The following is a 144,179-nucleotide window of genomic DNA, read 5'->3' on the forward strand; positions in this document are numbered from 1 at the left end:
ACGCCTCTACCGGTAGAGAGATGTCATCCTCTATCAAAGAGGCTGACCCACAAACACCGAGCTCACTGAAGACGGATACTGCCAAACCGATGAAAGGGACAGCAGTCGCACCTTCCGAACAGTGGCCCTCTCTTCCACGACGTCAACCTACTTCGGAGCTGCATCAAATCCCGCCGCCCTCGACGACCCCTCAAACCAGTGATGCGATGAATGAAGATCAAGTGATAAGCTTGCTGCAATTGCTGCTGAGTACCATGCGTGTCTTACTGAGTAATATGAAGACTTCGGCTGCGCAGTCCGCACTGCATGTGCTGGACACCCTGAGTCCGGTGCTTGCAGCTCTAAGGTAAAACCATGGCCAGCGAGGCACCGTCGTTTCGAGCGGAAGTCAAGAATGCATCTGTCTTTCAGTGGAACGCCAGAGGACTGAAGTCGCGCATGTCTGACTTAAGACAGTTTGTATTTGTGAACCGCTTCCCCATTATCGTGATTTGTGAACCCAACCTGTGTGCTTCAATCAAGCTTTCAAGATATGAGTGCTTTATGTCCTCCACTCACAGAGACTGCAGCAAAGTTATTGTATTCATGCGCCATGACCTCACTTACGTTCACCACAGAGTCTCGCCTGATGAAGGGAATCAGTATGTGTGCCTTACTGTGAAGAAAGATAAGGTTGCTTTCACGATTATCGGAGCTTACTTATCTCCATCAAGCCGCCTTGACTGCGAGCGCTTACGCGGTATGCTGACATCGACTCCAAGGCCATGGGTGATCACTGGCGACTTCAATGCCCACCATTTCCTATGGGGAAGCTCCAACGACAACTCTAGAGGAAGAAAATTGGTGTCCTTAGCCTCGGAGTGCAAACTCTGCGTTTGTAACGATGGAAGCCCTACATATTTACGCGGATCAGCCTATAGCAGCTGCCTGGACCTTACATTGGTTTCTCGCTCACTTACCAGGAAAGTGCACTGGTTTTCGGATCTGGAAACGCGGGGCAGCGACCATATACCAACTTACCTGTGTATAGAAGGTTTCACCAGCTCCAAGTCCTCAAGAGGCCTCAAGTACACCGATGGGCCGAAATTCAAAATGTTAATGGAAGACTGTTGTACCGACGGCTCATCATATAACCTAGAGGACTCGATAAAGAATGTCCTGCAGAATACCACGCATACACATTTGACTAGTCACAAGCGCACCGATTTCGACATTGAGCTTGAGAAACTTCGCGCAATACGCCGTCGTGCAGAACGAAGGTACCGATGGACAAAGTGCATGGATGATTTGAGGCTGGCTAGACGCATTCAAAAGAAAATGCAGCGGCACATGGATAAACTGGCTAGGTGACGTTGGACATCCTTTTGCGAGTCGTTGGATCCACGAAAGCCCCTATCACTGATATGGCGAACTGTCCGGGGTCTTAGCACAACCTTGGGTCCGCGACACCCGTTTACATCTCTGGCACTTCACCTTCGATGCAGAGAGATTGACGTCGCAGAATCTTTCTGTAGAAGAATTGCCGGTGATTCCAACTTCACAGTATCAAGAACGGGAACATTTGACAACCCACCGCCCTCACGTGATCCCCGTATGGAATTCCAGTTTTCTATGGATGAGCTAGAGGCGGCACTGGCTCTGTGCAGACGTTCTTCAGCACCCGGTCCTGACGGCATAACCTATCGTACCCTTTGTAATCTTGGAGACGAAGCTCGGAAGGCACTCTTACGCCTATACAATGACTCCTGGCAGACTGGTACGGTTCCCCAGGCATGGAAGTCAAGTCGCCTCATTCCACTTCTAAAGGCTGGTAAATCTCCTTTGTATATCACCTCATACCGTCCTATCGCACTTGCCAGTTGTGTGGGAAAAACGATGGAACGAATGATTCTAACACGAATGGAGTAGTATTTAGAGCACTACGAAATCTATCCAGTATCCATGACCGGATTCAAGCGTGGCCATTCGTCAATCGACAACGTTGTTGATCTGGTGACATGTGTTCAACACCAGAAAGCCTGTAAGAGACTGTGCGCTGCCCTGTTTCTAGACGTTAAGGGGGCTTACGACAATGTCACCCATGAAGCCATCCTTGGTGCTTTGGAAGCAGTAGGTCTTGGTGGCAAGATATATATGTGGGTGTACAGCTACTTACAGCTGAGATCATTTTACGTGATGACAGCGAATGGCCCAACACCTGATTATTACAGCAGCCGAGGAGTTCCTCAGGGAGGAGTGCTAAGCCCTACCCTTTTCAACCTAACTCTCATTGGTCTAGTCGAGCAGCTACCTAGCACTGTAGAACTTTCTGTCTATGCTGATGACATCTGCATTTGTACATCAGGTGTGACAAGGCCTCAGCTTCGCGCCCGCCTTCAGAAGGCTGCTACAACGACGTCATGCTGTCTTCGTAAACAAGGCCTCGAGATGTCCTGCGGAAAATGTGCAGTGGTAGCGTTCACACGGAAACCAATGTCTGCTTACAGTATATCGATTAATGAAGAATACATATCGCTCAGCAGAAGCCACAGGTTCTTGGGGGTCATAATAGATAGAAACCTGTCGTGGACTCCACACGTGAACTATGTGAAGAAGCGGCTGATCGCAACATGCCACATGTTCAAATTCCTTGCAGGAAAGAATTGGGGAGTGCCCATACCATCCATGCTACAACTGTACAGAGTGCTGTTTATCGGATTCTTACGGTACAGCTTACCTGCAATATCTAACACCGGCAAGACCAACCTGCGCGCAATTCAGAGCATTCAAGCCCAAGCACTTAAGATATGCCTTGGAGTACCCCGCAGTGCTTCAACGGCTGAAACCATTGCCATCGCCCAAGATCACTCGATAAATACGCATATTATTACCGAGACAATGTGCATGCACCTCAGGCATTATGCCAGGACCCCTTCTCACCACCTGGCGAGCCTAGCTGCTGAAAGACCCCGCACGACATACGGCACTGTTGTCTCCAAGCATCGTTCATCGTTTGCTGAGACATACGCATCTGCATCAAAGCCACTGCTTCCTCCTTGGAGCTTGAGCCGGCCGCGAGTTCACTTAATGATTCCAGGAATGAGGAGAAAATCGGACTTACCGACACATGCCTTGAAACAACTGAGTCTATTCCTACTGGAAGAAAACTACAGTAACCACGTGCACATTTACACGGATGGCTCTACTACGCCGTCTAGTTCAGGTGGAGCAGTGGTTATACCATCACATGGGGTAACTCGGAGTTTTAAGACTTCACATGTGACAACTTCAACGACGGCAGAACTCGAGGCTCTGCGCAATGCACTGGAGCACATCAATTCAGAAGAAAGACCAGGTAAATGGGCTGTGTTTTCTGACTCAAAACCAGCGTTACAGTGCCTGATATCAGTTCTTCGACGCGGATTCCACGACTAGTTGACCTACCAAACCATGAAACTTCACCACCTGTTAATACAAAAAGGCCATGACATCGTCTTTCAGTGGTTACCTGGGCATAGTGGTATAGGCGGCAATGATTCTGCAGATCATGCTGCTCGCACGTCACATAAAGAAGCGAACAGTGTTCCGATACCACTTTCAAGAGCGGATGCGGCGAGGCAAATTCGTCAACTGGCCCGCAGTCTCACACTGACTGAGTGGAACACACCAAGCATACGACGTACAAGACTGCACGAGCTCAACCCTTCACTACAACTCCGGCCTCCACCCGGCCTACATCGACGTGAAGCTTCGCTTTTCTATCGCCTTTGGCTGGGAGTTGCTTTCACGAAAGCTTATACCACGTTAATCAGAATTACTGACAGTGCGGCGTGCGATGTTTGCGGCATCGACGAAAATATCGAACACCTGCTGTGTCATTGTCCTCGATTTGCCTCAGATAGACAAGTACTTGCCAACGCAATGCGGCAACTGGATGATCGGCCTCTTTCTGTGCAGGTGCTATTACAGCAACGTACACATGCCTCGACAGCCCACAAGGCAGTGAAAGCCCTGCTGTGTTTCCTGAGAAAGACAGGCTTGTGTGAACGCCTCTGACATGCGGTAGAGTTCTACACGCTGCAGTGAAATTACTGCCAGTCTCTCCCCCACCCCTTTTTTTCCCTCTCTTCCCTCTTTCTCGTCTTTCTTGTCCCCTTCCTTAATTTCCCAGTGTAGGGTAGCCAACCGGATGTCTTTCTGGTTAACCTCCCTGCCTTCTCCCTTTTTGTTGCTTCCTCCTCCTCCTACCAGTCAATTTTCTGGTTCGCTTCCTCCATTTTGTACCGACATTCTTCATGTACAAGTAGCTGAATGCCTTCCTAACCCAACGCTGCTCCCCCATTTCTCTCAATCGCTTCTCAAATTTTGTCTTGCTGCTAGCTTCCCTGCCCTCAAATGATGTCCATCTCATATCACCTTGCACTCCATGATTTGGTGTATTCCCGTGAGCTCCTAAAGCAAGCCTACCTATTCCACGTTGCTCAATTTCTAATCCTGCTTGAACTTCTCATCTCATGCACAAGACTGCATTGCCGAACGTCAGACCAGGAACCATGACCCCTTTCCATATTCCTCTCACATCATACCTGTTGTAATTCCACAGTGCCCTGTTTTTCATCACCGCTGAATTCCTGTTACCTTTAGTCGTCACGTATATTTCGTGTTCGCTTAGGTACTCGGTCCCATTGCTTATCTATACGCCCAGATATTTGTGTTGATCTGTTATCTCTAGCGTCATCTCCTGTATTATAAGCTCACTACCTTCATTATCATTAAAATACATGTCTGATTTTTTCTTACTGAATCTGAAATCTAACCTATCTCCCTCATTACCGCAGATGTCCATCAATCTCTGCAAATCTTTTTTTTTTTGTTTTTGGCCATTAGCACTATATCATCTGCGTACGTCAATGCTGGTAGTGCCCGTGGTGGTGCCTCTTGGGAGCATTCCACACCTCTCTCGTCGCGTGCAACAACAGACACGACAGGTGCGCCAGGTGAAGTCGCCACTCCGCATTTCTCCGCCCATCCTCCGACCTCTACCCACATCCCGGCGGCACCATCATATACAGACCGCGGTGGAATCGCGGCGGCACCATCATATACACACCGGTGGAGGAACCAGCCAAATTCCTCGCCATGTCTTGTGACTCAATCGTGGCGTTTCTTTCCGGTTTCGCCCTCACCCGGCGCGTCCGCGTCAACTTCCGACGCAACCTCGTTGCCGTCGACATTCCACCGGCTGCATATCCTGCGGAGTTCCTCAATGTTCGGGGAATCTGCTCCCTAAACGTCAAGTCCAAGTTCCTCACCGAAAACACCTGTGTTGGACTTATCCACGACATTGACGAGGACCTGGACCACGCTGACATCGCGGCCAACATCGACTCGGCCGTTCCGGTCATCTCCTGTACACGCCGTGGCAGGCGCGTCACAATCACGTTTGAGGGGACCACCATACCACCGGTGGTGTTCCTTTTCAAGCTGCGCCGGCCGATTCGTCCGCACCTGCCGCCAACGTTTCTAGACTAGGTAAGCTGCAGAACTCCCCGCGTCAGACTACTGGTCACACGGCGCTGAGACAGCTTCCGGTTTGGTGGCGCTGGCGGCGCAACAAGCTTCCGCTAGCAGACGAAAACGCGTAGTCGTCGTGGCAAGACGCCGTGGTGGCCGTTCTGCAAGAGCTTTGCCAACAGTATATTATCAAGATTTGTTGTGCTGCCGCATAAACTTAATACTGCGTAATATTAAGCGGTGTTAGGCAAATACAGTGTAAATATGATTTTCTGAACTGCCCACAATAAACAATGCTTGATATATATAGCATGGCATACGAGTTGTCGGTTAGTTTCTAGTTAGTGTACGTTCGCAATAGATCTTTAGACGAGAAAAACCCAATTACAATGCCTGGCATACGTTTTGTGGCTGTGTTTTTTGGGCTTGAAAATAAATTACAACTATGTGGCACAATATCATGGCTTTTGTCTGGTTATGTAGTCAGCTTTTTTTTTTTCATGTCAGTCACATTCTTTAGCAACTTAGACCGTCGAAAAGCTACGCGTGCGGTATCTCTTCCCTCTGCTTCTTATGGAGTTCCTCTAATGAAACCTTTTAACACAGCTGCAGCCAAAGCTTCGAGCAGAGACCACACTTTGGGGTATCGGTGAGCAATTCGTAGTCATTACTCACGAGTCTGCCTGTTGACGCATTGGGACAACATGAACACACTTGCAGCTTTTCTATGTGTTCCAGAAGTTCGTCCCATAGGGGGATGGTATCTGCATTACCAGGCGACTTGGCTAAGCGATTGTGACGGCTGCTAATAGTGACTGTCATGTCTTCTGCTACGAAACGCATTTCTCCACAAATAGCGCTCTTTTTTTTCTTTGAGCCCTAGAAACACCACAAGACATCTTGTTTCGCCATCCTCCACAACTCTGCATGCAAACAAACGTTTTCTATGTCTTTAAGCGAAATGACGCCACTAGTTGATGGCATGTCGGAACTTATTTCACTGTCTTCGAGCTCAGTGCTCGGAGATAGTCTATTCTTTTTCGGCGATGATATTCTGGAAAACACCCCACTCCTATCGGGCAGCTTTCGCTTCTTCGTCGCGGGCCCCGCAACAAAAGTAAGCGGGCAAATTCGGGAATATTCGTGGAACGCATCCTTCGACGAGGTCCCACTTTCCTCTTGCGATTTGTACCTTCTTACCATATGACGTGAGTGAAAGTCTTCAGGATGTCCTTCTCATGAAAGAGCATATCACACACACGTGAGGTGCTGGGCAGTTTCTTATCCGCACGAGGAATAGCGTGGTCCCATACCTCTCGTGCTCAGGTACACGTGGGTACAAAAGAAATGTTGTGGTGTCTCTCATTTCCTGTAGCTACTCTACAGCCGAGAACGCAACATCTGGGCATGATGAAAACACGCAACACATACAAAGCAGAACAGGGCGCGCTGAAGCATAAAACTGTTCACGTAGAAAGAAGCCTCCACGGATAAAGACGCACTTCAACATGCAGAGCCGACGGAGGTTACGGGAGTGACATGAGCGAGCATGCGTGAGTGAATCCGGATGCGACAGCAGCGCCACATTTGTCGCTGGCAGCGGTGGTGCCGCGCAACATCGCTCAGTTTTGCAACTTACCTAGTTCTAGAAATGTTGCCTGCCGCGGCCACTGGCGTCCTCCTCGCACTCTTTCTTTTCCCTCTTTCGTGCGATGCGGGGCCAGCAATTCCAAATACGCGTCCGGGGGCCAGTGAAGTTGTCTGCCGAGTACACATGGAGGAAGGAAAGGTACACATGGAGGAAGAAACCTTTCCTTTCTCCGTGCGAGTACATGTCAGCCATTCGCCAATCGTCGGCAGTCAGCCGAGGTTGCTTGGGCAGCCACGTACCACAAAATATCGTTTCACGTACCCTGCAGGCACATTATCTGCATTGACACTGGCATGTTTCTGTACTATTAATACACAACCATGCACTAATGGTGTCTTCACATGAAAATAAAAGATAAAATAGATCAATTCAGCATACAACCAATCCTGGTGGGTAGCGTAGTCGGGGGTCGGGGCGCAAAATGTCCCAGAAATGTCCCACTGTGAAGCACAGTTGCTGCGCAAAATGTTCTGTTGAAGCATTTGTGAAATGTGCTGAAGCCAAATAATAGGGCTTTTCTTGAACTAGTTGAGCATGTTCTCGGTACGTTCAAACGTCCTCACGAGAATGTTTTAAAAACGCACTGAAGATGGTTTCTGTTATATAAGCTACGGTTAATTTTCGCGTTTGTTGAGGCATTTAGATGCTTTTGCCATAATAAGAGCTCACCAGACAAGCTTCACGGATTTCTGTAACAATTCTTAAAAAGAATGAGATTGAAATAAATCCGTTCGTCTGTAAGCGCCCCTTCAGCTTACTGTTTGCCCCTCCCACCATGGCCGCTGGCCGGTTTCTCCGGCTTCACCTTCATTCGCTACCACCACTCGAACAGTTTCATTACCTCCTTGCCCATGTGGCGGCGTAGCGGCCATAGACTTTCCCTATTGTATGAAACTCCATAGAATTTCATACAATTATTATTCTACGAAACTTTATGCTTGCGGCGCGTGATAGTGATATTCGGCTGAACTCTTTTGCGCTGCCACTTGTTCATCGAGCGGCCGTCGTTATTCACAGTAGCATCGGCTTTTTGTTGTAATGTGCAACGTGGTCAGATATGTTTATGAATGCATGAAAATGAAAAAGAAAAAAAATTGAAATTTGATGGTTTGGTACAAGAGTTCCTTCAACAGATTAAAAGCTCACTTGCGTCTTCATGGTTTGGTTTGTTGGTGACATCTTGGTGGCTCGTCATCCGCATGTAAGTGGGTAGTCGTAACGAAAAAAAAAAAAAGACTCTATCGCAGTTTTCTTGTTCAGAGCAATCTGTTTTTTCTATCATTGCCTTACCTCAAAACATCTTCATTAATTGTTAAGTTCAATAATTGTTAAATTTAATATAGTTTCTCCTCAATGTTTGTCATTTCAGGGCTCCATTGTGGCTACCGTTGCTACTTCTCAGTTTCAAAAGTTATCTTTCTGAACCAGTGAAAAAATGTGAACTTGTAAAACTGAAGTTTCATTCTACAGTGTACATGAAAATACTTCAAAATTTTCTAATATATATATATATAGATATATATTGTATCAGAAACACTCGCTTCTGGCGCATGCAGTTCAGAAATCGATCGATGTATTTTGCTGTGGCATGTGGGCATAGAATTTCATACATGAAACTCTATGTATGTGGGCAATTTACTCGAGTGGGTGGTTCTGTCACGTATAATATTGGAAAATTTTGACGGAGACTTCTTGTGATTTGCAAACCAAAGACTTAATATATTTCAACACAAGTTTTCTTTAGGAGATAGTGAATTGTAAAACGATGGGTTGTTCTGAACAGAAGTGTATTCCAGAGATGCCACAATGATGTTTGATGCATAGTCTCAGAGGCTATGCCTTGTGCAGCGTACTACTAGATCTATGAGCTGCAACTTAGAAGTGTGGCAGCTTGGGTTAGTTGGTAAGACATGACAATAGTAATAAGGGCGAGAACAGAGGAACAACACAGAGACAAGACACAGTGTCCTTCGTGTCCTTTTTGTCTCAGTGTTGTCTTTCTGTTCTCGCACTATAACTATCGTCTACTAACTGTAAAGCTCGTGGAGCTACTGCACCGAAGGAGTGAAGCTTGAAATTGCTCCTAAAGCGCCGTTTCATCGCCATCAAGCGAAAGTTGACGGTACGGGTGGCAGCCACCTCGCGGCTGTCGGCGAAAGCTCGTTTTTGCGCCTGGTCGTCGCACTTGACGCTATCCTGCGCCACAGTCAGACAGCGCAGGAGTGAACTTTCGAAGATGGCGTCCCGTTTGTGTACTGTGTTGTTCCCGTCAATGGGTATTATAGCGATTTCCAGCCTTTGCGTCCTGCTCATCGTTGAAACCTCGGGTAAGAAAATTTGTGAATTCAGTGGGCGGCAAGTTACGATATTTCGCTACGCTGGGATTGGTCGAACAACTTTTATAGTCCAACAAAAACTGATCGTGTGGACTGAGGAGCTTCCTTTCAAAACAGTCGATCCGATTTCCATGCACGCAACGATTCTGTAAAAGTTTTCTATGCTTGAGCATTAACTTCACATATTTCAGTGTCTCGAGACTCGCGCCATGCTTTTGCTGCATCAGTGTACGTGTTACGGTTGTCGCGCTAACCAGATCGAGACCGGAAAGGCCGTTTCCTGTAGCAGTGTCATTTCCGTATTGGTGTCACAAGATTCGTATGAAACGCGCTCGAGTATCGTGTGCTTGGTCTCTTTTATTTTTCTTCCCGCGCTTTCGTATATTCCTCTGTGCGCACAGCCCCATGCCGCTGCTACAAGGCCGTTTCCTGGCGGATTGATCTTGCGACCGCGATTTCGTCTACTGCGATCACTCGGCCGCTCGGCGTTTAGCTGCGCGTCACCGCGGATGCTAATTTCCCGTCGGCCGCTCGCGTTTTCGACCTCGAAATCGGCACTGGAGGCGCCGCCGAGTAGCGATACGGCCTTCGGGGACGCGGTGAACGACTGCGTTGTGCTTCCTTTTTGTCAACAGCTGTTTGTCTACACAAAACGGCGTGCGTCGCTCGAGGCGGAGCGCGCCGAGCGTGCTCTGACGAAATGAAAACCGAACAGCAGCTCGCTGTCGATTTCGGCGGCGGCGATGAGGCGTTTGGCACGAGTGGCCTTGCTTGTCCGTTCACAAAAAGACGTTGCCGTGAGGGCGTACTTGTTTTGGCAGCGCAGTAGCAATGTACGCGAGCGCCTTGGAGCAGTTGTTTTTTTTTTTTTTTTACTCATTCTTTATCTTTTTTTTTCCACTTCTCGGTCGTGCTGTCGGCGAAGCTGCGCGGTCTCGAAGCGGTGCGCCTTTTCCTCGACGCGCGTGCTCAAGTCGCCCTCTTTTCCTTTGTTGCGAGTTCTTGCCTCATTTGGTTGGCTTCGCCACGGTTGGAAGGACAAAAAATAAAAAAAAAGAAAAGAAAGCGTGAGCCGTGCTATCTGCCACCGAAACCCAATACCGCGTCGAGCGGCCGCTTTTTGAACTGCGAAAAAAAAGTTTCGCTGTCGCGTGCTTACGTTTTCTTGGGCGCCCCTATCGTGCCCGTTTAATTGAGGCTTGTTGGCGCGACTCGTGCGCCTGGGCGACGCGAAGTGTCGCATCCTTCCTGCTTCTCCTGTCTTACAACGGCGGGCTACTGACCCGCAGCGGAGCGCTTGTCTGACTTCTCCCTTCAAAAGAGTCGACGAGGGAGGGGATACGATTCGCGACGGAGATTTGCGCGATGCACTGCCGCAGCTCATGACGTCATCGTCGGCTGTGCTGCTCCACTGCTTGCCTTTTTCATTGCCGCAAAAATCTGCAATATACGTCTTCCTCGCCAACAGGTGTCGGGCACTTCACCAAAGTGCCTCTGCTATAACTACTTCTCAAGTTTTGTAACGTCAGTACACTGTTTCTTCGTTGGCATTGTGATTTCATTCTATCAATGGATTCATCAATCTAAATCTGCCTAAAGCACTATCAACAATGTATTTGATAGCATGGCACCTTGTACACCTTGTATTGATTTATCACTTTTCACATAGACTTTGTCTCATTTTTAAGCATTGCCGACTTCGGATAGTGTCTTTCATAACATCAAGAGGTCCTTGGAATGAAGGTGGCATAATCAGTTAGCAGTGAAAAGGAGGGGGCTCTTAAATTTATTGGCTATGACACACCTGCTCTCTGAAGCAGCAATAAAAGGCTAACTCTTGGCACGTTTGAGAGATGATTCAAATGCCAAGCTTTCATTTGTGATCATTGCTCAGCCCGAATTGAGACCTATTCATCGAATGTAGTACAGCAGGTGGCTGTAACCCATTTGGTATGCACTCATTTTAATGCAGATGGTTTAGCTTAGCCTTGTTTTGCTTCTGTTTTAAGCTGGGGCATTGACAACTCGTTTGATCTTCAATTTATTTAGTTTTTCCTCCATACACAGCGAGTAACGATGACGTGATAGTTAACCTGTACAACTTGACAATCTTGCGGCTTTTTAAACACATTTCGACAGTGGCAACATGTACAAACACAAATGCCCGTCAAAATGTAAAATTGAGGCTTTAAAAGGGCCATGGCACCCAACTCTCACTTGAAGGCCTTTGTGCCTCCATAATTTGTGTTATGTGGGTTAATCCTTTGGCATTCACAAACAAGCTGGCAAAATTGAAGTGCATTTGGTTGAGAACTCAATTTTTAATGAGCATTTTTATAAACAAGCGAATAGTCCGGGGGCCTAACAACAGTGGCGCACTCGTGAGCTGTGATGTAACAAGCAGCTTTTTTTGCAAGTGTCTGTTTGTTCCACCAGTTCTTAGGATGCCTGGCAACTGCTACGAGCTTGTGTGCTCCGTGAAACTGAAGCTGGCGCTTATCTTTCGGCGCCTGCCTTCACACATGGACTTAAATCCTTTTTGTCAATCAACTCGTCTCTATTACACTGAAAAGAATAGAAACAGCAAAAATGTGAAAGACCAGTGACCTAAGAATTCTTAGCATGACTTCAAACAAAAAGATTTCTGAAGCTTACATCATAACGTCCATTCTATTCCTCAAAGCATGTTTCATTGGGCATTGAAGATGTTGTTCCCCCAAGGTCTCCGCTTCTTGCATCGTTCGTGTATTCTGAGAGCTATTATGTATTGCCGCCTGGCATCGAACATAGCTTGAGTCCTACCAGACCTGATCTCCATTGGCACTTAGAAGTGTGGCAGCTTGGGCTAGTTGGTATGGCATGACAATAGTTATAGCGCGAGAACAAAACGACGACGTGTCCTTCTTCTCTCTGTGACGTCGTTTTGTTCTCGCGCTATAACTATCGTCATTCAATTGGCACATTGTGTTTCGACACGTCTTTCGCCACCCTTTTTCTTTCATGTACTCAGCACTGCTTCAAGTCACAATACTGTGAAGTGTTTCTTCTTCTGTTCGTTTGTTTTCTGGAAAGTTTTACAATCTCTTCTGATCTTTCATTTGCACTCATTGCTGAACACAGTCGTGGCAGTGCAGCCTGCCTACTTTATGAGATAAGGTTAACCTCTGAAAAACTGTTATATACAAGTGCAGTGTTATATACAACTGCAGTTAAAAATTTTAGCTGAAACGACCGATGTTGGAAGCTGCGAAATTGTGTCATGTTGTGCAGTGCTTACCTAATATGCCAAGAACTAGACATCATGCATGTTTTAAAAGCTAGAGTCGTCAGCAGATAGCCCATTCTACATCATGTTTAGAATGCTAGCGATGATTTTATTGGTTTGGTCACAGGTCACATGCGCTCAACTTCCGGTGGGTCTTAACCATTACAATGCATGGTAGAAGAGCTCCTGTGTATGTCTTTGGGCGTTTTATTCAACTGTCCTTTTTTATCTCCTGCACAGAGGGGGTTTTTTCTTTTTCTTTTCTGGTAGTTGCCTGTTGTAAGAGTTATGTCCTCTGCTTAGTACGGGAGATTCATGTTCTCTGTGAAACCATATCTACAAATAGACAGGACGAAAAATAGAGCATACATCTTGCCATAGTGTGTACACATGTGGCACGGCACGTGTGCAGTGAGGCACAAGCTGGCACCTGCGAGTCTTCATGTCACTCTCTCGAAGCAGCTGGCATAGCCCACTCTTGTATAACAAAAGAGTATGTAACAGCACATACTCAGTATTCAGTTTGCAGGGGTTCCCCTGCAATTCACCCCGCTTTTTCGCTATTTGCAGATTTAAATGCGCATGTGTGACAAAGCTATTTCGAATAGAGTGAACGCTTGATAGCTAGCACACCTATAGACAAATGCTGTGTGAAGCTAATGAGCAGAATTCATGCCGACTTTTATGTGAATCTTACCGCCGTCTCGCGACGACAGCTAAAGAACATTTTATAGTGCTCATAACCAACGCATTAACTTGATTGTGCCTCAGTTTGAAGATGGAAAATTTTCAGGCCATTAATCTACAAATTAGGCTGGCCACGTCCTCACCACCAAGTGACCTGTCTTTACTCGATGCTAAGAGCGAGCACAAGTCTACACCAGCATCACGTCAGGGCTTGCTTCTATTCACTTCAGTTTCGAAGCTTGTTCTTGTGTTACTCCTCAGAGTGCTCCACTCGCTCCCTTCCAACAGTGTTTTGTTATGTTCCAGGTAGTTTCTGTGCATACATTTTTTCTGGGCTCTGTACGATTTCGGTGGACGTGCTGAGTTTGAGCATCAACCTTAGCAGCTTGGTGTCGCGCTGCCTCATAATACTGGACTTGCTTATTTAATTACTGTTGTTGCATTTGTGAAATAAAAGCCTAGCAGGGGTCAGGGCATGTCTCGCCTGTTATGAATTTCGTGGCTAGTAGAAGTTTTAGGATGTCCTCTGTGGAACCACTGAAAAAATACACTCGAGTTCCACTTGTCTTTGTGTCTCACTTCACGATGGAAGCTTTGGGGAAGCTCTTTCAATGATTATTTCTTTCTTGTATGAATATCACTTCCATAACTTACATCCATATAAGAATATACTATCGTGAGCAATATAAGCTCAACCATTCAAGCGTGTTGCTAATTGCCTCAAAACGAAGATAGCGTGATACGTGGATGGCGTAGCTGGAGCTGACATTTTTGCTTAAGCTGTAACTAGGTATATAGTATTTGCACAGAGTAAGAAAACTTTATATATTGGAAACTGCAGGCTGCATTGCATTTTTCATTGCGCCTTATTCTTTTTCGTGCTATTAATTTTTGTATTCCGAGTGGCTACACATTTTTGAAACCACATTGTGCACTCTGCATTCCAGCTGTGCATTATGACGTGGCCGGCGCTGCTGCTGCAGAGCTGTCACGCGAAGACATTGTGTCACTCCATCGTGTCCGACGTGGCTCCGGCACCAGTGAGCCAACCAAAAAGCCAACGATGGACACTAAAAAGGTGCCGACCAAGACACCCGTCATAAAAATGCCGGAGCTATCCAAGCACAAGGAGATTCCCGTAGAGGAAAGTGCGGGGCCACCCGCAGTTCCCACGCCAGTCGTAGTGGCACCGCCAGCTGCGCCTGTTCCGCCACCGGCACCACAGCAGCATCTGGTGGCCAATTTTACCTCCGAAGCTCCGGCAGTGCCCCCCAACATTGCTGTTACCGCCGCACCTGCCAACACCGAGACGAGCAATGTGTCGATGCCAACTCAGGTGCCACCGTTAGCGACATCTTTCCTCAGCGAAGAAGAGCTGGAGAGCCTTGTTGAGTCGGGCAATGTGACACTGCCCCCAGGGTACCAGAACCAGACGGTGAGGGCCTAACAAATCCCTGACGCTGTTTCTTAGACAACTCACTTTGAGCAAACCTAATTTATGCAAAAAAAAAAAAACTCCAGCATGTTGATGCCACAAGTGAGAGTGCCAATTGGATTACAGTCATGTGAAAGCTATATGAAGCATCAAGCATTAGTTCCCAAAAGAGCACAGAGGACTTTAAAATATGTTTAATCGCAATGTAGATATAAGCTAAAGAGATGTTGAAGTGGACAAAGTTAACTTGCCATAGGTAGGAATCAAACCCAGAACTTCTGGATAATGCAGTGCTTTGCAAATTTGGCAAGTTGCCTCATCACCGCTTTGGTATTTGTATGTGTGCACACAAAAATAAGACTGGGGACTGTCGGGCAATGTCATGCATGGCAAGTGGTATGTTCTTGTATCTGCAGTTGTTGCATATCTTGTGAGCTTATGAACTGCTAAATAGTTGTCACCTCATCGCATCAAGACTACCTCATTGAGCACACTGCGTTTCATTGTGGTGCTCACTCAATACAGGGTCAGTCAGTCAGTGGGGCTATACTCCACGGCAGAGAACAGGCATGATGAGAAGAGGACAAGCCTTGTCCTTGTCTTCTCATCATTTGTGTTCTCTACCGGGCAGCATACATTGATCATGAATCACTGACTGGCCCAATTGTCCTCTTAGACCAATACAAAGTATTTAGCCCCCCAATCTCTATTTTTAGGGTTTCCTTTTTTATATTTTTTCTGGACTCTCTGTGCAGTGTAAAGAATTTCGGCTTTAATTTTGAGAAAAATTGATTCGCTAGCAACAATGGAAAGTATGCATGCAGGAATAAAAGCCATATATATATATATATATATATATATATACTTGTGGCTGCAATCAAATGGTATTCACAGTACCACTTTGTGCGGTACTGTGATGCTAGACTGTGAAAGATGATGAACAGTATCCTTAATGTTTCGCTTGAATCTGCTGTGCCACTGGATCTAGCACGTACACATTATTCACGAGTTCTAAACAGAAATGAACCTGGGTGTAATGTGGGCAAATTTTTTTGTTTAATTAACTAGGGCACGCTTTTTGGGTTTGCAATTAAATAATAGAAGAAGACGAGCACATTTAGCTTTTATAAAATGGGAAATTTAGTTTTGTAGAAGATTGATAAGTCAGTGTGCGAAATTGAAAACTTTGCAGTTAGTGCACCAGTTTAGCCTTATGAAACTCTCTTATAGCTATTATACCTTTGTGTAGTGCACTGTTATCAATGAGTGATGTTGCACTCGGCAAAAGGTGTGATTGATTTATTGTGCCGCAAGTGTGATTAAATGTCAAGACTTGTTGTTTGTGCTAATTATTACTTGTAACACCAAAGAAAATTTGACGATGCTGTCTTTGCTCTGCTTGTAGGATCACCACGACTACTACAACACCACATTCTATGCGGACCCAGCTACAGTGCGGAGCCTTTGGACAGACATGGACTCACTGCCCAGTGAGCACGTCATCACCCATGACATGCTCTCTGTGTCGCACCGACGGGCCGCTGTAAGTCATTCTAACAAATGCCGCATTTATTCGAGTGTAGGTCAGCCTTTCTTCCTCCGGAAATGTTACAAGCTATCAACCTATATTCGTGCCTAAGGAAGCTTATATTGCAAAAATATTGAAGTTAGAGTTCCACTGTCACGCTAATTGTTTGTAAAGCAGTGCGAGTTACCCTGGCACATTTAATCAAATATGTTTATTTTTAGTAGATGTGCACCAGGCAGACAAAAATACAAAGAATAACATCAAGGAATCTTAAAAGGCCACTCACCAGGTTTGACAATTTTCAGCGGACAAGCGAAATGGGTAGACAAAGCGTTCATGATCACGTCTGCCCAAATTTACAACGCTATGCGTCGCAGAAATGGGTCAGATTTCAAGATGAACGCTGCTCTTCCTCCCTTCTGCCGGCGCGCGCCCAGAGAATGAGGGCATGATGTGCGTGTATGAATGGCCCTACGTACACGGCAATGCAGTGACGTTGGTCCTCTAAGTAGACGACTGCTCTGACGTTGCAAACAGGGGCATGTGACATGGTGAAAATTATTTAACTACATGCTGCGTTGCAATTTGTAGTTGATCAACCTACATGCAAGTGAACTATTTTCTGCGACTCGAAGGCGGCACTGCAGTCTCTACTATTAGCCTTACGCCCTAGACAACACGAGCAGCTGGTACTAGAGATAGCAGAGGTTATACACCACCTGACTGAGAAAGGGCACCAAATTACATTTCAGTGGTTACCCAGTCACTGCGGAATCATCGGCAATGAACGGGCCGATCAAGCTGCCCGCTCAGCCCACTCAGAAGATCACGAACTACGACTACCACTTTCTAGAACAGGTGCTACACGAAAGCTCCGCAGGCTTGCTCGCCAGCAAACCACATCACAATGGAATCAGCCACACTTCAAGCATGCCCGACTGTACTCGCTTGACCGTACGCTAAGTCTTCAAGTCCCGTCGAGGCTTTGCCGAGCAGACCAGACCCTGTTATACAGGCTGTGGTTGGGCGTTGCATTTATCAACGCCTACGCTTTCCGCATTGGGATGGCCGACACCGCAGCCTGTGGCCACTGTGGCAAATAAGAAACGATCCAACATATTCTTTGTGACTGCCTAGAGTATAGTAAACAATGACTATGCCTTCGCAAGGAACTCAGCAAATTAGATAATCAACCTCTGTCGGAGCAAGAAATTTTACAATATCGACAAGATGCAACTTCACAGAAGAAGGCCCTGAAAGCGCTACTACACTTTATGCGATCGATCGACCTTACTGAACGGTTGTAGCTAGGATGCCCTTCCTGTGTGTGTTTTCCTTCTTGTGTGCATGAGTGCCCGTGCATTTTTTTGCACGGGCACTCATGTCCTTTCTTGCCCCTATTTCCCCGCTCCCAGCGCTGGGTAGCAAACCAGATGCCAATGTCCGGTTAACCTCCCGGCGTTTCCTTTCTCTCTCTCTCTCTATTTAACATGGCATGTGTAGTATATGTAAGTTATTGCTTGAAGAGATCAATAAAACTCTAGATACATAATGAGACGCAATAAGGGAATGTGAGTGTCTTTTTTTCATTTTTCTCCGGCGAATTGCAACGAAATGCAAGGCTAATGTGTCTGCATTTCTCATGCATTCGTGCCTTCACGGTCAGCGCACGGAGCAGACGACTGCTGTGGAACGCTCCTACGCATTCGCGCACTCATTGTGCTCATCTATTCCACCGTGTCCAAGCCATTCTGCAGAAATAGGCAGAATATCAAGAATATCGCAAAATAATGCTGGTCAACAAAGCAACGTTGCTCGCGTGCTCGGGGGCTGGACTTTTTTGGGCGCGTCATGCGCACCTCACCTCATGGTCGGATGCTGGAGAGGGTGGGGAAGATATTTGGCTAGCGAAGACTAAGTGGAGGAGCGGCAACTGTTTTGAGCTTGCATTCTCTCATTCTTGTTTCGCGCTGCTTCAAAAAACCTGTTTTCTCTGCTCGTGGTGAACCGATTCAAAAAATTTATGTGGCAAAATGTTCCTCATCGGACACCCAACAGCTTCCACTGTCTAACTAAAATCTCGTATGGGGCCGGGTGAGTGGCCCTTTAATAAAAACGTAAACCAGCTTGAACAGTAGTTGTGGTGTGTTGAAGTTCCGCAAGAGAGTGATATTCAGTGCAAAGTAGTACAAGGATAAGAATATATCACATGCGCTGACACAACACATGCAGACACCATACATGTTCTAAGTTTCAACAAAATGGTTCATTGCAACCGAAGCACTATCATATGCGGTTAATGCTGTAAGTTGGTAAGTCGAGCTTCGTTCGGCGCTAAAATAAACGTTCAGTAAAATGCTTGTAGGGGCCCTGCAACATTTTCCGTGCATGGTCAGAAAATGCTGCTGATCGAAAGTCGGGGTCCCAAAAACACGTGTGCCAAATTTGATAGTGCACCATGGAGCCTGGAATTCACAATAAATTCTCAGGATCAGCTGAAAATCGCTTTCTCTTCTCTCCACAAATGACGCTACGGGCTCAAAAATCACTACACCCCTGGCCAAGTAGCTAATTTGAGCATGGCTCACTCAGTCGTTACTGGGGCTGCCGTGGGAGGCCAGGACTTGGCTATGTGTGCATGTGCAACTGCATTGAACAGTTGTGCATTTGAGTTTAAAAAAACAATTTTCTCAAGGTCTCGAGGTGCACGTGACATTTTCTTCCCCCATGCCGTAATTAGCTTCCAGTGTTTGTTGAGACCAAAAAATGGAATGACAGCATGCGACAAATCTTTGTAACTCCGCTTGTACTGGATGGATTCGGAAAATTTTTGTGGCAGTGAATACATAAGGCAATTCAATTCATAGCTTGATTATTTAGAAAAGTGTTGCAGGGTCTCTTTAACAATACTAAGCCTGAAAACTTGCAAAAAAGATGACTACAAGAATATATGAGCACTGTTTGTTGCTCTATCTTGTCTAAAAGCTTTTGCACTTAACACTATCGTTCATAGAGTAGCGACTAGCTCGAAACCTCAAATTGTTTGAGTTTAAGCTTGTCGCCACGCATTAGAGATTGTTTGTCGAGTGTTCTCATTTGGTTGCGTGCTCTTCTGTGCTTCTAGACGGTCAACTTAAGCTTCGACTTTCCCTTCTATGGCCACCCAGTGCGGAACATCACCATTGCCACAGGAGGTGAGCTTATAGCATATTTCTCAGGGTATAGAATATGATGCTCTTGGGCTACTTCAAATGTCCTGCTCACTTAGTGTTGATGTACACGGACGGCACTGTTAAACATGCTGAAGTCACCTGGTGTTTTTCTAGCTTCCATTGCACCATTCAGTTTTCATAAGTTTCTTAAATTTTGACTGGGCAAACTCATATGTCTGTGCAAAGTTGATGTGAGCCAACTAGTCCTAGTCATCGCTTCGCTGCGTCGTGTGTTCATCAAACGCAACGGTTCGATGCTTTAACGCTGCATCACAAGAGCCCAGGATGAGGTGTGGAATCATTCTCACTTTCACCACCCATAAGGATTCTCTTTACCGCTGTTCTGTCATGAAAGTACAACCGTTCTCATATTATAAGTGACAAACTATGCACCGAGCTGACGTTGCAGCCCCTTATAGGCAAACTCCGGTAATTCTTTACCACGTTAGGAGTAATGATGCTTTCATGTTCCTGAGACACTCTTGTCACGTGTCCGATAGCTTGAATGCTTAGTCAATTCAAAAATAATTTTTAATAAGTAAGAAGGCATAATACTGAAACCCAATTGAGTGTACTGTCTATGTATCATGTACTACTTTGTAAAAACGAGAAACCCTGTAAGATATGCCGGTCCTGCCAGCGCACAGTCCGGTGCACATACCGGTCCTGCCAGCTCAGTGGATAGGGGACTATGCCCCACCATGTATGTGACTGATCACTACTCGTGCACAAGCTTACACATAGAGCTTTTGGACAATGACAGCTACGATTCGGATGCATTTGGAGGTCAACGATCATCACCGTTTCTGTTTGATATAGCAAAACAAATTTTCATATCTGCTTGCCTAGTTGCACATAAAAGTGATGTAGCAGCGACATATGGCACCGCTTGTCCAGGTCGTCTGTTTGTGGTTTGTGCAGCAATAGGCTAAAATGCTGACGCTAAGAAGTTTGTCGTCAAACTGAAAACTTTTTAATATTGTCGTAGACAGAGAGCACAAGTGTAACTTTGATAAGATTGTTTATTAATATCAGCCATATAAGTACGTTTCTCATGATGCACCGCTTACGTTCTCAGTTTATGTGACGTTCATTCCAGAAAGGGTTTCAGTGCACGTGCATTTTAACAAGCACGATATTAACTATACTTTTCGTGCGGTAGGCTGGCAGTGTTAGCTATAAAACCCTACCTTCGAGACATAGTGTAGTCATCAGCTACGAGTGCAGGGGTGGAACAGCTGCGTCATTTTGCTATTCTGCGCCAAAGTTGTTTACCTGCGCCATTCTGCGCCGAACCAACCCATCTGAGTCAAACTCCTTTGTCAGCATCGTAGTGCTTCGCAGCACCCGAATTTAGTCACAAGTGCGACGGCTCTCAAACCCCTTGCCCGTGAACATGGCAGAAACATTGTGTTTTCTGTTTTATCGAAACGGTTATAGTTTCGGTTTTGTAAAGGCTATGGTTGCCCCCACAGCAGTCGTGAATTTTCATTCTAAAGGTGTGGTGGCAATCGCTATGCACGCCTGCTGTCATGGCAGGCATCAGTGCGAATGGCTCGTGAACCCTGCGTGCTGCGTTATCAACACGAACAGACTGCAAGAAAGGTATATCTTCTTGGCGCGGCCTTATTCTCTTACACCAGTGTTTCATAGAGTTGCGACATATCGGATCTGAAAGAATTTGTTGCCAGCTCTACAATTTGTTGCCATCACATTAATTACTTCACCCTTGCGGTGAAACCTTTTTTATATAACTTGATGGCAGCGTTCAGAAAAGGAAAAAAAAGAATGGCAGTAACAGTGCTCAGAAGAAGCGGTGTAGGTTGTTGCGATGCGCGCCTCCGACGACGTTACGAAGGGCGCCTCGAATCTCACCGCTGTAACTACTGTTTCGAAATACGGTGACGCCAACACGGTCCCGAAGGCGCCACTTCTTCGAACTCCGCCGGGAAGGTCACCAGCCGTTTGGTAGCGTAGGTTTCTCAGCTCGCGACTGCTTCTGCGCAGAGCTGATAGACGAGCGGACGAGACGACCGTGAGTTAAACAAGGTTTATGTACAGCATATATACAGAGGCGTTACAAATTCAGCACTGGGGCCGACAGCTTAGAGACCCGAAGAGCCGAGCTCTCCTCTCTAACACATAGGTCTGCTCTTAAATGGGTCTGCTCTAAAATGGGTCTGCTAACACATAGTTCAACTCTCTATCACATAGCTCTCTTCTCTGACACACAGCTCAACTTTCCATCACATAGCTCTCTTCTCTGACACACAGCTCAACTGCGACACACATGTCTGCTCTCACATAGGACTGCTGACACATAGCTCAACTCTCTATCACATAGCTCTCTTCTCTGACACACAGCTCAACTCTCTATCACATAGCTCTCTTCTCTGACACACATGTCTGCTCTCACATAGGACTGCTGCGACACACATGTCTGCTCTTCAACAGGTCTGCTGCTCGCGACGCGCCACAGGGCTTCTTTTATATGCACCGGGTGGATTCTTTGAATAACAAAATGTCCAACCAGAAGCGCCGCTGGTCATGAGGTCAGACTCCTCCAATGGGGTCACCGCTGGGCCGCGTCCTTCTTTCTCATCGAATTCAGAGAGGCTGCGCTGCAGGTGGCTGCACCCAAGGACGAGTGACGTCGCCAGGCATTGCGTCACCCGCCAGACAGGAAGGCGCCGATTGCTTGCTCGACGGGCTCGCTTGCTGAGGTGACTCACTGCACGTGCGGGACAGAAAGGCGCCGTCGCGTGTTGACGCTGTTGAGTTGTTCATTGCATCAGGCGGGCTCGCGTGCTGGCCTTGACACAGATTTCATTTTTTCTGAGGCATGGACGTTCGCTGCAGACTAGCAGGCATAGCACCCCTGCTGCCAGACAATGCGCCGGAAAGACGAGCTGCTTCCACGTGGCTCGGATGTCAGGCGCGCTCGTTCGCCAGGTCCCTCCAGGTTTGCCTCCAGGGCCATGGGGAGACACAACTTTTCGACCAGCTTCGCTCGTCTCTTCTGACGATCCTTGGTTTCAGCACTTGTCGATGGTTCTGCAACTTGTCAAGAACGGATCGACCGCAGACAACACACGACACAAGCAAGTGCCCTCGGTCACCCGACAGAACACCAGACAAAGTATATTACAACATATACCTCGCTACGTGTCTATCGGAATTTCGTTCCCTCTACATCAAGAGGCACATGTGGGACACAAGACTCTTAAAATGAGAACTCAATTTTTTTACACGTACAACAACGAAACGAAATAGAGTGGAAGATAAAGTTGGCTCCTTGAGCTCACTCTGGACGAGAGCGCTCAGCCCAGGTCGTGATGAGGTCAAAATTTTGCCCGAATCGCCAGCGAGAAACCGAAAGGTGGAGAAGGTACTAACTAAACGCACGGCTCGATGCGTCTGCATTAGCATTTAGCTTTCCTTTTTTGTAGCGGACGTCGAAGTTGTGCTGTTAGAGCATCATGCTCCATCTCAGTAACCGGGCACTTTGAGGCGACGATACCTATGCGGTACCAACAGCTGCTCATACTTGCGACGTTGCTCAGGGGAACAACGATACGGCTTGCTACGGATTGGCTCCTCACCAGTTAGCTCGATATCGTGTTCAATCACCCTCGTGTTTCCGGGGCGGTCCGAAAACACGTATCCAAACTCGGAAACAATCCTTTTCAGGTCCTCCTTCTGGACTTCACTTAACCTAGGCTCTAGGTTCAACTGCTCCAAGGCTACCTGCGATTTCCTATCGATTACCTCACTAGAACTAAAAATTTCTGCTCCCTCTTCTTCTGAAGCATTCAACAGCAGATTTACGACCGCTTGACGTTGAACGTATGGTTTCATCAAGTCACCGTGGTGCATTTTGTTCAGCCGCCTTCCTAATTTCACTTCATAATTGGTATCACAAAGCTTCATGGGTGCCTTCCACTTGTCCGCGAATTTCCTCGCTCTCTGACAAGTGTCGCATGAGCGTACAAAGTCTTCGATATCCTTCCAGCATTTCAGCCATTAAAACTCACGGGAAACTCTAGCCTTGACCTTCTTTATGTTGAGATGCCCTGCCCACGCGTTTTCATGCGCCAGTTCCAATAGTTGGCGACGATACTTTTGTGGCACCAAGAGCTGCTCATATTTGCGACCTTGCGCATTTGTGTAGCGCCGATACAGGAGCCCTGCTTTCTCAAAAAAGAAACATTCCTTTTCTTTTTTCCTAAGTTTATGCTTTCCATTAGTGCTTTTATCGAGAGGTCCTCACGTTGCTCCCGAATGAGCGTTTCTCGATCAACACTCGACAGCTCGCTCCAACTTTCCGCTACAGGCGAGAGCGTTGCACCCCTCTCGCGCTGACTCAATAGCGCCATGTCGTCTCCCCTTGCTACGCATACCGCGCCGGTCGCTTCGGCGACGGGCCGCTCGAGTGGCCGCTCAAACGACGCACACAGAGAATTTCGTGTTTGAGGTTCTGTCGACTCGCCACCAAGGTCACACAGATCTGCTGCTTTTGAACTTGTTTTACCACACAGAACAAGATCAAGCTCCCGCGAAAGCTTCCGCGCTTGCGATCGCGTGAGGGCCATGTACGCTAAGTTGGAGAAGAACGATTTACCCTGCTCTTTGAGAAGCTGCTCCGAGTTGTTAGAGAAAAGATAAGGAAAACTAACGGAAAGCGTGGTGTGCTTTGATATCCTCCCAGGCCTCATCGACTTCCTCAGCCGAAACTCCTTCATTCCTCATGATCTCAAGGATCACTTGCCTTCGTTTCGCACGGCCCAAAGTAATGCCGACTTCTCACAAATTTTGATGAGTTCCTTCACTTTAAGGTTCTCCATTGTTCACACTAGCCTCTTGCTGTTTGCCCCTGTTAAGAATTTACTTTCCGTACCCACTATAAGTCAACTAGCAAGACGCGCAAGCAATTTTTCACACTCCCGTGTTTACCCCCTCCGCATTACCTTTGGTTTCAAAGCACTTTGACTTTGCTTGAAACGATCAAAGCTCACTCTAATGCTTCACACAGCCCTTCTCTAAACTACTATAACCTGTGCTAGAGTAGTCTGGTGAACTGAGGGGAAAACATCAGGCACTCACCGCATCAATGTCGCTGACGCCGACCGATCCCGCAGCTGCCAACCACTGTTGCGACGTGCGCCTCCGACGACGTTATGAAAGGCGCCTCGAATCTCACCGCTGCAACTACTGTTTCGAAAGACGGCGACGCCAACACGGTCCCAAAGGCGCCACTTCTTCGAACTCCGCCAGGAAGGTCACCAGCCGTTTGGTCGCGTAGGTTTCTCAGCTCGCGACTGCTCCTGCGCAGAGCTGATAGACGAGCGGACGAGACGACGGTGAGTTAAACAAGGTTTGTGTACAGCATATATACAGAGACTTTACAAATTCAGCACTGGGGCCGACAGCTCAGAGACCCGAAGAGCCGAGCTTTCCTCTCTAACACATAGGTCTGCTCTCAAATGGGTCTGCTAACACATAGCTCAACTCTCTATCACATAGCTCTCTTCTCTGACACACAGCTCAACTCTCTATCACATAGCTCTCTTCTCTGACACACAGCTCAACTGTGACACACATGTCTGCTCTCACATAGGACTGCTAACACATAGCTCAACTCTCTATCACATAGCTCTCTTCTCTGACACACAGCTCAACTCTCTATCACATAGCTCTCTTCTCTGACACACATGTCTGCTCTCCAACAGGTCTGCTGCTCGCGACACGCCGCAGGGCTTCTTTTATATGCACCGGGTGGATTCTTTGAATAACAAAATGTCCAACCAGAAGCGCCGCTGGTCATGAGGTCAGACTCCTCCAATAGGGTCGCCGCTGGGCCGCGTCCTTCTTTCTCATCGAATTCAGAGAGGCTGGGCTGCAGGTGGCTGCACCCAAGGACGAGTGACGTCGCCAGGCATTGCGTCACCCGCCAGACAGGAAGGCGCCGATTGCTTGCTCGACGGGCTCGCTTGCTGAGGTGACTCACTGCACGTGCGGGACAGAAAGGTGCCGTCGCGTGTTGACGCCGTTGAGTTGTTCATCGCGTCAGGCGGGCTCGCGTGCTGGCCTTGACACAGATTTCCTTTTTTCCGAGGCATGGACGTTCGCTGCGGACTCGCAGGCATAACAAGGTGTACGGTTCTCAGCACAGTTCAGCAAAAACAAGGGCGCAAGATTGCTCACCGAGCACACGCACGTATTCTCACTCATTTGGCCACTGTATCATGTTATAAGCACTTATCGACTTGGCGGTTGACTGTTGCTTGTGCAGGTTAAAAAAATATAGGCAGCTGTGCGTAGCTAAAAAAGTCACATTTGCATCACAAGTTTGAAGCAGTTGATACAATAGGAACAAATTCTAACATTGTACGAAGTGACGCCAGCAGCATTCTCTTTTGGATTCGATCTCGCGTAACTCTGCAAAACACTGTTGTAGGAGAATAAGGTCACTTCAGGGAGAGCAACACTTTTCCAGTCTTTTGGGGTTGATAGTGCAGCACCTATAAGTGCATGCAAGCTGCCCACTGCTGGCTGCCGAGATGGCGTGCGTGCCAGCGATTGCGACTACGACCAAAGTTTACAGTTTCTGCTTGAGCAGCACCCCCTCCCTCATTTTTTTATGCTCTTTCAAGGCGGCCGGAGTGCATTTTTTGTGCTTCCACGGTAGGCGTCCGGAGGGATGGAGATGGGTTGGATCGTTTGACCTCAGCAACAGCCACGTTCGTCACCCCTGTTCATGCGCATTCACCCGCTGTTAGAACGTACAACGCACCAAGATATGTTATCAATTCGAATATATACGGGACATGACTGCAACGACGCAAACTTGTCGAGAGTGTCTATATAACTTCTATCACAACACTGTGATGTGCCGCTCACCTAGAGGACGAAGAAGTGAAGGACTAGGTGGTGCCTGCTTGCGCCATCTTGGTTGTTTTTGCTCGCGTTGCTGTAGACTGTAAATGTTGTAATTATGCTCGTTTTCTGTAATCTTACCGTAACATCTTTGGTAGAAGTGCTGGGTACATCCAGAGCACATCACGGAACTTCGCAGCAGGCGTCTTTTTGGCCAGTCCATCATTTCGACAGACAATTCCGTCGATCCAACCTCCAGTATGCCGAATGCACCGAGCCACGTTGTTGTAACCCATCTCCGAGGTCCTGGCCCCTTCTGCGGGACTGATAACGTGCACGTGGAGCAGTGGCTGGTCGACTACGAGTGCGCCAGCAAGACCGATTGCTGGGATACAACTTGGATGCTTGCAAGTGTCAGCTACTATCTCAGGGGCACGGCCAGTATGTGGTTCGACACGCACGAGGAGGAGCTGACCAGCTGGGACGTATATAAACAAACAATGAAAAACCTTTTTCAAAAGCCTTTTGCATGCCAACGAGCCGGCCAGAAAGAACTCTCGTGCCGGGCCCAAACCTCAACGGAGCCGTACAGTAAAAGCTCGTTAATTCGGATTGCACGGGACCGGAAAAACTGTCCGAATTAACCGAATGCCGAATTAACGAATGAACAGGGAAAACAACATTTAAAATCAAGCTGCAGAAGCATACCTTTATTTGTTGAAGTATTTTGTAATTGTCGTCTGCGTTTTCACGCAGATTCCGGCTGACATCACAATTTTTCTTAACTGTTCCAAATGGCCAACAGCGCGCAAGCTGTCGGGAGTGTTCAGGCAAGCGTCCTCCAATATTAACAGCGCCACCGAGACTTCCCGTGAGGTGCGATGAGGTCGCGGCTGTATTTCCTCGCATGATTCTTCGTCGAAATCGTGGTCTTCATGGGTGCCCGTGACATCATTAATAATCTCTTGATCGGTCAGGAGACCACTCGTGGCGACACCATGATCAATCGCGATGTAGTCCTGAAAGGTCACATCTGTGGGAAGGACAGCATAGAAAGTCGGGCAGTCATCGTCGGTGGACTCGGCTGACACCTCCTCGATGCCATCGTCAGCTACTGCTGCATGCTCGGGCCTCACAAAATCGCTGTGCCGAAAACAGTTGGCGATGATTTGCGGCAGAGTGTTTTTCCACACGTGGGCGATGATGTGCACTGCGCCGAGTAAGTCCACTTGATATAACTTTCCAGCTTCTGAGCATGAGATCATTCGCTCTAGCAGGTGCTTGCGGTACTTCGACTTCACGTAGTGAATGATACCCTGGTCCATCGGCTGAAGAGCAGACGTAGTGTTGGGCGGCAAAAAAACTACTTTGATGCTCTTCAGTTCGACTGTACAGTTATGGGCACTGCAGTTGTCAACAACCATAATTATCTTGCGGTCCTTCGACGTGAAGTGCCAGTCCAACTGCTGCAGCCAGCCGCGAAAAATGTCCGATGTCATTCATGCCTTCCTGTTCGCTGTGTACTCGACAGGAAGGCTTTTGACATTCTTAAAACAACGTGGCTTAAGCGCCTTCCCGGCGTCAAGTAGTGGCAAGCGCTCCGTGCCAGTCATATTGGCGGCAAGAAGCACAGTTATCCTTTGCTTGCACTTCTTGCCACTAATGCACGCGTCCCCTTTGAAAGTCACTGTCTTGTCGGGCAGAGCTCTGAAAAATAGAGCAGCTTCATCTGCGTTGAACACGTCACGTGGTTCATATGCGGCGATGCGCTCCAGCAGCTTCACATTTCTCCACTCGGTGGTCACGCTTTCGTCAACACTGGCCTTTTCGTCGCACACACTCCTGAAGACAAGTTCGTGTCTCTCTCGAAACCTCGCAAACCATCCTTCTGACGCTTTGAACGATTCAATGTTCATTATTGCAGTGTACTTCTCATCTTGCGCCATGATGAGAGGTCCGCTCAAAGGCAGATCCGCGTTTGAACAGTCAGTAATTCACCGGAGCAAAGCTTCTTCGAGCTGGGGATGAGCTGCGATTCGCAACCGCTTTCTAGAGGCATGAAACTTCTTGCTTTCGAAGGCTTGTTGAATCTGTTGTTCATTTTTCACGTATGTTCCCAACGTGCTCCGCTTCACGTTGTACTTGGTCATAACCTGCTGTCGCGATTCGCCGTTCTTCAGTGCTTCCAAAATTCCCACTTTAGTCGCCAAGTTCTTCGCGTCGTAGTTCTGCCGCTTTTTCGGCGTTGCCATCACTGTAGCACACGATGGTGGTGGCATGTAAATACGGTCAGAATGGAAGAAAAAGAGAACTCCGCAAGAAGAGGTGGTTCCGACACGACAACACAAGGGAAAATGGCGTCGGAGGCGCTGAGTGGAGAAGAAAGAAGACGCCGACGTTCGGTGACGCTGCGATCGCCCCCACTAGTTGATGATGATGGCGATGCCACTCAGGTTTCGGTTTCACTCCAGTGGGGCCAGCGCTGCTTTATCACACTTTTGTGTTGTAGCAGCCGTCAGCATTTGTCCGAATCAAGCGGTGCGGAGTCGAATTTCGACGAAATAATGAAGGTTTGGTCCCATAGATTAACATGCACTTTGGCCGGGACCAATAGAGCTGTTCAAATTATCCGAATTTCCGAATTAATGGGTGTCGAATACATGAGCTTTTACTGTATATGGTCTACATCCAAGGTGTCTTAGCCTTGTGCTGGCAAGTTGACAGCTCAATGCCCGAAGGTGACAAAGTCAGCCACATTCTCGAAGGCATCGCTGATGACGGCTTTCACTTGCTTGTGTATAAATACTGCTTCACCATAGACGACATTATCAAGAAGTTCCGCAGTTCAAAAAAGCGAAAAGCCGACGAGTCACGCAGCAATTTGTTTGGCTCCCTAACACTGCCGCCACGTCGTCGTGTGAAGACGTCCAGATTCAGCCGTCGTCCAGTACCAAAGACTTCCTACCTCTTGTGCAGTGAGAGATCAAGGCAAAAACTCCCATCTGCTCCCCAGGCTTGTTCTCGCAAGGAAGCCCGCCCGACAGTGTAACTAATACAGGCCGTCATGCACGAAGAACTTAAAAATGCAGGCATCCAGCCAGTATGTGCCCTAAGTCGTCCCACGGTCAGCCCTGCTTCATACTACCGGCCACAGCAGACGTATTCCAGGTACCGTGATCCAAACCAGTGGCGCACGCGTGATGACAGGCCGATATGTTTTAACTGCAACGGCGTTGGCCACATTTTTCGTTATAGCCGCTATCATCGACCATCGTCCCCTCGTTCATCGTAACGTCCAGACGACACTCGATTCTCCCCTTGCACAGCCATGAGGACCCACCGAACCCTAATGCCCCAACATCGACATCATGTTACGACCGCTCGCCGTCCTCCCAAAACCAGCAACAATCTTGGTCTCCTATGTCCTGTCGCTCCCCTTCGCCTTTCCCATGCCGTCTATCCTCGGAAAACTGACCAGTGTAGCTCCTGGAGGTGATGCTGCATTGACCTATCGACCCGGAATCTCTGTTAATTCTGGCAACTCTGCAAAACCTTTTGGACGTAAAAGTAGATGGCGTTCCTGTTTCAGCGCTCATCGACACAGGTGCCCAATTATCAGTCATGAGTGCTCGCACTTCTTGTAGTCTTGGTAAAGTCGTTACATCCACCTCATCACCTGTCGTTCGCATAGTCGATGGCCGTTCACCTACCGTCCTTGCAATTGGTTCTGCGCATGTGGGCTTCGATTACCACAAGACCTCAGTTCTCTTTGCTGTTCTGGATGAGTGCCCTCATGATCTAATCTTCGGCCATGGCTTTCTGAGCATGCATTCTGCTCTGATCGACTGTTTTTCTGGTTTGTTACAGTTAAAGCTTCCTGCTATACCAGACCTCACTATCACGTCTCCTTCGTGTTTATGTGTCGTTCACTTTGTTCGCTTGCGTCTAGGTACCGCGACTTATGTCTCATTTAACGAGAACCTACTCATCGTGGTTAACAGCGCGAAACACCCGGACAGGAGCGATAGAAGGACACGGTACAGCGCTGTACCGTGTCCTTCTATCGCTCCTGTCCGGGTGTTTCGCGCTGTTAACCACGATGAATGCTCACCAACTAGCCCAGTTTTCCATCTTGCTGAGAACCTACTAGTACGTGATGGTGACTACTTGATTACCTCCTCCTTCGTCGTTATTCTGGCGCGATAAGTAGCTCTCCCTCACTCTCTTGTGACTGTTTCTGCGAACAATGCTTGCATACGTGTCCTGAACTTTGGACGCTGGGCACGACTGCTTCCTGAAGGTAACACGCTGGGCACTATATCACCTTTAGATGCAAACGACCCTTTTGACCTGGCCATGCCCCACAGAGGCCTCCAGGCAGCCCTGCTGCTAGCCTGACACCTGATCACGCGTTCGAATACATGATTGCCCCGGACCTGATCACGCGTTCGAATACATGATTGCCCCTTGACAATTCTCAAAGCCTAGGCTTAGGTCTTTTGTTGGCGTCATACCGCGACGTTTTTTATTTCGCTTCACTAAAACTTGGACAAACATCTCTGGTGACCCATCGAATTGACACCACTGACGGAAGACCTATTTATAGGCGCCCTTCATCGGCGACTGAGTGCAGCGTCATTCCAACGGAAGTTGACAAGATGCTCGCTAAGGACGTCATCGAGCCATCTTCGAGCCATTGGGCGTCGCCCATGGTACTTGTAAACAAGAAGGACAACACCTGGCGGTTCTGCGTTGACTACCGGCCCCTCAACAAAATCACCAAGAAAGACGTCTACTCTTTGCCGCGAATAGATGACGCCCTTGATTCTCTTCATGGCACACGGTACTTTTCTTCTATCGACTTTCGTTCCGGCTATTGGAAAATAGCTGTCGATGAAAATGATAGATAGAAGACCGCCTTTATTACACCCGATGGTCTATACCAGTTTAAAGTCATGCCGTTTGGGGTGTGCAACGCACCAGCGACATTTGAGCACATGATGGACTCGCTACTGAAGGGTTTCAAGTGGTCCACATGCCTCTGCTACCTAGAAGATGTCGTTTTTTTCCCCTGACGTTCACCAGGCACCTGCAACGTTTGTTGGCTATTTTGCAAGTCTTTCGCTACGGAGGTCTTCAACTCAACTCTTCAAAATGCCGCTTTGGCCGCCGAGAGATCACAGTGCTCGGCCATCTTGTTGACGCTGCGGGTATACGACCTGATCCAGCAAAAATACGCGCTGTAACGAACTTCCTTATTCCACGTTCTTCCAAAGACGTTCGCTTGTTTTCTGGCCTGTGGTCGTATTTTCACCACTTTGTTAAAGATTTCGCAGTGATAGCACAGTCCCTCACATGCCTTTAGAAAAAGGACGTCCCTTTTCCTTGGGGCTGTGACCAAGCGTCGGCTGTTTCTCATCTCGTCGACCGGCTCGCACCACCCCCTGTGTTTGCCCATTTCGAAGTCATGTGGTGCTTGCTCTCGCCATCTTGATTGTTTTTGTCGGCATTTCTATGGACTGTAAATATTGTAAATACGCTCGTTTTGTGTAATTTTACGGTAACAATACTAATAAAATAAGTATGGCTGAGTGCTTTAAAAAAAATGCCCCGTTTGGGCGAATGTTGCTTTGCAACTTCTGTGTAAAAGGGCTGCATCTTTCTCGTATGCTCTGACTGCTGTAAACTTCCTCAAAAAGGCCCTTCTGGCTGCTGCAAGCCGGCTACAAAAGGCACTTTTGCCTGCTCTCAGGACTGCTTCCGAACCCATGTACCCTGTTCCACCCCTGCAAGTGTTTAGGGGCTGTTATCATGTGCAGCCTACAACGCAATACCGCATGCCACCCATAACACACCCACACACCATGGAAAAGGAAATCGCACGCTCAAACAAGGATGCACTGGCCAAACACACACGATTCACAGGAAGCAAGCAGATGCCGCAATGGCACCTAAGTTCCGTCGCCTTGCAGAGCTTGACGTCACACACACAATGTTGCCAGTAATTCTGGCAAGCCAGGTGAGCATTTAGAGGCAACCTCTAAAATTAATTTGGAAACAATTTGTTAAATTATCAAGCCTGTAATTTTGGGTAACTGGCAGAAACGTGCAAATGAACGCACCGACTGTATTTCATTGAGATCCATTGACCTTGAAAAATCTGTGGTGTTGGCCTTTAAAGGGGTACTGACAAAAACTTTGGCCTCGCATTTTTCTGCTGCAATGCGTTGCTGGGGGCTTGTTAGTCATGACACGACACATCGTTTGCTGCAGCACATGACAGATAATTAATTACAGGCCCCTCATTGTCAATCAGTTTCAGTTTCGGTTTAGACAGTTCCAAAAATTGGGTGCAACTTTCACCACCTAGCGTGTGCAGCTCTTGACCACGTCAGTACACAGAACTGTGACGCACTTCCGCACAGTCTGCATCAAGAATTACCTTCGAATAGGAAACGGGACTGGTATGTCACCAAACACAAAACTTTCTATGCGTGTGCCACGGTCACGCACTCACAAATAGCCACGGAAAAATATAGACTTCGAGAACTAACGTGGCCAAAGAAAAATGGCGGCTATGACGTCATCATAACTTGTTTTGTTGACCACAGCGTGGTGGCGTGAGAGAAGTAGGGGGTCACCTCGTAGTCACCTCCTAGGGTGTCTATAGAGCTATGGAGTCGATCGCTCACACAAACTTCAAAATTAAGTAAAAAAAACCTTTCAAGCTATATTCGCTGTTGATATCTTGCAGATGATACACGAATGTTCATGAGAATTGACCCCACAGGCTATCTAGGCCCCGAAATTTTGTGTCATTACGCCTTTAAAAAAGGCCATGTTGACTTTTCATGCTGTTTGGCATGGCTTGTCTGTAAAATCGTTCGTTATGAGTTGAGCAAGTGTCACCCATTACATGCTTTCGGTTCTTGGGAATAAAAGTATAGCCTTCGAGATATGCATTTGCAGACATGGTGTCTATGACGCATTAGCCCTGGTCCGGGTTTTGCCGTGGTCTAGTTTTTGGCACTAGCCAAAATGTCGCTTTTGAGATCGCCATTTGCAATTTCAGGTCGAGAAGCTGCACATACTCCTGGAATATTGCCGCCCTCATCCAGGCCTTCTTGTTATGTCAGTACATGACGATATCCCTTGTGGGAAGGTGCACGTTCTTAAAGCACCTAGCCTTACCTGCCCAGCCGATGATGTGCAATGGAAGCTTGTCATTTCCTGACATGTTTGCCCCGAACAAAATATAAGTTCTTTCTGTAGGCCGCTTTCTTGCCTTTCTGAGAAAGTAGTGTTTTTTGCAGCAAAAGTTTTTGAAGGAAGCACCTTTTAAAATAAGGCTGCTACAACCAAGTTGTAGACATCATCCTCTGGAAATTCCTGAAGCAGCGGTGTTAAAGTATGCTTCTGCCAGTAGTCAGTGACGTTAGTCTGTTCTGCCGCTTTCCCCTTGCACTGTCAAGTATGTAACGCTATTTCGCTCTTTAAATTGAGAGAACCAGCTGTTGCTGCACTTGAAGCCTTTGTAGCCAAGGAGCACTGGCAGCTCGTCAGCCCTCTTTTTAAGAATGGTGCTGCTCACAGGAAGGTGAGCGGCGTTTGCATGCTGGATCCACGTAATGAAACTGACCTCAACATCAGGGTATGTTATAAAATGCATTCTGAATCGTTTGGATGATTGCGTCTTGTACGCCTCAAACGCCTTCTTCTTATTTTTCAAGATGATCAAAAGCACCAACAAAGACATCTTGTACTAATTTGCAAACTGCATCTTTGAGCACATCGACTTATCTTTCTCCTCGATTAAGGACACCTCCTGCAGCGTCTCTTATTTTGACATAGTGTGTTGCGCAAGAAGCTGTGATTTCACATGTGGTGAATTCTGGCAAAACTCGAACACGCCCATGTCGCTCAACCAACACCATGACCTCAAAGGTGTGCCTTGCCGGGATGCTGTTTCCGTATGTTGTTTCCGTATGTTGCTGCTGGCAGGAAATTTCTGATTGTGCAGATGGAACCCTGCGGGATGTTCAAATAATGTGGTGAAATTTGCACCGGAAGTCACCACTCAGATTCTTCTAATTGACTGGAATTTATATTTAACCGAAATGGAATTGTCTAGCTTTTACTGTATCAGCGAAATGCTACTGTGGTCATTGATTCAAACAAGGCTTTGTCATACTTGGGCATGGCATGCTTTTAAACCTTACCATTCCCTCCAGCTGTCACGTTCACAGTTACCTACTGTATTCTACGGGATGAATGTGTATGTAAATGCAAAGGCTTCAGGAAGTGAGAAAGAGCAGCCAGCTTTTCAGCTATTATCATCAGCTCCCATCTGCACATACGGGATATGTATTTGGCTGAAATGTTTACAGCAAGGTATAAGTGCTGTGGGGCTCTTTTTAAGACTTGCTCCTTTTTCTTCCAGGTTTCCTATTCACAGGCTACATGCTGCACGTGTGGTTGGCTGCAACGCAGTTCATTGCACCCCTCATGGCCAATTTTGAGACTATCTCCAGCAATGACTCGTCAGTCAAGTATGTCGACAATGGTAGGTGCAGTCTTCTCTGTCTTTTTTTGTTTTCTTTATTTTCTGGGCAGCAATGTCATAGTGCAGTTGTGGATCTAGCTTCATCTTGGGAAGTTGCAGCATATTTTTTTTACACTATATATCGAGAGTATTCTTAGACTCTTTTTAAAGAGTTGCCAGTCGTGAATCATTTATGATCCTGGAAGGAATTGTTTGTACAGCAGCAAAAGTTGTTGGCAAAATTAGTTATTGCGGTTTTTCATGGAATTTCTTGTGAAAAGTTTTCTTTTCTCGACAGTTTTTTTTTCCTCGGCAGTTTTCTTATTTTCGTAAAACTATGACATGTGCACTATGGCAGTAGTTTACTTCTTGTAAAAGCACCACGAATGCCTTTTAGCAGTTTTTAATCACTGTGTTATGTAAACAGATAGTGTGCAGATTGCGGTGTCAAAAAAAATTTACTTTTTTTTGAACAAACAAGGTCACTCCGTAGCTAGTCATATCAATTCACAGCTATATTTACATAATTGAGTGCCAAACGAATTTTCGAATCATTCGAAGCATGTCATTCCCAAGGTTTCTATAAATAACCCTTGCGGGAATAAAGGCCGATGTGCTCTTAAACACATTGGAGGCGTCCTTTAACTGTGGTCATGTTGAGGTCATTCACTGAGGTCATTAGGCGATTTTAATATGATAGCTTTAAAGAGCTTGTTTTGAAGTCAAATGTCAACACCAGTATCATTGGTTGTTAGTAGAAAATCATTATTGCTGAAGATAGGTGCAAATGAAAAAAACACTAATCGTTAAAAAATCCAGTTATAATAAAAAATCTTGATTCAACCGGGAGTTGAACCCAGGAATTCTAGGTGACAAGCAAGTGTTTTACTACAGAGCTGGGGCTGTGCTTGAAACTGTTTTGAAAATCGATCGATGATTGATAGATGGAAAAACTTGATTGAGGTCCCAAAAGATTCCAGCCCCATTTTATAGGGAGAGGATTGCGGGCCGCTCTCATGTAGGGACAGGGAGGACGTAGTCCTAGTCAGTCAGAATGGGGCAAAGTACTAACAGACTTGGGGATAAGCCGAGTTATGCATGGCCACTTCGCAAAAGGAATGATAAAACTTCTTGAGCCGAAGCCTTTCTGTGTGGCTTCTAAGCCGTATGCATTGCCATATGCAGCACAGATTACTTTTCACCCAACCACCTATAGTCAGCTGTACGCAGTGTGCATACAAGATGTTGTGCATTTTTTAATTGCAGGCACATCTTTTGTGGTGGAGTGGCACCAGGTTGTATTGCAGGACAAGCCCAATGGTGAGATGGATTTTCTTTTGCTTTCATTTCAGTTACTGCCAGCTCCAAAGAAATGTTTGCTGTGTAATTTAGAACACGAACTTAAAGTTAATCCAGTGATTTCATCACCAAGAATAATTTTTTATTATCACATGCTTAGCTTTGGTAAAATGTTCTGAGGCAAGCACTCAGGAGGCGGTAAATTACTTCCATGAAAAGTGTTCAATATCGGTTTTGAAGAAAACAGTGATTATAAACCAGCATCATAATTACTGTATTTACTTGCATAATTTTCACTCTGACCCCCCCCTCCAATGTCCAACAAAAATACTATTTTTTTTTTCCCACGAGTAAATATGGCACCCCCGAAAATGGCAGCAGTAATGTCATCGACTTCTTTCAACCACTGGTAATGATAGTGCATGACAGCCTAGTGCTATCTCTTAAAGGGCTAGTCACCAGGTTTGACAATTTTGAGCTGACGAGCGCAATTAGTAGACGAGGCGTTCATGATCACGTCTGCTAAAATTTGCAACGCTACGCGCCGCGGCAATGTGTCAAATTTCAAGATGAACGCAGCTTCCCCTCCCCTCTGCCGGCGCGCGCCTAGAGAATGAGGGCATGACGTGGGCATATGAATGGCCCCATGTACACGGCAATGCAGTGACGTTGGTCCTCTACGTTGACGACTCTGCTCTGACGTTGCAGACAGTGATATGGCGAAAATTATTTTTAACACAGCATGCGTAGTTTATGTATTTTGTTGCTTGAAAAGGTCAATAAATCTCTAGATAAATAATGAGACGCAATACAGGAATGTGAGCGTCTTTTTTTTTCTATTTTCCTCCCGCGAATTGCAACGAGATGCGGGGCTAATGTGTCGGCGTTTCGCATGCGTTCGTGTCCCCGCTGTCAGCGCACGAAGCAGACGACCGCTGTGGAACACTCCTACGCGTTCGCGCACTCAGTGTGCTCATCTATTTCACCGTGTCGAAGCCAGCGCTTCCAAGCCAGCCCGCAGATATAGGCAGAAGACCACAAAATAACACTGGTCAACAAAGCAACGCCGCTCGCGTGCTCGTGGGTTAGACTTGTTTGGGCACGTCATGCACAAGTCACTTCTTGGTCGGATGCCGGAGAGGGTGGGGAAGAGATTTGGCTTGTGAAGGTTACGCGGAGGAGCGGCAAGGGTTTCGAGCTCGCCTCCTCTTATCCTCCTTTTGTGCCGCTTCAAAAACCCTGTTTTCTCCACTCGTGGTGAACCTATTCAAAAAAGTTTTGTGGCATTATGTTCTTTATCGGACACCCAACAACTTCCACTGCCTAACTCAAATTTGGCATGGGGCCTGGTGAGTGGCCCTTTAAGCGTCATACATATTATCACTCTAATCCAAGCCAAGTCACAAGTGGCAAGTATGTGTTTCGGCACATTAGTGCTAGTCCGTGAAGTGCACCTTGTTCTGTTTGTTCTGTGGTTACACTATGGGTTGATATGGAAGCTACATGGCGGCTTTGAAATTGAAAGAGACTGATGATGCACTAAAAAACTGCAACAGCACCGCTGGCAAGCACTTCCTAGAGAAATGTTTCACTCTGGCCAGGTCAAATTGTCTGGGGTGAAGTTTTCCCCTGCTAGTGAACACCTTAAGGAGTAAATTACGGAGAAACAAAAGCAGTGTGCACATTATTTCTTTTCTTTTTCTGCTTTTCACTCCCCTTTCTCCTGATGGCACTCCATGGTTTTGCATTCGCCTACTGCTCGTGTCATGTCGGTGCATCAGCATAAGGTGGCCAGCTCCCGCTATTTCATTTTTGCTAGTAGGTGTTTTTCGAAAGTTTGTCCGAGTCTAAATAAAGGGTTGGCACTGTATTGAGGTTCATCTTCACTAGTGATGTGTAGGAAGGGTTATGAAATGAAAAATTTATGTCCACCCGATTGTTGCACAAATGTCAACGAAATTCATATGAATTTTTCGGAAAGAAAATCTCCACGGAGGTTTTTTTTTTCCGTCTACTAAGAAGCTTTTCTTTTTGGGGAATACATGTAAACTGTCCCTTAGCTTTGTGCTACAGTCAAGTCAGTAGCAAATATTCCTTTCTGGTTCGTGATGAATTTGCAAAGAGGCAATCAATCTTTAAAAAGCTGTAAGGTATGGTCCGATAAGTATAAATTTGGTGGCACTCGTTTTAAGCGTGCTCATAAGTAAGCTTTGTAAAGACATTAGCCCAAAATTTTTAATAGGACTGCTAGAGGTGACAAAGTAAAGCCCGAGGAGAGTGATTTGGCACTGGCATGGACACCGTCAGAGATTCTTTGGCGGAATGATTATGCCTGTAATTGTTTATTAAGAAGGTTTGGCCATGACTTTGAAATCATGCTGGTTCTTCGATTGTGTATGCCCTCTAGGAGTTGTCTAGATATTGTGACGAGAGCAATCTTTTTCTTTCTATTGAAAGAGTTTTGAATATTTAACTTTCTTATTCGTGTTTATGAGGTAATGGGATGTCCAGGTGTCTCTTTTTGTTTTGTCTTATTTTTAACCACCAGTAAATACATGCACAGTAGTCTCATTAAATGGGAGCTGAAGGTACCGGAAAAATGGGCTTAATTAACTGAGACAGGAACCGGACTGCGAAATAAGTATAAAATAAGTATAAAAGTGACCCTATTTGGAGCAGTTCTCTTCTAGGAGCAATTTTATTGAGAGCCTTTCATTTACTCAGAGACTAATGCGCAATAAATACCAATACCGTATATACTCGCATAATGATCGCACTTTGTTTTTGTTTTTGTTTTTTTCAAAAAAGTTGACTCTAACTTTGGGATGCGATCAGCTTGCGGGGTAAATTTTCCGTGAAAAAATATTCCGAGCACTGAAAACGCAAAAAAGTCGCTAATCAGAATTCTTACGCTAACTATCATGAGCATAACCAAAAATAAAAGTAAATTAAGGCTTACTGTTGTAATAAAACGCACGCATTACGCAGGAGCTACATGCATGGCACAGTGCCCTTTTATTTTTCACATCTCTGACCCCTTAACGTTCACTCAGACTCCGAAGTCACTGGCGTCAGTGTCGTCGCCGCACAATTCCCTGTCGGAACCGGCAGTGTCTTCACTGTCCCACAGACGGTCATCATCCGTTCTGTCGAGCGCGTTGGAAATGCCAGTCTTTATGAAGCTCTTGACGACCACCTCGTCGGAAATGGTACTCCAAGCTTCGAGAATCCATGGACGGTCTCCTGATTTTGCCACTTGGCGTGAAATCTTTGTCGCTCGCCGCCATCCACTCCACGTACAGCCTTCGGACGTTGTCCTTGAACGGTTTGTTCAGTGACACGTCCAAAAACTGTAGCAGCGAAGTTAGACCCCCTGGGATCACTGCGATTTCCGTGCGCCGCTCCTTCAGCTCGGTACGGACAGTGTCAACGAGATGACCTCGAAAGCCGTACTGCACAAAAAGTGAAGGAAGCACAAGTGCTCCTGCTCTTCGCCCCCAAACCGTCTTGATCCAATCGACCATGAGTTCTGCCGTCATCCACCCTTTCACTTGAGTGCGGATGTGGATGCCACAGGGAAAGTTTCCCTTCGGAATTGTTTTCCATTTCAGAATAACATACGGCGGCAGCTTCCGGCCGTCTGCCGTCGCAGCGAGCATCACGGTGCATCACTGCTTCTCCGCACCACATGTTTTCACGAGGACGCTTCGAGCACCTTTCTCGTTTACAGTAGTGCTTCGAGGCATGTCGAACGTCAACGGCGTTTGGTCGGCGTTGCCTATCTGTGACAGCAGGAAGCTGTTCTTCTGGTGTATCCTCATGACGAAACTGTAGAAATCGATCACCTTGTCATCACATGCGAATGGAAGTCGCTGGCACAAGGACGTCGGCCGCCTCAACGACAGTTCATTCCGCCGCATGAAGTGTGTCGTCCAGCCGGAACTGGGGCGGAAGTTCTTTGTGGCTGTTCCCAGCCACCGAGAAACTGTGCGGGCCTGCGTCCGTATCATCTCTAACGACACTGCACAACCGTGCTTGCATATGTCCTTCACGTATTCGAGGACTGCCTTTTCCATCTCGGGGAACTTGCCAGATTTGGGTCCGCGGAAAGCCCGTCGCGTGCTGTTAGTAGCCATGAGCTTGTCGTGCTGTTTTTTCCAATATCTGATCAGGATTTCGTCGACGCCAAAATGTCTGCTGACAGCGTGGTTGCCATGCTTTAGCGCGTAGTCAAGCGCCTTCAGCTTGAACGCGGCAGTATAGCTCGCATACTGCCCCATGGTGAAACAGCGCTTTAACAGACGATCACAAAGCACACACACACACACACACAAAAAAACGTGTCAGGAAAAAAACATGGCTGCGGGATGAACTCAGCTCGACCAACAGGCGGCCGCCGTGGTAACAGTGCGGGATGTCAAAACAAACATGGCGGCTGACGGAGCGAAGCGATCACATTTTTTTCTTCTTTTCGTCAGCTATGGAAGTTGTGAGTACGTCACGTGCGTCAAAACAGTTTCTTCCATCTAAATAAGGAATGCATTTATTTAAATCAGTAAATTTACGGCATTAGTATAGTGATGCCTGCTTTCAGATCACAGAAACAATGATAGGCGTGTTCAGCTGCCACAGGTTTAAATACACATGGAGGGCATTCAGTTAAAACTGCGACATTTGCCCTTACTGCAATCCTAAATGGCACGTTTCAGCCAACGGTGGGCAAAAATTAAGAATATGTTTGGTGCATGCAGTTGGCGAGTTTCATCCGACAGATAATAAAGGCGATGATCTTCGGCTAGACTTGGCGCACGACATATTGATTTGGCAAGTTCGGGGTGCGATCATTACGCGGGGGAAAAAAATCCCATTTAGACAACAAAATTTAGGGATGCGATCATTATGCGAGTGTGATCATTACGCAAGTAAATACGGTATAACTGGGTCTTTCATTCTGATCAAAGTGAACCTTTTTGAGTTTCCCGTGTAGAGATTCAAATAAAATGTACCTCATCACAGAGGAGTTGACAGGGTTACAGCAACCCTTAAAAAATTCTTAATGGTTGAAATGTCTTTGCAGGAGGCAACTACACGTTCCAGGCCGTGCTGCACAAAAATGGAGACATTGTCTTTGTCTACAAAGATGTGAGTGTCTTGCCTACATTTTGTAGTATTCACAAAAAGGTTATACACTGAAACCTTAATAATGCAAAACGCAAACTTGCTGCAAAAAACCTCAAAATTACAGTGAAACCTCGTTAATACACACCTGTTTTAAAGCGTACTAAGGATTAAAACATAGTTGTGACGAATCCTCGACTGAGTCTTGTAGAGACTAATGCATTCGCGGATTGCTGAAGAGGGGGACATGGGACTTGATAGTGAAATATATTAGTATTAGGCCTAGAGACATGATTTTTTTTCAGGGAATATTCAGCTTTGTACACTGATTGAAGATATATAATTAAATTTTCTTTACATAAATAAAAAATGTTACAACTGTTATATTTTATGAACTTGGGATGTGACTTGCATAAAAAGTAATGCATTAAAAGAGCTATAATTGAACCTGTATATTGCTGAATATTCAAATAGTGCAAATATGCAATTTCATGCTAGTATCTAAATTTTACCCAAAGTTATGAAGTTATGTTACAGTCTCTTGGCTCTGAATTTTCACTGGTGATTCCTGCGAAATTTCAAAATTTTACAATGACCTTGAACATTTCATCATGGTTTTCTTGCACACTTCAATACCCTAGCATTCAAAAAAAAAAAAAAAAGATCAAGAAAATCGAATCAGTATTAGCAACACAGTGCTCATCCCGAAGTCCAAAACATGCGAAAATCTGTATTTGAGAAAAACGCAAAAAACTGAAAAGGTTGTGAAAATAAAAATTTCATGCATGAAAGCGACAGCACTTGTATTCACAATCACTCAGAAAGCCCCTGCGGAGTAGTCTGAAGCAGGCTTTTGCTTGTGCTTCTTCTTTGCGGCTGCCTCGAACGCTGCTGAGGATGCAGGTTTCCTCTCTGAGCCGACAGCTCGGGGATAGTCTTTCTCAACCGCCCGCTGGTCACCTGTGCATGTTTGATCTAGCTGCAAGTCACGCGAAATAAGCGAACTAGATTCCTTGTTCCCTAAGTTGAAATGCATAACAGCATCTGCCATGGCAGTCTCAATAGCAAACAATGACGCGTTCTTGGCCTCTGGTGAGAGGCTCCAAATGACCGAATGCGAGGCCTCATTCACATTCTGCGTCTTCCTTCTGGTGCATGTCTGCAGGACCTTCTTGTCGGACTAGCATTCATTAACAGGATGCAGTGCATTACTCACAGCCTCTGGCAAATTGTACTTGCTTTTTGGGATGGGCTCATTCTTTGCCATGACTGCATTATGCTTGCACCAAAACTCTGGCCCGTGTGGACAGAAGCTGTGGTTTCATTTCTCGTCAGTGGATGTCACACGATGATACGTAGCCCACACAGCCTTGTGCATCTCATCCACATTCCCAAAATGGGATTTCAAAGCCCAGCCGTAATAATGCGTCAATTTCGTAATGAGGTCACCCGTGAGGCAGCCCTTGCCACATATGCGCTCGCTGCTGACCCCTTTGTGCTTCTGCACGATGTTCCGAAGCGCAGTCCCCATGCGCTTCAGCCCATGGTTCGAGCAGTCTTCTTTTTCAACATTTATGAAGCCGTACACCTTAGCTTCTTTGACAGCACTGTACAACCGGCTGTCACCATCACAAAGCGTGGTGGTGTACCTGAGGCCATGAAGTGAAAGGCAGCGCTGAAATAAAATCATTGCTGCCTCTACTTCCATTTGGGCAGCCTTGCATGAGGTGTTTTTCTGGCATGAGTGTTTGGCTTTCCATTCAGAGTGTGCTGGGCTCTCGGGTTTTTTACCACATTAAGAGCCGAGGCAAAAATTAAAAAGCACAACATAGTCTAGTACATAACCTGAAAAAACTTCTATCACAGTGGCTATTCCAATCTGAGAGGTGTGTCCTCTTGTGTGCCAGCTTCCATCAAAAGAGACGGCAATATTTCCGGGGTTGCCGAAATTGAGGTCCTAGTTGAGGCACTTTTCCACTGTGGCACACTTAGTCAAATGTTCGGCACAAGCTCTTTTTGCTGCTGGCTGAAGCTTCATTTTCAAGTACTCTTGGTACACATTCGTGTGAAGGCCCTGATGGGAAACACCGATAGTGGCAAAGATGTCATTCAGAGCTGTCTGACTGTGCCAGTGCTCTGAACTGCATGCACCGTGCGAACGTTGATTGCGAACTGGTTGCAGTTACTGCTGCCACGAACCCGTCGCGAGCTCCATTTCGAGCCAACTTCTCCGCAGTTGCTGCAGTGAAGCTTCAGCTTAAGGGGGGAGGCTACCATCGGATACCAACTTTTTTGTTCATTGAGATATCTTAATGAAATTTTCAGGATAGACTTATAGCATAAGCATTAGAAGAACTACAAAATTTGATCAAGTTATGTTCACTGGTTTTCAAGTTACAGTAGAATATCAGGGTAGTGCACATGGTTCTCTTATTCCAGGCCTGGAGAACTTTCAAAAGGTGCTGGAACTGTGAAATTAACTATGATGATTCCCAGATTGATACTCCAGGGGGTAACAGAGCCCTTTTTTTGAATTTCCTTGCTGAAATGTTTTAGCAGACCATTAAACTTTGTGTTCGTGATTAGGATATTATCAATCAAATTTTGATTAAATATAATAAATAACACACACAATATATTGAAAAAATGGGCTTGTCAACCCCTCAGAAAATTTATTCATGTACATAATAAAAAAAGACTTATGGAAATCCAATGAGTGGTTCCAGAGATATGGCTGGAATAAGCAGCCTCACTAGCCAAAAAAGTCATTTTGAGAAAATGACGTTTGAAAGTTTTGAGCACATAGGCAGTTCTAAAATGAACCTGCAGCGTAACTGGAGGTGTCCTTTGGCACTCTCTTTCTTTGCCGCCTTTCCATCTTCTCTAGGGATCGCTTCTTAGCCTTTTTCAAGCGCAGAGAATCTTTCTCGGCTGCCTGTTGAATGGCCAGGTGGCCAGGTGTTAGCCCCCACTGAAGAAGCTAGCTCTTGGGTGGCCCTGTAGCAGCCAGCATTGTATCTTAGCACTGCATCATGCAGTGCTGTCTCCACAGCAATCAGTGACACATGCTGCTCTTTGGGCATGAGGGACCACAGCACAGAGTGAAAGGACTCTGATGCATTCTGCGTCTTTGCTCCCAGGCAGCGTTGCAGAAGAGAAGCCTGTGAGAGCCTCTCATAAATGGGTAGAAGTGCATCTGCAACATAGCGTGGCAGCTTGTACGAATGCTTTGGAGGTGGAACACCGGTAATGTTGCTGGCATTGTGACGACACTAGGAGTCTGCACCCTCTGGGCACAAGTCGTGGTGCGGCTCCTCATCCGTCGACGTCACATGGTGGTACGATGCCATCACTGCCCGCCGCATTGCAGCCACATCATTGGAATTGTTCCGTAGGGCCCAGCCATAATAATCTGTCAACTTGTCGATGAGGGCCTTTGTCAGCCTGCCCTTCCCTCCCAAAGCCTTGTCACTTTTCTGCACAAGGTTGCGAAGTGCAGTCCCCATCCTCTTCTGAACGTGGTTCAGGCATTCCTCTTTTGAAATGGGGACCAGTCCATAAACATTTTCTTGTACAAGGGCAGAGAAGGTGGCACTATCTCCATCAGACACGAGCGTTGTGTAACGGAGGTTGTGCTTCGACAGTGAGCGTGAAAAGAGGATGATAGCTGCCTCAACCTCCATTCTCCCTGATTTAGAGTCGGTGTTTTTCTGGCACACATGATTCTCCAGCCAGCATGCATAGTCTGCGTCTCCAGGCTTTGGCCCTACTTGGCAACCAAGGCACTGATTAGACAGAACAACGGCGTCCAAGATAAGGCCCGTACGGTATTCGATAATTGCCCCGACTCCAATATGGGATGTGTGCCCACGCTTGTGCCATGTTCCATCATAACAAACTGTTATATCCCTGGTGAAATATTGATCCATTTCTTTGTAAGTGGCTTTTACAGCAGAAGCAGATTCTGCATAGAAATTTTCTATGCATTGTGTCTGCGGTTCCCTGAATTTCTTCAGGTGCTTCTGAAAGGTCTTGTGATGGAGGCCACGATGGGACACGTTCATCGCTGCCCAAAAGTTGTTGAGAGCTGTTTGTCTCTTGCCTATTTGTTTTGTTGCCATAATGGCTCTTACATTCACATCAAAGGCCTTTGTGTCATCCTGACGAGATGAACTCCATAAGCTTGAAACTACTCCACAATGCAAGCATACTAGCTCAAGCTTTGCAGCAAGTCCAAGTTGGGTGCCTCCTCGTACCTTCATCCCAATCGCGGTGCACCGGTGGCCTGGGGTCCGAGATAGCAGGTCGTCTAGGGCATCCATTTGCACAAGGAAAAATTTTTCGCCTTCACTTGTAGCGGTGGCAGCTTCATGATCGCGCTCCATTGCCTGAAGTTTCCGCTCCGTCGCTGGCACAGCGCCAAGTTCTCTTTGCACAGCAGCGCGTTGTTGATCCGCCGCCTTTTTCTCCTCGCACGTCAGGAAACTTGTTCGCAAATGCACAGTTGACGACGCGATCGCACTCGAGGCCGATGAAATAGAAGATGCGGAAGCCACTGTCGATGAGCACGAGACACCAGGCGCACTTGTAACGACAAATTCTTGCACCGGCGGAGCAGGAGTCCCGTTGGTAGGCGCGTCGATGCGACCACTCACTTGCGTAGATGAAGCAGAAGCTGCCCCACAGGTACCGTCGGCGCGATCACCGTCGGCGCACGTGCGAGCGGAGAGCCTCGCCGCGCGGACAAGCTTCATAGCTTGCTTCCTTGCACCGAACGATTGTAGCGTCTTCTTTTTCGTTGGGCGCATCGTGAGCGAACACAACATTGGTCTCGTATAGACGGTTGAAAATCGTCTCGTAAAGACGGTTGAAAATTGTTTCGAAGACAGTTGAAACGTGGAGAGTATGCGAACGGCTGCAACGATACACGGAAGCGAGCGGAACACAAAGACGCCGGACGGAGGAGCAGCAGACGAGCGGCCGCATCGGCGGCATTATGCGCAAGAGCGCTACGTCATCGCGCGCAGCAGCCAATGGCAGTCGCGGGCTCCCCCGCGTCCTTGGGGAGCGCGCGCTTCGCCCAATCCCAGCTGCGCGCGTCAGCCGCGGGAAACTTGAAAGCTCTCGCGAGCCCTCCAATCATGAGCGGCTTGCTCCTCTCCTGCGCTGCCGCCGGCGACGCAGGTGGCGAGGAAAGAAAGAGCAAGAATTCACAAACAAAACAACACCAAAATGGCGGCGCTCCGTCGAGCGGTCGAGAAACTGCGATCACGCCAAGTTGGGGTATTTTGAGCGCTCGCGCGCCGCTCGAGGGCCGCCGTGGCATGTTCTAAACTTTATTTCAAATGGTTTCACGACGAATTAGACGTTGATATTTACAGAAAAGGTAGTTTATGACACATACTGCCCGAATATGTGGTTTGCCAAAAATCGACTTTTTCGCGATTTTTCGGTTTTCAAAGGCCGCGTCCCCCCTTAATTGAACAGCTACGCTGTACTCAGGCGCGTCGCGTTCGATGGTCAACTGACCACGACACGCTCGGCAAGCAGAATGTTTGTTCAGTAAACTTTTCACCATGTCGAGGTCAACCATGGTATACCTTGGGGCCGACTAACTTTTGGTGCTGCGCTGACTTGCGAGAACATTCATTTTGAGATCGGTTGCCAAGACCGAGGAAAGTTCCGCTGCCTTTTGCTGGCCGCGACGTTCGATGAGTTCTAAGTCAGCTGATGTCAAAAATGTCGCGTCTATCCTCGCAGCTCAATCACGCATACTTGAAGTACTGCAGGCAGCGGTCGCAGTCACCGCCACGCTTTCTGCGGCTGCGAAATCTGCTGCAGCAGCATTCTCTGCTGTTTTTGATCACAAGCGGCGGCGTTCTTTCCTGGCACCTTGTTGAAGTATCACAGCAATCAGCTGATTACGACGGCATCGCTTGTGTTGCAATGCCGGTTCGTTGCGGAATTCGTTGCGCTCTTTCACTGAGATCTGCAGATATCTTCGTCTGCAGTTGCGATCATTTATGGCACTCTGAGCGTGTGTCGCCACTGGTAGAAGTAGTGATCGAAGGCTGCCTTTTTGAGCGTGTGTCGCCACTGGTAGAAGTTGTAGTGATCGAAGGCTGCCTTTGTGTCGGGCTACTGCATCGCGGCGATTGCTGGTCTCCCGCTCGGCTCTGCCGACGTAGCCTGCGCTGGCTGCGATGACTCCTTGGGCTGCAAAGCACATTTTTCCGTCGCTTTCAGAATTTGTGAAGTGTGCGGAACTTTCGAGCACGGTTTGGCATCTCAATTTCGATCGCAAAACTACAAAACGTCCGAAATGGCGGTGACAACGCGCGTGTTTGCGGCCGCGCGTGCGTGATCACCAGTGTTGTTAGTCCCCGTGCTCCAATCACAAGCCACTGTTCACTTATGGGACTGCTATGGACCATTGATACCACACGGTTTTCTTGCTTTTTTTACCTGATAGCGCAGACTGGCTGCATCATTTAAGGTTCTTTCCTGGCGGGAAAGCGAGCTCAACAGAAGCTCTTTCAAACGAGACTAAGGTGGCCGCGATCCGATGAGTGGTTAGAGCGATCTAAGCAACGCAAAAGGGGGCTGTTTTCGGCAATTTCGTAAGCGAAATTAAGTACTGGGATGAATAAACTCGACATTTTATGGCTCAACGACGCATCATTTAGAGTTCATTTTTTGCTGGCCGGTGCGGGATGATATGAAGGTAACGAAAATCACCAAACTGAAAAATCTATATATTTGCGTTTTTTCGTCGCCAATACCTGTGTCTCCCCTTAAGTCGTAGTGTTCGGCCTATGTCTATCAGTTAGTGCGTACGAAGTGCGTACAGTGATAACATTTTGGGGGACAAAGGCCCGTATTCACAAACGCTCCTTCACTCAAGGGCTCCCCTCGACTTGACGAAGTCAAGGTGGAGCGTGCTCCTCCACTCAAGGGGCCGCTGCGTTTCATGAACGCTCCTCCACACTTCCTTCGCCAAGGGAGGCCTTGAAAATGCTCCCTTCACTTGAGTGATCTGCATGCGCCGAGAAAAGCACCTGATAACGAGAGTATTCGCAATTGTGGTTAAGAATTGCCTATCTATGTACATTAAGAGAACGCCTTTTCTAGTTATTCTTTTTTCTAAATTGAAATTACAGCAAAATACGTGCATTTAGAGTGGTAGTGTTGTTTCCCTAAGCCTTGTGCTGATAGAGTTAGCGAAACCCTCCTTCACGTCTGGCAACAGTTGAACCCAGGCAGCTGAACGAACAGCTGATGGCATTTCGTCTGCTGCTGAACATGTCTACCTGCTTAGTTTATTTTGTCTTGTATGCGTTTATTAATCGCAGTTTATATTTACGGTAGTGTTTGCGTGTGTGTCGTTTGAGAGCCTACTTTCGCCGGGGTGACTAATGAACTACGTGAGTGATGACAGGAAGCGCAATAGATGGTTTGTTGCTTTGTTTACTTTCGCTTTACTGAGAGCCTTCTGATCACTAATGTAGCCACCGAATGTATAACGCGGTGGAATGAGTATTTTTTACTATATATCACAGTATGTTGGCGTGCTTTTAGCATTCACCACCGCATTATGTATAAGGATTACTCGTACGTAAATTCGTTCTCGCTACGGGAGTATGTGCACAGTTCCTAATTTCAGGGGCCTATGCAATGTTTATTTTTCTCATTTACTGCGAATTTCACCGTGGCGCTTTCGTAGTTGTTCCTCTGCGTATAATAGGAAATTTGAAAGACATTGTTCGCAACTGATATTCAAGGTTATACCAGGGTAGCGTTAAAAACTAGGCATGTTATACTCGTAGCTGAGCGTTCGAATTAAACTGCTACGCAAGTTAAGAAAAACGATCGTGTGCCTTCCTTTCACTATTGGCGAAAAATACATTTTAAAGTTGTTTTCTTCATTTAGTAACATAAATAGTTGGTTAACAGGGACTGGTGTGTGTGTGTGTGGGTGTGTGTGTGTGTCAACTTTAACATTTTAAACTTCCAAGGAGTAAGTTATTGTTTTTGCATTGTTTTTTTATTTGCCCTGCATTTGTGGATGCGTCTAATTTGACAGATTCGCATAGAAGTAACCTTTAAATTTGTGTAGCTTCCGTCTCCAAGTTCACACAGCGGCAACGTCTTAAATTTTTTCCCGTCTCCTTCATCTGCATGCTCAGAAGCACAATCGTTAGTGCATGAATGACCTTCGCACTAATGTTTTCGATTTTATTTGCAATATAACTACTGGAAATACCTGTTGAAAAGGATCGTGGTGTCTGTGCTGCATTCCAAAGCCCCGGCACAACATAAATTATAGGGGATGTTTTATTTTTTTTTGAAAATCATAAAATTGAAGCCGCGTCTGACTTTTGGCGCTGTTCTGTTTTAAAAACTATCCTGTGGGTTCTCTCAACCTTCGAGAAAGTGTTGTCAAGATCAGCGTATATTATTCTGCTGATTTATTGAAGACCAGTGCAACAAAGCGGTGAAAAATGCTCAAGAGTATTGCAGTCATCGCGGATACATCTGGTCAGAACCCTGTAAATAAAATATCCGCTATTGCTGCATCATTAGCATGTCTACCTGTTAGAACCACGCCATCTCAGTTCCGTGGAAGAGGAGTGGTGCTGCTTTATATAAAACAAGTTTAATTTTCCTAGAACTGCTTTCCTGTAGAATCGGAGAAGTGGTTTTCGCAGTCCTGTCTCATCATGAAAAGACAAACATGACGATAATTATGTATTAATAAATGAACAAAACAGAAGTTGTGAATGGCAAATGGACCTTTATTACATGTGGCTGATGAGGAGCAACGTGGCAAACATAACAATACAAATGAAAAGTGTTCATCAATCAAACATATGCAACCTACACACTGTAAAGATAAAGTACGAGCTCGGAGGACATCATAAATAAGATTAAGGAAGTTGACACCATAGGGCGCCTAATGCGGTGTAGCTGCACGCATTCACTGCTGTTTTTATGCTTTTGTATACAGTCGTGCAAACTCCGCAATGCATTGATAACACGTCAGATTCTTGGAGGCCTTTTCTCTGTGTTCTTCTGTCGGGAGCTGGTCCCCTGCTCAAAAGAGGCAAGAAATAATATTAGAAAAACGTAATGCATTGGATACAAAAGCCGCATTTTTTTTTAATTCTAGCTGTGCAAACATTCATTAGTATGTCTCGCGTTCAAGAACAGACATGGTTGAAGTATTGAGCTTTGACTATTTTGACACATGTTTGGCTCAGGCACTTGGGCAGCTGACCAGGCATATGGGTATATAATTTCATTATCTAATTGCACAAATCGGTGCCATAGCCAACAATTCTTCTTCGAGGGCTAGGAATGGGGTTAAATTAAAAAAAAACAATCTCATTATGTATCTGCTGTATTTATATTTCAAATGTTTGCGTTTTCATACCACACTCGACGCACTTTTGCGTACATGTAGGTTTCACAGAGCATGATCATCTGCTTGATCCCCTAAATGTGTACTTGGTTGTTCATTGGTATTGTGAGCTGCATAGACAATGTATAAAGAAGCTATGTTTCACGCGTAGTAGCTACAGCAGCATACTAATTGCACCCAATGTATTGTGTTGTGCTTTTCTTAAACTGTCTTTATTAGTAATCTGACAGAAGCAGGAAAAAAAACACAAAACTTACCTTCTCATTGGTACAGATGGTCGTCTAACGGAGGTGTGCTTCGTCGTAAATTTCGGCTAGGGCAGCAAAGGTTCACCGGAGAGGAAGCCACTCTAAAGTACGGTGAACCCAGCGCATCAAAAGTTTGCTATGCCGCTTGCTTGTCAAGCTTTCGCACCACGCTTGAACTGATGCGGTGTGTGAGCTTCATCAAAACACTTCAAAGCACTGGAATCCGCAGTAAGTCATGGAGCACTCGCACGAAGAGTATACGCACACCCGAAGGCAGGTAATCCACTGGCTCATGCACGGAACGCAATACAGCACGGCACTGGTGAGTGCTCCTTTTGACACCACGCCCGCTTGTCCCGGCGCCACAGTAGCCGTTGCTGAACCGTTCAAAGACAGCTCCGTAGTAAACGCGCACCGTCATTGTCGAAAGAACGCAGCAGTGGCAGCCTACTTAATCGAGAAACGCCGTCAAAGTGAGACGGGCGCCGCCATGGACGCGATGCTGGCGCAAATATTTCACTCGAGGGACGATTCAAGGTAGCTCGATTGCTTCCTTGACAATCTCGAGGAAACGCTCAAGATTTTTTCAAGTGAAGGAAGCGTTTCAAGTGAAGGGCGGTTTGTGAATGGGAAAACGCCACTTAAGGAGCGTTTCGAGTGAAGGGTCGAGTGGAGGAGCGTTTGTGAATATGGGCCAAAGTTTTACTGCTCCGCTGAACTTTGCAAACCCCACAATGTACCGTGAATGGTTTTTGTCATGTTATTAAGTGCAGAGATCAGCTGATAAGTTATCTCGACTTTCGCGCGATGGCGGCGATGAAATTGCGGGTAACCATTGGGGGAAAAACGCAGGGGAGGTGGCCACTACAGACAAAAGCACCGGTATGACTTATTGCCCGCAAAAAGCCTTGCCAACTAAACATCTCTGGTTATCTGCTCAGGCATGGGTGTGGCGTATCCTCACTTTAGGCCTGCTGCACGCTTTAATAAGTGACTACACGAACACTCTGGGCCGTCGATCTCTGCCGCTTCATTTTGCGGGACCATGTTCAAGCGCGCACCGCTTTACAGAAACGCAAGCAGCTCGCTGTCACGGAGTTTCGTGTTGCGGATCCCGGGCACCGAGAAACTTTGCTGTATTATGCGAACACGTGCACCGTACATTGAGCGAGCGTAGGGCTGTTGTTACCATGCTGGACGCTTTTATTTAGCGACAGCCCAAACGCTCCTCCGTTCATTGCCAGGACTGCTGGAGCATCACGGAGAGCGCATTGCTTGTGGAAAACTCTTAGTTGCCAGGTTAACCCAGCAGGCTCCTCACCGAATCTGTGCATAGCCTGAAGCGGAGAGGGTGTACTCTACAGCAAGCGGATCGGCATTCACGGTGTGCACAAAGTGAGCGAAGCACTGCATGCAACTAGCCATTTAAAAAAGCAACCCGTTTTAAAAAAGGAAACTGCATCAGTTTTCGCTAAAAAGCATTCCGCGGAACAACTGTATCACGGACAGCCGATTGTGTTCGTTTTGTCGGTGTACCACGATGCATATCCGGGATCCCGCGGCAGTTTCCAAAGGCTAATCGGCATCGCCACCGTGTGCTAATGGACGGTTGTACGAGAGTCAGAAACTTTTCTGTACTTTGGCAAAAGGAAAGAAATGGCTTTGCAGTGGGCATTTCAGGCAATATTTCCAGTGGCACTGAGTTTCTTCCTTTGTTGGCGGTGATGGCGCATGTCAGGAGATGCAAATTTGTGGCTGGGGGTTAATGCGTAGTATGTTTAGGGCGTAGTTGCGCCGTCGTCCCTGGCAGATACGTATTAACGTGGTTTCACTATATGTGTATTTTCTATATTTCGGCAACAAAGATGTGTCCGTGGGGGTTTCTTAATGAAGCCGCACAAAAGTGTTTGAATAGTTATCAGAAAATGCTGCTGAGAAGTAGTCGAGGGCTCTGTGAACATGTGAGCCAAACGTTATAGTACAGCATGTGATATGTAGTTGGAAATTTAATTTCGAAATGAGCTAGAAATCATTCATTCTTCTTGAGATGCTGTATACCGAAAATCATTTGTGTGAGATACCCAAAACAGAATAGTACAGCATGTGGTATGTAGTCGGAAATTCAATTTCAAAATGAGCTAGAAATCATTCATTCTTTTTGAGATGCTGTATACCGAAAATCATTTGTGTGAGATACCCAAAACAGAATGGAGACAGCCATTGCACAATTTGAGCATCATGAGCTGTGTAGTTAGTGTAGGCTATGGCCATGTGCCACAACTTGCCTGCACTGTACTATGTTATGTCAGAACTACACTAAAAACCCGTCGTGATCACTATTACACCCATGATCGCACGGAAAGCGAATTGTGCGTTCAAAGAAAGATTTCAAGGTCGTGACGCATGCTGTCGTGTGTACATTGGTTCTTGTCCTTTTGTCATCCCTCTGTGCAGCTTTCAGCTTGCTCGCTGGGAGAAAAGGATGCAGGTAGCTCTTTGAGCGTGCAACGAAAATCTAAGAAAGGGAAAGAAGACAACCACCAGTTTGTACCACAAAGCCGCAAGGAAATTTCTTTCTGGAAAATCCGTACGGATTTCCTTGTGGCTTCGTGCTACAAACGAGTGGTTGTCATTTTTCCCTATCTTTTCTTCTGCCACCTTGCATATTTTCGCAGAACTCATTTGCAACAAAAATCTGCTATTCCTCTTGCACATGGCTGATTGTAAAATATTTGCAGCAGTTGGTTTGAGGGGCAACAAGTTTCTATAGTGTAGTGATTGGATGATAGCTTAGAAAGGTGTTGCGGGGCCGCTCTAAGGGTTTCTAAAATAAGCTCATTGGGGTTCTAAAGTAGTTCCAATGCTCTTCTTTCTTTTTGCTTACAGTTTCATGCACAAAAAACTAATAAGTTCAAATAAAATATTCTAAAAAATTGTTATCGATGTTTTTCTTGAATTATGCATAGTTTTTCATGGTATACTGAGAGAAGTAGCTACAGGGCTCGAATTCAGTTTTTTATATCTGTGTGTTTTTTTTTTCTGTAGTTCAAATGTGCACTTGAACCCGATTTCAAGGAAATTCTTGCTTCAACGAACTTTAGAGCTTATTTCCCATCAGCTTGCCATTGAATTTGTTACATCAAAGTTCTCTGCACAATGAACAATTTTGCGAGCTTTGCTCCAGCAAAACTTTCACTCAGTGTGGAGCTTCATTTGTAAACTTATTTTATGAGGAAGTAAGCAGATCGTCAAACATTCTAACTTTTTGTATGTTCATAATGCTTTGTTTCCCCAAAAACGTGCACCTATTGGACCATTTGTCAAGAAACTCACAGGAGAGTGCCATTGTGTGGTGGCGATGACAGTGTGGCTGGCTACCTTGTGACTAGGCACAGGCCCTCTTTGCTAAGCTGAAACCACTGCATCAGGCTTGGTAGAGCGACAGAGTGATCCTGAAGCATTCTAGATCACATGATCGCACTGTCCACCAAAGCAACCGAAGCGCTTGTAGAAGTGCCGGAGTTACACGCTGAAGCCAGTCATTTGTGCTTATGCGCTCGTGTACGTGTCACTCTGTGTCATCGTGGCAGCAAAGCCTTCGTTTCTACGACATAGCCATCCCTTCAGAACACCAAAAATGTGCCAGCGGATGTGAGCACCAACAAATACATTGCCGTTGATGCGGACGGTGTAGCTCATGATGTGGCAAGCAGGGGAGTAAGCTTATGTAGAGCAAACTGACGAGGCAATAACTGAAGAGGATCGCCCTGACGCCACATCGTGGGAAAAGGAGAGTGACGTGCAAAACGCATCGGTGGTACCTTCTGCACTAAATGTGATGAAGGCTTTTGGTGTCATTCGCACTTTCATTGGTGCCGATGATAATAACGTTGAACAATGTCAATAATGCTCAAAGACAGACGCAAACGAATTTAACAGAGATTTTCAAAAATACAGTAAAAGCTCGTTAATTCGGATTTCATGGGACCGGAAAAACTGTCCGAATTAACCGAATGTCGAATTAACGAATGAACAGGGAAAACAACATTTAAAATCAAGCTGCAGAAGCATACCTTTATTTGTTGAAGTATTTTGTAATTGCCGTCTGTGTTTTCGCGCAGATTCCGGCTGACATCACAATTTTTCTTAACTGTTCCAAATGGCCAACAGCACGCAAGCTGTCGGGAGTGTTCAGGCAAGCGTCCTATAATATTAACAGCGCCTCCGACACTTCCTGTGAGGTGCGATGAGGTCGCGGCTGTATCTCCTCGCATGATTCTTCGTCGGAATCGTGGTCTTCATGGGCGCCCGTGACATCATTAATAATCTCTTGATCGGTCAGGAGACCACTCGTGGCGACACCATGATCAATCGCGATGTAGTCCTGAAAGGTCACATCTGTGGGAAGGACAGCATAGAAAGTCGGGCAGTCATCGTCGGTGGACTCGGCTGACACCTCCTCGATGCCATCGTCAGCTACTGCTGCATGCTCGGGCCTCACAAAATCGCTGTGCCGAAAACAGTTGGCGATGATTTGCGGCAGAGTGTTTTTCCACACGTGGGCGATGATGTGCACTGCGCCGAGTAAGTCCACTTGATATAACTTTCCAGCTTCTGAGCATAAGATCATTCGCTCTAGCAGGTGCTTGCGGTACTTCGACTTCACGTAGTGAATGATACCCTGGTCCATCGGCTGAAGAGCAGACGTAGTGTTGGGCGGCAAAAAAACTACTTTGATGCTCTTCAGTTCGACTGTACAGTTATGGGCACTGCAGTTGTCAACAACCATAATTATCTTGCGGTCCTTCGACGTGAAGTGCCAGTCCAACTGCTGCAGCCAGCCGCAAAAAATGTCCGATGTCATTCATGCCTTCCTGTTCACTGTGTACTGGACAAGAAGGCTTTTGACATTCTTAAAACAACGTGGCTTAAGCGCCTTCCCGACGACAAGTAGTGGCAAGCGCTCCGTGCCAGTCATATTGGTGGCAAGAAGCGCAGTTATCCTTTGCTTGCACTTCTTGCCACCAATGCACGCGTCCCCTTTGAAAGTAACCATCTTGTCGGGCAGAGCTCTGAAAAATAGAGCAGTTTCATCTGCACTGAACACGTCATGTGGTTCATATGCGGCGATGTGCTCCAGCAGCTTCACTTTTCTCCACTCGGTGGTCACGCTTTCGTCAACACTGGCCTTTTCGCCGCACACACTCCTGAAGACAAGTTCGTGTCTCTCTCGAAACCTCGCAAACCACCCTTCTGACGCTTTGAACGATTCAATGTTCATCATTGCAGTGTACTTCTCACCTTGCGCCATGATGAGAAGTCCGCTCAAAGGCAGATGTGCGTTGCGACAGTCAGTAATCCACCGGAGCAAAGCTTCTTCAAGCTGGGGATGAGCTGCGGTTCGCAACCGCTTTCTAGAGGCATGAAACTTCTCACTTTCGAAGGCTTGTTGAATCTGTTGTTCATTTTTCACGTACGTTCCCAACGTGCTCCGCTTCACGTTGTACTTGATCATAACCTGCTGTCGCGATTTGCCGTTCTTCAGTGCTTCCAAAGTTTCCACTTTAGTCCCCAAGTTCTTCGCGTCGTAGTTCTACCGCTTTTTCGGCGTTGCCATCACTGTAGCGCACGATGGTGGTGGCATGCGAATACGGTCACAATGGAAGAAAAAGAGAACTCCGCAAGAAGAGATGGTTCCGAGACGACAACACAAGGGAAAATGGCGTCGGAGGCGCTGAGTGGAGAAGAAAGAAGACGCCGACGTTCGGTGACGCTGCGATTGCCCCCACTAGTTGATGACGATGGCGATGCCACTCAGGTTTAGGTTTCACTCCAGTGGTGCCAGCGCCGCTTTATCACACTTTTGTGTAGCAGCAGCTGTCAGCATTTGTCCGAAATAAGCAGTGCGGAGCCGAGTTCCGACGAAATAAGGAAGGTTTGGTCCTATAGATTAACATGCACCTTGGCCGGGACCAATAGAGCCGTCCGAATTATCCGAATTTCCGAATTAACGGGTGTCAAATTAACAAGCTTTTACTGTAAATATGTTTGTGAATTCTGCAGTCAAACGGGGCAGTGATCTGGGGTAAATTAAATTTTTCTTTTGCGCCATCACTCTGGCTGTGCTTTGATTCGACCATAAAATGAACTGTCCACAAAGGCGTGTGGACACAAGAATCACAAATTAGTTCGTTTCATATGGTGATGCTGCTTATGTATTTTTTTTTTTCAGCTGCCAATGGCTGTGACCGAAATTCCTGACCGGAGCCACCCTGTCAAAGTTGGAATCTCAGATGCCTACATGTTTGACCGCATGGTTTTCTGTGAGTGATGATTGATTCACTTGTAGATGAAACAAACTTGTCCTGCAGAAGTAAAATTGTCAGTGCAAGGTCTCTGCAATGTAAACATTCGACAGATGTCTTTCTGGTTGGGTCTGTAAACTGGGAAACAATTTTAAATCTAACTAAAAAGCATGTACCTTTTTTTTTTAGTTAAAATCGTTTTCCAGGTCTCTGCTAAGTTCTTTCCAGGGGTTTTGCAGTTCCTTTTGTTGCATCTGCTACGCTTGACCTATTAGACCTTTTTGTAAGAAGGAGCACAAGGAAGCTAAGAACTAGGCAATGAGCAATACTTTCAAATTGTGTAAGCTTTTTGCGTACTACAATAAAGGAAAAATCAATGCAGAAAGGAAGAAATGAGACAACACTGGCTCTTTTAATGAGGAATACAATTAAACATGCCTATAACAAATCTCCATACAACTAATTCCTTGATATGAAGGGTTTCTATTCTCTGCCATTATTCCATAGAAGCACATGTACTTACAACCTTTGTGCAATGAAGTGGCCGCGGGAGACACTCTTGATATAACAAATTTTCCCATTGCCAACATAGGAATTTCGCTCAGGATTTTGTCATTTTGGCACGAACATCCTTTTCTGTGGTTGTTCCGCCTCTGTTGAAGCACGAAGCGCCGGCTACCCCGGCGATTGGGAGGCAGGAGCGAGCACTCGTTAATGCACACGGGTGTCCGCTAGGCGGGCAGGCGGGCCTGCGCCCTTCGAGCCGGCGTTGCCGCCTATCTTTCTACCGTGGGCACATGCACTGTACTTCACGACATGCGTGGATGTGCCCTCCCACTTCCTACGAACCAAAAATAAGAAAAATAAGGCGAGATTCGCATTGGCAGCGGCACTCTTTTATTGCTTCAGAAGTTTGGATTTCACTTCTTTAAAAGTGATGCCAGTAAAAAAAAAATCTTGCTCCGTGTTGTTATGATTCAAGTTTGATTCGCACATGCAGGGCTGCACTGCATATAAAGAGCACTTTTCCAAATGGAAAAGTGTGGAAGGGTATATGAGCCATGCTCTGATGCTTGCAAAGCGAGCACAGGCGCCAGTGATAGCCAATGCACTCTCCAAATCAAAGTTTACTGATGCTACTCAAGTGACCACTGCCCTTCCTTGCCCACCCCCTCCCTGCCGCATCTTTTCGTACTCATTTAAAGGGAGACGTGGATCCTGAGATGGCAACAACAGCAAAAAAAGAAGATTTTTGGAAAATTGCATTTTCGCAAAATTTAATCATTCAAAAATCCCTCCGTGAAATCTTCACCACATGCGGACGCGGTGGCAGCTGCCATCTTGGGCTCTTTTTGGAGCTGTTTTCTTTGTGCGCATTTTGCTCTCTTTCAAAATGGCATCGGGTTGCAGGAACTTACTTTATCACGTCATTTCTGAAGCATTGATTCGTGCCTGTGATTAGCCGAAGTGCGCACACCCTTGCTGGCTTCGCTCCTATTGGTCTAGCAGCGCCCCACTGCGGTGGTCTAGTGGCTAAGGTACTTGGCTGCTGACCCGCAGGTCGCGGGATCGAATCCTGGCTGCGGCGTTGCATTTCCGATGGGGGCGAAAGTGTTGTAGGCCCGTGTGCTCAGATTTGGGTGCTTGTTAAAGAATCCCAGGTGGTCAAAATTTCCGAAGCCCTCCACTACGGTGTCTCTCATAATCATATGGTGGTGTTGGGACGTTAAACCCCACATATCAATCAATATTGGTCTAGCAGCGAACGCGCCGGGAACATTGGATCTTCTGCACTCTGCCTCGGAGCTCTCGCATTTCACTGCCGGTGTTTATCGTTTATCTCTGATTTTATCGCATCGCTTGCTCAACCGTTGGACAGCGTTTCCCTGCCTGAATGGCTAAAGAAGATCGTCGTCTCAAGGCACGGTCGGACTAGAGGGGCGAGGGGCGCACTCCCTTACGGCCTGCTCTTCGGGTCTAGTTCCCACCTTTCACCACCGCTAGTTGTGGCGCTGCGGCCGAAGCCTCGCCAGTTGAGCTACAACACAGCCGAGGTAGAGGAAAGGCGCGCGCCCACTTGCCGCTCTTCTAACCCTGCCCTGGCTACAGGTGATACTTCTCCATGCTAATTTACATTGGCGTCTTCAAACATAGGAGATTCCTTCCCCCCTTCTGAATTTCCTGCCTAATAGGGTCCAGCAGCGTAACATCATATTCGTGAAGCACCGAATCATAAACGTTTGAAGAAAAAAAAAAAACATTTTAACACGAGGCACACGAAGAAAAAATATGCGAATTTATTGTTTCAAATAACTTTTATTGAATAATATATGCTGCACTTCAAAAATTCACATTAACAAATTTCAGTACGAAGGTAAAAAAATCAAAACACAATAGGCATTACTATGTAAACAAGCAACTCGCAGAAGGACATTTTTTCTTTTTTGCTTTCTCGTCAAGAAAGGAAAGTTCATTTGGTCACAATTTGAATAATTTTCTGGACGGTTTGTGTGCATAATTGGAGGGCTTCTCTTGTGAGTCGGTGATTTTCTTCGTGTGGTTGATGAGAAGTATTCTCATGAATTTTGCGGCAATTAGAGCTGCGGACCGTTTTGCGGAGCTGTCTTCAACACATTCTGGACAGTTTAGTACTGGCGCTCATTTGAGCCGACGCTCGACGAGTAGCTGAGCTTCCAGCGTATTCGTTCTTGGCAGATGCGTTGCCATGGGGTCAAACAAATTAAATACATTGTTCAAAAGAGCAAAAAACTCTGGCCTACTCTGGTCTTGGCCTTGCTACAGTACGTACAAAAGATTGTCTTTGTTGCATGTTGTGACTAGGATTTCACAGGATCCGCAACCAAAATTTGTTATTAACTTGGCAATGTAGCCGCCAACATATGACAGACGCGAGTAAGTCAGCAACCTTGGTGTAGGGGCATGACATTGCATTAGGTCTTCCAGCTCATCGTGAAACTTTTCAGACAGTGTGGCTGCCACTTGCTCAGCATCAGCATTGGACGCTTCGGCTTCTTTTGGGCATAATGACTTAGCCTTCACAATCCGATCAAGGGCAGCCGTAACGGCTTTGGCATCCAATTGTTCATTGCCGCCACACATTTGTCGAATTCGCTCAAAAAGTGCCTCAATCGGATCGCTATTTAGTTTCTCAGTTTCTTAGTCAGCACGCAACTGACGCCTTCTTGAACCAAGAAGCGTGTAGTTCCCACAGTGGATTTCGTGGTGAATAGCAACGCTTGAAAGGTCTCTTGTGTGAGAGTGCCGTTGCCTGAGGCAAGTGAACACGACTGTACATTCTTTATGTACACAGTGAACTTGTTTTCAAGCTGCAGCAAACGATGATCGTGTGGACTGCAAATCGGCGCCTTGTAACCACTTCCAGCACAGGAAATATCATAAATATCAAACCATTTCATTATGGCTTTCATGAAGCGAATGGTAGCATCCGCGTCTTTGAAATTATGCAGATTTCTGTCGCCACGGTAATTCTCCTGCAGATGTACCGCCGCACACACCTCTGGCGAAAACACTTGGACAGCACACAGCACATTTTGCTTTTCAAGATTCATCGGATACACGTTTCCATGTTAGGTTGGGAGCAAATTTCACAATCATCAACTTCTGATACTCGTACAATTTCTCTACGTATGTACCGCTTATAACGTCGCAGCCATCCGTGAGCTGCCTTTCGAGGAAGTGGCTTCGGATATTTTTGATCACATGGCACGGGTCAAAGCTAAGGAAGTTTACCCGGTCAGGGTCATGCGGTTGCGTGATAACCGTGTGCAAGGAGCCATTGCCCATGTGTTTAAACATCGTGGTGTTTGCCGAGTAGTTGTCAGTTACAATACGAACGATGTTAAAAACACACAACTCGTCTGCGGCGATCACTTCTTTTGTCCATTTGAAAAGGTCTTTTCCACTCAGCTGCTTGGTGAAATAATATGAGCAAGGTATCTTATATTGACTGTTTGTGCCACACAGCCCCGCCGCGGTGGTCTAGTGGCTAAGGTACTCGGCTGCTGACCTGCAGGTCGCGGGATCGAATCCCGGCTGCGGCGGCTGCATTTCCGATGAAGGCGGAAATGTTTTAGGCCCGTGTGCTATGATTTGGGTGCACATTAAAGAACCCCAGGTGGTCGAAATTTCCGGAGCCCTCCACTATGGCGTCTCTCATAATCATATGGTGGTTTTGGGACTTTAAACACTACAAATGAATGAATGTTTGTGCCACACAGAACAAAGCACAAAACCCTGTTGCCAAAATACCCTGCGTGTTCGACGCGCTGCTGTCGGGTCTGTCCTTAAAACCAAATACGGCATCTCCTTTTCTGTCATAGATGCATTTTGGCTTAATGCTTGCTTCATCAACAATTAATGATGCCATATGCTGTTTGCTGCTCAGAAGTGACGCTTCGTGAACCAGTCTTGTTCGCATTGCAGCACTCATTCCAAATGAGGTTGGGCCGGGGCCCATGTATTTTTGGAGGGGGCATTTTGCTGGTAAGTTTAGGCAAGAGAAATCTCCATAGCACACATTCTCGAATTACTTCTTCAGGGTACGTCAAATGCTGCTTCCCGTATCGTTCAATTTGGTGAATCAGGAACACTGCCTTTTTGTGTCCATGCTGCGAGTCCGCCTCGATTTTTCTCACCGAAGCAAGATGTTTGCTTTCGAGATAGAATGCACTGCGCTGCTCTTCCTTGATGAGTTTTTCTAGTAACTTCTGACTCTTGGAATGGTGGTATGACACTTGAGAGCGAAGCCTCGAGATAGTGGAGAGGTACCGGCTTGTACATTGGTGATCGATGTTCGTGGTTTGCGTGCTCATGCTTTTGGTGTCTTCATGGCATTCGACAGACACATTGTCTTCCACAGGCAGCGATTCAAGTGGCTGGGCTTTCCGCTTGATTTGCTTTGGAGGAGGTACAACAGCCCGAAGAGCAGGTTCGTTGCGAGGCCTTTTTGCAGGAGGCATTATGTACGCCGGATAGCCTTGGAAAACTGTGGGCACAGCGCCAGGCAAAAGTTTCTTTATGCGGCACCCGGAAGTGTAGTCAGTCGGAAAAAAGAGCTGGCTACACACGACCGTTGACGGCGACTTATTGTTGATAGTTGAATTCTTCCAAGCAATATTCCTGTGCCATTTGGCTCACAAATCTCTGTCACTCGGAAATTGGCGAAATGAAGCACCTGGGCTTTTCCCAGGGCGCGAGCGGCAAAAGGGCACGCAGCAGTACGCCATTTTGATGCCGGCCACTTCACATGTACCAGTTTAACCCGATGTACCCTGAAAATATTATAACGACGCAATCAGAAACCGATTGAGAAAATTATGCAACCGAAGGGCACAACAAGTCTGCTTACTTGGTGAAATATATCAGCGAATGTATTCATTGGTATCAGTGATATTCCACGGCAGATCCAAAACACGTGTGGCAAGCGTGGTCAGTTAACTCGGCCAAAGGCGAGGCATCGACTGAGAAAGAGAAGGGGTTGGGAGAGTAGAGGGTTTGTTCGAAGCGCCCCCACTCGGCGACCGCTGCAACGAGCTGTGAAGAATTTGCCCTATCGTTCCCTCCTTCGGTGCTCAGGCCGTAAGAAAGTGCGCGTGTGCCGCCACTGTAGTCCGGCCGTGCTCAAGGTTACGACGCGAGAGCGTTCGCATAAAGAAAGCGGCCATGGAATGCACGACCGAAGGCGGCAAGGCCTGTCAAGCTGTTCGAGCTGACGGCTGATGCTCTGCCTGGAGGCTCTGCTGGATCAAGTTCTGAGCTACAACCCAATACATGTAGTGCCAGCGCTTCGTCTGCTCCAAGTTCCCGTGTTGGCGTAGTTTGCATCGACACCGCTTATTAAAGCAGGGTGCGCGCGACGACCGCCGATGACGTAAAAGCGCGCCTGGCATTGAAGTCGTCAACAAAACGAAAATTCGAGCTTCTGGGAGTCGAGATGGAAGATGACGTGAGCAACAGCGAAACCTTATTTTTAGTAGTGGATTTGTTCGTGTTGCAATAAATTATCGGACTTATGCCGTGTCCCGAGTGCGGCGAGAAAACTGCGACACTTTCCTATGACCCACCAAGGAGTACGGGCTTTGTATAAAGCTTGTGCTTGAATGCTTCATTAGCGAGATGTGCATAGAGCGATTTTCTTCTAACTGGATAACGCTGTTTTAGGTGAAAGTGAGGTCTATGAAGGCTATTCAAAGCATCGGCAAAGGAGCAACAGCCCTGTCTGATTTCTTCGCTGTAATGAACATTTCTCATCGCGGCTTACACCACAAAACTTTCCAAGGCCATATGGGCATGATGGTTCAAGCATGCACCAGTGTTGCAACAGACTGTGAGTCTGCAAGTGTGGTTAAAATCAAGGAGCTGTGGTTAAAATCAAGGAGCTGTACTAAGACTTGGGCAACCCACCAGGCAACAACGATGTGATTTACGATGGAACCTGGCTGATGCGTGGCCACAGTTCACACATTGCGGTCGGGTGTGTCATCGAAAGGTATACTGGGCCCGTTGGGGACCACATTGTTTTGTCCAACTTTTGCTTGGCCTGCTCACTTGGCCCAAAACTCAGTCAGCAAGGATACGCGGCTTGGCGTGCAAAACACGTACCAGACTGCCAGAAAAACATTGATTGTAATGCCGGGCAAATGGAGATGCAAGCTGCACTCATCATGTTCCAGAGATCTCTCGACAAGTACTGGCTGCGTTACACTGCAATGCTCTCCGACGGTGACAGCAGGATTTTTCATGCCTTCACTAAGCAAGCTGTGTACGGCTTTATTAAGGTGGAAAAAAAAAGACTGTGGGAACCATGTACACAAGCGTACGGGAGTAGCCCTGCGTTCTCTGGTTGACAAGAAGAAAGCCCAAGGTGAGCCACTCAGAGGAAAGGGACAGCTCACCCAGGACAAAATTAAGAAAATTACAAACTATTATGGCTGGGCTCTGGGGAGTCATAAGAATGACGTGCCGGAAATTAAGAGGGCAGTTGAGGCAACTCTGCGCCTCATGTCGTCAACTGACGATGCCCCGAGGAATGACCTTTGCCCTTAAGGGCTAGACTCTTGGTGCTCTTACAATCGTGCTGTGGCAAGAAACGAGGAACCCCCATCACACAGAAACAGCTTGCCGAGCTTCATGTGTGACGCTTTGGAGCCATTCTTCAAGTGTATGAGTGAGGAAACTCTTCTGGAGTGATGCAACGATAGCATGACACAGAATGCTAGCGAGTGCCAGCATACTGTTATCTGGGATCTAGCCCCGAAGACCAAGCATGCTTCGCTTAATAGTGTCGAGAGGGCAGTGGTTCAAGCATGCTTCGCTTCATAGTGTCAAGAGGGCAGTGGTTAAAGCCATCAGTCGATTCAACCAGGGTTTGACGAAAAGCTACACTGCTATAGGGGAGAAACTGGGCTACAGTGCCGGTGCCCGTGCAGTGCGCAGAGACCTGGAAAAAGATCGTTGACAAATCAGCATGTCCACCAAGAACCACACGAACAGGAATGCTACCACAAGCAAGCTGGCAAAAAGGCACAAGCTGGCAGCAGACTCTGCCTACAGTCCTGGGCTACTATAGATCTAGATCTGACCTCATTTGATTGTTCAAAGGACTTTTTCTTTCTTATCTAGGATTTTTAGTGCCAAAGCTTTCATGATGATTATCAACTCATTTTGAGCACCTGGAAGACTAGTAAAAAAAACTTATACGCTTTTCTCTTCCATCCAAATGTAGCTGCCAATACTAGGATTTGATCTAGATAAACTTGTTTCCTTGCTGCCATAACTGTACGGAAAACGTATTTTGTTGTGGTAATGAGCAACCTATTGGCACATTTACATTTTTTGTGTACCTTCTGTGCAACTAGGAACCAGAAGTGAAATGTAACCTGGGTGGTGCTGACTTCTTTGTGTCGTTTTTAATGACTATGCCTTATTTTACGTAAGATATCTCTCTGTGATTTATGAACAGTGGCGACTTATTTACCATGAACTTGATGCTGAAAAACAGGGCCACATGGTGATGCATTTTATATTGCCAGGTTGCTAAGCTAATCAACATTATGGTGAAGGGAAATTTCAGATACATTTTTCTCAACTTTGTTTTTCTGGCCATCAAACACATTTTTACATAACGTTCTTGTATGGTTTATCTGAGTAAAGGCAAAAACTCAAGTATCAAAATGTTCGAGCTGAATTGAGCTAGTCGGTGATGCTATTCATTCATTTCTAATTTTTTCTGTAAAACTTCAGTTGCCACTAATTATAAATGAAAGTTAGCACAAATTTGGCAATCAAGTATACATATGTTTTTTGTGCGTTATAATTGTGCTGAAAACAATGATATGAGCATCACCGGCCAGAGCAACTCTCTGGGTTTCCTGACATATAATTAGTTTTGAATTTTCATGAAGCGAAGTGCTTGATAAGTCCTGTAAAAAATCGATCTAATATCTGCATTAAAAGCTTTGTATCTTTTGTTCTAACGCATGTATGCAAAATATAATTACTTATTTGAAGTCAGCAGAAACAACTGAACAAAACTGATAAAAATCAATGAATTCGCTCCAAAATTAACAAACTTTATTTTAGAACCCAAGTCTCCCCTTAAGCTGCTTAGATCATTTGTTAATAAAAGAAGGAACGTTGGAATGAATAACTAGTGAGCACCCTCTTCGAAGAACAGAATATGTGCTGTTAATAAGGAAACATGTTATAGAGTAGCACAGTACCAGGTGAAGTGATCCCAATGATTAGTAAACTCTTTAGCATGAAATGAAACTGTCGTATTCACTCAATTGTTATGCAACGGCAATTGTATTGCAAGGAGCGAATTCTCATTGCATCTAAGAAGGAAAAATAAAGCTGGGAGTGTGATGCGAATGCATCTAAAAAGTAATAAAGAGAAGAAAACCCACGGAATAATTGGAAGATCAACGAAGGCATGAAAAATCACATTTATTTTTCAAGCACTGACTAAAAGCTATTGCACGCCTTGAAATGTGGTGTTCTTGCCAGTCATTGTTGGACGAGTTTTTATCTCCCAGCCGTGTGATACTTTGAACTTTGTGGGCGTCCATTTGCCAAGTGACATCGTCTGCTTTGAATTGCATCAGTCTGGCACTGTTCTGTAAAAGAAATCACACTGCTCCAGTTCGGAGGGGCAGCTGTGGCGAGGCTCACGGAAGTATTTGTGGCACAGCTTACACCTGAAAAAGAGCTCCCGCTGTAGCTGCCATCCGCGCATTGGTCATCTTGTTCACGCCATGGCTTCAGGCAGCAGCTGAATCGATGATTGGTTGAGCGATCAAAATAGCACACCTCAAACAGGCATTCTACTGAGCGTGACACATTGTCGTTGCGAGGGAAGCTGGCGGTGCGTAGAACTACCCGAGGGCAACCAAAGAGGCTGAGGGCGCCACAAACAACAACACTGACCAAACGCCAAGGCCATGTTGCTGCAGAAAAATGTGGAAAGGAAAAAACAGTTATGCCAATAATGGCTTGCAGCGGATCTAAAGGGCATGTGTGTGGTCCTCGTTGCCAACATAGATGACGAAACTGCCAGAACTGTTGACGTAAATTGAAATTAGGTGCATCATTTCACATTTAAATTTTGGTAGTCGGTTGCGACTTGAGGGTAAACAGCAGGCAGCAATAATGGGGAAAAAATATTCGCATTACAGTTGAGTGAATACGGCAGCTTCCATCGGGATGTGGAAACTACTGACCTCTGAGAAAAACCATGTCCCATGTGCTCTAACCAGAAATTTTTCAGAATTATTCTTCTAGCAGCGTCTCAGTGAGCTGTCTTGTTTCCTGCTGTTCCAGTTGTCAAGCGGAAGACTATATATGAGTACCACCAGGTGAGCAAGAAGAGCGACATCATTCGCAGCAACACTGCTATAGTGTTCACCGCCCTACCGAGTGAGTGTGTGATGACGTATTTATTCTGCGTGCTAGCTTCGGTCATTTTCCGTTGACTGTTTTAAAAGTAACTCAAGAACTGGTGCGTAACTTAACTGGTTCGTAGGTCACTTGCTACCATTGCTAATGTACTGGCAGCCTTGCATGTCAAGACAGAAGACTGCAAAACTTGTAACGTTAGCATGCAAAAACTCTGTATTTCATAGTTCCTCCTTTTTTTTGTTTAACTGCCTCTTCACAACCCTGAACAAGTAATTTTACTTGTCCATTTCGGATTGCCTAATTCATTTTTTGATGCTGCCTATTTCTGCTATTTTTATGAGCCTGCCAAGCACAACATTTGCTGGTTTTCACCGGGGGGGAAGAACTTGAGACAAGAAATTATGAGCACAGTAAATGCTCAATCATTTGCATTTCACGGAGTGCCTGTTGGTTCAAACTCAACAAAACTTCGAACAATAACAGTGATAAACTAAAGAAGAAAAAAAAGCTTCTCAGTGTGCTAGTCAGAGTTCTCATGTTTCTTTTAATTGGTTTTATTTTGTTTTAAATGCAAAACATAAATACCCAAGTGTATGGGAGAGCGAACACTGTTGTAGCTCCATTGGTAGAGCATTGGGCACAATATTTGAAGATAGCAGGTTCGGTCTTTACGTGTGACAGGTTGATTTTGCATCCTCTTTAAGTCTGTTTCATTAATGCCGTGATTACTACACTGCAGTTAAAGCATAAAACTTAAACTCAAAAGCTCAGATCACCACAGCTATGGCCGAAATAGTCTCCGTGTTTTCAAGCAGACTTATCAGGCATTTCAGTGCATGGCCAGGCTTTTGTATATACATTTGGGGCCTGCTGGGAACCTATTAAATACGTACCAACCACCAGTTGCAAATTTGCGCCCCGTGATGAGCACTGCCGATACCAGCAAAGCACGGATTAAATTAAGGCTGTTGCACATGGAGTGCATGGAAATTATGACTCTACAAACAAAGATAGTAAAGCAGATGACCCGTTAGAGTTGTTCAGACTTCCCTGGTGTGTGTGTTGCAGTCAACAAGTGAAGTTTCTGGCATAGCGTACGAAGATTTTAATGCGAAATTTGAAAATGAAACTTCAGCATTGATTTTATCCGCTAATATTGAACTCATGATAGTGAAACATATGGCAGTAGAATTCTCAGAGTGCAAGTTTGTCAATAAAAACCAACTCATTGTATTCAATACCTTTAAACACCCACTAAGAAAAAATTTACCTTGTTCAGAATTATTGTATTGAGCCATCATTGCATGTGTGCAGCGTAAAAAACCTGGTTTTAAACTGCTATCTTAAAGCTTAACCATGCCTTTATGGGTCTGTGGTTGATCTCAGTACTTGTGCCTTGTGCGTGAAGGCTGCAACTGACTGTGCTTTCCACCTTGCAGCGTGCCTGGGCCTGAAGACATGTACAGAGTGCCGTTCAGCGCAGCTCTCATTCAGCTGCTCTTGGTGTGATGCGGTGCAGCGCTGCTCAAGTGGCGTTGACCGGCACCGCCAAAGCTGGCTGGAGAACCAGTGTGACCTCGAGGTGAGTCTTGTGCCTATAGTGAGGCTTAAAATAGAGCAGAAAAGCCTTGTCATCAGTATTAATTATTGATTGTGGTAGTTTGATGATATGGAAACTAGGCAACACAGCCAAACGACAACTCAAGCATCTAAGTTGCACGCAGCTCCTTCACTTGAAATAGTAAGCCTTGCAGGCGTTTTTGGTGTATGAAGGTGGCCAGCTCTTTTTGAGGCATGTTGGCACGCTGTGTCGCCAAAGCTTTCGTGGTACAGGTCGCGGCCATTGCTCGGTACATTTCTATGGCATGGTTTCAAATATAAAAACTACTATTTTCTCTTACCCTTATATGCCTGTGCTATCGAAAGAGCGGAGCCACCTTTAAATCTCCTTTTAGATAAACTTGTGTTTGGTTATGTGTTAGACCTCCTAGCCTAGTCACAACACTGACCACGTTTTCAATTTTGTAATTTCTATTATTCTTAAGTATAAGTACAGTGAATTTAAAGATCGAATCGAATTATTGTATTTGCATAATCTGTTTTGATCGTGAAACTTCAATATTCACTCTCTTTTAGCAAGTACTTTACTATATTGTGATTTAAGTCATATTAAAGTAAATTGTTTCAGTTTTCAGCAGTAACAGTCTTCATAATCTACACTTTTCAATTCATTGGCAGCATTAACTTTTACTTACCTTGTGGAAAGCAGTAACAGTACAGTCAAATAAAAATAAATTGCACTGTCTTTGGTTTAAGGGAACCATGTATAGATTCAAAGCGGCAACCGATAACGCTTACACTGATGGCGGCATCGCACAGGAGAGACCTGAAGAGAGGTATAAAGCACGCAGTGCTAGACTGGTGTTTCCTATCGGAACATGTACTGCTAATGGGCAGTGAGAGATAGAAGACTGATTTGACACAGAGACCCGCAGTGCGCTTTCAGTTAATGGACACGCTGTGAATTTTTATTTTTCAACAATGCGCAAGAGAAATCTCCCACCAGCTCTACCTTAGAGGTCAAGATTCAGTGCCTATATATATGGGGATGGCCAATAAAGGGTTGTGCAGCACGAGCAGTCAATTTTCACAATCAAGAAACTCGCTAGTAGATGCTGCCTGTGTTGGCTTTGCAAGGTGAGAGAGGGGGCGGGTGGGAGCGTAGGAGAGGAGAGATAGGGAACGGGCATGCGCAGTGGAGCACGGACACCACCGGATCAATCTCACTCATAAGATGTTTCTGATCTAAAAGAAGGTCTTAGATGATGTTGTATGCAGCCAGTTATAATAGCGCAGCACCACTATCCTGGAGGCAGTGTGAAACTTATGTGGCGCATAATTTTATTGTAATGTTTGTGTAGGATTGTTCTAAAAAGAACACTTGCATGTTGCTTTCTTACTTGTCCTGCTACTGTTTTTGTTAGATCGGTTTCCATTAACCCGAAAAAGCCTGCACCAGCGTGAAGCCTGCGTGACCACTAACACTTGGAGTTGTAAAAGCAGATGTCTTCCTGCCCGCAGGAAAAGAAAAATGCCTCGCAGTGCACCGCTCCTCCCCGCACCACCGTATCACCTCCAGCAACATCACCAAGCAGCTCCGCTACTTCAGCAGCTGCCAATGCTTCTACCGCCGTCGCCAATGGTAAGCAAAGCTGGACAGTGATTTCATATCGGAATAATGCAGTGCTTGTTTGTCCAATATGTGAGCAGTTTGTGTGGGATTGTCTTTGTAGTCATGTTAAAGGGGTACTGATGTCAAACAGTCGGTCGCGAACGCTGTTTTTTGTAATGCGTCACTAACTAGATCGATGGCAGACCTCGCGTTAGGGAATGTAGCCAAAAATGAAAATGCTGTTTGCAGTTTTAACCAATATGCAGTAGAGCATGATTCGTATGAGGAAAAAAATGTGAGAAAGAAATTTGCACACCCGCTAGAAGACTTTGCTAAGTATGTGTAAACATTAGAGCACTTTTCAAAGAGGCACCCCCTCTTACAATTGCTTGGTAAGGACATACAGTTGCACCTGCTGATAAGGATACCAGTTTTAGTAATACATCTGTTGTAACAATAAGCTGCTACACTGCCAACCTTTGTAGGATGTTTTCTATGAGGGAACTACCTGCTTACAGCAATGCCAACTTGCCTCATTATCGGTTATACTGATCAATTCTGGCTGTTGAGTGTCCATGCTGAAAGGCAATGGAAAAAGAAATCTTCGCAAAGAAAAGATATACATGAAATATCAAGCTGCTTAACCTCCACTCAAAATCCAGAGCCCCATCTTATTGGCGGTATGCTTCACCACCTTGGAGGAAGAATTATTTAGAAAGTGAAACTCCCGTTAAAGTGGGAGCGTCCGCAGGCGCCCAGGTAACGTCACATAAAATACAAAAATAACATGCTGCGAAGGAGACATTTCAGTTGGCGGTGCAAAGTCACAACCACGAGACAAAAGAAAAGGCAACGCTACCATCTGAGCACAATCGAACGCACTCGGCCTTATCATTCCGTGACTGCGGCGGTATGCGAGCATTGTCGGAACCGGTTCACTCGGAAACTGAAACGGCAGTGATTCACTTTTCCACCGCAAGACGACGGCAGTGTAATTTGGCCCTCTGGCAATGTGCTGTTATCTGGTCGCGTCAAGGAGCAGAGTTGCACCTCGAAAATGTTTATTCCTCCTTGTTGACTGCATACTGCTGTGGCAGTGTGGCAAAGTTGATTCTGAAAATTCACTGCAGTGGTGCGGTGGTGGCTTCCGTTAATGCCTACAGTCGAAAACCGCTATAACGAAATCGCCAGGGAAACCGAAAAATTTCGTTTTCGCGAGAATTTCGTTGCCGCGAGTATGAGACATAAAAAACAGTGATACAGCCAGCAGAACGAAAATTTATTGCCAGAAGTCGGTCAGCTTACTTTGCCGACCCTTGTCATGCAACAACTTCAAAGCTCTCCCTTCGCACTGGAAAAAGTGATCTATTGCTACGTCGTCGTCATGTCCGCCGAAGAAGGAGCGAAAAGTATTCAAAACAATGCGCATCACATCCAAAACAACCCGCGGGTTGTTTTGGATGCACTAGCGCATCGTTCCTGCCCGCGGTCTCGCTGTCAGCGCAGTTAGGGCTAAAGCCGACTCCGATGACGCGCCTCGCTCGTAGACCGCGCGCCCGCTCGTAGTAATCTGATCGTGCATCCGGTGCGGCCACTCGTAGTTATCTGACCATGCCTCCGCTTACAGCTTCGTTGCTTGCGACGAAGTACGTCGCCACGAGTGCGCTAGCGCGTCGTTCCTGCCCGTAGTCTTGCTGTCGGCGAAGTGAGGGCTAAAGACGACTCTGATGATGCGCCGTGCTCGTAGTAACCTGATTGCGCATCCACCTACTGCTTCTAACTAAAGCGTAATTATATCTTAAGTGATCATCGAGCCGTGAACACGTCACGAAGTAGCAATTTTCGAGAGTCATGTCCTCGCGTCGCACGAACAGCAGACGACGATCTTCCGGAGCGAGCATCGGGCCAATGGCGAGGCGAGCTGACGCAACATGGCGGCCACAGCCAATGTAGGGCCTCGAAACGGCCCTCAAGCATTTGTTTTTTGTGTGCTTGTGTTTAAAGGGAGGAGCCAGCTGAGGCAGGAAAGTTAAACACGGAGAAATGCTCTTTCCGATTAGCCCAAGAAGCCGGCTCCCGGCCCCGCCATCGCGAAGCCATAATTTTTTGAAAATCGCTGTTTTCTCCCGATTTCCAGAAAAAGTTTCGTTACCTAGGTGGGTGAAATGAATTTTTTGAGGCACTTCTGCGCGGTTTTCGCGATCCCGAAGCCGCGTCTCTCCTTAAGGGGGGACATGGGTCTTAGGGCTCTCTCATTAATTTTATTAACCAAATGTGACACAAGTTGGCATGCTTACTTAGTTTGTTCTCCTGATTCTAAAAATGTAGTGATCTTTTCTGTAGCTTCATTAGTTAATTAAATAATCAAGATAACAATTTCTATTGTTCTTACCACAATGGAAAAATAACCACCCGTCAAAAATTTATAAATGAGATACGGATTGGCAGTAGAAAGCATAAGACATACAACAGAGGAAGCACTTTTTTGATTGGGGCATTATTTCTTACTTTACAGTGCACTTAACTTCACTGCTCTGAATGTGGCCATTGTGTGGTCACACAAAAGACTAGTTTAAAAAACTTGCATCAAGATAAATCAAAATCTGCTTCCTATGTTGTGTGCTCCAAACACATAGCTTCATGGTGCAAAAAAAAAATATTCTGCTATCTGTAATAGTTTCAGATATATTGCAGTAATTTTCATGCAAGGTGTGCGAAATTGCCATTTTGAGAAAAGGAAGAAAACGTAGAATTCTAACATTTTTAACTGTAAAAATGCATGTTCTTAGCATTACATAGCCATTGACATATAAATAAATGCTATAAAGCCTACGGAGTGCAACGCTGCAAGCTGATCGAAAATCGAACGAGTACTTCTCGAATTACAGCACAGTTCATTGCATGTAACTAAATACAGTAATTTTTATATTAAAATAAAAAAATGAAGCTGCCCATTAAAAATAGGCTTCCAGTATATTTTTTTGTGCACGTTTAGCTACATTGTGCAAAAACGATTACAGCTCTAGCTGTCCTAGGTCCACTTTTACTGAACAGGCAAAAGAAGGTGGTCAAAATCTGTGCTTCAAGAATAATGCTGTTAAAACATTATTTCGCCATTCCGAGGGAAAAAATATCATGGCACACATACTTTTAGTCAATTAATATGCACCGGGAATGTAATAGGACTGATTGTTTGCACGAGCGTGTAGTTTCTTCTAGTCCTGTAGCGAGTTGTCGCTGTGTGCTCGTCTGCCGTGAGGTCGCTTATCAGTTCGGTAACTGTAGTGACGGCGACATGCGACAAATGTGCGTGCGTCATCTGCGATACGTCAGTGCTTTTCCGGCTTGTCCAGAATGAGTTACCCGTAAATGTCGCGAACCAAGGTTGCTCCCTCGCTCATCAATTTTGAGGCTACACGAGGGCCGAGGTGCTAGTTTCCTTTTCACGTAAGACTGCCGCATTTCCGAGTGGAGATCGCGACAATGCTGCGAACACGTCGTTAAAAGCAGTCTACCAGTTGCCAGTTGCCTCTATTGCGGGGGCGGCGAGCATTTTGACCGCGAACGGATTGACTTTCTGTTTTTCGTCGACGCACGGCATACTTCACTCAGACGACCCGTCGCGCAGTTCAAGGTCCTTTCGTCAGGCAGGGAAAACCGCGGCATCGGCGCGTTTAGTGATAACACTGCGCTTCCGTTCCGTCACTACAAAGATTGATATCTCTTTTAGCTTCACTTCTGCTTTTTAATTGCCGTCCTCTAACTGATGAAGCAGCAAAACACAGCCGTTCTCAGTAATGTTGTCGGCAACCAACGGGCTTGTACGTGAGTTAGACCTACATAGGTGACTCGGCGACTGCCGTTGACTGCGTCTAGTTCGTTATCCTCGTTGTCCTGAGCCATAGCGGGGCTCTTTCTGAAGTTCACAGTGAACGAACAACCGCCACACGCTCTTCAGAAATTACTGTAGTGTGGAACTTCTTTACTGCCGCAGGCAGTCAGTAGCACCATGACAAAATGGCGCATGTCTGTGCGTCACGATGGGGAAGTAGGCGCGGAAACCATCCCTTGGCCAATCGGATGCCTAGGTTTTGTCACGTGCCCCAAGCAGCCAATTGAACCGCGCGCTAGTGCTGCTCGATGATGCATATTTGCTAAAGAACCAGTGAGCAAGGTGAGCCAGCGGTGGTGGGAAGTTGAAGATGAAGAACGACCCTTTCAAATGAGACCAAGATGAACACGATAGCTCGTGTGTAACGGCAACGGTTCGGCTCGGAAAAAGCGCAATTTTAGCGTCAGTTCGCACTCACATTCATCTCACAGAAATGTTATAAATTGATTTTGTGCCAAAAATAATGACGCGAGATGCTAGAAACTTCTCAGATAGGTGCAAAAATAGGTACAGATTTCGAAAATGTCAGCTTCAAAAAGTCGATTATTTTGCGATTTTTGGCCTTCTAAGACCCGTGTCCCCCCTTAAGTAAAAAAAAAAAATGGCGGTACCCTGGCTAGCGCAGCAAAAGCAGACGTTTACAAATTTTGAGTGTGCATAACACGCATACGAGCATACTCTCCCTCCACATTTCATGGCTGCAGGCGGAACGGGAGGAACACACAGGACCAGTTCTCTCAGCAACCAAAACAGTGCCCATTTCCATTTTACTGTCTGCTACTGGATTTTCCTAGCATGTCGTGGCTCCCTGGGAGTGTGACATTATCTGGTCACCTGAAATTGCGGAGTTACACCGTACCTCATTACATTAGCCCTTTTCAAATGTTTGTATGTATCATTTCATAGCACCTGTGTAATGCCGCAAAGAATGCTGTGGCCAAGAATTGTTGCGGCTAGGCACACAAACGCTGAATCATGATTAATTTAGCTCACGTGGCAGTAGCAGTTGTTGCTCCAAATAAGGCTGTCTCAGACTTGCGATTGCAGTGAAAATGCAGAAAGTCCAAAAAGTCTAAAAAAAATAATTTCATAAATTTTAGACGTCCTTATACAGTGTAGACCACTCATAACGTAACCGCTTAAAAGGTGCAGTACCGCCCCGCCGCAGTGGTCTAGTGGCTAAGGTACTCGGCTGCTGACCCGCAGGTCGCGGCTTCAAATCCCGGCTGCGGCGGCTGCATTTCCGATGGAGGTGAAAATGTTGTAGGCCCGTGTGCTCAGATTTGGGTGCACGTTAAAGAACCCCAGGTGGTCGAAATTTCCGGAGCCCTCCACTACGACGTCTTTCATAATCATATGGTGGTTTTGAGACGTTAAACCCCACATATCTATCTAAAAGGTGCAGAACCGGTTACAATGTAGTCGTTTGCGACTCCCGTTTACCCTCCTATAGAAACCCATGTATACACATATCGGTTATTGTGCAGTGCCCCAAACTGAAAGACCAGTTATAATGCAATTGCTGGAAAGTCTTTGACAAATGCGGTAGCGAGTGCACGTCTTGAAGGAAGCGAGCTGGGTGCACCGCTGAAGAGCGAGGGGCGAGGTCATTACGGAGGAGGAGGGGACACACAGTGAACCAACAAAAGGTTGAGAGAAGCCGTTACAGCGGCATTGACGCTGTTGTGTACTAGTGTTGCTAGCGTGGCACCGACCATGTACGGCTCAACATGGCAATTGCGATCCTGTCCTTATCAACTGCACTCAACAGTTTCCTGTCTGGTAAAGGGTTGTCACTATTGTGTTTGCTACCACGTACATAAATTTATAACCATTTATCACTTTATGCTGAAACTTTCACCTTTTGCTGCTGGTGTGCTGTTAGGTTATAAGCTAGGCGGGTTTTCGCCATTGATCTGCCAACCGCGAGCAAGAACTTCGTATCATGCACGTTGTTCTTGGTTCTTTGCTTTTGTGCGATTTTTTTCAAGGCCTGATTTTTATGTCTTGGACGAACTTCTTGTGACAACATATTGAATGGCCTTGCTAGGCCTAATCGGCGTTGGTTGTTTTTCAGTAGCGGTTGCTTGCTAAGTTGCGATTTGGTACGGAATAAATTAAATTCTTTGCTGTGGCTGCATTTGATATGAAGGGATACATATTGTTAATAAAAACGAGTGTGCCATGTGTAGCACCGGAATGGTGGCTCGCGATTTGATTGTAATGTCTTTAAATTGTTTGGGCGCCCAAGAAATCAAATGATTGGCGTTCAGCGCATGAAACTTCGTCCTGATTCGACATAGTTTCTGTGTAATGCGCATAATCAAGGTGGTCGTAGAAGTAGTCAGCGAATTCCTGCAACAGGGCTTTCTTTTGTTAGCCCTTCGCCCCCCCCCCTTTCCGTTCATTTTGTTGGCAATGCGTGTCTTGGTACGTTAAATTTTTTGACATTCAAAAATTTAAATGATTGTAAGCACTACGCATCTTCTAGTCTCAAACACATAAGGCTGCATGCTCAACAAGTCTTGCGCAAGTGCAGCCCTTAAAAAAGGCTCTTTTGGTTTTAGTGCGGTATCGCTTAAAGTGCTCATATTCGCGACTCCCGTGACTTAGGTTATAAGCAGTCTATGCTGCACATTGCATCCAAGAGCATGTGGCTGTACCCGCTCCCACTCTCCCGCTTCCTTGTGCACCTCTCAAAATTATCATTATTGGCATAAGAACATTAGAGGTCGCAGGTGGTGCGCACACTTACTCAAGAAAACCACATCATGTTGCTGTGAATCTGGGCATTCTAGGTAATGATCATATAGACTATGCATCGTGTAATTAAAAAGATATGACCACTTCCAGTGTGGTCATAGAAATGACCCACTCAACTGACTCTTTGGGTACACCTTTCTTGTGCAGCGACCAGCGACGTACCAAAGGTGGTCCCCATTCACTCCAACGACGTGCACGGAGACGCAGCAGCGCACAGTGCAGCCGGTAAGACCACCAGTTGTTCAGGACACTATTGTAATTGTAGTTAGTTCAGTGCAAAGTCATTCAGTAAGCAGCAACGCACTTTAAGCAGAGGAATTTGTTTTGTGCAGGAGATTATAGAGAGCTGAGACCCCAATAATTGGAGTGCTGTCTTAATAACTTTATATCTTGTTTTTTCTGTTGCAGTAAGTTTGTTAACAACTTTGTTATCTTGGCTGGAAAACCTTGTGTGCTCAAGCATGCCACTGTTATTTCTTTGGAAATGTTCTACAGTGCCCAGTCGCTGTTTTTGTTTCAGAAAGCAGTGAGAGCGGCTTGTAACCAGCGTTGTTTGTAATTAGCGTGGAGCCAGCCTTGTTTGTAAACACAGCTGGCCGTTGTGAGCACACAAAACTGTGATGCACTCATCACTTGACCACTTTCACAGTATTACGTGCACGCGAGCACTGCATTGCAACTGTAGGAGAGAAGGCACTTCAAGGAAGATGGTGGCCAACACAAACTTGACATAAGTGACTGTTGGTTGTTTACATTCAAACCAACTTGATGTCAATGTTGCTAGGTATTCAGTTTTGCGTGCTGTTGCACAGTGTACACTTTGCCATTGATTTTAAATGTGTTCCAGGCTATATAAGGCATCAATATTGTAGAGATAATATGTGTGTATTCACTAGGCTTGTGCGAATAATCGAATATTTGAACGAGAAGTTGAGTATTCAAATTTGCTTCGGTTCGAATTTAAATTATCGAAAATTTTTCAAGTATTCGCAATGAACTAATACAGTTGATGTTCGATTTCCTGGACTCTCAAGTAATTGCGAAAACGTCCGGAAAATCGGGCAGTCCGGAAAACTGTATGCAAGCTAAAACACACTTTTTTAATAGGTATTTTTGCTAACGGAGTGAATCATGGCAGGAATACAGGATTCTCGTTGCAAAAAAGCTGTTTGTTATAACAAAAAGAAACATAAAAAATAAAAGGAAAAAATTCGATGTGGTTGGCGCTACTGCATTTGTAAACACTTGGGGGAGGGGGGGGACACACACACAAACAAAAGTAGCTTATTTTTGCTTGCACGGCATCCCACGCGCCCGCGATGATGCCTGCCTTAATTTTAGCTAACGTTGGGGGGTCTAGTTGTGGCGAGAACGCCAGGCTCTTGGAGTGAATGGACACAGCAGACACGGTCGGAACAAACCAAACAACTGACATGTTTATTTAACTGCCTTTTGGAACAACGATATCTTCAGCCGAATTATAATATATCAATTCTAATTAACATGCTAAGACATCCTTACACAACATTATACAACACTTCACAACATGACAAACAAGGCTGTGTCGCTAACGCCTGACTCACCACGTGGGCCCACTGCAGACAGCCCGCGGTGCTGGTCACGGCAGACCCACCGCTGGAGGCAACCGTCCGCGCCATCACCCTACGCCAAAAGAGACTCCTCAACTCTCTCGCCTGCCATCAAGGCTTACCTTATGCCAGGGGTCATCACCGGGGCTACCACTCTACCAACCATGATGATAGTGGTGATCACCACTCGCGAACACGCCACCTATCGCTCAATAGTCACCCCCAAAATACGGCTTCTGTGCGAGACACGTGCCCCACGCGGCGCAAAGAACTTTACAGGGGGTGTCAGCACCTCCACGTCTTGCTGTCGCTGTACACCGATGGTGAACCCGATTACAGTGTCAATGCTCGCATCAACTCGAAGCTCATTGGCTCTGTAGGTGCTGCCGCTTCTATCTCAGTGTCAGAGTTGTCGGAAGTAACTTGAATGATTTCGTCATCGGTCAATTCTGCACACAGCTTGAGGTATTCGTCAGCGTCTGCGGAGCCCTCAAAGGTTATTCCTCCCGGCTGTAATCGAAACACCAGCAGCTTGCAGATCGTCCAAGACAATGTCCACGAGTGGAAGCTCATTGCACATGCTGTTCACTCCGGGTGAGACGGTCGTCTTGGCATCCAGTAGGAAGATCGCGTGGTGAAAAGAGTTTCGCAGCGTCTGTTGCGTAAGTGCCTTCCACGAGTCTGCAAGCATGCCGAAGGCAAACCATAGATCACCAGCGTAGCTTTTCCTGCTGTTGGAGGACAGGAGCACACAGGCTGCACAGCACCATGCGGCTGTGGCATGGCTGTGGCCACAGGTTTGACTAAGCTACGGCTAGCAACGGTTCCGAAGGTACGCCGGCCATGGCGCGGTGGGTTCGAGGGTGCAAAAACAATCAAAATAGCAGCGTTGATAGTGATTGCGAGTCTGCGGTTATCGGTAAAAAGTTCGGAAAATCGTATGGCAAAAGCTGTAAACGACGAAAAGCTGTACATTGACTCTAAGAGGAACTTGGCGAGGCCACAGATGGGCCCGGGAAATCAGGCATGTCCGGAATTTCAGGCGTCTGAGAAATTGCATGTCGATTGTAAGTGTATATTATTCCGCATGTAATCGCCTATAAAATGGTTTCTTTGCAATGTAGTAGTGCTACGCCACGAAAGCACCTGTTCAAGGGAAATTTGTTTTGCCGCGAACCCTCCCTTTAAATTTAAAAGAACATGTTACCCTCAAATCACTTCTTCATTTTATTAACTTGTTATGACAGCTTATATGCTCTAAGTATAATCAATTTTAAAACATTAAGTATCTTACAGGTTATCACTTGCATCCTACTGAAACTACTACTCAAGGTTGTTTAGACTTTTTTATGAATGAAAAAAAAGGGGGGGGGGGGGCATTTGCATACAGCCCCTATTTCAATTTGAAGGAAATATTGTGGAGGTTAGTAAGGTCATAATAAATGTTTCACTTTTTTTATGCCATACATACCATTTGAATTCAATTCGAAATTATTCGATCAAAATTACTGTTCGCTTCGAACCTAAAATTCACTATTTGCGCTAGCCTAGTATTCACGCAACAAAACCCCGCAGGTTATCTCGCCTTCAAAATTTCATATAAACATTGTCATTATTCCTTTTGCATGAACCAGTTTCCATTCATGACAAAAGCTCCTTCATTGGTTTAGCAGAGCTAGCAATTCAGGCAAAAACAATGTGCATCGGGCCACTATTATACGCACAGCATGCAGGATTCAACAATCCAACAACGTGTGACAATGAGCATGCTGTTTTGTATGTATTCTTCATAACGCACAGAAAGGTGTTGTTGCACTTCAGTAGGTCGCTGAAAGATAGGCTCGTGGAGGTGCTGCATTCACCTCTTTAGCAATCCAAGAAGTAATTGCTGCGTGTAAGTTTGCTTTGGGTGTCACATAACTACAGTAAAAGATCCGATTCAAACTAGAAGGGAACTGTAGAGTTGTTCGAATGGAGTGGAGTTTGAATTAGCGGGTGGGCGTTATAATGAAAGGACATCGCACCACACTGCGTAAACAGAACCAGCAGTAGCCACCTCTGGACTTGTTATCGCCACCTAGGCACTACTTTGTTTGTGGCAGGTGATTTCTCGAATTGGGTGCATGGAGCCCTAACAGCAGACATAAATTATTTCATCAGTCAGTTATGCGTGCTAAAGAAACACCAACATGCTCTCTTGTCAGCAGTGAGCCATTCATGTCGAAATATATCACAATATATTAACAAGCGTGGCACTATGCTCCAAAACATGTTTGTCTACTTGGCAGAAGCAACGCAATCAAAATTATAAATGTACTCAGTAATTCGTATTTGCTTGCAGTTCTGTCATGACCCCATGACCATCCTTTGCGGCTTTCCCAACAGCTCCAGTGCAGCATCTGAATTCTGATGTGCTGAGAAATGCTGCTGTTTCGTTATTTTACAATGAGCAAGATTGTTTTGATTTGGTTTTGTGACCACTCTGGGCCGACTTCTGTGAGCAGCAATAAAAATTAGGGGCTCCTAGTTCAAATATTCCGCTTTCCTTTGTAGAAATATGCAGGGCTGTGCCAGGACCAGGGCATTAGCTCATGTTACCTTTAAGTTCGAATTGACAGGCTTTTACTGTATTATTATTCAGTGAAATTTAAGGAGCTGCTGCAAACAGTGCATCGTGTGCACTGCAGAAATGCACTCATGCTGAATGCATTTCTGAGGTCATCTAAAAGATGGGATAAAGATAGGCTGAGAAGCAGGCACAGGTTCTTGCATGCAAGGATCTTCTTTCCTTCTGCTTCCTCCTTTTATTTTTCAACGTTTGCTTTTCGCTTGTGACCAATTAGATTTATAGGCCTCATATTTCTAAACTTGGCGATCAGTGCTTTACTTTTACATGTGGTATTTTGCATTCATTAGGAAGATGTTACTCAAAAAATAGAAGTTTTTGTATTCCGAAAATTGCATTTCTGTCTTGCTTGTTTGTTTCTAAAACATTTAGTTTCTCTATTTGCATGACAAGGAAAATCAATCTTGCACATAAACCGAAAGTTATTTAAAATTGTGCTCATCATCATCAAATTTATTGATGTTGCGAAAGCCACATTCTCAAAATAATCATCATTTTCAAGCTCTCATAGTGGAAAAGATGGTGAGAAAAGCACTTTGTCACTGGCAAGCTTACAATTTCTCCTCTGAAATGCACTTGTTACAAAATACTTTTTTTTTGGCAACTATTTTTCTCGTGTCTTATTAACAGATGAATTTAGGTGCTGTTATATTTTTCAAACATTGACAATACTTTTGAGAATTGCAAGTCACTGACTATTGTGGTAGGAACAATTTGGAGACTTCTTAGTTTATCGTTTTTTATCCATCAATGTGCTCTATGCACACTTCAAAGCAACTTTCAGCATTCTACAGTTATCAGTCATTAATGGTGCAAAAGAGGCCTAACGTTTACACATTGTCACGACACGGAATGGAAACAGCGCATCCATCATAAAGCCGTTTAGATATGTGAAGGCAGCATAAAAAAATGTGACGTCAACAGCACTAGTCATTGTTGTAGATTTTTTTCTTTGCATTAAGCTTGAAATTTACAGCGACGGCGTAATGTCATATAATACTCACAGTGAATGCTCATAACGAGGTTGAGTTGTTGTGTCAAAAGAAGAAGTAGCATGTCATCAGGCCTAATAGAAGGGCACATTGTGAACGGCAGTGTTTGGCTTTCGTTGCAGACATGCCATCGGACGGCTCCTCGTCATCCCATGCCGTCAGCTCTGGAACGGTGGTTGCTGTAATAATGATCCTGGTGCTTGTTGTTGCCGTTGGTGTGTGGTTGCTGTATGCCTACCGCAACCCACAGACACCCGCTGGACAGCTCCTCATCAAGGTGAGTCACTTCTCAGTTTATTTCAATTATAAAAAAGCAGAAAAAGAAAATTTGGAAAAATACACGTTCCCCTCCTTCTTTTCCTCCTCACCGTCACTTCTCTTCTCTTTGCATCTTTTTCTGTCTTCTCTTCTCTTTGCATCTTTTTCTGTCTTCTGTTTGTTTTTCTCTCTCTTGTTGCCATTATTTTGCCCATCGGAATTATTGCATCCCGTGCCAGACATTTTGCACACGTTCTGCAGAGAGATCAATGCAGAATTAACTAAAAAGAGAATGAAATGAGCACGCGCAGTTCATGATAGTGATCGTTTCTGTTCATGGCTAACAGGGTCTCTCCTAGCATAAGTAACTCCAGTGTAAATGATGAATGGAATATCGAATGTAGTGCGCATGGAGTAAGATACACAAGAATACTGACTTCACCATCTTAACCCCTACTTAACACGATGTGCGGGCGTGTCGACTCGACATATTTACCCAAGACCAACAGGTAGCATGGGCGTTGGGGTCTAACTTATTCCTGTGCGGCCTCCTGCTTTTCCTCATCACACTTTCATGTGTGCTTTCTCCTCTCCTTTCGCTCTTGGCTGAGAACGCACTTCACACAGGGGCACTGTGTGAGTTCATGTGAAAATCATTAGCCTGCCTTCATGGGCACATGCTCCTGGAGAGGTGGTACAAGTGACAGAATAGATCAGCAAGCAGGTGCGGGACTGTGGCAGAGCACAAGCATCTGTAATTGCTATAGTAATGACAAAGAGACTTGCTAACAGCTCTACTCAGGAAAAGTACCAGCATCTCTTCTCCACAGCCTTTTCTTTTTTATGATGCTGTTTAAGGGGGGGCGCGGCAAGTAAAGTGCCGATTTTGGTCAAAATATGCGATTTTCTGATTTATTTTTTTTCGTAATCTTCAGACCTTCAACTTCCTTGTTCTAAAATATTACAGCGAAACGTGCGCTGCAAATCCCGCAAATAGTGTTTTTGCCGAGGCCAGTCGCCGAAAAGTGCGAAAAAAAAGCCCCTGAAACGGTGTTGTTCACGCCGCACAAACGCGCCAAGTTGTTGACTGTGGGCCGCCATTTTGGTAGCTTTGGAAAGAGGAGAAAGCCGGCTTCCCGATGGTCGCGGTCTCGTATTTCGCCGAGTGAAAATAAAAGCGCGAAGAGCAAGTAAAAAAACGAAAACGAAGAACGGCAATTGGCTGCGCGGGTCACGTGGTAGCAGGCGCGACCTCTTACTGGTCAAAGCTGCGCCGCGCACCTTGGCAACCTTGGAAGCGCGAGCGCATCTGCGGCCGCCGTGTCGAGAATCATCCGGCGTGCGCTTCGTTTTTTGCCAGTTTGCTGTTTTTGTGATAGTTCGCGTGCTTTTTTTACCAAGCTTTGTTTACATCGGTGGTCTCTTCTGAGTGCTTGCTCATACTGCGGTGCTATGTTGTCGCAAAAAAAGTTCCGGAGCGTCCACAAGTACGGCAAGCGTCGGAAAGCTTGAAACAAAGGGCAGACGACTGCGGCTGCCGTCCCAGTCGCAGTTCCGGACGGAGCATGCTCTTCAAGCGTCACGGAGCCTCTACTCAGACCCTTCGCTGATTGTTGTGAGGCCGAGAGTGTGGAAGGTGCCACATCGTCGTATGTCAGACCGCCGGATGCCGTCGACCGTGACGGACGCTCTCGCGAACCCGATTGCGGTGGCACCGCGTCGGCAGCCGTTGCAACTCTGGGCGTGCGCGCGTCGAACATTCTATCGCGAGTTTCGGCCCAGATTCCGAGCAGTGAAGAAATCACGCAGCGGGCGCAGACAAGGCGGGATGTTTTGGATGCCGTAGCATCGAAGTCCGCTTCAAAGCGGAAGCTCGAGCTTCTGAACGAAGGCTGCGACGAAAATGACGGCGGTAAGGACTCCACATTCTTCATTGTAAATAAGAAGATGCTGAACGGTCTGCTTTCGTCAGTAAAGTGCAACAAGTGCGACGAAGGGTCGATACGCCTCGAGACTACGCACTGCCTTGGACTCGCGGCGAGGATGGGACTTTTTTGTGACAATTGTGGCATAGTAAACAGTGCGTGGTCGTCCCCGAGGTGCTCCGGGCAACAAAAAACGAACCCCTTTGAGGTAAACGTGCGTGCTTTGAGGGCTGTGCAGTCAGTTGGCAGAAAACAATCTGCCATAAATGACATTTTTTCTGCGATGGACATTTCGCATCGAGCACTGCACCACAAGTCCTACCAGAGACTGCAAAGGAAGTACAGCCACCCTGCCACCACATCAGCTGCCACCCGCATTGAAGCAGAAAGTGCACAGAAGGTGCATGACATCTACAAGGACCTAGGAGGAGTGCCAGGCAACATTGACGTCATTTACGACGGCACGTGGATGACGAGGGGGCACAGAAGTCATATTGGCGTGGGCTGTGTAATCGAGCTGTACACAGGCTTGGTCTTGGACCACTGTGTCCTGTCCAACTACTGCCAAGGCTGTGCTGTTGGCCCCAAGCCTGGTGACGACAACTATGAGGAGTGGCTTGAGAAACACAAGCCACAGTGCCAAAGAACACCGATGCTAATGCAGGCCAAATGGAAGTAGAAGCAGCTAGGATCATGTTTGAAAGATCGTTTACCAAGTACAAGCTTCGATACATCAATGTGCTCTGCGACGGTGACAGCCGTACGTACCTTGCCCTCACGCAAGACAAGGTGTATGGCTACATGGTGATTAAGAAACAGGAGTGTGTGAACCATGTGAAAAAAAGAATGGGCACTTCCTTGCGCAACCTTCTTGATGAGCACAAATCCAAAGGCCGAGGACTGAGCATGGGTGGCAAAGGCCGGCTGACGCAGGGCCTGATAAAGAAGTTGACGAATTATTATGGCTGGGCCATTAAGAGCCACCCCAACGATGTTCCTGGCATGGAGAGGGCCATCATGGCCACTTATTACCATGTAACATCCACAGACCAGGATCCACACCACGACCTGTGCCCAAGTGGGACTGACTCCTGGTGCCCGCACAATCGGGCATTGGCCAAGGGAGAGCCGCTGCCGCCTCACAAACATAAACTGCCCCCCCACGTGCGAGTGGCACTGCTGCCAATCTACAAGCGCCTCTCGAACAAAGAGCTCCTTGAAAGGTGTGCGCAGGGAAAAACCCAGAACGCTGTGGAGAGTATGAACAGCCTCATTTGGTCACTCCAGTCCAAGAGCCAGTTCGCGTCCCTTCGAAGTGTGGAAAGTGCAGTTGCAGATGCAGTCTGCCGTTTCAATGGTGGCTGCAAGAGTGCGCTGCAAGAGATCACTGCTCAACTGGGCTTCAATCCAGGAGACTGCTCTTTGCGGCGAGCAGCCGAAAAGGATGCCAAAAGGGTAAAGAGGGCTCAAAAGGCGCATTGTTCCACGACAAAGAAGCACAAAACTGGGTTGCGCTCTACGGAGGCCAAGGCCACAGCATCTCAGGATTACTGCCCAGGAGGATTCTGAGTGTTTTAGGCATGTTGTGAACTTCCAAACAAGAGTGAACTTTCAAAGTCAGTTTTCTCAACTCTTGATTTTCGCCTATGTGCCTTCGCTAGAACATCAGTCATTTTCTAACAAAGACTGATAGAGTCGTTCCGTTTTTTGCACTAGGCTCAGGAGGCCTTTAGCAGTGCAATAAAGCTTTATCTCTCTTCTTACTCATCATTTAAAATTTTTAGAACACATTTTATAATTACTGCGATGTGTGCGCAAAACAACATCCATGTTTTGGAAATTTTATTTATGGTTACAAGAACTAGAAAAATCAACTAATAGCTTCTTTGCACAAGTTGATGCTTTGGGAACATAATAATATGAAAAAATAATTTCATTTAGCAATAATTATCTCTTTAAGTGTGAAGAGCATTAATTAGTATAATTATGCTTGTAACTCAAAAAGTACAAGAGGTATTTGAAAACGGTTTTCATATTTGGAATCCTCACAATCATCCACATACACACACCAAATTTCATCACAAACAGTACATTAATAATAAAATTAGTTTTACTTGCCACGTCCCCCCTTAAGGAATACACTGTAAAGCAGGAACGTGCATTGCATTATGCATGCCTTCCAGATTAGCAGTGTTAGCGCTCCTGCCTTATCCTGCTTTGTGACGTATTGCTGATTGCAGTGCATCTTACCTGTAGCAGTTATAGCCCATGCATAGGTCGACAAAAATATTGAAGAGTTCACTTTCACTCCGGAATAAAGCCGGAGCAATATTGTATGGTCTGATACTAAAAGGCCACTCACCAAGCCCCATACCAAATTTTAGTTAGATAGTGGAAGTTGTTTGGTGTCCGATGAGGAACATTTTGCCACAAAAATTTTACTTATCGGTTCATCACGAGCGGAGAAAACAGGTTTTTTGAAGCGGCGCGAAACGAGGATGAGAGAAAGCGAGCTCGAAACCCTTGCCGCTCCTCCCCGTAGCCTTCGCAAGCCAAATCTCTTCCCCACTCTCTCCGGCATCCGACCAAGAGGTGACGTGCGAGCGGCGTTGCTTTGTTGACCAGCGCTATTTTGTGGTCTTCTGCCTGTTGCTGCGGGATGGTTTGGAAATGCTGGCTTAGACCTGGTAGAATAGATGAGCACAATGAGTGCGCGAACGCGTAGGAGCGTTCCACAGCGGTCGTCTGCTCGACGTGCTGACAACGGGTACACGAACGCATGCGAAACGTCGACACATTAGCCCGCATCTCGTTGCAATTCATGGGAGAAAAATAGAAAAAAGACACTCACATTCTCTTATTGCGTCTCATTATTTTTTTAGTTTTATTAATCTGTTCAAGTGACAACTTACATAAACTACGTATGTCGTGTTAAATAATTTTCACCATGTCACGTGCAACTGTTTGCAATGTCAGAGCAGAATTGTCTACATAGAGGACCAACGTCACTACATTGCCGTGTACGTAGGGCCATTCATACGCGCACGTCATGCCCTCATTCTCTGGGAACGCACCAGCAGAAGGGAGGGGGAGCAGCGTTCATCTTGAAATTTGACCCATTTCTGCGGCGCGTAGCGTTGCAAATTTCGACAGACATGATTATGAACGCCTCGTCTACGCATTGCGCTTGTCAGCTCAAAATTGTCGGACCTGATGAGTGGCCCTTTGAATCAGATGCCTGACAAACTTTTAGTTCAGGATCTGAAGGCAGTGAGTGTTATGCCCCTGTAAAAGATAAGCCATGCTGCGGTGTTTTTATTCATTGAGAAGCATAATTGTTAAACTGCGTTGTTATATTCATGGGGAAAACGGGCTTCAGTTCGGTGGTAGTGCTTGGAAAACTTTTTCTGTTGTGTGATAGTGCGGAGGCTGTAGTCTTTTTCGGGACTAGGTTATTACATTTCTCTGCAGGCATCTTTAGATCTGCCGCTGTTGGCAAGAACAATTGCTGGGCACATTTATTGCCAGAATAAGTTGTTCACAGCACAGTGCTACAGTTTTTTCCAGTTGTGTCATATTGAAGTCATCAAGTTTTAGATGCGAGGCAGCCCTTTCACTAGCCTGCTTAATGCTGGCCGTGCGTGTCTTTGTGCAAACGCGCCGCGCCGTTCTGCGTTTTTCCCCGCTGCAGTTGTTGGAACAATGCCAAGTAGGTCAAGTCACAGCAGCTGCCGGTTCCGCCCAACACACCCAGGTGGTGTTGCTGCTCCGCCCGCTCACAAAACAGTTTTCTCTCGCTTCACCTTCTCCACTGCCCACAACGCTTGACCACTCAGGTCAAGTGGATATGGTCTTCCCGCTCGCTTATCTTTTATGAAACTTGCAAGAAACCCAACCCGTTTTCCATGTCTTTGAGTTTCAAAAAAACGTTTACTCGAGTAAAGGCTACACCGAGTTTCGCTTCAAACTGTTCTTCCAGCACCCGCATCAATGCCCGTTTCGGACGGGTCAACTGCGTGCGCCCCGCTGCTGCTTATCCCATCATGGTTCCCTTTGGGGAGATGGTTTATACTTTTTTTCCAACTCCCAGGGTTCGTGAAATAGCCGAGAAATTGGGCAGTCTGAAAAAATTACTTCAGCGTTTTTGTTTCGCTTAGAGTGCCCATTTGATACAGTCATATCTGAGATAGCTTTACTGCCTCTCAGTACTCTTCTCAAGTGTTTTGGTGCATGCCTAGGCTCCCGTGAATACATTCTGTACCACCTGCAAGCCTCAATTGACTGCAAACTGTCATTTGCAAATTTGTGACTTGGGATGATATGTGCCGGTACTATAACTATGCGCATAGGAAATTATGGCTCTCTTGTTTAGAAAATGATGACGCAGTGCACAAAGGCTGTGCTGAAAGAGCAAATCACACGTCTAGGTTTTTGCACATGTGTGCGTACAGAAACGATTCATTACTACCAAAATCTTTTGACGACACACAGCATTTGCTGATGCGTGAAGCCAATCATTCCTAGTTCTGTGCACGACATTGCTAAGCAGATGCTGTCACTGCCAAAGCATTTGCTGTAACCAACTCATATGTTCACTATGAAAGTGTTCGTTATGCTCACTCTTTTTCTGACTGCCCACAATGGGGTGATAACGAGCTGTTTTTGTTAATGAAGGCAGTGCATCTGTCTGGCGAACTTATCGGTCTCGAACAAAGAGGATGCATAGAAACGACGTCGACAACAGTAGTATGCAGAGGCAAAGGGCCATGGATTGGCTGAGCAGACTAAAAAGTTATCAGCTAAGAAAGAAACCTGACATCGCAGCTTTATCTAGAGTCGTTAGAAATACAAAAGGCATGTCACACACTCAATCGAAGTGGGGGAGCTCTTCCACCGTTCTACGCACTATTAAAATGCAATTTTCCCTACTTCCTCATTGAATAATATATATTACTCTAAGACGGAAACTGTAATATGATAAAAAAAAATACGCCATAGTCTCGTCAGATATTTTATATTGGTATCTACAAAAGAAGACTGCTCAGCCAAAATGTCTTATTCGTTTTCAGCTTTAATTTTGTCGGTGCCCGCCATTTTAATGCTTCATCTGTCATACCAAACAGACGGGCTTACATCAAATATTCGGTTTGATCACCCTATGCTGGGCTTATCAATCTGTAATCATCAAGATCCACACATTATATCTCCCTCACAAACTGCATTGCTGCATTTTGTGGACATATGGAGATCAGCTGAGCCTGCACAGCACAGGGTCTTTTTAACAGGCTTTTGTTTTCCAAATTTGGCTGTAGTGTAATCACGAAAGCAGAGAGGCTGTTGCTGAAGATGAGAGTACTGGAATGCCATCAATCTATCAGGAAGCTTGAAAAAAGGGAATTTTTTCTCACAACATCACCTGGAGGACTGCTGCCCAGACTAATTTGCGGGCATCCAGTTAAATGCCAACTTTAATGCCAATCTTCATGCCCCTCATTATGAGTTGGTTCATAGTGTCAAGCTTGACAGACTTTTTAAGTAGCTAGGCTGCAGCGGTAGAACAGCAAAACTCCAGTGTACAGTAAAATCTCTATACAACGAATCTCTAGAGACCATTAAAAATTGCACGTTATTTTGAAAAGTTGTGGCTGAAGTATTTCAAATTTTTTAGAATATTGTAAACGCAACCATGGTGAGTTACCTACATGGGCTGTATATACATTCGCGACCACGTTAGGCTCTAATAAGTGCGAAAAAACAAACAAGCTGAAAATATTACAGAATCAATGCACTTTTATTTGAGGAAGAGCGTGATCTATCCTGGTGTAGGTAGCTTGATTGCTAAAGGACGAATTCTTCAAAGAGGCCCTGAAACACTTTTTCAAGTAACCATGGAATGAATTCACCGGGAAAGCTTATTGCCTCACTAATTCAACACAACAAAAATTTTAAGAATCTGTTCAGTGCGAGTGCAGTTACAAAGGTTTGTGGCATTCTCTTTTCTCTCGTCCTGACGAAAGCGCTAGAAACTAAACAGGGAGGGATGGCAAGGCCCCAGAAAAACGTCGTGCGCGCTCTTTTAAAAAAATTTTTCACTTCGAATGCGCAACTTTTTCAATGTGATCGTGTGCGCACGTGTGGGCAAGTAGCGGCCTCCCACGGTGATCTCTGTTATGAGCGAGCACGCCATGTTCAAATTAACCAATGGCTGATAGATGGGCCCTTGACATGTGATTTTCGGGCATATAACGTGATTTGTCGAGAGAAGAGCAAGCAATTTTCAGCTGATGTTGATAATTTATTGTGAGTTCCGGGCCACGTGCTGTGCTATAATATTTGGCTCGCGTGTTGTTTGGAGCCTCTACTAAGGATCGGCAGTGTTTTCTGTTCATGCTCAAAAAGTGTTGCAGGGCCCCTTTAAGTCTTCGCATCCTTCTTTCACTCTTCTGGCATTAAATACCAATTTTTGCTGCTGATTCGTGTGCGCTGTTTTAACGTCGTCATCGCTCTTGTCGCTGTCTTATCACGACAAATGATAGGGATCTTATCAGTCGTCAGCTAAGCTCACGTTCATGCTTGTCGTCGTACTGTGCATAGTGTTTGAGCATTAGGGAAGCACGCTCGGGCAATTATTGGTGATTTCATCTACCGGTCACTTGCGTCGTATTTTTCACTGTTGTAGCATTTGTTTATAGCTGCTTCCCGAGCCCGCCTTGAAAGTTCAATCACCAACCTAAAGTCTAGAAAGCAGCCATCGAACTAACATGCAGGTAAAGCTGACCGACGAAAATGAAGACATTGGGTTGAAACCTGATGCGAAAAGCGAGTACCAGGTGATCATGATGGTGGTACAGCCATCGCACATTCAAATGGGCCAGGCATATCACAGGTTTTCCTATAAATACACTATAACAAACTCTGGTACTAGTGTCTATGAGAATTGCAACACATGGCGCTTCAGCGAGCATGGAAATGATAATCAGTGCATGGCTTTGTCTAATCTTTGTACTTATGGCTCTGTTTGGCTTTGCATGACTTGTAGCTGCTTCATCACAAGACGTCAATCAGCGAACGTTCAGTATTTCCACTTCAGCACCTTGACTATTTAAGCTCACTAATCACGAAGTTCACAACCATCTGTTTTTTAATTTGAAACAAAACCACAACACAGCAATAAGCAAAGCCAAAAATGCATTGAAAACCCGCAAGCATGAAGACTCAGGCTAATCTGTATACTGCCCATCATTTCCATTGTTGCTGAATGATCGCAGCACCACAGTCTCCTCTACAGTTGAAGCTCTTTAATACATACCCGCTCAATGTGTAACTACAGTTCATACCTACCGTACTTACTCGTGTAATCCTCGCTCTCGCATAATTCTCGCACTCCCCACAATGCCCAACAAAAATTCGTTTTTCTTTTTTTTTTCTCGAGTAATTATCGCACCCCCGAAAACTGTCCCAATAATGTCGTCTGCTCATTCCAGCTGCCGATGATGATAGCACGTGCCATTTGACGCCATCTCTTAAGCATCAAGCGTACTATTATTGCACGGAGATTCAATCAAAGCCAAGCCAAAGTGGCAAGTGCACGTTGCGGCATGTTTTGTATGTTGTATCGGCAATCTTGTCACCTTATGGTGTGATACTGATGCGACACGGTTGCTTTCAAGTTGATAGTGATAGATTATGCACTAAACAACAGCAACAGGGCCACCGGTAGGCCCTCCGAAGTCTACGAGTTTGTGTTTGCTACTTGTGACGTCAGCTGAAAGCCACTAAGGCGCGTTGAGCCTGGCAAGGGTAGCCTTTTTCATTGCAGAAAGGTTCCCCACATTAGCCCTTACGGCGATTCCATAGTAGTTTTGCAGGCGGTCAATGAGGGCATCAATGAGCTTTCTTTTACCACCGAGTCCACGCACTGTCGTCTTCAGTTTTCTGAGGCAACAGCCAACGCGCTTCTGGGCGTGCCCAATACATTCCAGTTTCTGCACACTGTCCTTTCCATACATGTCTTTGACAGCGGCATAGCTCTTGGAATCACCATCGCCGTAGTACTGCAGGTACTTCAAATCTCTTTTGCTTTTCGACCTTTCAAATATTCGTTATAAACCAACCGTCTCCATACGGCCAGCACTTCCTTCATGGTTTGCTTGACAGGAAGTGTGGTTTGCCTTCCATTCCTAGTACGAAGCACTATCTTGCCTCAACTTTCTTTTGGTTTTACAAGACTTACACGAACTAGAAAGGGCCTCAACATCAATAACCTTTCCGGTGTCAATAGAAATCACAGACACACAACCGTTCAAAGATGAATGGTCACGCTTCTGCCACATGCCATCACTTGAAACACCACACTCGACACTCCCCACAACACGACGAACTTCCACAGCTGCATCAGTCATCGACTTCGACGCTAATTCTCCTGCCACTGCAGAAAGCCTAGATGACAATTTGTCGTAGGCGGAGTGACGGGGAGAAGCAGGCATGTTCATCACTTTGGAAAAGGTTTTCGCATTAGCGTGCCCTTTTCCTAACTGGCGCATCACTTAAATCAGACGTAAATTGTTCTCATTGGCACGACCCACCTTTCTCGACGTATCAAATGGGCGCTTGAACGCACAAGCCGAGCATATCCCTTGGTGAGAGCGTTCCTCGTGCTTCAGTGTTGTGTTCATGCATTCGGAACATGCCAGCGATGAAAACACTGAAGAAAGAATACCAATGTCCATTATCCTGTTCCCTTGGAGCGCAGAATTCTCTAGTAGAGCCTGGTACACCTTGTTTATGTCCCCAAGCTTCTTCGCGATCGCCGAAATGCCGGCGTCTGTGTCTGTAGGCAGCCTTGTCGTCATGTAGCGATTTCCAGCAAACTTGCGCTTCCTCGTCTTCTGTGTTCTGCACTTCCCTATGCCGGTCGTAATATGGTCCAGGTGGCCTAAGGATACAGCCCTAGTAGCGTTGACTCGTGGAACAAATGCAGAACGAAGCCTGACATAGCCTGACCAAGGCAAACAACAAAAATTCCGACGAGCATCGTGCGTCCCCTTTGTGGCCGTTGTTAGAGATTAACGGAGACTTTTAAACACAAAGTTGTATTTAATGACATCATCTTATATAACAGTCACAATAAAATGCATAAAGTATTTTGAATAGCAATAATATAGACAAAACAACACTTGCTTTTGAAAGCGATTTTTCGAAACCGAAACCACAGTTGGAAATGTGGTTTCGGTTTTGCTATAGGAGCATAGGGTATAGAAAACTCGCTGTATCTCGAAAACTAATCACACTAGAAGGATAATTTTTGTTGCAACATATATGTGAATGTTTCGGCGTGCAAGAAAAACAAAACCGTAAAAATTTATTTTGCAAAAAAAAAAAAGCCTTGAAGGTGGTTACCACCTTAAATGTGAAGCTTTAAGGTCCCCCAATTTTTTGCAAAGCTTCAATGATAATTAGGATTTCTTGATGAGCTCGACAGTTCATGACAAGAAAGTCATGTGCACATTATAGTTCCCTTCAAAGTAAATGTTTAGGCAAACTGAGAAAGAAGAAAGTTTTTTTTGTATATTGTCAGCAAGTTGGCTAGCCAGCACTTGTTAGAATTTATGAGACCATTCAAAGGTGTGCATTAATTAAATAAGCCTGAAATATGCACATTTTCTATATAAAAACATTTTTCGTACTATTTCACAATCCCCCTTAAATTTGATATTATGGTGTTGACCATACTTTCATGTTGTTCCATTTCCTCTAATCATTGTATTGCCAATGCTGATCATTGTATTGCAATCATCAGCATTAAACAGTATTATTAAGTGAAGAAATAAATGGGGTGTTAAACTGCACTCTTCTAAATCGTTGCTTTTGCGGATAACTAAAAAAATAGTGCCGCTGAAATTTTCATACTTTATTGACCAAGTCCTTTTGACTCAAGTTAATGAGTACAATTATCGTGCAGTTAGCATTACTTACAACCTTAATAGGAGCGCCCACATTTAACTTCACCTCTTCAACTTTTAGAAAATTATATCTTCTTCACCATAAGCCTTAACACGCACCCCATGATGGGAAAACTACAGCCTATACCACTCTCATCAGAGCCAAATTAAAGTACACCTGCATTATTCGGGATGCTTTCACCAAAACCAGTGTTTATGCTCTCGAAGAAATACTTAGAAAAGCTTTGAGATTCATTTTTTCTAAATACAGCTGCAATGATTCTGTTTCTGAACTTTGACATTCCGATAAATTTCAAACACTTTAAATGAGGCATAAGATGTCCCGACTGAAGTTCCTTCATTCTTTCTTCAATGATAAATTTTTTTATATATTCCAGACCTTACATAACTCTTTTTGAGACTAGGAAAGCTTGCTATTTTTACTCTCTCACACTTTCTCCTTGTCTTGCCGTAACTGAACTCTGAACTCTCTATGTATTCTTTCTTTCCCTGAACTATTGAAAAATAGAAGCTGATGCCTCTTCATCATTTCGACTTACCTGAATCTATACAGAATTACACCTTCACTCTTTCCTGATACTTTTCGACTTAAAGTTGTTTGTTAGCCTAATTTCAGTTGGGTTTTTCAATTGTGCATTGTACGTTTATTTGTTTTGTACCTTGCCACTCCTGCTTGGGCCACATGGCCTGCAGTATGTCATCAAGAGAAAAAATTAAAGATAACTGACCATTTTGCTTTTATTCACCTTGGTCAGTGAACATGCCTTAAGTGCGCCGGTACTCTTGTTTTCACGCAGTATCGTCCGAGCCAGTGGAGGCTTCACGGTGAAGCACGCTACACGGCCGCCACGTCGGTCCATATCTGAGGAAGCTGGCCGGTGGTCAACGACTTGGGACGAAAATGTTGTGCCCCTCAAGGAGCACAACGTGACATCGAAACGAGGAGCCAGTTCTTGCTCTTGGGATCATCAGCTCCACAGACTTCGAGAACTGACTCATCTGTTCAGCTCTCCCCCTCCCCCTATTCTATTCACCTCTCTCTTGTAGTGCTTGGACTCCTCTGCGCAGTGGGTGAACATGTAGCAGTGCATTTTATTTTGGGCAGTCAATCAAGGAAGACACTAGCAATGGCCGTCTTCTTTATCGGTGACTCGTTTTGGGGATTTCCGCAGTTTTACCGGGCAGCATGAGCAGACAAACAAACAATAGCTCCGGGCCTGCATCCACTCCCATCAATGCTTTCAAGCACACCGACGAGGCAGATCGCTGAAGTGTAACACCAGCAAGTGCTTGATAATAGCAAGACTCGAGTCTCCCCTGCAGTGATCAACGTCAACTATAGCTCAGCGCTCCATGTTCTCATTGGGCTGGGGCCAACGGCATCTGTCATCCTATCGGAACCTGTAGCTTGCGGTAGAAGCATGCACTGAAGACTCGGAAAGACGGGGATGCCTATCCCTAGTGCTGCTAGCACAATAGATGAACAAATTGATGCATTAACCATCTTGATGCAAGAAATGCACCTTATTGCAGCAAGCATGCACGGCTCAGCAATCCGAGCAGTTGTGCTCATCACTGACTGTAGCAGCTATTTATTGCTTTGTTATCTCAGATGGCACACTGCCCCCTTTCATAGACAACTTCATGCACTCGGCATTCCAGGAAAGTTTGCTGCCTCTGGGCTCTTCAACCAGTGCTGAATTGGCACCCCTCCTTGGCGGAAAATAAGTCGAGGATAGCCAAGCTCGTCTTTAGAAGGCATTGCATTTCAAAAACATTCCCCACTGTTCTATAACCTGCTAGTGTCATCTCAAGTGTCAAAGTACTTGAGCACCACAATTTGGAGGAGCTTCTTTTGCAATGTTTACCGGTGTGAATCGTTACGAAACAGTCAAGAGGCGACGCTTTTTTCAACTTACTTGCATGAGGCACACTTTAAGTCGAGGCCACTCTTGTCCACATGACGTTGAGTTCTTGCTAGTGTGTAAGGGATAGGCAGACTTGTTGCTAGAACTGTCACAGTGCTGTTGTTCAGCCTGCTGTACTGCTACCACGAGTTTATTTGTAAGCATCACTTTATACTTATGCAGCGAGCTTAATTGGGTACATGCTGCCAAAGCTACATCGTTCAGAAGCTTCATTTACTCAGTTTACTGCTACACGTACATTCCATTGTAGCTTGACAAAGAAAGCTTCTCTTGGGTCTTGTTATTGAGTGGTACGTCAGTGGTCAGTTAGCATTTATTTGGACTGGCCGGAGGGTTTGCATGTGGGCATTTTCCATGTACCATGAAAATCCAGTGACCGTGATGGCAAGACTTCGAAATAGTTTTCTTACATTTGCGGAGGTCAAGATGCGTGGTGCCACTGCTAGTGCCTTCAGTGATTGCTCAGAGCTTTTTCTCCCGAAAGCTTCTACACTTTTGCGAGGCTGTTGTCACAGCTAGGTGTCTTTAGTCTTTGCGTTTTGCTCCTATATCCCATTTACTCGTGCATCTTATGTGCAGCTGGTACTAGCATGCAACGGTAGCGATGCTCTGACACTTAGAAATTACCAGTAGCACTAGTCTGTGCTAAAAGCGCTAAATCAAGCAACTGGTCTTGACAGTCGCTTACAGGCAGCAAGAGACATAAATCAAAAAGTGCTGTGCTTTGTGTTTAGCATGGACAGTGTGTCACAGTTCTGTGCTAGTGAAACAATTAGCAGTGCACTAGTACCGATTTCACTGGCACTTAACATTTGCTATTTAGTTTGGTAAAGTACTGCTGCGGCACGCTGTGTACCTTTAGTCACGCCAATATTCCATTGGTTTTAGCTGTGGTATGAGCCTACACAGTACATGTAATTTGTCGTACCAGGCTGACGTGTTGCTCTGAATCTGGTTCTACAGCACTGTCTGTATACAACATGCTGTTTTCTTGATTAATCAAAATGTTGCATGCAAGCTAATCTCCTTCACATGGTCACTGCTGTAGACATAGCAACATCCTGCCTCACAAAGAAGGCTGCTTTTTTAACCTTGCACTGGTCGTTTTGACAGTCTAATCTCGTTAGAATTAAGCCGTGCATCTGACAAAAGTGCTTGTTCATGTTGAAGACAAAACATTATGAATATAACCAGTACTGAATTGTGAAACGTGCAATGGCGTTGTCAAAAGGCAGTTTGGTGCCCTCTTTTGGACAGGTTTTATTGGTTTTTTTATTCCACCTTGAAATCCACTTTAAGTGCATAGATGCAACTCTGATAGCTAATAGATTCCAAGGCATCACAAATGAGTTCAAGCAATCAGCCTCTATCAATCTGCCTTATTCACAAGACAAGATGTTGCCACGCTTTGGGATAGTGAGCACCTGCGGAGTAACCCAATTGTGCAGTTTCAAGGGCCGCCACCTGCGAGTTCTTTACAGTCAAGTCGTATCTACATATTGCAACCTTTCGGTGCTGCATCAAGTGAGGACATGCTAAATGACAATCTCTTTCTTGCTTCTGACCTCCTCTTTCCGTTACTCGGATCTCACACTTCAAAGTGCCTTTATCAGCGTAGCGAGGACAAAGTACAGCTTTCACGACATTGGTCGCGACTCCTTGTTTCGTGCTGCTATCAGAGCTTCTCACCGCTTTACTCTTGAACATATGCACACTTCACACTATCCCAGTTCTTAGTGCCTGTGCATTTGAAGGTGGCATCTTTTGCACTTTTTGGCTTGTTCTCACGGTACAGGCTGTGGTTGCTGTGCGGGCCCAATGTCGAAGCTTTGCCCTTTGCTTTGCCAAGACAACTTATCTCATTTTCCACCTCCCATAAATCTACTGTCGATATGAGTTATCATTATAATCGAAGGATGACACAGTCACAGTGACTCAGCATGCAGCTGCTGCGCAGTGGTTCTGTTCTGGTAAAACACTGTATTGAAATAAATGAAAACACTGAGGTAATGCACAGGTATGAAGACCGCAGCAAATGGCAAGAAGGGTGTGACATGACAACTTAGCTGGCAACTTGCTGAACGGTATGTTCGTAATATGCTAGCGAAGCTGACTTTTTCAGTGTCGACCTGTTTCTCTTCAGTTTCAGCTGAGTCGAACACACTTGCAGTCTTTGCTTATTTAGCATTCTTCACCTTACACAACATTCCCGAAAGTTGTGTCTAAGAAAGGTCTAGCAGCTCAGCTTCTGAGGTATCTTCTTTTTCTTACATTTATGCTAGCCATAGTAACCTGACTTATTAGTATATGCTCTTCATTTTATTTTCAGCAGTTTTCTGTTGTCATAGCTTGTCCTGCCACGTTAAGGCTCTCTTTCTGTGAATGGCCTACATTGGTCGTTACTTTATTGTTGAGGGGGAGTGTTCTAGCATTCTGACAAAGTGTTCCTTGCGCATTATTTTACCTTAGTTATGCCTGCGAGTTTTACCGCCGTGCTCTCTCTTTTCCTCTCTGTTCTAATGTTACCGGCTTTCTTTCGACAAAGACATTACTGGGCGTGTTTTTTAAGTAGTATGTACATAAGACAATATATGTAGTTAAAGTATCATAGTTTATAGTTTTGCTTAAAAGGCAACTTGTTACCCTCTTGCCGCCCACAATATGTCTGTGATGCTAGTTGCCGCTTTATCTGGCTTTATTTTCTTTTTTTACGGATGGGAATAGCAGAAAGGCTGGACTTACAGAAGCAGGTTCATTGTGTGATCCATAAATCTGTTTGTGCTGCTAGGTGTCGCTTGATATTCGACAGGTCCCTGCATTGCTGGAACAAGGTTATAGACAGATGCAGCTTGAAGCATACTTAGAAAGGTTAAATTCTTGAGCTGTAAGCTATAAAATTATCCTCAAATGCAATCAGGTTTTCAATTTTTGGAAGCTTATGCAGCAAATACATAAGAATAAGAAGGTTTAGAGCAACCCTTTGTTTAATATTGTTAAATACCTAGTGCAAGTTTCTACAAACCTACAATTTAATGAAACTAACTCCTTGCATGTATGGCTACAACTGCCTATCTGCAAATGTTTCTGAAGTGTTTCTATGTTTGACACTGTCATATCCGGACATGGAAGCTGGACGCCACGCTGTGTTACTGCCAGCTCTGAGAGCTAGAGTGGTGGATGCTGGCACCGTCCGGCTTTAAGGAGACAAGTCGGGGTGAATGATCAGTGCATGCACTGAGCTCATTACTACTGCTGGACTGTCGATGTTGTCTTGTGCCTACATCTGTGCACTTGTTCAGCAGTGTTCCTTAAAGCAAGCTAAATGAGGCTAACACTGCTTAGTTCTTCTCCTTGCAGTTTTGGTTTGTTTGAATAAGGTTCATACTTCAGGGCTCGTGTGGTCTAGCTTCGGCAGTATGGTCATGCTCCATTTTGCTACAGTGTGTTAGAAGGGAGAGATCAGTTTACTCTTTGTTTTGAGAGCGGTGTATGGACCCCCAACCTCCCTTGGACATTCCTGTACGGATACATGGCATTGAGTGATAAGTTTGCATATTCAACAGAGGTGCGGCATATGGAATGCAATTTTACTTTCCTGTCATCTAGAAGGATTGAAGCAAATATAGCAGGTACAAGTCCGAACCCAACAGTCATAGATAGAGATTCAGCTTGTGCTTTGTCAAGCAGTCGTAGACATTCCCTCGTTGGTTAAACGTGTTGCTAATTGAGGACGCTGTGTGCTCACATTACACCCTCTGAACAATACATGTCACATCTCGTGCAGCTTACTCAGGTTTACGAACAGTAGCTAGCTAACCAGCTTCCGTAAGTTATTCGCTCTTCTGGCAGGTCAAAAGTTTGCGTATATGGTCAGCGTAGTTGGAATGATAAAGGAGTCAGTACAGTCATTAATGCTGTTTCGAGATGTCTGCAACTTGTTTACCTGCACAGTGCTCTGTCTCACCTGGCCTTTTTTTTTTTTTTTTTTTCGAACAACAGTGTTGTGCGGAAATCCGTTTTATGATTGTTGTCTCGCCTGCAAGAAGGAACAATGATTCGTGCAGTGTGCCCAGAGTATAGTCAGGAAGTAGTCAAACCAGGAGACGAACATGGCTGCATGAACCATTGTATAGGAAAAACATTCATGTTGTTCACCTTTTCCTAATTAAGAGACCTGGTTACGAAAATTGCAACTTGTGTGTTTTCGCCAGTTTGACAGTTTTGCTGGTGCTTGCGTTGTAGATATTTGTTCATTTCAAAACTCAAGCGTGTGCGCACTTATCAATATAGCATTTTCCTGCGTGTGACTTTTTTTTTTCCCATGTTGTAAACTTTCTCGCTTCCTGCATGTGTGGTTGGCTGGTACATGATTGACCCACATACAAGGAACAGCTTCATTTTCTACAGTGGAGGCCGAGTCTTCAGTTGCAAGAATGGGAGGAAATATGCCTCTTATGGTAATGGCACTTTTCGGTGTGCATTGCACGCTTTGCAGAATGCAGTTCACTGTAGTCGGACACAGCTGAAGAAGTCCGTATTGGCTCTTCTTGAAATACTGGAGCACAGTGACCAATCGCTCCGTGAACAAAGAAATAGTCTTGCTCACGGGCTCGGCAGCATTCTCCGAAAGCGCGGTCATCGACTGCATGGGGCCTGACATTAGTCTGGAATGTGCACCCATTAGAAGAGGTTTCTGTGGTGCGCCATTGATGATTAAATGCCACAGACTTCCGACTATAGACTTGGCCTTGTGTGAGTGAAGGAGAAAGTGTTTCGTGCTTATTGCGAGAAGTCATGACTGTAATGGTACATGTTGTACAGGAAGAAAAAAAAAAAGGCAGTCACTGTTGTATCTGTAGCTACAGAATCTCAAAGGCGTTTCTCAAGGTGTCCTTTATTTTTCCTTTTTTTTTTTCGTCATATCTTTCCTTTCATGTTTATGCAAGGAATACATGCCAAGGCTTGTAATTAAGGTTCGCATGTTGGTGTGATTTAAGTCCTGCCTTGGTGCGGCTTCCATCGCTTGCCTAATCTCTCACTATTTTTTATAATGTGTTCATGTTAGACGAATCTTCACTTTGAATTGTATTGTTTTAATCCACAGAATTGCGCTCTCTGCCACAAAGTATGCTGTTTGGCTTGTAAACTGTTGTAAATTGGGTTATCGAACAATGTGCTTTCTTTATTTCATCTTTCTGAGTCTGTTGCCACTAGGGTGAAAAACAAAATTCTTTATTGCCCTACTAATTTCTTTGTGTACAGAACCTTGTGTGTGAAGTAGTGCCCGACTTTGGCTGTGGGTGAATGGGTCATTGCAAAGCAACAAGTGTGTCTGGTGAACATTGCAGGCATACTTTTGTGGACAGCTTGCAGCGTAGCATTTGTGTTGAATATCTACAGTAGAAGTATCTGCAGGAATGCAATTGTGTGATGCATTTTTACTCAGTCCTGGGATTCTCGAGCCACAATAGAACTCCCAAAGCTCCTATCACTAATTTCTTCTGTTACCTATATCTAACTTCTTTTTTTAGACAGCTCAAATGATCAGCATTTCACTAGCACTTGTGTGTCATAGCAATTTTTAACATATTGCATAACATAAGTACTTCAGATAAACAGAGTAAAAAAAAAAAGGGAGATTGTCTTTCTCAACCAATTCTGCTGTACTTTAACCCTTGTCACGTTATATTGCTCAGGAAAGTAATTTTCCACACACTTGCATTACGTTAAAGCACAGAAACCCTTGCAAGGAAAACTCAGTTCATTCATTGCTTTAGTGGAGCAATGCGTGGAAACTTGCTGCTGCATAGCTCGCTTTGTCGAAATCATTCCAACCCATGGCCAAAGGCCTCACTTGGTGACTTAGGAAATCAGTGTGTCTCGAAAGCTACGTCATAATTGCCCGGAGGAAGCACCACTATTAGTCAGCTCGGCAGGAGCTAGCACACAAGATATTGGCATACAACGGATGGCACAGCAGTCGGTGCGAGTGCATTTCACACAAAATGTGCTATGGTGTTGTGCAGGTGTGCTAGTGTTTTAGCAAGTAGGACATGCCTGTCTGTCAGCAGGTGACGATCAGTCCTTTTACATATCACTCCTGAATAAGCTCTATTTGTGGCACTTTCCCTTTTGTAACAAATGTTGACAAAGCATGGCAATTGCTTAAAAAGTGTTTATTTTATACGTATGTATAAATATATAGAGAGAGAGGTCATTTTTAAAAGTGTGTTCGTTACAGTTACAAATTTTATGCAACGCTAGATGTATTCTGTGTGTCTGAGCCTCCCTCTGCATTTTTTTTGTAATGTTTGAGATGTCGTTTTTTTAGTATGAATAAACGATTGCTCTTTAATCTGGTCCTTTCTGAAAACTGGTGCAAATGCTCTCTCACTATTCGTTAAGTATCACTGGGTTTCGTATGGATTCATTGCTTTTTTTATTGTGAATTTTGCAATTCGTGTATATGTACAGCTTGGCAGTACAAACCTGAATATAACAAACATGGATATAACAAAATATTTTGGTTATAACAAAGTAAATTAAAAATAGTCTTGTAATAGATACAGTGTTAGGAATAACCTTTATAACCAATTTTAATATAACAATCTTATTTTTTCATGAGATGCAACTTTGTTATAATGAGGTCTCAGTGTACATCGCAAGCAACCTAGTGTCCAAGAAGGGCACATAAGCAGCGCTTGCAGTCTTGCACCAAATGTGCCAAACAAGATTTTTTTTTTTTTTGCGCCATCGCGATAAAAAAGAAAAGTTGCATAGTTTGTACAGGAGATGCAACGCTTAAGATTAATTGCAGAGCAGGACAGCCTTCCTAGCTTTTCTTAAGTTTGCTTTTTCATCTGTAATTTCTGAATTTCTTGTCAGTTTTCTTTTTCTGTGTGTTTTCCTTTCTTTTATTTGTTGCTCTCATTTCTTTCTTTCTGTTTTGTTTTTTCTCTTCTTTTTCTCTATTTCTTTGATTCTCTTGCTGCATTTCTTTGTACTTTTTTATCATTTTTATATGCTGCTATTTACTTTTTTTTCGGCACCTTAACTTTCCTTTTCTGCCTGTAACCCTCTTGGTCATACCGTGGCGCCACCATGCGGAGGCATCCCTGTGACGTGCAAGGTTCGTTTTCCCCGCCAGCACTATTGCGCAGCCTACAGCCGCTTTCGCACTTCCTTTTAGCAGCGAAGCACCTTAAAGGGTATTCACACGGGGCAACAATCCTAGAGGAATAAAGGCGGAGCGTAGTGACGTCAGCTCGCGCGGAGAATTCTACACAAATGCACCCCACGAACGAGGTGAACGAAGGGGGCGACCAGTTTTACCACATAACTCTTGTGGCTTGTGCCGCCCGTTTCGTCTGTTGCTGAAGTCGAAACCACCAGCGCGCCGCCTCTCCCTGCAGGAGCAAGATCGACAATGTGGCCAAACACGTGCTTGAAGGCCCAGCACAGGAGTTGCGGGCAGTGCAATCGCTGTGACGTTCAAGAATAGATCACGTGATCTCGCCTTGCTCTGGCAAAGGAAAGCTGGCGGTTGAATGCGTTGTTTTTACCGTAAATTCGCGGTGTTTTCAGTTTTGAAGAGCGTTGTTTCGCTCCGACTTCATGTGTGCGGACTTCTGCAGACTACAGAACAGAGTCCTGAAAGTTGCAGTAAAAGTTACCGGTGGCGTGCCACAGTGCGCTATGTACGTGATGCCACTGTCACTTCCCTTTTTCTTTGTTGTTTCGAGCCCACGAGGTTCAAATGAGTCCCGACCATGAATGTTCGCATGAAAGCAGAACGTTTCAGTTTCTGCACGGGAGCTTCGTTCATAACGAAAAGGAATGTGCAAACAGTCCGATTATGTATATATCAAAATAGAACGTGGCTGCGTACTTGGGGGGGGGGGGGGGGGGAAGTTGCCATCATTGCTTTCAAGAATGTGCGTCGTTGTCTGAATTGTCACAGAGTCAAGATATAGCTTAGAAGTCCAGTTTTTTTCTCTTTATTTTCATTAGTCTTACCTTATTCCGGTCTATTTCGTGGCCGGTTGCTTCTGCGTGCTCGGCCAGTGCGTTCGACGAAACCTTCTGCCTGTAATCATACATGTACCACTCCAGTCTTTGCTAAATGTTACTATTCTGGCCAAGGTAACCTTTACCACAGTCTGCGCCACCCCCATCCTCCTCCTCTGGCGTCCGTGCCGTCCTCACGTGTGTACCTGACAACACTGGCACGACCGCTGTATGACAATGCGCACAGTGCGCTCTTTCATCCAGTGACCGTGATACGGGTTTGCATCCGCCAGTGGTGTAGCCACGAAGTGGCGCACCAATCCCGTGCCCCCTCCCCCCAATTTTCGCCATGGTATATAGCGCACAAGATCGTGGTCTTCCACATCTGCCTGCCCGTGCTCAATACTAATTAATGTGGGGCCCCTCTCCAAAAAAAAAAAAAAAAAACAAGTAGAAATTCTGCCATCCCCCTGCCGTTCACGACTTCAGCTCACAGGGTTCCTTGCGTATAGATTAAGTCTGTAGAATGGGCCCATAGCCACTGTCACTTCCTCTTAATGCTATTTTGAGCTACAAGCGGAAACGTGACCAGCTTCGAAAACTGATTTATCTGATCCTTACAATACCCCTACATTTTTTAAGCCCCCCACCCTTACTTTTTTGTTCTACCCAACCACGTCCATGGCCAGTAAAAGAAGTCATAGTAACGTAAATTAAACAAATGAATAAATTTACAAAAAGATCTCACACGTATGATTACACTTACTGCTCGATGTCATATGGATGTGGCTGCTCCCTCCAATTGGATGATATAATAAAGAATTAGCGATGAGTAGCACAAGCTGACAGCGTACATGCGCTCTTGTACTCATTTGTAGCCGCAGCAGCAGCTGTGGAGAATACAAAGCAACGCAAGAACGTGCATGCGCGGATCGCTGGGTGTCTCCGGCACTGAAACTCTCCAATGATACCGTTGCATGACAGACTGCAAAGGGTTGAGGAAATCGCTGATGCTTTCCATATCAAAAAGAAAGAGGATTCGTGTGTCAGTAGGGTGTCGATTATCTTGAGCTATAAAGAATTTGATTATCTCGCCAGAACTTGTACGAATCGAAAGCTTAGATTTGCAAGCTTCTCCGGTCTCGTTTTGTCTTCCTAGTTGTTTTTTTTTTTTTGGACAACGTACTTGTGATAGCTTTAACGATTCTTATACCGATAATCACGTCGATGACTGTCCGATGCTGTATTGAAGTGCTTAGTTTGATGATTGTCAGCAGGGTGTTTATTATCTTGAGTGATATAGAATTTGATTATCTCGCAAGTGCTTGTACGAAACGCAAGCTGACATTTGCAAGCTTCTTGTTTTGTTTTTCAAGTTTATTATTTATTTTAGGACAACGTACTTGTGATAGCTTTAAAAATTCTTATACCAATGGTCACATCGAGGACTCCTTAATGCTATATTGAAGTGCTTATATTAATGATTGTCTAAAGCGCGTCCGCTTCTTCATTTTGTGGTTTTGTGGCTATGGTATTAGGGGCCGTATGCATCAATATATAACCAGCTATCTTCAAAAAATGAAATATATATTCATATCTACTGTCACGATGACACAAATAAGCATTCTGCCTCTCATGGCGTGCCTCAAGGCGGAGTCCTGAGCCCAACAATATTTAACATCGTATTTGTTGGCCTGGTTAAAAAACTAGGAGGTAAAATCTCAGTGTCTGTGTACGAAGACGCTTTTAGACAAGGAGTCTAACGCGTTTGCAAGTACAAACGAAGCTACAACGTGCAGCATCGACAACGTCCGCATACCTCTATACCTGTGGACTGCAACTGTCGTCAACAAAAAGTGCAACCCTGGAATTCATGAGAAAGTCCATGGCTTGCTACCCCATAGTGATCGATGGGAAGGTTCATTGGGGTTATCGTCGACCATGATTTATTCTAGTCGATGCACACCTGTGGGCTAACAAAAAAACATATTTTTGTCCAGGTCATTCGCCATATGTCTGGAAAATCATGCTGACCATGGAAATCATTCATACTACAGCTATACCAGGCACTTTTTATCGGATACATCTGCAGCAGTAGTGCTCCTGTTTTGTGTTTGCGAATCTGATGTACGTTCACTCGATGGGGCTCAGGCTTGTGCCCTGAGAATTTGCCTATAGGGCACTATTGCAAAAGTACGTGCTTGTCCAGCTTGTGTTTATCTTGAACACGAGCTGCTGCGAGTACATCTGAGGTTACTGACGAGACATTCAGACCACCCACTGGGAGAGGCTATTAACGCGCGACCTAATGCTTCATACTCGGAAGATGCCGCACCGCGATCTGCTGCCTTCAAATAATGCACCACATGATGTGGTATCCGACATAGCACTCTGGATGATGCCTAAGTCGATCGTGAGACTTTCGATCCCGGGGATAACAAATAAGTCAAAAATACGAACTGCCGGACTTCAGCATTTCGCTTTGTCGTATAAATTGCCATATTTGCGGATATAAAGTTCAAATTTTTGTTCATGGCTTTGTCACACGGACCTCCCCAGCAGCAGGTTTCACTGTACATCACACGGGAATCACAAACTTTTCAAGATAGCACACCAGACATTGTCTACGTCCGCTGAGCTGACCGACAATCTGCCTGCTGCATTTTACAGCAGAGTCCAGCGAAATACGCATTATTTTGCGACTCCAAGCTGGCACTTCAGCTAATTAGAAACTATATGAAACAATAAACCGCATACAGTCCTCTGGTGTGCGACATGACGAATATGTAAAGAGATGCATTGCAATCCGGACATACCGTAGCGTTGCAATGAATTCCCAGCCACTGTGCTGGGAATGAACAAGCTGACGCAGAAGCGAGAATGGCGCGCAGCATCGGCGAAGGGATATCAATTCACTTTCCCCGTTATGACGTAAACGCCTGGATGTCTAAAGCTATGAGAACAGTTAAGACACGACTATGGAATCACCCCGATTATCGCCACAAACGCATTTATAGGCTTGACTCTGGTCGTGCTTTTTGTCTTCCGTTCCGACCAAGGAGAGACCAAGTAACGCTGCTATCGGATGTTGCATATACGCGACGATACCTTTGCAAGATTGGAGAGGATCGAAATCGTAGCTGCAGTGTGTGTCACACGTCTGAGACTACTCATCACATCATATGCGCGTGCCCTCTATACGCGGTCAAAAGAAAATCACCAAAGTGCCTCATAGATTGTCTAGACTACCGGCCCTTTTCGTAGAAAAAGTTTCTGGTGCTTGTTTGCCCAACGCAGCTTAGATGACTTGCTCCCATCTATCAGCAAGAGAGGTTAAGATTCTCGTTTTTAGATCACGTACCGATGTGGGGTCTTTTGTGCTCGTCCTACTCCGAACAGGACAGTGTGCAGTGAGTCATTGTGCTATACCGCAATCACCATTCATCATGCCTCCCTCGTTCTCTTTCTTTCCCTACTTCTCTTTGGTGATAAGAAAGACGCGTTTATCTGTTAACCAGAAAGGGTAGCGTCACCCGCGTGTTTGAGAGGAGGCAGGGGAAGGGAAGAGGTCAGGTCTTGGTATAAGAGCAAGAAATCTAGTTGTAAAAGTCCAGTTTGTTAATTGAGTCGCTTGTGCGAAAGTCCTTGTTCCGAGGTTGTACAAGACGGACCTGGAGAGTTCAGCTTTTGGTGCTTGGCCAAGGTGCAGGTCTCTGCGAGCTGCTGAGCAACGACAACGATAGGTAAGTGTTTGTGCATTCTTTGTTCCTACCTTTTTCTTGTTTTCGTGAAGCTGGAGATTAACTCGAACTTATATATGATATAGTTAACGGATCACTGACCATTCGTTTTTTTTTCGTATTTTCGCGTTTTTCTCGCTTTTTTCTTGTTTCAGCGCATGTAGTTCTTGTCGGGTACTCTTGCGACCGCGTGTGTGTTCCGATATCCTTGATTTTTTATTAGATTTTTGGTCATTAAATCGGCCATAATTAGACAGTATATATGAGCTAACTCTTTGTGATTTTCGTTTACTCGGGCTTCTCCAAACAGTGCGAAAATGTTATGCCTCATTCTAAGTAGTTCACCGAGAAAATCGAGAGAAAGCGATGGCACGGATCAGTGGGGAATAGAAAGAATGGTTTGGAGAATCATCGACGTTTCTACGAGGTGATAATTAGGTGGAAGATGAACTGGGGCAAGAATTCGCATCCTTTGCAGAATGGAGCTAACCATTCTCAAAACATTGGGGAAACATGGCCTAATAGGGCGCGCGGTTATGCCTCTCTAAAGTTCTGAATGACACCCGCCACAGCAGTGTAGTGGTTATGTTGCTTGACAGCTGGGCTCAGAGGCGTGACACTGTGCCCGCATATACATATCAGAGAAGGAAAGAAGGAAGGAACAAAAGGGGGAAGGCGGGGAGGTTAACTAGAAAGGCATCTGGTTTGCTACCCTACAATGGAGGATTGGGGAGTAGGACAAAAAAAGATTAAAAAGAGGGAAGAAAAAACAAAGGAAATTCATTGTAGCGTGTAGAACTCCACCGCTACTCAGAGTCGTTCACACAAACCCGTCGTCCTCAAAAAACACAAGAGGGATTTCACTGCCTTAAGGGCTGTCGAAAGATGTGGACTGTGCTGTAATAGCATCTGGACATCAACTGGCCGATCATCCAGTTGTCGGAATTCGTACTTGTCTCTCTGAGACACATCGAAGGCAGCGGTACAGCAGCTGTTCGATATTTTCATCGGTGCTGCAAACATCGTGTGCCACACTGTCAGTCATTCTGATGAACAAAGTGTATGCTTTAGTAGTAGAAACTACCAGCTAACCCGATAGAGAAGCGAAACTTCACGTCAATGTAGGCCGGACGAAGGCCGCAGTCGTAGTGAAGGGTCAAGTTCATGTAGTCTGGTACGTCGTAAGCTTGGTGTGCTCCACGCAGTCAGTGTGAGACTGCGGGCCATTTGACGAATCTGCCTCGCAGCGCCCACTCTTGAAAGCGGAATTAGAACGCTGTTTGCGTCCTGATGTGACGCTCGAGCAGCATGATCTGTGGAAGCATTTCCACGGATACCACAATGCCCAGGTAACCAGTGAAAGGAGATGTCGTGGCCTTTCTTTATTAAGAGATGGTGAAGTTGCGTGGTTGGATAGGTCAGCTGTTCATTGCATCTGCGTCTACGAACTTCTGCAGGTACTGTAACGCCGGTTTTGAGTCTGAAAACACTGCCCATTCACTTGGTTTTTCTTCAGACTCGATGAGTTCCAGCGCACTATAGCCTCGAGTACTGCCACCGTGGACGTCGTCACATGTGATGTCTTAAAATACAGTTACCCCTATAGTTATGCATGATATGACCACTGCTTCACCAGAACTGGACGACGTAGTCGAGCCATCTGTGTAGAAGTGCACGTGGTTACTATAGTTCCTGTACACTAGGAATAGACACAGTTGTTTTAGAGCATGTGCACATGTCCGTAAGTCTGACTTTCTCCGCATTCCTTGGATTATTACGTGCTCGCGGCCAGCTGAAGCCCCAAGGAGAAAGCAGTGACTTTGATGCGGCTGCATACGCTCAGTAAATGATGATCGGTGCTTGCAGACAGTGGCGCTGTATGTCGTACGGGAATTTCAACAGTGAGGTCTGCCAGGTGGTGGCAAGGGGTCCTGGCATTATGCTTGAGGTGCATACGCATTGTCTCGGTAATAATATGTGCCTTGATTGCATAATCTTGCGGATGGCAACGGTTTCAGCCGTTGAAGCAGTGCGGGGTAACCCAAGGTATATCTTAAGTGCTTGGGCTTGAATCCTCTGAATTATGCGCAGGGTAGTCTTGCCGGTGTTAGATATTGCAGGAACGCTGTACCGTCATCATCATCATCATCATTAGCCTGACTACGTCCACTGCAGGAAAAATGCCTCTCTCATGTTCCGCCAGTTAACCCGGTCCTGTGCTTGCTGCTGCCAATTTATACCCGCAAACTTCTTAATCTCATCTGCCCACCTAACCTTCTGTCTCCCCCTAACCCGCTTCCCTTCTCTGGGAATCCAGTCAGTTACCCTTAATGACCAGCGGTTATCCTGTCTACGCGCTACATGCCCTGCCCATGTCCATTTCTTCTTCTTGATTTCAGCTATGATATCCTTAACCCCCGTTTGTTCCCTAATCCACTCTGCTCTCTTCTTGTCTCTTAAGGTTACACCTACCATTTTTCTTTCCATTGCTCGCTGCGTCGTCCTCAATTTAAGCTGAACCCTCTTTGTAAGTCTCCAAGTTTCTGCTCCGTAGCTAAGTACCGGCAAGATACAGCTGTTATATACCTTCCTCTTGAGGGATAGTGGCAATCTACTTGCCATAATTTGAGAGTGCTTGCCGAATGTGCTCCACACCATTCTTATTCTTCTAGTTACTTCAATCTCGTGGTTCGGCTCTGCGGTTATTACCTGCCCTAAGTAGACATAGTCTTTTACAACTTCAAGTGCACTATTACCTATCTCGAAGCGCTGCTCCTTGCCGAGGTTGTTGTACATTACTTTCGTTTTCTGCAGATTAATTTTAAGACCCACCTTTCTGCTCTCCTTGTCTAACTCCGTAATCATAAGTTGCAATTCGTCCCCCGAGTTACTCAGCAATGCAATGTCATCGGCGAAGCGCAGGTTACTAAGGTATTCTCCATTGACTCTTATCCCTAACTGTTCCCATTCTAGGCTTCTGAAAACCTCCTGTAAGCACGCGGTAAATAGCATTGGGGAAATTGTGTCCCCCTGACTTACACCGTTCTTGATTGGTATTCTGTTGCTTTCTTTATGAAGCACTATGGTAACAGTTGATCCCCTGTATATTTCTTCCAGAATGTTTATATATACTTCATCTACGCCCTGATTCCGCAGTGTTTGCATGACGGCTGATATTTCTACTGACTCAAACGCCTTCTCGTAATCTATGAAGGCTATGTATAGGGGTTGGTTATACTCTGAGCATTTTTCTATTACCTGATTGATAGTATGAATGTGGTCAATTGTTGAGTAGCCTGTTCGAAATCCTGCTTGTTCCTTTGGTTGATTGAATTCTAATGTTTACGCTGTACCGTAAGATCCGATAAATAATGCCCTGTACAGGTGTAGCATAGATGATATGGGCACTCCCCATTTCTTTCCAGCAAGGAATTTGAACGTGTGACATGTTGCGGTCAGCCGCTTCTTCACATAGTTCACGTGCGGAGTCCATGACAGGTGCCTCTATATTATTACTGCAAAGAACCTGTGACTTCTGCTGAACGAGATGTCAGCTCTGTTAATTGATATGCCGTAAGGAGACATTGATTTCCACGTGAATGGTATCACTGCACACTTTTCGTAGGACACATCCGGACCTTGTTTACAAAGGTAGCATAACGTCATTGTGGCAGCCTTCTGAAGGCAGACGCGAAGCTGAAGCCTTGTCACACCTGATGTCCAAATGCAGATGTCGTCAGCGTAGAAAGTTCTACAGTGCTTGGTAGGTGATCTAGCAGTCCAATGAGGGTTCGATTGAAAAGCGTAGGGATTAGCACTCCTTTTTCAGGGGCTCCTCAGCTACTGAAATACTCAGGTGTTGGGCTATTCGCTGTCATCACGTAGAACGATTTCAGCTGTAAGTAGCTGTACACCCACGTATATATTTTGCCACCAAGACCTACTCTTTCTAAAGCACTAATGGTGGCTTGGTGGTTGACATTGTCATAAGCCACCACAGCGTCTAGAAACAGGACAGCACAGTATCTTACAGATTTTTTGGTGTTCAACATATGTCGCCAGATGAACAACAATATCGATGGGCGAACCTGCATTCGGTCATGGATTCTGGATAAATCTGTAGTGCTCTCGATACCACTCCATTCATGTTAGGATCATTCTTTCCCTTGTCTTACCCGCACAACTGAACAGCGCAATAGGATAGTATGAGGCAATATCCATAGGATATTTATTATCTTTGAGAAGTGCAACGTCCCCAGGATTACGGCTCACGAGCAGGAGACGCGCTTTCCCGCACGGTAGGGGCAGGGCCCCGCGTCACTCCATGGGACCGGAGAGGAAAATGATAATAACTCCTCTCCCTTTCTGATTTTCTCATTGCTTTCACAGTTTCAAGTAGCAACTGTATGAACCTTTCTTCTGCCGGAGTTACAGTATTGTAGTTGCAATAGTGTGAGTTCCCCAGCTTATTGCCTATGTGCGCTCTCGGAATTATTGGCTGTTTTACCGCATTCGAATCGCTGCCGTGGAGACGTGCTTGAAAATATCTAATTGCTTTCTGGGATTTAGGTACTGGCATGTGTGTAGTTCATGATGGTATAGAGCGTATTTGAATCGCGTGGTAAAAAAAAAAAAGTTCCCTGGCCAGTTTCTTTCAGGGTGCGACAGCTTTCAAGCCCTCGTAGCTCTATCTAGCGTTAAGATGGTGTACTCTACGATGCCACGTAAAAATTGAAATAGGATACGCGTGAAAGAGAGAATTCTTATGGCCCCTTTGAGGATGACCACTTTTATGACCACTTTTATGGCCCCTTTGAGGATGACCACTTAAAAGAAGCGACATATTTCATGTCGCTTCTTTTTTTTGCGTTTTGAATCATCGCACTTTCGTTCAAAACTATCTACCTACACATTGTTGCGTCCGCTGCGCCACACACCCCTGTCAAAAGTCCGGCACTTGAATGGCAGTTTTTCTTTAAAATAAATAACAAACATATAAATAAATTGGTCCACTTCCTTTTTTTTTTATTACGCGACTCTCCAACTTAACGATGTAAATTAAAAATATTAGGGGAAGTAAGTTAAAGGAGAGAAATATAATGCTTAAAGGCGTGGAGGTTAAATTTTTTAAAAACAAATAACCCTATTTGCACTGTGTTAAGTCCACGGTAGCCGGAATAACAAGCATACGTAACAGGGAACTGAGTTTACTACTTTCAAGAAAGGTATTTGCGTGCAGCATGGTCCAAATGGTCTGACCGCTGGCTTTCGAGTCTGCTGTGGGCCATAAAAGGAGCGAGGAGCAAGGAGAGGCAACCAGTGCGCGGGCGCACTGATTGTCCCGACAGTTGTGGTGGTAGTGGTTAGAAGATGAGAAAAGGCACCTAATTTCTGCAACCCGGTCGGGAGCACGGCGCAGTGCCTCGTGCAGCGTGAAGTATCGCTGGGGGAAGGGGGTCAGGTGGAGGGTAGGCCGCATCCCTGCAGCTGGCTGGAAGCAGGAATGCACGGTCTAAAGCCCCTCCGTGCGTTTTTTTTTTTTTTTCCAGTAGAAGACGCAATGGAGGGGCTTTAGCTTCAACAAGCCAAAATCTTCTGCCGAAACTTTTTTTTTTTTACGATGGGCGCCATTCATTCGGGCATTCTGTGAAACTGGCGGGTGACCACTGCTTGCACTTTGGGGAGTTACCGGCAACGCGAGGCGTCTTCCTCATAGAGGTGTGCACCTACTGGTCGGCGCGCTACCGCCGACGTGAACTGATCAGCGAGCCGCCGCCGCCGTCGCCGACGTTTTTCATCGACGCAATCGGCGGGCCATTTATGCGCCAGTACTGACTTTTCACAAATTTGTCTTTTTCTTTGTCATCTTTATTTATAGCTTAGTTTCACATTTTATGTAGCCAGTGAAAACCAGGCTTCTTAGTTATCTTCATCCAGTTTCAGAGACCGAAAGTACCACTATGAACAGCGGCACAAGTTCGGCGGCCGCTGCATGAAATGACATATTGGACAAATTGACAAAAAAAAATAAATGTAACAGTTACAGTAAAGCATAGACACTGCCATCTTAGGCTTAAAAGCAATTTTCGCTGGTTTTCTATGTCGCAATTATATGATTATGGTCATACGACGTTGAATGTACTGGCCCAGCGTGTTGATGTGTGCGAGTTCACCGTAGCACTATTCGAATATTCATATGGATGCAAAACGGCATCATTATCAGGCCAAGATGGCAGCCTATGATCGTGCCCAAAACAGGGCGTATATACAGAAGAAATGAAGTGGTAGCAGTGCAGCACAAATGCAGCGCGTTAGATGAAGAACTACACAAAGCCCGAAGATGAAATCGAAAGGGAGAAGTTTAATGGACATTAAAAGCGCCAGGCATAATACATGCTCGAATCTACTCAGGGTATATCATCACCTGTCCGTGGTGTTAAAGTTGATAATTTTTGAGGATGACCACTCATATGCAGCGTCTCAACATGCTGCAGAAAATATTCACCATCTGATTTTTCCTTTAACCTCCGTTGGTACCGGCCTTTTCAGGCATCAAATATCCGGGATGAAGACGCCAAAGCAGTAAGATGGCAAGAGAGAGAAAGCAAGGCTGGGGGATTAATCAGATCTTGGTATCCGGTTTGCTACCCAGCACTGGGGGTGGAGAAATAGGGGCAAGAAAGGGGGTGTAGAGAGAGAGGAAAGAAAACGCATGTGCAATCAGGAGTAGGATGGCAAACTTAACAGAGGATTTTTTACATTCTGTACAGACAGGGCGAGAGATCTCTTGCGAATGAGCTGGGTGGCTCATTATAAAGTGTGCGTTTTGACTAAATCAGCGAATGGGTCCAGAATGCGCAGTTGAATCACGGGACACAACACCATATCTGAGGGTGCTGCTCACACTCGCTCAAGTCAAAGTCTTGGATTGGCATGACGATAGTTATAGCGCGAGAACAAAACGACGACACAGAGACAAGAAGGACCGTCGTTTTGTTCTCGCGCTATAACTATCGTCATGCCATACCAACGAGCCCAAGCTGCCACACTTCTTGGATTGGGGTGTGGCCACCACACTGCACCTGCGACACCAAGAAACCCTTGTGGTCGTCTCGTCGAACGTCCTATGGTGTCGGAATGCCACCTCACTTCCCGGCAAAGATGGATAAAGCACAGCGGACATCAAGTTGGCAGCCCTTGGGTGACTTATTTGATGAACAAAGAACGCCGCTCTCCCCCGTCAGCCCAGGCGCCGCGCGTAACAACACTATCCAGCGGTGAGCAGAGGCGTAATAAGCTTGTCTGGGGCCACCAGTTCTAAAAAAAAAAAAACAAAATAAAGTTTAAAATACTTGCCAGCAGAAAGTTTACGAAAGACGGCTGGATTCGTCAATAATGCGGAGACAGACACTTGAGCGACATGTCATATATGACGTAGTCCAGCAAACAGGTTTTCATCACGTAACTTGAACGGACCTACTGACACTGGGAGAGATGAATAATAATTGTTGCGGACAGTGGTGATGTACGTTTGTAGCGAAGTTAATGCTCAGAATCAACCAAATAAATCTTAGCATTATATTCAGGTCTTGATAAAAAAGTAAGCCAAGTTAGGAAGCTCCTTAGGTGGCCAAGTAATAAATTACTTCACCATACTTTACGTTGAAGTAATTTGCAAATAAATAATGCAACCGCTGTTTAATTGATATTCCATGACGTGACCTCAATTGACGGTGTGTCGCACTATAAAAACTGGAACGTTATCTGCGGACACGAGCGGGCAAATGCAGCGGAGAACGAATATGTCACGTAGTAAAAGCGATGTGATGTCGCACATTTTCGCCTGCATAACTCCGTGCCATTTTGCTTCCTCGTGATGTATTCGAAGTAGCTAGCCAAGTCTCGGTTAGAAGCCGAGCCGTGTAGCCGGGGCTGATAAGAGGAACGTTTGTATACACTATTTACACACTATAGGTAGCGTAATACTATATGTTGATGGTAGCATCATGGAAGCTTGATAGGAGCTTCTGGGAGCTGGTTCAGAGCGTCTCGGTGCTCGCGTTTCAAGCCCTGGTCTTCCCAAAATTCTCTGCAGGAGAAAACAATGGACAGTCTGCAATAATCTGCAAGACAGCTTTTCTGTAAGGTTAGTTTTTCAACCAAGAACTCTCGTTCGCAGACTGCTTTTCTCGCTCATTGCGTTTTGCCATTCCCCTTTTTGAGATCTTGTTGTGCTCGCGTGTCTTCGCTGCCTTCTTTTCAACCCAGGAAAGAGAGAGGATGCACGTAACAGAATAGAAAGTTGGGCGAGTTGGTGTATATTCATATTAAAAGAAAAGCGGCGCACAACAAGACAGAGACAAAGAAGAGAACCACACACAGCGCTGCACTCACAACTGAAAGTTTAATCCGAGCAACAAGAATTTAAAAGGTAATAGCCGCGCATGACAAGTGAGGTACAACGAGATTAAATGATGCGCTCATCAATAAAAGTGAACTCTTTTTTTGTGCAATGTAACCGAGGTCTGGCTTACGCAAGCATCACGTGACTTGTTAATATGATAGGCTTCAGACACCTCACGGGTGAATTGATCGTGGTGCTTAAAAATAATAACAGTGTTAGACAGATCAGGTGTGCACCCACACGTGTCACAATGCGAAGCCAAATGGGAAGGCGGGCCGTTATGCAAAAAGAGATAGTGCTCCTGCAACCTTTTATTGACACAGCGGCCCGTCTGTCCCACACATGCTTGCGTAAGCCCGACCTCGGTTACATTGCACAAAAAAGAGTTCACTTTTATTGATGAGCGCATCATTTAATCTCGTTGTACCTCACTTGTCATGCGCGGCTATTACTTTTTAAATTCTTGTTGCTCGGATTAAACTTTCAGTTGTGAGTGCAGCGCTGTGTGTGGTTCTCTTCTTTGTCTTTGTCTTTTTGTGCGCCGCTTTTCTTTTAATAGGATGCACGTTCAGTTCCTCACACGGCGAGAGAGAAACACAACGTAGGTCACAGTGCAATATTACGCACAACACAGCACAGTGCAATAACATTGCATCGCACGTGCAGAACAGGGTATGCAGTGCTAGGCAGGCTAGGGCCTGTGGGAATGGAAGACTTGAAAGCACCACAGAATGTAGGAAACATACCTCACGACGGATTTCAAGCTCTCGGCTAATTGTTGAGCGCGTCTCGTGGCACGTCGAACAAATCAAGCAGCCCCACGCCGAGGGAGGTGCTGCGGAGCGTGGCGCTCCGAGGAAGCTCATGTAGCACCAATAAGGATACAACAGGAAGCCATACCATTAGTAAATAAGTACAAATACTTGGGGATCTGGCTTAATGAAGGAAAAGGCTACCTGAATGCTCATGAAGAACACCTCAAACTGAAAGGGAGACGAAATGCAGCAGTAATGAAACATAGAGCACTTTGGGGACACAATAAGTACGAGGTAGTACGAGGCATCTGGAAAGGGGTAATGGTGCCGGCGCTCACGTTCTCTAATGCCGTATTATGCTTAAAGTCAGATATCCTGTCGGGGCTGGAGGTTAACCAAAAGGCAGTCGGCAGGTTAGCTCTGGGAGCTCACAGTAAGACTACAAACGAGGCTGTACAAGGCGATATGGGTTGGGCTTCATTTGAGGCGAGGGAAGCACAAAGTAAAATACGGTTTGAGGAGCGACTTAGACATTTAGATGAGAAGAACTGGGCAGCCAGAGTGCACAGATACCTGTACCTGAAAAGTGTGGACACCAAATGGCGGAAGAGGACGCGAAAGCTGGCGACTAAATATAACTTGACCGCGGCAAATAAGCAAAGGGGGCCAGTTAAAAAGCAAGTGAGGGAAACAGAGACGCTCATGTGGAAAGAGAGGATGGAAAAGAAGGCATCGCTGGGAATCTACAAGGCAAGCAAACAAGAGATCCGGAAAGAGAACTTTTATGACAACAATAAAGGTAGTGCGTTGCTCTTTGAGGCGCGGGCTGGCTGCTTGAGAACTCTAACTTACAGGAGCAAATATTCGTCACAGGATGAGACATGTGTTGGATGTGGCATAAATAAAGAAACAATCGACCACATAGTCATGGAATGTCAAAAGATTCAGCCGGATAGAAATGGGGGGAAGGTCACACTTCCTGAGGCGCTGGGCTTCGCGGTTGATGGAAGCATTAACTGGTCAGCAGTAGGTATTACTAAGCAGCGGCTGGAGTATTGGTGGAGGAAAAGCAGAGAAGTCGATAAAATAACATCCCAGCCAAGAGTAGCGGCTGGGCAAACTTAAAAAGACATCCGAGTTGAGGGACAGAATTTAAACTCGAACTATTAAGGTAGGCTAGATGGCGCATGCCGTCACCCCGATTCAAAGGGGAGGCCTTTAATCATCATCATCATCTGTCAGTCAATGTGGGGAGGGAACTGGTTACTCGAGTGTTGGCCTCTTCGCTGTCCCATTGAACCTGCTTGAAAACGCGTTGCTTTGCTCGCACGCTGCACGTGTTTTTGAGAGTCTCGCGTCGCGCGCGGTTATGAGCTATGCGCTCTGTCCGCATTTAACAGGTTGCCGCAATTGAGGATTTCTTTTTTTCGTGGCAACAATTTGGTAAAAGGGCAGCGAAGCAAGTTGTAGCAGACGACGCCGTCCTCGTCAGAGCGAAGTGCGTTTTGCAAGTGAAAGACGACGCTGTTTACGACGTTAGGGGTGAATAAAACTTTCTGTACGTTCATAATTATATACCTGTTTTATTTGGTTTACTCTGTGTACTATGCACTATGTTTGTTCCTGGATGCATGGGTAAGGCCGCTTCTCGTGCTTTAGGTAAAGCGGTTCTTGCGCTGTGACTGCTATTAGTTGCGATACCTTAATTTACTAGCACCCACCCAAGTTATCGTGCGGTGTATACACAACACTTCAAAAATAAATGGTCTATTTGGGGCTTCTTTCTGACCCACAACAATAATTGACATCTATCTCGCGTGTCTTTCCTTGCATTATCACCGTTTTCATCGCGGGTACCTTGAGTTCACGAACAGCGTGCTTACCATCATGATGAGCGCCCAGCTTTCAGAGAAACTTTGTGTGTGTGTCTAATCTGCAGGGGAAGAGCGCATTGCTATAAAGGCGTTTTATCTTGGTCACGTATCAAAAATGCACCATGTTGTTCGGGCTACCCCTGCACACTCAGTAACAACTAGTTAACTGTACCTGCCAACGGACGTGCAAAATGGCTAATACATTTTTTTCTTTTTTTCATAGTTGTCCAAGCTTTTGGCAACCACACACTTCCGTCGGCGCTGCGTAGATTTAAAAATATATAACAACACATTACCAATACCACATGTGCACACAGCTTCAACTACTACGTCCCCAACAATATCGAATAATAGTAGCAGCATAAAATATTTCTTCGCTATTTTTTAACAGTGCTCTAAAGACGGGCGTTGAAAATTCATACTTTTAAGATGGGGACGTGCATCTCCCAGTAATTCGATAGATTAGAGGAAATGTGACGCAGGAATTAACCCCCATAATTTTGAATGCATTGTGCGCGCGCTAATTTTTATGAAAAATATGTTTACATACTTTTTTCGGCGCACTGCTTTAATCCATTTCTGTCGTCTGCTTGTTTCGTACCATCGGTTTGGGAATCGGTAGAATTTCACTGGTGGAGTCGACCTCTTCGCGTTTGCATGGCTATTGTGACAGTTGACGACGCAGCGATGTCACCCCCTTTTCTGTTGGGGTGACATCGCGGAACGGGGGACGTTTCACGTGCAGCGCGTGCTTCGCAAATGCGTGGAAGCCAAAGGGAGCGGAAGGGTCGCAAGACTCTACTGTTGTGCGCTTTTTCTGGCAGGGGAAAGGCAAGCGCTAGCGTCGCAAGGCAAACTTGAGCGGGTCTCCCCTATTTCCAACAGCTCTTCCTAGACCGCCTGTCAGTCAGGCGTGTCTAAAGAGTTTTTGACGAGGGGAGCCAACAGCCCTAAAGAATTCGATGTAAGACTTCCCTGTTGTCGCCGCTTTTGGCGCACCTCGAGAGCGTTGACCCGGAACAAATCAGGGTAGGCTTAGCTGCAATCGTCCGCGTCCAAGTGGTGCCTAGCCAGGGAGGCCGATCGTAACATGTTTTACAGACACACGCACATAAGCACGCACAGTTTCACTCCAAGAGGGAATTGGTAGTGGTCGCAATGACGTATGTAACGTGCATCTACTAGAAAAAGGCGTGCAGTGTATGCGATAGCTTTTGTTTTAAAGTCTTGTAATTCTAGTATATTTTCATTATATAGCCGAGGTATGAGGCGGTTATTAGTCGCATATAATTTGGTTAAGGTACTACAAATATTTATTCGCCGCGCATGACTTCTAGAAATGATACTCGGAGAAAAAGGAAATCGCTCCAACATTTTTGAAACTAAGTTTGCTCGTGGGAGTACTTGTTCTCTGTCTGCGCTTTTCCATGGTTCATGAGTGTTAAGCCCCGCTGCCGCTTCTATAGAATGGTGAACGATAAGCCATATCAACGCAGTGACAGGATTTCTTACAGACTATTAAGCATTCGATCACTAGGCATTTTACCTCCGGCATATTTTGATTAAAAGAAGCGACATATTTTTGCTGAAAACCCGATTTATGCACTGGGGCCCGGTGCACAGATGTTGCATGTTGTAACTCTAAATAATGGCGAGTGCGAAGACGGCAAGTAAAAACCTTTGTGCTATTGTCTGTGCGGCCGGTGTAACGAAACCCTCTAGCCTTGAGGATGTTGGGTTAAATTATGCACTTTGCCCATTGCTATTTTTTATCATGGCGCTTGTGTAATTAACTGAGTGGTGCTATGTGGAGCACGTGGCAGTAGTGCCGATGTGCTATTTGGTGCTGGTACAAAAAAAAAAAAAAACTAGCTTGTATCTCTTCTTCAATGAGTCCTTCAATTAAACCTATTCTAGGGGGCTGCATGGAAGACTATACGCCTGACACATTTGAAAAAGTAAAGCACATTGTAAGAGACCACTTCTGCTAATTGAAGGACTTGTAGACTATCACCATCTAGACTTTGTTGTTCTGCAGAAAGATGAAGATGCTGAGCCAATGACGCGCTGCATTAGGTTCTAAATTTAACATTGATGTGTCCAGACAGAAATATACTAACAGCGCCTTTGCTAGCAGCCTGCCCTGTGTACGTACTGTAAATTTTTTCAGAAAAGATTTTTGTTGTTTTTAGTGAGTTAAATAATCTTGAATTGACGTTCTACTGATCCCAGTCCTCGCATGTGTTTATATGAAAGTGGTTGGTTTATACCTTAAGCAATGCATCTCAGCATTAAGTGCAAGCTGAGCGGACGCGGGAAACATTTAGACAGCAATATCCAGCCCTCTAAGTACTTATTCAAATAATTTCCGTGCAAGTATTAGCTTTAGTCAACGAGGAATTCGAATACTTTTAGAGTACACCACGTGGATATCTTGTGAGACTGTGAAAGGATACCGACGTGTCAAGCACCTCGTTATAATTACACCCGAAGATTTATAAATTGATAGAGCACAACGATCGAGCAAACAATCCGCCAATATAAAAAAGGTATGCTTCGCGGCGGATAAGTTGCAATTATAAACCAACACATGATTACTGGTTAATTATACATGGTCCCTCAAATGCTATTCAGTTAGTTCATAACTGTGACTTCTGTGCCATATGCAACATTTTCTTTTATTTTCATGGATTCTTTGCTTTTGTCGCACAGGCTGGTATCACTTCCCGGTAAACGGAGAGCTGCCCGTGGTTTAAATGCACCTGGGTAGGGTTCGCATTTACTGTTGACTAAAGCTATAATAATGTGACACTCGAAATGCCGAAAATCAAAATGACGAACTATTGAAATGCCAAAATTTAGAACACCGAAAAATAAAAAAAAGCCGATTATACTAGATACGGAAAGTGTAAAATGTCAAAAAATCAAAACCTAACTATCCAAACGCCGAAATATAAAAATGTCTGCGTCACCTAGCTATACTGGAAGATGAAGTACTTAGCTAAATTAGAGGTTAGGCCAGCACACTCTTTCACCCTCATTCCCAGTTGTCCCTTTACATTTATCTCAAGCCTTCATAATATTAGCAAGCTGTTGGGCTCGACCTTCGGGGGTTCCCCGAATACCTTATTGTTACCCACCCGGCGACCCCTCGCCAACAAGGAAACAGGGCCACCGAAATGGGGGACGATGACTGTCTGCTGGCCACAAAGGACGCCACAACTCCCGTGCCTCAAAGGGTTCAACTATGGTGCCTTACAGGAGACCAAGCCAGGCTGCAGGTGGCCAGGCCAGGCGGCAAGGATGGAAGGTACACGTGCGCGTCTGCGGGACAACCAGAATCAGCGGAGGCGACGGCATTTGTGCATGGGCCAATTGTATTGATGGCCTGTTTGATGATGATCAATTGTATTGATCACGGGAACTTACTCGGAGGCGCTTTCCCCACGACCTGGCAACGCCCGTCGTCGACCATTCCGGGAACCGAGGTGCAAGAAACCTGAGCGACGGCGGAGAACCGATGAGTGGTGGTGGTGGTAGTGGTTAGAATGAAGAGGAGAAAGGCACCTAATTTCTGCCTGCCTTCAGGCGACATGGCGCAGTGCCTTGTAGGGGTGGGGGGAAGGAGGGATAAACAGAATAGAAGGAAAATAGACGGAGAAGTAGACAGGCAAGCGACGGAAAAAAAGGAGATAGGAAAGTGGGGATCCGGTCGAAGCAGTCCAAGGGCGGGGCGCCACAATGCGAGAGCTGCACGGCATCAGGAGACCGCAGAGGGCGAACCAGTGGGCGGGAGCTACGCTGGCGTTGGAGATCGCGAGGGCACAACCGTCCACCTTGAAATCCTGCGAGCGAATCCCGATGAGTGGGCAAGAGGCGGTGGTTCTTCGAGGTTGTGGCGAGGAGAAATCCGGGCCTGGCACTTTCAACGGCAGCCAACCGGGAGTCGAGGAGAGATACATCCGTGCGTTCCGATTGGACTGTAAGAGTGGTGCGTTACGATTGGACTGTAAGAGTGGTTGAATGGGGAGACAGGGAATAAAACCAGGGGCGCAGGGACAGGGAAAGAAAAAAGAAACAAATAAACGTCTCTATATCCAGATGATGTTGGAGTGGTCGTTTCCCAAGGTGCCAGCAGATAAAAAGTTCTCGTCTTCGGCTTCCTTGGCGGCAGCAGCAAATGTCACGCAACAAGCGAGAGGCGAGTGGAAAGTACCAAAACGGCACGTAACTCAAGCTATAAACTTTTCCACCTCCCATTGCACATCAGAGTGATTTCTTGCTTATCGCAAACAGCTTGTGTGCGATTCACTGCCGAAAACTTGAAACGTCGTCATTGTCCGGGTTGCCCAGAGCAGCATCAAGCGATTTTGCGTAACCCTAGTTTCTTGCTCTGTAAGCGGCGGGGTTGTCGCTCTCTTGACGATGTCTTCGAGTCTGGCTTGCTTCCTCTTCATGGTACCAATAGGCCGAAAGTACATGGCTGTCGTAGATCACTTTCTTCGGGATTGCCTTGCGAGTACCTTCTACATGAAGGTCGGTAGTCACTCTGGCGTTGCAGTCTCCTCACTTCTCGCACCTCCAGTAGTGCCTAGAGTACACCTTCTTGTCAAAATTATCAACATAACCACAACTGCAACAAAGTATTGGTTTGTTGCACTCGATCATTAGAGATTAGCTTTAAAAAATTGAGGATCATATATTTATAGAGCAAGGGATTTTCCGCTGAAATGTTTCTTGACATACACTTTTCAGTACCGTAAGACGCATGCGAATTATATTCGGAAAGCTTGAAGCTTGACTCGTAAAATGTATTGCCAAAAAATCTGTGCTACATTCTCAATAATATTTCCACTAACTCACTCCTATATTAAAATAAAGTAAAGTTTATCCAATTGAACAGGGGTGTCCTTTTAACTTGAAATAATTTTTACAAACCCTTTCATGGGTGTTTATTGCTGCCTTAAGGAAGACAAATATGGCCCATATTGGAGATTTTTTCCATAGACAGATAATAGTGACATGAAATAGATTGTATTAACGAATTGTCAAGTAGTTTTTCTGTAGGCGAAAAATAATTTTAAACGTACGTAATGCAAAATAGTGCGGACAACTGGCGTCAAATTTTGCTAAAAAAAGCTTTTTTCTTTTTGCTCATAAGTGGTCGTAAGTTTAACACTGACGTGTTCCAGGTAAAATATACTGAACAGTCGATTTAGTAGTGATTTTCATTGCGTAATGACTGAGAGTTTTTGTTTACTTTTTGTTTTAGGTGAGAGAATTATTCACTAGTTATCTTCGGCTTATCTAAGTTATCTGTGTACTTGCACGTGTTCATACCTTGTAACAATGAATCCTAGCATGAAATACAAGCTGTGTGGAAGCGAGGAGCATTTAGAGAACATAATAAGCTTTGTTCAGTCTAATTGAAGTGATTTATCAGGGAGTATTAGCTTGGGTCCCTATCAAATTGTCAAAAATCAAGACGCCGATTTATTAAAAGGTCGAATGTCAAAAAGCTGAAAAATTTAAATGCCATAGAATCGAAACACCTAAAACGGCGAATGCTAGAAAATCAAAATGCTGAAAAGACGTATCACCGAAAATTCTTTGAACCCTGCACGCGAATACTCCAGATTCGGAGGGAAATGGACGAAGATGTGGCGGGGTGTGTTACGAAAAAGGAAAACCAATACTTTGTTGCAGTTGTGGTTATGTTGTTGACAAGAAGGTGTATTCTAGGCACTATTGGAGGTGCGAGAAGTGAAGAGACTGCAACGCCAGAGTGACTACCGACCTTCCTCTAGAAGGTACTCGCATGACAATCTCGAAGAAAGTGATCTACGACAGCCATGCAATTTTGGTTTATTACTACCATGAAGAGGAAGCAAACCAGACTTCAAGGCATCGTCAAGGTAGCGACAACCCCACTGCTTACAGAGCAAACTGTTTGCGATAAGCAAGAAATCACTCTGATGTGCGATTGGAGGTGGAAAAATTTATAGTTTGCTATATTTATGAAGGCTTGAGATAAATGTAACGGGACAACTGAAAATGAGGGTGAACGAGTGTGCTGGTGTAACCTCTAATTTAGCTATATACTTCATCTTCCAGTATAGCTAGGTGACGCAGACATTTTGATATTTCGGCGTTTGGATAGTTAGGTGTTTTGATTTTTTGACATTTTACACTTTCGGTATCTTGTATAATCGGCTTTTTGATTTTTCGGTGTTCTAGATTTCGGCATTCCCAAAGTTCGTCATTTTGATTTTCGGCATTTCGAGTGCCACATTATTATAGCTTTGGTCAACAATAAATGCGAACCCTACCACGGTGCATTTAAACCACGTGCAGCTCTGCGCTTAGCAGGAAGTGATACCAACCTGTGCGACAAAAGCAAAGAATCCATAAAATTAAAAAAATGTTGCATGACAGAGAAGTCACAGTTATGAACTAATTGGAAAGTATTTGAAGGACCGTTTTTAATTAACTAGTAGTAGTGTGTTGGTTTTTTATTGCAACTTATCCGCCGCGAAGCATACCTTTTTTATTTTCGCGGATTCTTTGCATGATCGTTGTGCTGTATCAATTTATAAATCTTCGGGTGTAATTAACGAGGAGCTTGACACGTCAATATCCTTTCACAGTGTCAACATCTCTGCTCAACATCTTTCTGCAGAACACCACAGTCTAGATGGTGATGGTCTACAAGTCCTTCAATTAGCAGAAGTGGTCTCTTATGATGTGCTTTACTTTTACAAGTGTGTCAGGTGTATAGTCTTCTATGCAGCCCTTTAGAATAGCATTAATTAAAGGACTTATTGAAGAAGAGACACAAGCTAGTTTTCTCTTTGTACCAGCACCAAATAGCACATCGGCACTACTGCCGCGTGCTCCACATAGCACCACTCAAAAACTTTTATTCAGAAACCCCATGATGAAAAATAGCAATGGGCAAAGTGCATGGTTTAACCCAACATTTTCAAGACTAGAGGTTTTCGTTACACCGGATGCACAGACAATAGCACAAAGGTTTTTACTTGCCGTCTTCGCACTCGCCATTATCTAGAGTTACAACATGCAACATCTGTGCACCGGGCCCCAGTGCATAAATCGGGTTTTCAGCAAAAATATGTCGCTTCTTTTAATCAAAATATGGCGGAGGTAAAATGCCTAGTGATCGAATGCTTAATAGTCTGTAAGAAATCCTGTGACTGCGTTGATATGGCTTATCGTTCACCATTCTATAGAAGCGGCAGCGGGGCTTAACACTCATGAACCATGGAAAAGCGCAGACAGAGAACAAGTACTCCCACGAGCAAACTTAGTTTTAAAAATGTTGGAGCGATTTCCTTTTTCTCGGAGTATCATTTCTAGAAGTCATGCGCGGCGAATAAATATTAGTACTTTAACCCAAATATATGCGAGTAACAACCGCCTCATACCTCGGCTATATTATGAAAATATACTAGAATTACAAGACTTTAAAACAAAAGCTATCGCATACACTACACGCCTTTTTCTAGTAGATGCACGTTACATACGTCATTGCGACCACTACCAATTCCCTCTTGGAGTGAAACTGTGCGTGCTTATGTGCGTGTGTCTGTAAAACATGTTAAGATCGGCCTCCCTGGCTAGGCACCACTTGGACGCGGACGATTGCAGCTAAGCCTACCCTGATTTGTTCCGTGTCAACGCTCTCGAGGTGCGCCAAAAGCGGTGACAACACGAAAGTCATTCTTCGAATTCTTTAGGGCTGTTGGCTCCCCTCGTCAAAAACTCTTTGGACACGCCTGACTGACTGACGGCCTAGGAAGAGCTGTTTGAAATCGAGGCTGCTTGATTTGTTCGATGTGCCACGAGACGCGCTGAACTATTGGCTGAGAGCTTGGGATCCCTGGTCAGGTATGTTTCCCACACTCTGTGGTGCTTGCAAGTCTTCCATTCTCACAAGCCCTAGCCTGCCTAGCGCTGCAGACCCTATTCTGCGCATGCGATGCAATGTTATTGCACTGTGATGTGTTGTGCGTATTATTGCAGTGTGACCTACGTTATGTTTCTCTCTCGCCGTGTGACGAACCGAACGTGCAATTTCTCTCTTTCCTGGGTTGAAAAGAAGGCAGTGTTTGACTTTCTCTCTCTTTTTCCCTCTTTCGATTTTTTAATCCTTATTCGCTGCGCCCTGCGCTCCCTGCTGGGCTGCAGAAATTAGGCGCTTTCTTCTAACTACTACCCCCCCCCCCCCTTTGGCGGATAGAGGTGAAGACGACAATTTCTTCGGACTGCCCTGAACTGAATGGACATGCAGTCTGTCGGTTTACAGGGATCTGCAAGGCGGCTTTCCTGTAAGGTTTGTTTTTCAACAAAAAAACTCTCGTTCTCACTGATTTTATTTCTCAATTTGAGCACGCGAGTACAACAAAATGTCACCTCTCCAAATTCCAGCGAAGGCACGCGAGCACAGCAAGATCTCAAAAAAAAAAAGGAATGGCAAAAACGGAATGAGTGAGAAAAGCAGCCTGTGAACGAGAGTTTTTGTTTGAAAAACTAACTTTACAGAAAAGGTGCCTAGCAGATTATTGCAAACTGTTCATTGTTTTCTCCTGCAGAGAATTTTTGGAAGACCAGGGCGTAAAGCGCGAGCACCGAGACGCTCTGAACCAGCTCTCAGAAGCTCCCATCAAGCTTCCATGACGCTACCATCTACGTATATATAATATTCATATGGATGTAAAACGGCATCATTATCAGTCCAAGATGGCAGCCTATGATCGTGCCCGAAACAGGGCGTATACACAGAAGAAATGAAGTGGTAGCAGTGGAGCACGAATGCAGCGCGTTATGTGAAGAACTACACAATATTATATTTATTTGTTGTCAATTTGTCCATTATGTCATTTCATGCAGCGGCCGCCGAACTTGTGCCGCTGTTCGTAGTGGTACTCTCGGTCTCTGAAGCTGGATGAAGATAACTAAGAAGCCTGTTTTTTACTGGCTACGTAAATGTGAAACGAAGCTATAAATCAAGATGAAAAAGAAAAAGACAAATCTGCGAATATTCGGTACAGGTGCATAAATGGCGCGCCGATGGCGCCGATGAAAAACGTTGTCAGCGGCGGCGGCGGCGCGGCGAAAACTATCGGCGGCGGCGCGCCGACCAGTCAGCGCACACCTCTAGGACTGCCCTGCCACGGCCCCTATTCTCTTCCTGCTCTAGCAGCCATGGCCATCACGTTCTTCCAAACCTTCTCCTCCTACCTACTTCTAAACTCTTTTCTCCACTCCCCCCCCCCCCCCTCCATTCAAGCCGCTGAGCCATGCTCTCGCAAGGAAAGATTGTGTCTTCTTTCTTTTTCTTCAACCACAGATTCATCCATTCAGGGGAAGCTTGCATGCAGTAACTGGTTTGGAAGGCAGGTAATGTTCGCGGAAGCTCACCTCACCCTGACCTGCCGAGCACACAACAAAGCTTAGCCGAGTTTCATGAGAATGCAAGGAGATTACATAGCAAGATGAAAAGAGAAGATATTGTGCCTAATGGAGTATTGCGAAAGCCACTGGGGAAACCCTTTCCTTTACCACCATCCTCACTTCTATTCGTACATTGAAGTAAGGAGAAAACTCCAACCAAAACATAATTGAAAAAACGACGTTTTGAAGCCAATATCTCACCCCTGAGGAAAAAGCCGGACCAGCTTCGAAACATCAGGTTTTTTTTTTCCTTAAGTATATTTTCGTTAAAGTTATCATTCCTTCAGTTTATATTGAAAACAGACAGAATTATGTCGAATGTTCACCTCTGATTCCAGTCGTGCATTATATCCTGGCTGCTCCGAAAACCCCCTCACACCGAACCAGTCAGAGAAGGAATGACAGGTGCGCAACCGTAAACGGCCCCTCTTCCTTCGTGGACGCTTAAAGCTCCGGCGTGTGTGTGTGTGCGGGGAGGGGGGGGGGGGGTAGAGGGAGGAGTACTGACAGAAAGTATGTTGCATCTTGGTTTTTTATTTCTTGCAGAAGGTAGCTAATGAACTAGTCATTATTTTCTTTTTGAGGAAGCAGCATACAATACAACACAATCATGCCCACCTAAATAGACGCAAACACAGGCGCTGCATTGCCACTGATATTGTCTAAAGACTCAGCTTATGTAGGATAACACGTACATGTGCACTAACACCAGTGCATCCAATGAAGACAAGTTTCAGATGAAAAACTTCCGGCCAATAAAATAACGCACACAGGAAACGAAGAAGGAGACAGGAAAGAGGCCAGACTACCAACTGTTTATTCACATATGCGTGGCTCAAGTATATATACTCATACGGTCACATGGTGAAGCTAAGTGCTCTTTAAAAAATAACCAAAAATTGCCCAAAGTAATAAACTGAAAGAGCTGTTACCGTATAACTCTTCACACTCTAAAACGGTAAAGAGGGCCATCGGTTCTCTTTGCCTTGAATCTGCCCTGACAAAGTCATGTGAGCACATGCTTGAGACGAGCTTCACCGCCCAGATAGAGAGACTAAAAAACGCTGGCTTTCCCAGTTCTGTTTTGTCAGCTGTTGCTGAAACGTTACTACAAAAAATGAAAGGAAAAAAGAAAACCAAACAGACAGGTCCAGAGCAGAGGATACCACAGGTGTTGCCCTATACGCACCGTGTAGCGCATGGCTTGAAAAAAGTGGCGTTCAGGTTTGGAGTGTCCGTGGTATTTTCCGCACCAAGGAAATTGGGTGGTTTGTGTGCACGCATCGGGAAAAAGAAGAAGTTTCAGTGTGAGGCGAAGCATGGGAAGGTTTTTGTGAAGTGTGTTGTTGGCGTGGTGTATGCAATTCCATTGACGTGCGGGATGTTATACATAGGCCAAACAGGGCGTTGTGTGAATTTTAGGGCCTGGGAACATTTCAAATCACTTGAGAAAGGCACAGGCTCCAATCTGGCCCTTCATTGTAAACAGTGCAATTGTAAGCCACTGCTGAACGAAATCAAGATTTTAGGCAAAAGCCATGAAAAATTGGCAAGGGAAATTTTGGAAGCTTTTCATATTGCAAAGAGTGGTGAAGCATGCTGCAGCGATAGCTCCGTGACACTGCGCAGGAAGGAAAACACGTTCCTAGAATCTTGTTTGTAATCTGTAGCGATTAGTAGAGCGAAGAAAGCTTTGAATGATTATGAGTCAGTTTATTACTTTGGGCAATTTTTGGTTATTTTTTAAAGAGCACTTAGCTTCACCATGTGACCGTATGAGTATATATACTTGAGCCACGCATATGTGAATAAACAGTTGGTAGTCTGGCCTCTTTCCTGTCTCCTTCTTCGTTTCCTGTGTGCGTTATTTTATTGGCCGGAAGTTTTTCATCTGAAGCAATGCACCAACTAGCCCAACAACGAGTATTATTGAAGACAAGTTTTTCTTGCAGTGTTTTGCAGGAAGACTTGATGAATAATGAACCATGAATGCACCTTACCTGATTCGAAACTCGGGACAGGTAACAGACTTTTTAAAGAACGTGACCCTGTCAAGTGAAGGTTCTCAGATTTTTTGCTGACAAAAAATTTATATTACAGCATTCCGCACAATGAAGAAATTACAAGCGTGGGCGGATATATTGACCAGCATAGTATCACCAAATTTAAAAATAGCACAGGTATTTACAGCAGCCAATTCATATGGTACTTATTGTATTTAGTGCTATCAGCGCGCATGTGCCTGCCACGGAAATTGCATGTAATGTTAAGTTTCTCTTTAATAATTATATTTAGAGGCACGGTAAATAACTTGTTTTTGTATGTTGAAAGGTACTATATATATATTTTTTTTCTGGGTTGCTGGGCAATTGCAACTCTTTCACACGTGTTTTTCTAATCGTGCTCCTTCAACGTTTATTGTAAGAGCCGGACCAAGTCGAATATCACTCATTCTCAGTCCAAATGTGTCTGTTTTAGAAACATTTGGTGAGTGTATGAGACCGAGCAATTCCTTTTCAGGGAAATTTTGGTGAGTCTGTGTCTGCCAGATTTATATTGTTGTTTAATTTTGGTGAGTTTAAGTCCGAGTGAGTCCGCTGGAGAAAGGTTTTGATGAGTATGAGTATGAGTGGGTATATTTGAGGAAAGCAGTAGTGGATCGGGCTGACAAAAATATCGGTGAGTCTGAGTCTGAGTGAGTTTAATTAGAGAGAAATTTCGTTAGTCTCAGTTCGAGTGAGTGCAAAGCCAAATATCTTTATATATGGTTATTGAGTTAGTCTGAGTGAGTTCCATTTATTTTGCCAACCTATGCCATACGTGGGATCTTTCCGTATTTCGCAGAGTGTAGTTTGAGTGTTGTTTGCGAAATTTACTAGAACCTTGCTTGTTTGAATGGCGAATTAGGTTTTCATGTTAAGCAAAATCGTTTGTGCCTGGTGTTAAAAGCTGAACTATATTGCTGCTATTTTTCTGTCATACAATCATCCAGAAATCTTGCCGAAATGTTCTGTTTGCATTTCTTCTAGGTAGCGGCGCAAGGGGTGGGCAAGGGGGAGCTGGAGCTCCCCCCCCCCTCAATTTTTGCTCGCCCCCCCATCGCCCTCCCCCCACAATACAAAACATAGTCACAACACAATGGCTTAGTTCCTTGCCTCTCTGCCCACCCTTAAGGAATTCACTTATCATGAGTGCCCCACCAGTAAAATAATCCTGACGCTGCCCCTGATTTATTTCTTTTTGTTGTTGCGCTATGCATAGATACCCGAGTAAGAAAGTGCTTGCTCGGGGGTGGGTATATTATGTTAGCAGACTAAAGTTTTTTTTTATTTTGTGAGAAAAAACACGGGTTGAAAAAATCGTAATTTGGGTCCACATAGAGACAAAATTTACGCCACGTGGGGCTCCAGGTGAAAATTACCTTTATACCTCAATCTAGAGCAAACAGCTTTATGTGGCACGTGTTATGACTGGTTATTGCACGCCATTTCTCCAAACTTTGGCGCTCGACCATCGGAGATTAGCTTCGAAAAATTGAGGATCATCTATTTATAGAGCAAGGGCTTTTCCCCTGAAATGTTTCTTGACACACATTTTTCAGTACCGTAAGACGCAGGCGAATTGTTTTCGGAAAGCTTGAAGCTTGATTCGTAAAAGGTATTGCCAAAAAAATCCGTTCTACATTCTCAATAAAATTTTTACTAACTCACTCCTATGTTAAATAAAGAGCAAAGATTGTTCAATTGAACAGCGGTGTCCTTTTAACTTGAAATAATTTTTACGAACCCTTTCATGGGTGTTTAATGCTGCCTTAAGAAAGAGAAATATGGCCCGTATTGGAGATTTTTTCCATAGACAGCTACTAGTGAAATAGCCCCGCCGCGGTGGTCTAGTGGCTAAGGTACTCGGCTGCTGACCCGCAGGTCACGGGTTCAAATCCCGGCTGCGGCGGCTGCATTTTCGATGGAGGCGGAAATGTTGTAGGCCCGTGTGCTCAGATTTAGGTGCACGTTAAAAATCCCCAGGTGGTCGAAATTTCCGGAGCCCTCCACTACGGCGTCTCTCATAATCATATGGTGGTTTTGGGGCGTTAAACCCCACATATCATCAGATAATAGTGAAATAAAATAGATTGTGTTAACGAATTGTCAAGTAGTTTTGCTGTAGGTGAAAAATAATTTTAAACGTACGTAATGGAAAATAGTGTGGACAACTGGCGTCAAAATTTGCTAATAAAAGCTTTTTTTTTTGCTCCAAGAGGTCGTAAGTTTAACATTGACGTGTTCCAGGTAAAAATATACTGAACAGTCCATTTAGTAGTGATTTTCATTGCGTACTGACTGAAAGTTTTGTTTACTTTTTGTTTTAGGTGAAAAAATTATAGTTTATCTAAGTTATCTGTGTGCTTGCACGTGTTCATACCTTGTAACAATGGATCCTAGTATGAAGTACAAGCTGCGTGGACGCGAGGGGCATTTAGATAACATATTAAGCTTTGTTCAGTCTAATTGAAGTGATTTATTAAGGAGTATTCGCTTGGGTCGCTATCAAGATGCCGAAAATTAAGACGCCGATTTATTAAAAGGTCGAATGTTAGAAAGCTGAAAATTTTAAATGCCATAAAATCGAAACGCCTAAAACGACGAATGCTGGAAAATCAAAATGCTGAAAAATCAACATGCTGAAAATGCGTATCGCCGAAAATCCCTTGAACCGTGCACGCGAATACCCCTGATTCGGAGGGAAATAGACGAAGTTGTGGCGGGGTGTGTTGAAGAAAGAAAAATCGATGAAAAAATAACCAGCCTGCTCACGGCTGGTTATTTTTTCATCCACTTTTCTTTCGTCTTATTTACAATCCATTGGTTCTAATAACTTCCCCTGTACATTCCTTGGTATTACTATCTGTTAGATCTCATTAATATTGTGTCGAAGCACGGAAAAACGAGCCCTTAGGTATACACTTTTTACCTTATATATATATATATATATATATATATATATATATATATATATATATATATATATATATATATATATATATATATATATATATATATATATATATATATATATATATATATATATATATATATATATATATATATAAATATATATATATATATATATATATATATATATATATATATATATATATATATATAATACTTTTCAACATACAAAAACAAGTTTTTTCTACTGCCTCTAAATATTAATATCAAAGAGAAACTGGACATTATAAGCAATTTCCGCGACAGGCACATGCGCGTTAATAGCACTAAATACAATAAGTACCATATGAATTGGCTGCTGTAAATACCTGTGCTATTTTTAAATTTAGTGATACTATGCTGGTCAATATATCCGCCCACGCTTGTAATTTGGTCATTGTGCGGAATGCTGTAATATAAATTTTTTTGTCAGCAGAAAATCTGAGAACCTTCACTTGACAGGGTCACGTTCTTTAAAAAGTCTGTTACCTGTCCCGAGTTTCGTATCAGGTAAGTGGCATTCATGGTTCATTATTCATCAAGTCTTCCTGCAAAACACTGCAAGAAAAACTTGTCTTCATTGGATGCGCTGGTGTTAGTGCACATGTACGTGTTATCCTACATAAGCTGAGTCTTTCGACAATAACTCATAAGTTGCGGTACAGCGCCTGTGTTTGCGTCTTTTTAGGTATGCATGATTGTGTTTTATTGTATGCTGCTTCCTCAAAAGAAAAATAATGCCTAGGTCATCAGCTGCCTGCTGCAACAAAGAAAAAAAACAAGATGCAACATTTTTTTTCTTTCAGTACTCCTCTTTCTACCCCCCCCCCTCCCACACACACACACGCACACCAGAGCTATAAGCGTCCAAGAAGGAAGGGGGGCTGTTTATGATCTCGCACCTGTCATTGCTTCTCTAAATGTTTCGGTGTGAGGGAAGTTGCGGAGCAGCGGGGATATAATGTACGACAGGAATCAAAGGTGAACATTCGACATAAGCCTGTCTGTTTTGGATAGAAACTGAAGGAATGAGAACTGCAACCAAAATTTATTTAAGGAAAAAAGCCCGATGTTTCGAAGCTGGTCCGGCTTCTTCTTCAGGGGTGAGGGATTGGCTTCAAAACGTCGTTTTTTTAATATGTATTGCTTGGACTTTTCTTATTACTTCGATGCACGAATAGATGTCGGGATGGTAGTAAAGGAAAGGGTTACCCCAGTGGCTTTTGCAATACTTCATTAGGCAAAATATCTTCTCTTTTCAACTTCCTGTGTAATCTAGCCTTCTCATGACTCTCGGCTAAGCTTTGTATTGTGCTCGGTAGCTCAGGGTGAGGTGAGTTTCCGCGAACCTTACCTGCCTTCCAAACCAGTTACTGCATGCAAGCTTCCCCTGAATGGATGAGTCTGTGGTTGAAGAAAAAGAAAAAAGACACTAGCTTTTCTTGCGAGAGCAGGGCTGAGTGGCTTGAAGGGAGGGGGGGGGGAGTGGAGAAAAGAGTTTAGAAGTAGGAAGGAGGAGAAGGTTTGGAAGAACGTGACGGCCATGGCTGCCAGAGCAGAAAGAGAATAGAGGCCGTTGGCAGGGCAGTCCCAGTCGTAGGACTTGGAAATGTGGAGCTGCAACCACGTACGCACATACCTATGGCCATTCCCACAAGAAAAAAATGTCTTAGACCACCTTTCTTAGGCAAGAATACAGAAAACTAGCTAAACGAGAAAACTAAAATAAATAAACAACCGATAATCCAACCACCGATTGTCACCACAGCTGCGGAAGGAAGGAGAAACGTAATCCGTGACCTCGGCACGAGCGGCTACACAGAGGCATTTATTCGCAGAACACTGTGTATAAGAAAAGACACGGGAAACACGACACCAATGGCGCCGCAACGACGCGGCATGTCGACCCAACTTGAGCGCAGGGAACAGCGAACGGAGCACAATGGCAGAACACTGTGACACCACTCGCAACCTGTTTGCCCCATACCAGTCCCGAAGGCACGGTGTAGAGCTCGTTGCGTTTTGTAGTCTTTCTGCATTCCTTGAAGAGCACAAAGAGCGCGAAAGATTGGGTACGAGAAACTTGAGCGTGGAAAACGACTTCGCCTTCAAGCCTTTTGCAGTGCGGACTGGAAAAACGCAATGATGGGTGAGGGACGACAGGAAGTTCTTACGCGCTTCAAAGATGACTATGAATGAAAAAGTGGTTAAATGGGAATGAAAAAAAAATCTACAAAAACTCGGGCGTTGCTATGTTGTGTCGGTACAACAGAACTGCAGGCCGTTTGGAAAAAGATGGCAGCAATAGTATCTCATAAAGAGACTCGAGAATTAAAAGCCTCTCTGATGGCCGAGAGGTAAAAGAATTCTTCGACCATGTTTCAGCTTGAATAAATTTATTTCCGCGAGTGATGAAGGATCACGTACGACATGAACGGTGCGTTTCTGCCTCCGTTCTTCTTGAAATATGGCCGCGAGAATTTTCATGGTACCCTAAATTACGCAGCCGCTGTTTAATTGGTAGCAAATGACATGACAAAAACCCATGGTCTGTGTCATCGTACATTTTAACAAAACTTGAAATCCAGCCAGATGGCGCATTGCTATCGGAAAATTTTTAGCGCGAACTAATGCTTCCTCACGACGTTCACAAGCACCTATCCTGTCTCTCTCGTTCTTCTTAACGTCTTGTTTAGTGCTCACAACTTTCCGAATCGCCACATTTATTCAAGAAAAAACTGAAGTGGCATCTGAGGCCACAAGCAGTTCAACGCAATAGAGAGAGAGAACGGGTGCTCGATTGCTCACGAATCGTGCTGCTTTCTCGTCTTTGAAGTCACATTAATAATGAATCTGGAGCTTAGCACTTATTCTCTGTTGATTAGGGACATAATCATAGATCAAGCTCAGTGTGGATTCCGATGTCACGTAATAAATGTGACCTGGAGTGGCACATGTGTCCCAACAAGCTGCAGAACGCAATTCCACGCCTTCGTACCGTCATGCTCGTTTAATACGAACGTTTGTAGATTGGAATACAGAAACAACATTAAAATACCGAGAAATATTTACTTACTCCGTTCGTTAGTAACACACTTCGTGATGCATTCTTCCGTTCTCTGGGAGCAGATCACGTGAGTTTTGTAGCATGAATTAACATAAATTGCTGTTTTTATTTCCCCACAGTCAGCGAACGGTGTACTCTATAAACACATTACCTACATTAAACTTCGTGCCAGCACAATGCATTTAGTCCTCAATTACATCGCAAAAAATACGGGTTTCACGGAAAGAATTTTCTAATGTTTCGTTAGATATTCAAATGTTAATTTAAAAAATAGCACCACGATGAACGGGATTAACTCCATGGCCTAATTTCACTGCGAAAAGCGCTCGAATAACTGCACCTTGCAGGTATGCAATATACATTGCATGAGGTTTTAGAGGTGTGGTGACATTATTAGTTCAGGTTACATTGTTTTTGCGTAGAATTAGCTTTTCAGTCACGTTTACTATGCTTTATAATGTTATTTATTTCACAACATCGGTCATTTAGTGACGGTCATTTCATTTCCACATTCTTAAATGAGAGTTATCAATAGTTGATATCCAAGCATTTTTTAAAAATATATGACTGGTGTTTATCAAAGGACCAATCCTAGAATGAGTTTAGGGGAGGAGGGGATATGAACAGTTTTATCATTTGAAAAATAAAATTTTCGTCTTTACAAGCCGGAACGCCATTATGACAACAAGGCACGCCATAGTGGGAGGTTTTAAATATTCGGAACCATAGGTCGGCAAAAAAAAAAAAAATGAAGCCCACATAGACTCGCTCAGTAAATGTGCTTTTATCTTAGGACTCGATAGGGCCTCGCCTATAGCCGGAATTTCGGTCACATATAGGTGACAAAAATATTTTTCTCTGCAAAATATTTTCAATAGACTGCTTTCAGTGGAGTAAATTAGCCCGACATTTTTCGAGTACACCTGAGGTAGTCGCCAAAACACCTTGGACGTTTGGCGTAGAATGACCGATCAAACTTTACGTCGATACCTATCACTTTTCATCTCCACTGTCTCTTTTCAAGTTTGTGTTCTTCCTTTCTTGACATTCAACTTCAAAGTAATTTAACAAATCCGCACCATATTGGTTCTATAGAAAAAAATAGCTTGTGGTATATACATCCTAATTAAAACTTGGGCGTGCACTTACGCTTAGTATCACTGATTTGTATCAATCATTTCACCATTCTCATCTCACTTACCGTATTGCCACGTGGTTGCGACGGCAAAGAATATGGTACTTGGGGTGCTCAAGATGACACTTTTTATTGAGTGAAAATGTGCCTAGAAAAGTACAAAGTACTAGAAATTCACGCTATATGCAGATAGCGGTAATTAGAGCATTAGTCGCCGGTAATATGATCTGCGCGAAGGTACGTCGTCATATATGCACGTGGCATCGAACATCATCCATGTTGTAGGTGTCTCAAGCTTATCAGAAGATTCTAAAATAATCTAGAATTGTCGCAGACAGCTAAGCGTGCTTTGCACAAGACAGTTGGTTATTATGTGGTGTTTAACGTTTCAAAACCACCATATGATTAAGAGAGATGCCGTAGTGGAGGACTCCAGAAATTTGGACAACCTGGAGTTATTTAACATGCACCCAAATCTGAACACATGGGCCCACAGCACTTTCGCCCCTATCGAAAATGCAGCCGCCGCAGGTGGGATTCGATCCCGCGACCTGCGGGTCAGCAGCCGAGTACCTTAGCTACTGAACCACTACGGGGGTGCCTTTGTGCAAGACAGTGACATAAAAATACAAGCGAGCGTGACAGTATAATAATGTCGCTTTAAAATTTCAGATTATGCAACAGGTTCCACTGTGGATGATATATTTTCATACAAAACCGTCAGCGGGTAGCCACGCGTTGCAAGGTGGATCGACGTCTTTGGGTATTTTGAGTAGGCTAACTTTCTACCTAAAACAAACGGCGTGACGACAACACTCACGTTGACTGTAAATTTTAGCGAAACGAAGTGCACTATTCGGTGGTATGACATGCATATCATTAAGAAGCTGACGTGTATTCCTCGAAGGTCGAGATCCTCAATGGTCGAGCAACCCTTCACTATCACGTGCTGGATGAAAGGAATATATCCATGTAATGTTTACAGCCAGCCTATATACCACAGCCACAACTGATGGGGTTTGCCGACATCACTCCTGTAAGTCTATATATTTAGTGTTGTATCCGTTACAGTAAAAAGTAACTAAATACGTTACTCTTTACTCTAATAAAAAAAGAGAACGTTTCACGGCTCCACGTTACATACATATACATAAAAAAGCTAACGCATTACCGTTACCGTAACCGAAAAAAAAAAAACATAACGGATGTTACCTTTGTCATAGCTCCAGAATCATAAGTTTTAATCAATGTGTATTTGCTGCAGAAACCCACAATGAGAATTTTTAAATCTCAAATTTATGTTTCACACATACTAGCGCAAGCAAGGATTATACTCACTGTTCAATTAACGAGAACTATTTGTACAAATGTACTGAACCGTATCAATGTTATATAGAAGCTTAATGACGCCTGCCCATGTGATGGCTTCTGACTCTGCAGTGACGCAGGTTGAACCACTTTTTTTTTTTTCATTTGAGCATTATACACAAAGTGAGGTTCAATAATTTGCGGTATTCACAAACAAGCTATTACTGAACTCTCAAGAAGTGTACAACCATCGGCCTTTTCTTGATCCTTCGGCGCCTTCAGTAAAGCATGTAGAAATTGGTACTGTTGGCCCTAGCCACCGACACGACCTGCCGCGCGCCAGTAGGCAATCACGGAGGCCTACGGAAGCCTACATTGGTGTTTATTGGAGAGGGAGGGACTTGGGAGATGTCGTGGGGAGGAGGGGGGACACTTGCAAGTTTGTGACACCAGATGTGCCTTGCAGACGCGTAAGTCTAGAAAAATCACTAAGGGGGACACACATCTTGCAATAGCAGCCATTTTGTTTTAATATGTTGCAGGTTTTATTTTCGTTTATATAACAATTAAAATCATGCCTAGAAATCAAATTGACAAAGGAACGTAGGTTCCCAGCACTCGTAATTGCATTCTTCTATTGAGTCTTGTCCGGAACCAGTCGAGAGTGGCAGTTGCGATTTCAATTGTCTCACACAGCTGATGGGTATCGAGCACGTGTACACGCAACAAAAAAGGCATTAAAGTGTAATGTTTTATACATACTTATCAAGCATTCTTATTTGTGACGTTTTTTAAGAGAAATTTTAATGAGGCTCACTTGCAAGGGGTGTCCCCCTCGCCTGACCAAGCAAAAAGGGGTCGGGGAGTCAACGTTCTCTGCAGGCGTGGTCAACGGGCGTCCAGGTCATGACCAGTATGGACTGTGTATACCTGAGCAAATATTGCATTAGATCTCATCTGCACATATGACCATCGACAGGTTTTTGCTTGGGGGGATTCAAACCCTTCTTTCAACTTGCATTACGGCTGAGGGAGGGAGTCGTGTTGGTGTCGCTAGAGTGGGTAGAAAGTGCTGGTGCGGTTTGAAGGGGTCAAGTGCCCCTTTTGCACCATCCGCTTCGCCCATGCCCATGTCTACACATCATTTATTGAATACTGCGGTGAGGACTAGTTGACTAAATGCGCAGATTTGTTTTCTTCCGCATCTCATACCACTGCATAAAACATTCTCCCATTGTAAAAAGTAGATATTTTAATTCGTTTGAAGGAAAGTAACATTCAAGGCATGACAGATACTCAAAAGAGCGGTTTCCTGCAATCGCAATAAGAAAACTCGTAGCAGAGGTGCTTCTTTTTTTCGTGCAGCGTACAACGTAAAAGTGATATCCGATTCGGAAAAAGCGAACTGAGTGACGTGCGTCGGTGCTTGCTCAATGTTCAATGAAAGAAGGTTTCATGAAGTATGACGTGGCCAACAACAAAAACAAACTGCTGCATCTTAAATTTAAAAAAAACAAGAGAAGTGCTGCACATTCGTGGTAGAACATGGACTAGATTGAAATACGCGTATTTTATTATGAAAGTGAAATGAAAACTATTTTACAGAACACTTTGCATTCATCGTGATGTCGACACATCTGCGTAGTGTCATTTATATTATTTAGATGAAAATCCCGGAATTTCGACTAATTCAGTAACCTGTAGCAGAAGAGCCTTTTGAATTTTTAGGGTCGGTTTCCGGACCGCCAGCGCCGCCGCTGACGACGAAAATTGGCCGCGCGCCGCCGCCGATAAAATAACCGGCGGGCGGCGACAACGCCGCCGCCACCGACTCTGAATGACCCCCACGCCGCCGCTGGTCGAAATCACTTCGGCGCGCACCTCTACCCAAAAGCTTCGCCGTGCCCTCTGGTCCACTGTTGGGTGCCTATGCTTCTTGCTGTCACCACTCTATCAATGACAGAAATATTTCACTTTTCTCGGTATATTTTGCAGGCTCGATATTCTCGGAATATTTTACATGACTCAATTAGTACTACAAGTTGGGTTACAGTGATAAAACTCTGACGACAGAAAGACTCAGGAAATGATACGAATTACGACATCACTGCCTTTCTCATTCCTATATTTGCTCGAGTACAAGTGTTTGCACAGTATTACACTGCTCCATGATTCAGACGCATAGCCTCAGAGGGACGGGACTTGGGCAATCTCGGTAAAAGAAGGATACATAGTTTAGATAAACTGGATTTATACGCTGAGTGATGACACCTTCACACCTAGGATATTATTTGAGCGCTAAGAGTTTTACTAACCACACAGTGCTCTAGTAGATGCATCAAGGCTTTCAACGTGCTTTGGTGACGTTCAAGATAGTAACTATATGCGAATGAGGGGGTTCTGACTCCTACCAGATTTTTTGTAATGCTTTAGCTTTACGGGTGATACAAAAGTATCTCCATGCCTTCACATCGACCACCGTTGCCAAAGTTAGCCGATTGACACAAACCCAGGTTGGATTGCATGAATTCGTTCAATAATTTCTTCGTAGTATCAACTTCGAAGACAAGCACGCTCCATGAATGACGATGGCACGAATGCGGATGAAAGCAGCAATTCAATTACACATAGTTTAAATCTGCTACAAATTGAACATTTATAGCAATCGATTGTGAAAATCGTGGCCACCAAGTTCCATGACCTGCACAGTACAAGCAGCATTTTAGCAGCCAGCACTACAAAGAACATTTTTTAATTTTTTCTTGCTTTTCTACTGGAGGTCGTTAATTTGTGGAGTATGAATTCTATAAGTTCAAATGTAAGCATTTTGACTGAAGTTTGTTGTGCTCGGTAGAAGATTTAAGAAATAGGAAAGTTCATAGAGGGCCTGAGGTGACAGGAACGACTTGGTAACTTCCTCGGGATCTGTCTGTGTCACAAAACATATTTGTGTCTTGTTTTGTCAAAACGGCGGCTTTCCGTTTGCAACAGGTTTCACAAGCCGTGAATGTATACTGAGGAGATTGTTCCTAGAAAGCAGTTCAAGTTTGTTGGCGTGTTGTAAATGTGCCAGGATTCGCGCAAGGATCTCCTTTTGAAATTCGTCTCTGTTTCTAGAACAGGAAAGCTGTAGAAATCAAGGGCTCTACAAAAGCGCCGCGTTGCACTTCTGCCTTCCTGACGTCGTTCTTAAGTTGGCGTAATCTTAACAAGCGAGCGCGAAAGTTTATTGCTGCCCAAAAAGACGCACGTTAGAGCTCAGTGGCTGACTCCCACGTCGGGAACTCCAGTCCAAGCCTGTCGGTTGCACAACGTGGGCTTTCTGAACGGAAACATTCGCTTTTTGCCTACGTAGCTGGCTGGACACTCTGGTTGTGGTTATAAGAGGGAAAAGAAGAGAAAAGTGAGCCCCGTAACTATCTTCATCAGCGTGCGACACCTCAACAGTAGCACACAAGGGATGGGGGTGAGGAGGGATTAAAAGTATAGGAATAAATATATATATATATATATATATATGATTCAAAAAAGAAATTCTGTGGGTCCGGTCCAAATATAATTAAGAATAAAGGAGCACACTTACGAAAATTTGATAATTGTTTACTCTACGTTTCGGCCGTGGCACGGCCTTCGTCAGGATTCATATATATATATATGAATATATATATATATATATATATATATATATATATATATATATATATATATATATATATATATATATATATATATATATATATATATATATATATATATATATATATATATATATATATATAGAGAGAGAGAGAGAGAGAGAGAGAGAGAGAGAGAGATGCGCTAGTAGGACAGTGAGCGACGACATATCAGAGATAGGAAAGATAGAAAAGATGGAAACACGGACGGGGTACCACTTGCGAGAGCTCTTGTCGGCGACAGGAGATGGCGTAGGGCTAGTCCAGTCGGCCAGAGCTGCGCGGACGTCATCGTAGAAGACCGGCGGCAGGACGTGGCATAGGACGAACCCAGTCGGCCAGAGCTGCGCTGTCGTCGGAGATCGCGAGGGCACAACCGGTCGGCATGGAATCGAGCATTCGCTTTTTGCCTACGCTTTTTGGCTAGCTGGACACTCTGAACACAGCAACTTAGAGACTACTCGCTGGTGTTGCTTCCTCCTTCGGCCGTGGTAGCAAGCGGGTTAGCATCGAAGCGGGCTCGTGAACTAACTTGACCCCTGATTTTCCGAGAATCGCGAAGAGCTCTTCAATGGCACACGTCACATATGAGATGACAATGCGCTTAGCTGGCTTCAATTATTTTTTGACAGTGGTGTGACCAGGGAGGGAAGGTTGTCGCACAGTGTGTCTTTCATGGGTCCCTCAAGATGGTACAGTGGCACAAACGGAAAGAAAACAAAAGCCATCTAAATGCACAACGCTGGGCGATATTTTTGTCAGTCTTTACCTCTCGAGGGGGCTTCATAAAAGTGTACAAAGTGAACGTTTTCATTGATAATTGTAAAACCTGGTTGCTGAGATGTACTTAAAGTGGTAAGCCAACTGAAAAAAAAATGTTAGGAGTGATTTACGCGGTTGTACACCATAATTGAAAAAATACCGTAGGTAAATATCGTGTTACTGTGTTGCTTTTCGGCACTAAAACTCGGCTGTTGCTCCAGTAGTTCGTCATGTATACCTCAGCACAAAGAACGTAACCCTACCATTTGTGATGAATAATTTAGTATGAGCATTTAGTGTGAAAAAAGCCGCTTAAAATATCTATTGCTTTTCGCAAAAACTTTGTTACTCTGCAACTACACTAGTCTTCTTATTAAGACAGGCAAATTAAAGGGGGCTCTGGTGACTCAGACTCAAAAGCTGACAACGACTGATTCCATGAAGCAGACCTACCTATACGGTGAACAGTTGAAAAAAAGGCAGGCTTGTCAACAAAGTGCTATTCTAGTTCGATGATGACTTCATC

At 45.1% G+C, this 144,179-nt stretch overlaps 1 protein-coding gene across 1 annotated transcript; it reads left to right on the forward strand.

The window, feature by feature from the left end:
• The first annotated feature begins 9,304 nt into the window (after nt 1-9,304).
• Nucleotides 9,305-95,685, forward strand: l(1)G0289 (plexin domain containing lethal (1) G0289). Its single transcript, XM_037429776.2, has 14 exons — nt 9,305-9,471; nt 14,380-14,867; nt 16,273-16,410; nt 19,520-19,589; nt 34,924-35,046; nt 36,292-36,345; nt 41,402-41,466; nt 57,344-57,434; nt 67,278-67,373; nt 68,795-68,937; nt 70,437-70,557; nt 77,330-77,407; nt 82,512-82,666; nt 95,332-95,685. Exons 1-14 carry the CDS (start codon nt 9,381-9,383, stop codon nt 95,398-95,400), a joined length of 1,782 nt encoding a protein of 593 aa, XP_037285673.2. The 5' UTR covers nt 9,305-9,380; the 3' UTR covers nt 95,401-95,685.
• Nucleotides 95,686-144,179: the final 48,494 nt, after the last annotated feature.

This window comes from Rhipicephalus microplus, chromosome 1 (assembly GCF_043290135.1).
Source record: "Rhipicephalus microplus isolate Deutch F79 chromosome 1, USDA_Rmic, whole genome shotgun sequence".
NCBI lineage: Eukaryota > Metazoa > Arthropoda > Arachnida > Ixodida > Ixodidae > Rhipicephalus > Rhipicephalus microplus.